The 130,554-nt window shown below is 40.9% G+C and overlaps 4 protein-coding genes across 5 annotated transcripts; all 4 read left to right on the forward strand.

Annotated features, from left to right (window-relative positions):
* Positions 1 to 661: 661 nt before the first annotated feature.
* Positions 662 to 21,619, forward strand: LOC139915600 (early estrogen-induced gene 1 protein-like). Of its 2 annotated transcripts, XM_071904265.2 has the most exons (12): positions 662 to 795; positions 1,234 to 1,576; positions 15,505 to 15,625; positions 15,895 to 15,924; positions 18,082 to 18,198; positions 18,292 to 18,338; positions 18,475 to 18,635; positions 18,810 to 18,914; positions 19,541 to 19,754; positions 20,586 to 20,707; positions 20,810 to 20,879; positions 21,390 to 21,619. In XM_071904265.2, the coding sequence occupies exons 2-12, from the start codon at positions 1,431 to 1,433 to the stop codon at positions 21,433 to 21,435; spliced, it is 1,179 nt and encodes a 392-aa protein (XP_071760366.1). In that variant the 5' UTR covers positions 662 to 795; positions 1,234 to 1,430; the 3' UTR covers positions 21,436 to 21,619. The 2 variants fall into 2 exon arrangements, with proteins under 2 accessions (XP_071760366.1, XP_078143005.1); XM_078286879.1 differs by lacking the exons at positions 662 to 795; positions 1,234 to 1,576 and having other exon boundaries at positions 15,541 to 15,625; positions 18,086 to 18,198.
* Positions 21,620 to 27,144: 5,525 nt separating this feature from the next.
* On the forward strand, positions 27,145 to 31,106 carry dpm2 (dolichyl-phosphate mannosyltransferase subunit 2, regulatory). The gene is made up of 4 exons (XM_071904284.2): positions 27,145 to 27,196; positions 28,737 to 28,826; positions 29,320 to 29,422; positions 30,147 to 31,106. Exons 1-4 carry the CDS (start codon positions 27,194 to 27,196, stop codon positions 30,200 to 30,202), a joined length of 252 nt encoding a protein of 83 aa, XP_071760385.1. The 5' UTR covers positions 27,145 to 27,193; the 3' UTR covers positions 30,203 to 31,106.
* Positions 31,107 to 39,090: 7,984 nt separating this feature from the next.
* On the forward strand, positions 39,091 to 63,065 carry pip5kl1 (phosphatidylinositol-4-phosphate 5-kinase-like 1). The gene is made up of 9 exons (XM_071904279.2): positions 39,091 to 39,297; positions 41,841 to 41,891; positions 42,016 to 42,170; positions 43,563 to 43,687; positions 44,457 to 44,491; positions 44,593 to 44,648; positions 45,879 to 45,991; positions 51,102 to 51,264; positions 62,581 to 63,065. Exons 1-9 carry the CDS (start codon positions 39,091 to 39,093, stop codon positions 63,017 to 63,019), a joined length of 1,344 nt encoding a protein of 447 aa, XP_071760380.2. The 3' UTR covers positions 63,020 to 63,065.
* An 18,087-nt stretch (positions 63,066 to 81,152) lies between these two features.
* On the forward strand, positions 81,153 to 85,163 carry LOC139915596 (tumor necrosis factor ligand superfamily member 15). The gene is made up of 4 exons (XM_078286924.1): positions 81,153 to 81,529; positions 82,981 to 83,032; positions 83,305 to 83,346; positions 84,294 to 85,163. Exons 1-4 carry the CDS (start codon positions 81,320 to 81,322, stop codon positions 84,707 to 84,709), a joined length of 720 nt encoding a protein of 239 aa, XP_078143050.1. The 5' UTR covers positions 81,153 to 81,319; the 3' UTR covers positions 84,710 to 85,163.
* Positions 85,164 to 130,554: the final 45,391 nt, after the last annotated feature.

The raw sequence follows: 130,554 nt of genomic DNA on the forward strand, positions 1-130,554 counted from the left end.
AAATTTTGCCCAGGGCCTCCAGCAGTGTAGAGCCGGCCCACCATGAATTGAAGGTTGTTTATCCCAAATATTTTGAAGCTGGTTGGGGTTTGCAGGTCATGTGACTAAGAATATTCATTATTTTCACAAATTGGTAAAACTGATTGAAAAAAAAAAAAAAAAAGTTCTCCATGGTGCTTCCCATCGATAGTAGCACATGGCCTGATGTTTCAAATGGGCAAAACAAAATATCAACATTTTCTGTGTTTGCTTTTTCTGTGTTCTAATAATTTATGTGAAATGTATATGGTGTTGTTAATTGCCCATTACCTTTTCACATCTGTCGAACAACTGCATGACCATTATAACTTAATTATCTGGAAGTCACAAAATGCTAACAAGCTAGCAAAATGCCTGCAAACTTTCGTTCAAGAGATAAGCCATGTTAGCATTCTGACACTTCAAGAAAAAAACATTTTAATCATCTTGCTGTTGTTTGACAGCCATGAAAAGGTAACGACACATTATTTACACCATATACCTTTCACATAAATTATTAGAACACAGACAAAGCAAACACAGAAGTTGTTGCACGTCTCTGCACACTTCATGAGTTTATGGACGGTCCCTAAGCAGCCTGGCGTGCAGAGAGACGTTCAGGGAGCCGCTGTGACTGCAGCACTGTGATGTCTGGGAGGGAAAAAAGTTGCTAAATATGCATTGAACTGTTCAGATATCCAGACTCAAGTTATCTCGGCAGTACTGCACCGCCGTCTCAGTATCACCGACTATGAGGAGCACTAGACCAGCGATAAGGTAAGGTTTAGTATAAGTTTATACAGTATGCCGGGCGGTTATTCAGTCGCTGTGTTTTTAAGAGTAACCCATGAATGGTTTCGGTGTTTGCGTGGCAGCTGCCTGCACTGGGAAAAACTCAATGTAATGTTGGAGAAAAGATTTGAGGAGGCTACGACACAGTTTTGTATCTAACAACATGAGTTGAAGACGTTGTTCAGCACCCGACATTAGTGGCGCGAGCCGTTTTCCTAGCTCGACAGTGTGGGGTACGTTAGAGAAAATATTGACCATCATATCTCCTGCATTTCTCATTTCGACAGCTGTCATTCTAAAACAGCAGGATACAAATCTTCCCATAGGCCTACAGTACTGAGGAGTCATGCATATGAAACCGAGGCTACTGTTATCGTGCTCTTATTTAAGCTAATGTAATGACAGGCTTCTTTTTTATTCCAGGTCTAAACCATGCTTCATAGATGATTAGCCCAGAGGCAAAGAAGGACTTTCAGCCTCCACTTTAAAGCCAAATATATTTTCTCTATTTTTTTTAGTTTTTTGTTTTCTTTTTCATCGTGGTTGGTCGAGGTTTGTTCCTTCTGCGCACACCACCAGCTAAGAAATTCACCTGTGAAGACGTTACAACCACTCAACCAATGGCTTTTTTAATGAAAAAGAAGAAGTTCAAGTTTCAGACCCATTTCACGTTGGAGGAGCTTACAGCTGTGCCTTTTGTCAATGGGGTGCTTTTCTGCAAGGTCCGACTGATGGACGGCGGGGACTTCGCCATTGTGTCATCCAGGTATTTAAAACAACTTTTGACTTTCACTTCCTAGCTGTAACAAGACAGGCATGAACCTAAAAGACCTTTATTACAGGGTATTGACACTCATGGTTACTTTACTTCCAGTTATTGGCCAAGGCTCAGCAGACTCGTTTACTTTGCCTCCCTCCACATAGCCTTCAGTTATTTGCCCCCATTTGGATATTGTTGATGCTTTGCTCTTCCATGGAATAGATTATGTAGACGCACTCTGCTACAAAGGAGTGGCTGCTTCACCTTTTGTTTGTTGTTGGTGTTCCACTTCAGGTCAGGGTGACAGTGGGTTAAGTTGTGGCTGTGAAACTGGTATGAAGTTGGTTGCCCGGCAATTCAGCTACATTCATTGTCAGGCTTATTTAACCTTTATTTATCCAGGGAAAGTTGACACAGCTCCATGCTCTTTTCCAGTCCCACCCTGCTTCACATTCATACAGTTCCACACATCCACACTGGGAGCTTCCCAGTTCAACCACAGTCTTCTACTGCTGGACACTGAGCAGCTCCACTGGAGCAGCTGGGGGTCAGTGCCTTGCTCAAGGACACTGAGACAGTAGTTGTTGAGGGAGTGAGGAGCGTTAGTCATTCATTTTTTCCCAACCAGTGTGGGAAAATGTGTTTGGGACTCAAACTTTTGGTCACAAGCCAGCTTCTCTCACCTGTAGACCGCTGCAGCCCCACTGTGACTGTTTCCGTTAAATCAAGGAGTGTTTTTCCAAAGTATCGCTGCAGATCTTTTACCTGGGAACGTCTGTGAAGGCGGCAACTTGTATGGACTTGTCACTGAAAAGCTATAGCTGTTATAAAACTCTCTTAGGTTTTCTTTTACAGCAGAGTGGCATTGCTTACTTCATCATTAGAACAAATTTCACCTAATCACCCCAAAATCACCCACTCCATCCGCCAGCCATTATCAGTCCCTCCAAATAAACTATTAGTCAGACATGGTGGCTTGACTTGAGTGAGATCAACTCTAATTACCAATAAAAAGAGACAGTCATGTGTGTGTGGGCACATCTGTGGCTCATGATATGCGAAAGCTCTGAGGCAACACAATGGCAGGTCTACAGTATTACAGAAAAGTGCTTCACAACCAAGGAAAATAAAAATCAATGATTGAAATAGATCAATAAAACAGATATAACAATGAAATAAAACTGTAAAAAATAGGTGTAGCGATGAGACAAATAGTATACATAACAGACAAGGCCACAGGGATAAAATGAATAAAATATATAGAAAGGTCATAAAATAAAAGTAAGTTTTAGGAAGTGATTTAACAGATGATACTGACTCCGTGACACAAGTCGTCTGAAAGTGCCTCACCTTTAGTCTTTAACCTGGACACAGGAACAGTCAGAAGGTTCCAGCCTGAGGATCTCATAAGATCAACAGTTCAGACAGATAACTCGGGGCCAGGCCCTGCAAAGCCTTTAAATTTATCAATAAAGCCTTAAAATCAATTGTAAAAAAGACAGTGAAAAGACGCTAAAATGGGAGAGATATGGTCCCGTCTCTTAGTGTTTTTTTGAGCTGTTTAAAGCTTCATGAGGCAACTTTGCACTTTGGTGGCCCAAACTGTCAGCGAGAGATAACTGTTTGAATTTTAAAAAGTTTGAAGGACTCCTCTGACCTACATTTCATCTTCTCAGTGTGTGGTGGAGGTGGAGGTGGTGAAGAGTAGGCATGGGCCGGTTTCCGGTTTCAAGGTATACCGCGGTTTGAAAAAGTCACGGTTCCAAAACCACTAATATTTCCCGTCATACTGTTCCGACGGTATGAGCTGTTTTTTTTACCCCCAAGTTAAAATGACTATTCTCAAAGAGAGAAAGTGCAGGGAATCCCCCAGGTCGCGTGCAGACTGCAGAGGAACACGCCCCTCCCCTCGGTTGGTACCGAGCAGTCAGCGCTCAGCAGTCAGTCAGCTGTGTTTACAACCCGTGTGTAACGTATAATGGCCGAAGGAGGTGAACCCCCCGAACTTTTCCCCCCGTCGAAAAAGACTAAGTCGGCTGTATGGGAATATTTCGGTTATCGAAAAAACACAGACGGCCACGGCTTAGAGGAGGAAGGTCACCCAACATGCAAAACATGCTGGCGAAGAGTGGCTGCTAGAGGAGGCAATACATCCAACATGATTGCACATCTACGGGAGCACCACCCATCGCTCTTTGCCAAATTCAAGGTAACGTTGTCTTGAAATTAACTTGATGCATGCATCGGACAGAAACCATTTTCCACCGGCAGGTTCGAGGAGTCTTTCATGGTCATGGGACTAGGGAGTTACCGTGCCTAGCTAGCTAGCTGACATTAGTGAAATAAATACTCTAGGCTAGCTACCGAGGCAGATAACACGGCTAATTAGCTAGCCAACATCAGCAAACCATTGAATTTTGTCGGAATTAATTCAAAGCAAAATGCCACAGAGCCAGCAGGTCGTTTAACAAAACATATTGCGCTGAAGACATGTACATAATGACCATGAAAGACTCCTCGAACCTGCCGGTGCAAAATGAGGCACAAACTGTGGCTATGCGGAGACTGAGAGAGAGCGCGAGTGTGTGTGTGTGTTATACGGAGAGAGAGAGCGTGTGTGTGTGTGTGAGAGAGAGAGAGAGCGAGAGAGTGTGTGTGTTTACGTGTGTATGTGCGTGCGCATCAACATTGAAACAATCAAAGTGTATTTTTTTTCCAGAAAATAATTCAGTTATTTATATTCTATATGTTATACTATGTTAACTTAACATACAACGTTTGCTAATGTTCCAAATGTTCTATATGTTATTTAAAAATAAATTACATATTGTTCAATGGCAAAAAATGTGTGATTTGTTTTTTTTTACCCAGAGATTTTACAATAACATTTTAGAGGTGCGCGATACCGTGAAACCGTGGTATTTTTGCCTAAGGTTATCATACCGTCAAAATCTCATACCGGCCCATGCCTAGTGAAGAGCCACTGTTGGTGAGTCCAGGCGCTCACTCACTGCTGTTTAGGAGACACTTTTGGATCTCACTCCCAAAGTGAAACCGCTGCCAGTGAACATACTGACACCAGAATTTAATCTGGACAAATAGAGCGAATGTGCGGTGAGTAGTTAGTGGGGATGGGATGCTCTTTTCCGCTGCAGCACCACTTCCTGATCTAGACTGATAAACAGCCCACAATTGCTTTTACCCACTCCCCCTTGAATCAAAAAACTCAACCTGCACTCAGAGCTGTTGGGGTTTGAGACTGGGCTGTGATTCTCTCCATCTGCTGACAGAACCAGGGTCCAGAAATCGACCGAGATCAGCCACACTTGAAAAATGTCCTCTCCGACACTTCATTCAATAGAACACAGGCGCTGCTGTTTAGACGAACATCATCAGACACAATGAACAAACAACTGCAGAGGCTCAATAACGAGAGAATGGTTTGAATTGAAGGGAAGCCCAGCTCCTCGCCACGAGAACAAATGATTGATTCTGTCAACAGTATCCTCGCCAATGTAACTCAGGTCTTTGTCAATAGCCTACAGGGTTGATATTCTAACAAACAATATATATTTATTTATTCAAAGTGTCAGTATGTCTGCAGGCTTGCAAAGGCAGTCATTGGTTCATTGGTTAGTCCTGCATTTAGTGCAATATCCAAATCGCCCATTTAAAGTACAATGGCCTTCCTTATCATCACTATTTTCATATTTGCCCAGTTGATGAATATCTGGCATTTGTTTGTGCATATTTTTCTATGTGCGTGGCAAGATATTGAGCATAGGGGCCTCCAAGCTGCCCTTTTTACCTGTGACCACACACCGTTCACAGGAACATGCTGGTGGAGAGACGGCTTTTGTTGTATTGCCATAGAACATGACAAAACAATAGTAATATACCAGGGAATTTCCTTACATTCCCAAACATTAAACATCTGGTTAAAGCCTATTTCTAAGACATACATATGTGCTTCACAACTCTGGAATATATTACATGGCAGAACCTGGAAATTGGTATCATGGCAACACAATCACACAGTCCCCCCTCTAGTATTCACTATGGCAATAAAGGTAAGCAGTAGGGCTTGTCTAAATAATTTAATATCTTTATGTTGAAGATGAGAGTAAGATTTCAAAGGAGTTGTCTGTTCATTGATGCTTACTGGTGGCAGCTCCGTCTGGACTGGAATTCATTTTAGCAAACAGCAAAATGTGTTAAGAAACTAATTACAACCTATCAGTTTTGTTCAATTAGCCATATAAGAGGAGGACCAGAGGAGTCAAAACTATGATCAGAATAGCCATTCTTATGCATTCTCCTATTTTTTCATTTTGCTGACTTCTGTTAAATGAGATATTATTGAAACTGAAATCTCCTGGGACCTTGTCAAGGACCCCACTTTGGCAACATTGCTTCTAATTCAGCTTGTAAGTTAGACAGTGGAGCTGATTCAACAGTACAAGATGACAGGTAGCAGTGCTGTGAGATACATCCTCAAACTGAGGGTGAGCAGCTGAAAAGAGAGGATCTCTGCTGCTGCGGCGCACACGTGGCTGGTCTTCCTTAGAGGTTGTGAGATGAGTAAAGCTTCCTCCATTCAAGATACTCCACTGCTGTATTAAATGAGATAAACTGGGTAATTTGCACTCACACTGACCTCAGCCTACTTTGTCGCTGCAGCGTAGTTTGGTTTGGACTGGCTATGTAACTCTCCTCTACCTGTCCTAGCTAACTGAGGTGGGTGGCTTTGCATAGTGAATACGGCTCACAGCTTGGTTTTTGAATACAGGGTAATAAAAAAAAAAAAAAAAACATACCGAGAAGCTGTTTTAGTTGCAGTACAAGTTCCTCTAGAAAAGGGAAGTGTAACCAGGTTGAGGTCTTATGTCTACAACTTACCAATGACCTGCTAATATGGAGTCTAGTCAGGGCCTCCTGTCTACCACAGCTAGAAACAAACCTTTTCTCTTGTATTCAGTGGCCCTTCAGTGGTGTTTGCATCCTTTGACAGATCATACAGCATTATTCAAACGTCCCTCACAGATATTTTAAAAGTCTGTCTGTGTTTATGTAAAGCTAACAACAAAACTAAATCTGTAAACCTAGCCATTGCAAACTCTAAGCATTGCCTTTAGTCAAAACTTACTATCTTGTCAACATTAATTACAAAAAATTAACTTTTACAGCAACTGGACAAAGTAACTAGATACAGCAAGTTAGCAATCTCTTAGCAAGTGTAGTTATCTTGATTTAGTGTTTCAGACATGTCATATAATAATTTTACACTGTAAAACAATAAATGAAAATGAGGAAGATATAAAGGATGAATGACATACCTCTATCTTTAGATTGCTTTTCCAGTTCCTCTTTTCCTTTTCAAAACTGGAAATTGTAATGTAATCTATTTTGAGTTGCTGATAAAACAAGTGATACTTCACCTGTAGCAACATTTTCATGTGTTTGTGCAAATCTGGTTGTGTCACCTGACTTTGATGTCATGTGTAGCATGTGTATGTGTGGTGAGGAGTACTATTGGTTTAATGTTGAGTTGTTGTCAGTTCTGTTTAAAAAAACAAACAATAATTCCATGCCATCCCTAGCTGCCCTAGACAGCATCCATATTGCTTGTTCCATTGACTGCATCTCCCTGTATTGTCTAGACTGTTTTTCTGGCTTGTTGGAGTAACATTACAGGTCATATGTGTATCATTTAAACATCAATAAATCATTACCACATTCATTTTGAGACATTAGTATAGCTACTGTAAAACAAGCATGCAATTCGTGATAGGTTTGAGAAGGCGTGGCGGTCACCTCACATTTTTCGTTTCAGTCTGTGGCTTCAATCAGGAAAAACTCCTGGCACAATAAAAAGGTTACTTTAGGCTATATTCATTCATAGGCACAGAGCTGACAAGACAGAAACTAGGCTACAGAGCAATCAAGCCCAGAGAAAAAAAACAGGCAGGCTAAAATACAGCCTGAAAACAGTGTGAAAAATCACTATAATATTCCTATAGTATTACTATAGGAACTTAGTGTGTCTATGGTAATCTATGGTATAGCTAAACGCTGCATCAAAAACTAAAAAAATGTAAAAAGTGATGCAGCATGCAGGCTCATCGAGTCTTTGTAGCTGTGTTCCGTCCGTAATGGCACATGCACAGTAAAGTTTGTTTTATTTTTGGGACAGACTGACCGACAGAGTGACATATACGCGGGTCTCAGCTAAAAATGAGACCATTGCTAAGAAGATCAACAGCTTCTACTGGCCTCTATAATGCATTTTACATTGTTTGCCACTGAGTCAGATTTGGCAGGAAATCTGGAAAGCTGCATTGCTTTATGGCACAAAAGAGGAAGAGGGTGCTGTTTATGGGAAAGGTGGTCTTAATTTTCAGAAACGGCTGCACTAACAATATCAGTGGCCAAAACATCTTCACTGTGGTCTCATGTCTTTGTGGTAATCATATCAAGGTATTACAATTGATTTGACAATGATATACTCAGTCAATATTAGCTGCATGCTGCATTTCAGACAGAAGACAAGATATAGAGATTTGCCTTTAACAGACAGACACTGCTGTTTTCATGCTGTTTCTAAAAGTTAGAGGAGTCTATTTGTGAGTCATAGTCTGCCTCTAAATTTAAATTTGTGTGCGTGAGTAGCTTAGTTGAGAGCATAATGCTCCTTGTCAGAGTCCCATGGTTACATTGCATCAGGATCCAATGTACCAGGCAGTGCCACTGCCAGGGCAGCCAGCCCAGTTCTCTGCAGTGTTTATGTTTGTTTGTGTGTGTGTGTGTGTGTGTGTGTGTTTAGAGTGTCAAGTGGTGAAGACACCTTGATATTCTGGGTTTAAATTGAGGGATGCTGTCAGGGAGGAGGGGTTGAGGGAGGACAGGAAGGGAAAAAATTATTCAACAGACACACAGGCATTTATTTCACACTGTCACACTGTGTTTTTGCTCTTTCCACCCTCTTTATTTCAGTCTCCTTTTAGAGGCTAACAACTGGATAGAGAGCAGTCAGCTTTGTATCAGTTCTTCCATCTATCTATCCATCCATCCATTTTCTAGCCGCTTATCCAGGTCCGGGTCGCAGTGACCACAGGGAAACCAGACCATCCCAAATATCTTTTGCCCAGCAGCTTCTTCCAGTTCCTCCTGGGAGATCCCCAGGCGCTCCCAGGCATGCTGGGAGATGTAGTCCCGCTCATGAACTTGGTGAGGTGAGGGTCGGGACGAAGATCGACCGGTAAATCAAGAGCTTTGCTTTGTTACTCAGCTCTCTCTTCATCACCAAGGTCCGATACAATGATACATTACTGCAGCCGATGCAGCTCACCGGCAGTCAACCTCACAATCCTTCTTACCCTTACTTGTGAATAAAACCCCAAGATACCTGAACTCCTCCACTTGGGGCAGCTGCTCCCCTTACCTGGATGAGGCAGGCTGTCTTTTTCCAGGAGAGAACCACGGCCTCAGACTTGGAGGAGCTGATCCTCACCCCAGTTATGTCACAGTTAGCTGCAAACTGCTGCAGTGCACATCTGAGATCACTGTCCGATGAAGCCAGAAAGATGACATCATCTGCAGACAGTAGAAATGCCACTGGGCACTCTCCAGACCTCGGCTGCACCTTGGTTATTCTGTCCATGAATATCACAAACAGGAGAGGGGACAAGGCACACCCTTGTCAGAGTCGGGATGCCCACCTTGAACATGCTTGACTTAATGCCAAGAATGCGAACACAGCTCTTTGACTGTACAGGAATTGAATGGCTTGCAGCAGCGACCCGGCACCCCATACTCCCGCAGCACCACCCACAGGATACCTCAGGGGACACGGACGTAAGCCTTTCCCAAATCCACAAAACACACGCAGACAGGATAGGAAAGTTCCCATGACCCCTCGATCATCTGCAAGAAGGTGAAAAGCTGCTCCACTGTTCCATGACCGGGACGAAATCTGCATTCATTGCTTCTCCTTGTATCAATTCTTAATACACTTATTTAATACATTTGTAATCCATTGTAGATTCAGTTGACTGGCTCAGTTCCAGATTATTGCTTCAGATTTCTCAGACTTCCACCGAAGTTTTTAGATTTCTTTCAGAGTGAAGAGGGAGTCAACCAGTAAAGGATTTTCTTCTTCTCTGATTTAGGTTCTTCGGTAGCCTTCTACATCATGCATAGACAAGTACACTACACATATACGCCTCTGCACACGTAGGCTGCACACAGTCTTGTTCAGCAGCACCCTGCCTCACATTCACCTACAATTATACACATTCACACCTGGGAGCTGCCCAGTACAACACAGTCTCATAATGGTGAGGGAGGGGTGAACGTTGTCCCAGCTAGTCCAAGGATTCATAACTGCGTTCTCCAAGTCAAAAGCCCACTTCTTTAGCCTTAAAGCTACCACCACCCTAGGCATACACTTGCTAACTAAAGCAAATACCTTGTTATATTGTCATATTACCCTTTTCATCACACCAGTTACCAGGGTCAAAAACACACAAACAAACACACACATAGCAACCAAAACCCATACATCACTGTCAAATGACAATTTCTTCTAATTTCACACAGTATTGAAAAAGCCCAGTAATCAGAAGGTTCTACTTTTTTTGCATTCATCAAAAGGAAAATGAATTGGGAACAGGGATTAACATAGCCAATAGGGACACGAGGAAGGGGATTTTTAACTGTGTGCGTGTGTGTGTGTGTGTGTGTCAGCATGTGTCTACATGTGTGAGTGTGTTTTTCAGGCTGATTTGCATCCAACTATGTCTCATTCCTCAGATTCTTCCATGAGAAACAAGACAGAGAGAGAAAAAGAAAGCAGGACGGCATAGTTTCAAAAGTGGGAGTTTTTAACCCAAACCCATTTGTAACTGCACTTCAGCTGTCAGGGAATACACGCCACACAATAACAATCCACATGACACAAATTTTAATACCATAAATAGAATTTTTTTACTACAGTACCTAAGCAAAACACATAAAATAAACAAAAAGACAAACAAAAAAAAATCCAGTAATAAGCACTGCAAGGGTAATTACTGGTATAAATGAATAGGAGGAGTGGATAATGCACTGAATGATAAAATTAATGGTTAAATGAATAAAGGGATGAATGAATAAATCAGTGTAGGTTTAATGCCTGTCCATCCTGTCTGGACCATTTCTTGGTCAAACCTGCGAGATTAGACACCATGTGATCTACCAACTATAATTTGGTTTCCACATTATCATTAAATTGTATCAGAGGTGTGACCAAGTCATCTTTACTCGAGTCCCAAGTCAGTGTTCAGTCTTGAGGCACAAGTCTCAAGTCAAGTCTCAAGTCTAAATGTAGAGTCCAAGTCAAGTCCATGTCATTAATGTCAAGTCTCAAGTCTAAATGTAGAACAGCAAGTCAAGTCAGAACAAATCAAGAGTCCAGTATCAATTTAATATCTTTAAAGAAAACTAAATATCTAGGACCTTTCAATGCAATATGGTTTTAATAGGATAAAAACTTGCTGGGGTTCAGTGTCTTGCTCAAGGACACTGAGACAGTAGTTGTTGAGGGAGAGTTGAGTGTTACTCATTCACTTTCCCCACCCACATTTTCCCAGCTGGTCTGGATTCACTAAACTCCACTGCTCCCACTCTCTTAAATTTCACAACATAGAAACTAGTTCTCAGAGAACATAACGCAGTTATCATCACCATTCATTATTAGGGTTTCAACCTCTGCTTTAAAGCAGGCTTTGTGTTGGAACTGTAATAACTGATGGGCGTTGCCTTAATATGCATCTGTTTTAAGGGATAAAAACTTGGTAAGAGCATCATGAGTTTGATTTCTATAATCAGATTCAACTTCAATAAATTCAATCATTCCATACAAATTCAGAAAACAGAATTTAAATTCAGTTGTCTGCTGGAACAAATCTCATCACTTTCAATCTAAGTCATTTACACAAACACAAGATCTCAAGTCAAGACTTTAGAAACCTTTTCAAGTCATCAAAGTACAAGTCAAAGTCAAGTCCCAAGTCACCAGAATCCAAGTCAAGTCCAGTCTCAAGTCTTCTCTTCATGCATCAAGTCAAGTCTCAAGCAATTAATATTATGACTCGAGTCCCCACCTCTGAATTGTATCTCTGGGTCTAACAGGCTAATGCATCCATGTTTGTTCAGCATAGTAATTCCCACAAAATCTCTAAGATGACCAATTAAAATGGCTTGATCACTAGTGTCACAGGCAGTACAAAGGTCAAACAGAACTGGAACAGAGCTTTCATCAGCATCTGCTGCTACAAAAAACTTTCCCAACTCTGGGTAAAGTTAAATCTATCTGCATATATGGATGTATGCATATGTGTGTATTTGTTTCTTTGTTTGGAGGGAAATGGTCTGGTCAGGCGTGATGTTGAGTGTTTTCTCAGTCTTGCTCCTCCTGTTTTTCTCATTGTCCAGTCCAGCATGTTGTACACGGCAGGTTTACTTTGGCTACTTGGCTGTTCAAATGGTTTTCTCTTGTTAATTCCTTGCTATATTATTATCATAAGGGTTTCAGACCACAGTCAACAATGGGTACTAAAATGAAAGAGTATGTTTAGGGCGTACGTCTGACTGTGACCTTTACCAGAGCAGTCCCTTGGGGGTCATGACCTACCAGCTAAGTAAAGGATTGCTCCATCGCAATAGATTGCGTGGCTAGTATCAACTTGCCTTACAATGCTGTGTTTGTGAAGGCGGGCAAGTTGAGCTGTAAGAGGAGAAGTGGCAGAACCTGTCTGGCCATTTTCTCCCTCTCCGGCAGCCAACGACTTTGAGGCTTGTTGTTTTAAGAGCTGTAAACGACAGGTCAAACCTCCGATAACGGGAGTGGGAAAAGAACCTCTGTCCTCTGTGATCCAAAGTTAAAGTTGCTGCTAAAGTGTTGAGAGAGAGAGAGAGAGAGAGAAATTCTTTACATATGAACAGAAGATTTGTGATATGAATTGTTGACCAGGGATTCTGCACAGGACCTAAATCTCTTCTTCTTTTCCCTCATGTTTTGAAAAAGATGTAGCTCATTTTGCAGTTTCATTTTCTAAAAATCGAAATAAATAAGGCTCATCATAATGAAATTTGTGGTTTTTAAGTGAGGTCTGCCATGCCGGTTGGAACTAGGGAACATTTATGAGATGTTGTTAGCATTGCATGTCCTACAATTTTGACATTAGCCCACACTCTACAGAACAACCATGTAGGACAATCTGCTATCAGCAAAGGCACCAAGCTGAGTTTGCACTTGTGTGTTACGTAATTGTAGCGTTGATCGTATCGGAGTGCTGGAGAGTTCTCATTAACTGGAGGCTCTGAGATGAGCCGGGCATGGATGGTTAACATCTGGATTTACCAGCCAAGTCGGTACAAGCCCAGGACATTGATGTACTGCTGAGGTGTGTGTGTGTGTGTGTGTGTGTGTGTGTGTGTGTGTCACCCCCCCATGTAAACTTGTCTTAGCATTTGCTGATAACACGGCTGTGTTTCCAGCTGGAGAAGCTTGCAAGGCTTTGTCCCCTTGACAAGAGCCTGTTGGTAGACCGGGTGAGGAACGCCACCTTGTTGATTTGTGTCCTTATTGAAACACCGGTCATTGGATCAATCCCATAAGGCCTCATTTCATCTCGCATCCTTCTCAAATTCCACTGGAGTAGAAGAGTGAGAGAGTGGAATCTTTGCAAATGAGATTAAGAGATTAGATGCTATACAGCTCAGATGATTCTGCTCTGTTTTTTAACCTTTATTTATCCAAGGAAAGCTCCATGCTCTTTTCCAGTCCCACCCTGCTTCACATTCATACAGTTCCACACATCCACACTGTGAGCTTCCCAGTTCAACCACAGTCTTCTACTGCTGGACACTGAGCAGCTCCACTGGAGCAGCTGGGGTTCAGTGTCTTGCTCAAGGACACTGAGACAGTAGTTGTTGAGGGAGAGTTGAGTGTTACTCATTCACTTTCCCCACCCACATTTTCCCAGCTGGTCTGGATTCACTAACCTCCACTGCTCCCACTCTCTTAAATTTCACAACATAGAAACTAGTTCTCAGAGAACATAACGCAGTTATCATCACCATTCATTATTAGGGTTTCAACCTCTGCTTTAAAGCAGGCTTTGTGTTGGAACTGTAATAACTGATGGGCGTTGCCTTAATATGCATCTGTTTTACTTATCCAGAGGCTATTGGCATAGACCAAATGCCAAGGGAGCAGTGATGTCTGAGCTCGATGGACCGGAGAAAGATTTATTGGGTTCCACCTTTATTTGGGATTTATTGGCAGCTTGGACACAGTTTAGATCAGTATTTATTTATTTATTTATTTACCATTGAAAGACATATTTTTTAGGCAGATGGTAGTGCTGTTTGAACTGAGAAATAACTAGATACCTAATTTAATACTTTATATTAAGTAATTATAATAACTCTGCAGTATGGATAAGTCCCATAGATTAGATATACGGTATAGCATTTTGGAATGAAACCTTCATTTGAGCCAATTATATGATTCTGAGTAGACTGAGAAGTGGAACAGGACAGATGATTAAGAGAAGAACAGTAATGATGAAGTAAGACAGAAAACAATAAGGAGAAAAAAATGAACAGTGTGTGTACTGTACTAAAGGAAGCACACAAGTAACCAAAAGCGACATTGCTTTTTTCATCAACACCCTGCTTTACATTCATATTAGTCGCACACATCCACTGCCCAGGACAACCACAGTCTTCTACTGGCTGCTGAACAACTCATTAGAGCTGTTGGGGGTTAAATGCTTGCACAAGGGTTACTGTGACAGAGGTTGTTGAAATAATCACATTCCCTGTTTGGCTTCCCTGTTTGCATCAGAAACTGCGCACATCTCCACCTCAGTTTATAAAAAAGCCATCCACCTCCCGCCACCTCTCCTCCCCAGTTATATCAAATGTATTCCAGTGGGAGTGTTTCAGCACAATTTGATCTGTGATCAAGGGCTGATTTCATGCTGTTGCATCAGAGCCATGTCACTCTACCCATATCACCTCCTTCTAACTGTTATTCCTGTCATAAAATGAAGAATCTCAAACTAGTGAATCATTTTTTTCTGTTTCTCGCCAGAGTACAGCAACGAAAAATTAATTTGGCTCTGTTTCACATTCCTCCACCTCCACCATTTATCTCATCCTCTTAGTTTACTGCTGTCAAGTTGCATTTGATTTCAATTTTGAGGGATGTGATCGGAAGAAGTGTGTGTGTGTGTGTGTGAGAGAGAAAGGGATCACCTCTCACTATCATACACAAACATATGTGCAGATAAATACTCAATCTGTTTCCAATCTTTACAAATGGAAAACCCCTAAATAGACCGCTCCAGTCTGACGTCTCACATGCCTAGATGAGATCATCTGGACATCAGCTGGACGGCCTTCTGGCTTTGTGTTTTTTAAAGACAGCCAAGATGGTGGATGCTGGTTTAATGCTGGTAGTTAGTACAGCTGTTGATGACAGAATACTGTCATTTTACAACTTAATCCTATAAAGTAGGATTGGTGGTATAAATCCTCAAGAACCCTCATGTTCTTGTTGTTATTCTTATGGAAAAGTGATCATGTTTGCAGTCAGTAAACCTGACTCATCCTCCTCCAAAGGGTTGGAATCTGCACCCAGCATGCAGTACCTGCACACTTGAAGGAATAGTGCACCCAAAAATGAAGAATTTGTCACTATCTACTCACCGTTATGTCAGTTGAAAAACTGCTGACACATTTTTAGCCCGGGAGTTTCATGCATCAGACCAGCCCAACTGGCAGTCCTAGCTCTTTTGATGATCTTATTTTAATTATTACGGGTTATAATGGAACATTTCTCTGACAGACAATGTTCTCCAATGAATGTGTTCCTTTGTCTGCAGGGAGGAGGTGCAGCAGAACTGTGTCCGCTGGAGGAAGAAGTTTTCTTTCGTGTGTAAAATGAGTGCCAGTCCAATTACTGGAGTGCTGGATTCCTGCATCTGTAGGGTCTCTGTACGCAAGGTAAACTACAAATCCCAGCATGCAGCTCTCTTTTGCCTCTTCTGCTTTAATTTATTGTTTTCATAATGTGGGCATTGTGAAGTGTGTCCTTTGAGACTGTAACACTGATTAAGGGCTATACAAATAAAATTGACTTGACTTCTCTGGGTAATGAGTATTGATTCAAAGGCAATGATATCATTTCCTCATACCTCATATATGCATATAAATGAACTGTATGAATGAGACAGTTTTTGTCCCTCATTGATTTTTGCTTTCTATCTTTGCAGGAGCTGAAAGGGGGGAAGGCCTTTTCAAAGGTACTGCTTATTTTCTGATGATGAGATTAGGAACTGCTAAAATGTATTATGTGAATATCTCAGTTCATCATAGGTTAGTGAACCTGCCGCAAATGAACTTTTGGACACCGCTCATAAAGCTGACAGTGCCCTGTTTTCTGTATAAAACACTGACTTTTACAGTCTCAGTGATGGTAAAAGCTGTGGTAAAAACCTGTCATGTCAACATTGTAGGGGTGCGTGACTCTGTTGCACTCAGTTATGTTACGGTGAGCATGTGACAGGACACAGTGACAGATATGACTGTGGGAAGCAGATTACAGTGTGTTTACCACAGTACCTGCCTGTAGCCATAGCTGAACTTAAAGCAGCAATCCTGTCCTTTTTCACATCAAGGACCCCTAATTTAGTCCACATTAGAGCCACAGACCCCCATTTGATGAGATTTTGTCTCTCAGCCCCAAATCTGAGAATATTTTTATTGTTAGATATGATTTTGTCCAGAATTCCATGACTATCTGTATTGTAGGTAGAGAGATAACAGAGAAACTATGATCAGAACAGTCATTCTTCTACATTCTCTAATTGTTAATTTCTAAATGAAATAATGATGAAGTTTAATAATTCATTAATTTATTGGGGACCCCCTGGAACCCCCTCAAGAACTCCTGGTGGTCCCCGGACCCCACGTTGAGAACCACTGGTGTAATGTATCAGCTAGTTGGCCCGCACAGGGCGGCGGCTAGGACAAAGTTGTTGGTATTTTGTCACGTTACAGTGTGGCTGTACATTTTATTTTTGCAGGTTAATTACAGGCGTTCATGCTGAGTAATGTGCCTGCCATGCATTTGTCACACTCTCTACCCTGTCTCCTGTCTCTCTTCACTGCATCCTGTTATGAAAACATCAAGCAAACACATTTGTATAGCACTATCACAGTCAGGAAAGTAAAAAGTATATAAGTTAAAACAATGAATAAAGCATTCAGAACTAACAAATATAAAATAATTATAGCAGAGAAAATATTTGTGAATGAATCTGAGAAAATGAATCCTTTTGGGACTGAGATGTGTGTAAGGAGGTGCAGGACTCAGGATGAGACGAATTCAAAAGCTTTTCACACACAAAAAGACAACTCTCTTAGCAAAACATTTTCTTAAAATGGCATTTTCATGGATTCATGGATTTCACTGATCTATTTTTGAGTCAATCGTATGTGACAAAAATGTGAAGTAGAAGATGCTGTGTGTGAGCTTTTGTCTCTGCCTGCCTCTCCCTTTTATAATATGCCACCTCTGCAACAGTTGTATGCCTGTGTGTGTGTTTGTGTGTGTGTGTGTGTGTGTGCGTGTGTGTGTGTGTGTGTGTAAATGTTACGTATATGTGCTGGAAGCTAGGTGGATGTTGATCATTTGGTTGAAACTGGAAAGGAAGCAGTGCTGAAGAATATGTGTCGACTGGGCAGAAAATGGAGAGACAGAAGGAGGAGGTTATAGGAGGTTACTGACCTCTGAATACAGTCACTGTCTCCTGTGCCCCACATACATCACTGGACTGAATGGGTGTCAGTAACAGATATGACATGACCAGGTGGAGGTTAACAGATCTGATAGGAATGGCTGCCATAGCTGCAAAGAGGACATTTTGTAAGAACGGTGCCTGTTGATTCAGGTCTTTGAATGGAAAGGAATAAAAATACATAGGAGAGGAAGATGGAGCTGGTTTACTTGTACTTGTGCTCTTAATTTGTATAGTCTTGTTCCACTGTGTGAACACTGAAATAAGTGAGAAAAATGGATCTCCTGAACATGAGAGGAAATCTACATTTTCAGACTGAAGAAAATGACCGATTGGAAATTGTTGTTTTCTTTGACTTCTAACCTACCAACACATTTTTTTGCTCTTGTTTTGCTCTTGTCCCTGATGGAGTATCAGTGGCACAACCCTCATGTGGGTAGGGTTATATAACAAGTGTGTGTGCGTGTGTGTGTGTGTGTGTGTGTGTGTATGTGTGTGTGCATCAGGGGTATGGGTGGGTGTGTGTCAGTATAAAAGCAGGTAGCTGACTCCATCTAACTGTATGTTCTACCGTACCTTGAACTAAAAACTGTTGATATTTCTCTGTCCTTCTTCCTCTGTTTTCTCTCTCTATGTCTCTATCTTTCTGTCTCTCTCCAGCTAGGCTTTGCTGATCTCAACATCGCAGAGTTCGCCGGCTCCGGCTCCACAGTGCGCTGCTGCATCCTGGAGGGCTACGACACCAAAAACACTCGCCAGGACAACTCTATCCTCAAGGCAGGGCAACAGCCACACACACAGGCACACAAACACACACTAAGCAGACCAGCACTGAGGTGTGTAGTAACATGTCTGTGTCTTTTTTTATAGGTAATAATTGGGATGACGCTTTTGTCTGGGGATCCCTGTTTTAAAACGTGAGCTGCTCTTTTTTTTCTCACACAATCACAAAAACTGGTCTCCACTTTCAAAACCTTTATTCCAGTCTTTATAATGCTCTAATATACACAAACAACATCTTGTTTATGTGTTGTGCCTGTGTTCACCCATAAGGCCTCCCAGCACAGCCAAATCCATCTCTATCGGGGGCCAGGACCCCTCCCTGCAGCTGGACTGTAAGGGTGAGAGCACCGATGCCAACGGCCAGCCACCGGGGGGCGTCATAGGAGGACCCCGTCCCCTCAAACCCCGACAGTCCTCAATGCGGAGCTCAGGTAACAGCTCAACATTTGGTCCCTGTGTCCTTTCAACCCATCTGCTGCTTAACACAAGCTGTTAAATGTCCATAAAGAAATAGTTTAAAATTTGTCCATTTGTCCAATATGTCCATGATTTTTTGTGTGATATCCTACAGTCATTGCGTGTTTTCCCTGTGTGTTTGGCTGCAGGACTGCCTGAAGAGGGTGACCAGACTGTGTCCAGCCCAGACGAGGTCTTTCAAATTGGTCATTTCCGCAACTCTAGCTATGCCAGCCAGCACAGCAAGATATCAGGTCAGGGACCTTTACTTCCTCATGCTACCATCAGGGTCAGGGACTTTTACTTCCTTGTGCCATGACCAGGGAGATGCACTCTGACATACACAATGAGCTCTTCAGCCTAGGGAAATGAATGAGCTGTTGTTATAAATGAGTGTGGGATGGTCTAGTTGTGTATGAATATGATCAAATATTTGCATCCATCCATCCTAAGCCTTTACATGACATGAAATTACATGACAAATGTCAAATACGTTCTCCTTGTTGTTCTTTACAGATCCAGGCAAAAACTTCTGATTATTCTTATTACAAATGACATACTCCCTTAACAGATGTACCAAATTAAATCAAAAATATGCAAGAACTTTTAGCAACTAGGGACAGCTGTGTATGGAAGAACACATTCCTTCATAAAGATGCAAGGAAAAACAGATAAGCACTGATGCTGTTGGAGAGCCAGATGGGTGTTGTGACATATTAGCTCCTGAAGTGCTCCCTAGCGCACCTCAGTGGAATAAGCTAGTGACTGCAGCTCCTACATCAGATAGTTAACATTTATATGCTCTCCTCTCCTCTCCTCTCCTCTCCTCTCCTCTCCTCTCCTCTCCTCTCCTCTCCTCTCCTCTCCTCTCCTCCTCTAGGCTACAGCACAGGTCACTCTCGCTCCTCCAGCCTGACGGACCTCAGCCATCAGCGGAACACCTCCACCAGCAGCAGCATCTCCTGCGGCGTTTTCCACCCCGCCCAGCCTCCTCCCTCCACTCCCACTGACTCACACAGAGCAGCAACTCCTACCAAACCAGAGAGACCTCCTCTACCCTCTGGAGCAGTCCTGCTGTCCAATAGACCCTCCAGGTACACACACACACACACACACACACACACACACACACACACAAACAGGGGCATAGTGGACATCAGCTGCGAGACACGTCTGGCATCCCTCCCTCATAGCAGGCTAGGAATGAAGAATTTTATCAGTATAACTCATGCATTTACTATTGCTGTGTTTCAGATAGGAATCTTGTGTATTTAAAAAACGTTTTCAAAATATAAAAAAAATATCTAAATATAAAGCATGACGTGATGCCAGAGGTGGGGACTTGAGTCATATGACTTGGACTCGAGTCACAGTTTGAATAGCTTGAGACTTGACTTGATGCATGAAGAGAAGACTTGAGACTTGACTTGACTTGACTTGGGTTCTGGTGACTTGGGACTTGACTTTGACTTGTACTCTGATGACTTGAAAAGGTTTCTAAAGTCTTGACTTGAGATCTTGTGTTTGTGTAAATGACTTGGATTGAAAGTGATGAGATTTGTTCCAGCAGACGACTGAATTTAAATTCTGTTTTCTGAATTTGTATGGAATGATTGAATTGAAGTTGAAACTCATGATGCTCTTACCAAGTTTTTATCCTATTAAAACCATATTGCATTGAAAAGTCCTAGATATTTAGTTTTCTTTAAGATATTAAATTGATACTGGACTCTTGATTTGTTCTGACTTGACTTGCTGTTCTACATTTAGACTTGAGACTTGACATTAATGACTTGGACTTGACTTGGTAATCTACATTTAGACTTGGGACTTGACTTGAGACTTGTGCCTCAAGACTTGAGACTGACTTGGGACTTGAGCAAAGTTGACTTGGTCACACCTCTGCGTGATGCCTTGCCCATCAGGAGGAAGAAGGACACTGTGGAGAGCCAGCCCAGCTGTGTGGACGACACCCGCATCGATGCCGACGACATTGTGGAGAAGATCGTCCAGAGCCAGAACTTTTCTGATGTCAGCTGCAACGAAGGCAGGACAGAGTTTGGCTCTTTGGGTTCAGTTTTAGCAGAACATTTGAATGTAGTACTCATAGTGTGTAACTTCTCTTCTGGATGTCTTGTTTCCCTTTTAGACAGCAACTTGAGACTGTTTGTCAGCAGGGATGGGACCACTGCTCTCAGTGGGACACAGCTAGGCAACAGGTACACTGTGTGTGTGTAAGAGTGTGTGTGTTTGGGGGAGGGAGGGGGTTGTTACCACTATTGTAAGTTCATATGGGCATGCCAAGATGAAAAACGTATACCTACATACATACATACATACATATTTATATTTATATATTTACAGTGGCACACATTTACTCCCTCTCATATTTACTCTTAGGTTTCACTCTCACCACTATTATCTGTAGACAGTTCTATGGTAAAACAACTCAAATCTTCCCATATGGGTTCCTGGGACTAAACTTGGGGGTCTGTGGTCTAATGTGGGTCTATTTTTGTGTCTTTAACATGTAAAATGTGTGAGAAACCCTGATCTACTCAACATGTGTCGAAATTGTCGGCTGCATATGTTTATATAGCCTCAATGGTTTATATTGTTTTGTATGTTTCTATTTTTTCTTTGTTGTATCTTATTACTTTTGCTGCTACGACGACCCAATTTCCTCCATCTTAATTATCCTAATTCATCTGTTTCTGTGTTTCTCCTAGTGTGTCAGCGGGCGTCTTTGAACCGGTGGTCATCGAGACTCACTGAGAGATACACTGAAGACCGTCAACTGGTTTTATGTTTCTATGGCATCTGATTGTCTGTGACTGTGTATGTACAAATCTGTGCGTACTCGTCTTCAGTGCACTCCGCTTGATATGAGACTACTATGATATATAAATATTGAACCCTACTAGTATATTTAATCAGGTGGTGGGCGGTGTGTAACAAACGAATAATCCTTTAATCAAGAGGAACTTCTTTACATTGAAACTTTGATCAGCGATAAGTGTGCAAACTACTTGAAAGACACCTAGAAAACCACTGCATTGTGGGAATTGTAGTGCAACACTGAAACGAGTGCCATCAAAGGTCCGACGAAAATCAGATGGGAACTGGAAAACAAGCTTCTAGCCTGCTTTTACACCTTTTTATTCACTGTATAGATCTACTATACTGTGTTTTTTTGCACATGTGTACTTTTTGAGGAGGATTGTTGATTAAGCGTGTCAGGTGATCAAGTGTCAAGCCTTAGTCGACTTCACAGCTTAGTGCCAAAGTCAGGACTGACGTAGAAACCACTAAACGGAAAATGGAGATGGCACAGTGGCTTCAAATCGCAAAGACAAATGAAATGTCCTATTTTTTTTATTCCTTTCTAATCATTCCTCTTCAAATCTAAATCCAGTGCTTTGATACATCTGTAAAATGTCATTCTGCTCATACTAGACCGTAGATCTTTTAAACAAAGCTGGTGTTCATGTGGCTGGTCCATATGTAACCCTCCATCCTGTGCACTTACTAGACACTTATTTGCTTCATGGATTTTAATAGGCCGTCTCTCCGTACTTATACTTGATTGTGAATATCTAGGCCTTTTATTCTCTTGTAAACTAATCCAGACTGTGAGATTTTGTGGTGATGAGACCATATAGTGGTTTGTCTCAGCTACATTTGCAGTTTGGGTTGACGGACATCTTTGTCACAACCCAAGTTACACATTCCTCTTCACTTCCAACAGATAAATCAAACCCAGAATAGAGGGATCAACAAAGTAAGGCATTACAAACAATTCACATTGCAACAGGCTGAATAGGTTACTTTATATATATTGTCTTTAGCCCGAGGTACTAGCCACTTACCTTTAGCTGCTATGCAAATCACGTGGTTAGCTAGCTAACAAGCTGCCATTGTTTAAACACAAAATCAGCTAGATGGATCAGTAAGTTCTCAGTCACAAACAATAGAGAAATTGAGACAGGTGAGTTGTAAGTTTAGAAGTGTAATCATCTGTTCATCTGGACCTCCAACATGGCCACTAAAGCCCTCTATTCTGGACAAACCATTGTTTTTGACAACCGGACGCCTGAATAGTAATTGTGAATATGGACCAAATAGTTTTAGGATATTTAAAAAAGTTAGCTGGCTAACTTATGTATCATCGCCACTAAGAGACGTATAGTAATAGACCTGGCCAGCTGAATATTGGCCTGTCATTAGCTGCCGCCCTGCACACAGGTGTCACGCTGCACAGAGCACCATAGTTATGAAAACGACTAACTCCAGCCACAACTCAGCGCACTTTTTAGGGTCAGGCAGTTTTTGTGCTGCAATATAGGACTGTGAGTAATTAAATGGTTAATAAGAGATTCATTATTATTCATATAGCAGTTGATTGGTTGGTGCAAAGTGACCCTGTCGTTTCAAGTCTACAGCTCATGCTGATAATCCTGGTACTGGGTGTGTTGGCATCACATTCTCAGTGTGGCGAGGTCAGTCCCACAGCTGCTCCAGCACAAAGCTCCTGTTGTACCATCACTTACAATAGAGCTTTTTATACAATAGATCCTCACCCACACAGCACCCCATAGATGTCTTTGTGTGTGTATGTTTATGTTAATGTGTGTGTCACATCTGGGTGAGTGAGTGTGCCTCCTAGAGATTTACCAAATGCATGCAGGCCATGCATGTGTGCTTGATGTGAAAGTATGTACATCGGATCCTGAAAAGCTTTCCTTTTACATTTCAAACCCTGGGTAAATACTAGTTGAGTTGATCTTAAAGTTAAACTATCTAAACATTTTTTTAAATACGGAAGAGCCATTTTTGTTCAATATGGGAATTATTAGACTGGTGCACCTTTAAGTTTTGTTTCTCATTGTTTTTTCTCAACTTTATGCTAGCATTGCAATCTTTTCAAAACTGAACCCTATAAGTGGAAAATAATGCCTGCAATGTCTACAGAGATGCTACTTTAAATTTCAAAAAAAGTATTTCTTATGTCCGACTCATTCCTCAGACTGTTGTTTGTTGATAGGCAGTATTATGCACACAGTATGTGTCGTATAGACACAGCTATCCAATAAATAAGCTTCAAATCCGTTGACATGTTGACATACACATATGATTTAATTCCATACTAATCGTATAGCAGCGATTGAGTCCCTCTACTGACATCTAAACTTGAGAACTATTTTTGAACATTTTTCATGGTCTCTTTGAAGAATTGATTCCCACTGTTTCTTAAAAAAACGTCAATATCACAAATAATGGTTATAAGTGCAAATCTATTTACTTTCCTGGTGTTTTCAGACCAGCTGGCTGGTTTACATTTTTGTACAGAAAAATGTGGGAAAACTTATGTTGTATGGTGAGACGGGACACACAGTCTAAACACCAATGATTTCTAGTGGAGAGCATGGATATTAGAGAATACACTAAAGGGAATCGTCGTGTTGGTGAATCTTCTACTGTTCTGAAGAGGGGATTTGTTCTATTAATAATTTTTTTCCTTCGTACTTGACAATTTGTAACGTGACCTTTTTAACTAAATGTATGCATTTAATGTGCTATTATGTCATGAGGTGAAAGGTTTTTTTTTCCTGATAATTTGATCATTAGATTTGGATTATATTGCATCTCAATACTAGCTGTGATACTGATTGTATTTACATAGGAAGGAGGTAAACTGGATGAGTACAATTATAAGAAATTTAAAACCATAAAACATCTGAGAATACATATAAAAAACTGCTTTGTTGGTTTCCCCTGTGATATAAGCATGAACATATTTAAATCAATATTTCAATGAAAAAAACTTGATACTTGACAAAATTTTGGGGTATATTCACTTATTTTCTTTAGAATTATGAATGGAAAATCTCTATATTTTTTTATTTTCCTAACCTATTGTAACTCAAAATACCAATGTATTGTACTTCAGTGTCTCCAAACATAACAAATGTATGCAAACCTTTTACAGCATCAAAATCTGGAGTCAAAATGTTCAGTCCAATAAATAACTATATGTAAATGAACCCAGTGTTGGGGTGAGACTATATTAACATTTTTTATCTATATCTGATGTAGATTTAGAGTCACCAGAGGTGGGGACTCGAGTCACATGACTTGGACTTGAGACTGGACTTGACTTGAGTTCTGGTGACTTGGGACTTGACTTTGACTTGTACTTTGATGACTTGAAAAGGTTTCTAAAGTCTTGACTTGAGATCTTGTGTTTGTGTAAATGACTTAGATTGAAAGTGATGAGATTTGTTCCAGCAGACGACTGAATTTAAATTCTGTTTTCTGAATTTGTGTGGAATGATTGAATTTATTGAAGTTGAATCTGATTCTAGAAATCAAACTCATGATGCTCTTACCAAGTTTTTATCCTATTAAAACCATATTGCATTGAAAAGTCCTAGATATTTAGTTTTCTTTAAGATATTAAATTGATACTGGACTCTTGATTTGTTCTGACTTGACTTGCTGTTCTACATTTAGACTTGAGACTTGACATTAATGACATGGACTTGACTTGGACTCTACATTTAGACTTGGGACTCAAGCAAAGCTGACTTGGTCACACCTCTGAGAGTCACATACACATAGCTGGTGCTACAGCCTGTCAGAACACCTGCTGGACAAACATGAAACTTGTTATAATTTGAATCACTTGGATGGTGTGTTTATTAAATTGGCACAAGAAGAAGAATATAGAAAGAAGAAATAGGCACATAGAAGATTATACAGTCAAATCAATATAATGTAGATGAAGAATATACAGACATGACTGCTGTTGTGATGGTGATAATGATTATATATGTATAACTGAAAGACTATACAACCAGAAACATCTGCAGGAATCTGCTGTCATGTACTTTGGACTGTTTAACTCTCCAAAGAGGACAGATGACAGAGAGAGTTGACAGGAGTCATCAGCTATGAGAAGGTTTGTAGTTCTGTTGGTAGTTCAGAGTTTCTGACAGTAATGGAATAGCATGGTATCCTAATGAACTGATGTCAAAGAAAGGAACTTGTTCAGCTAGGGAAGATAGAAGAAGAAGAAGAAGAAGAAGATAAGAACATGACAGGGAATCAAACGTCGGCTGTAGATGAGGAGGCATGTTCTTCTTCACTGGTGTGCCTTTTCTCTGCTTCTTGTTTCCAGACCTATCAAGCTTATTTCATGATTTTTTTAGTCAAATTATCTCACTGCACTGGCAGATAATCCTGCTGGTTTCAGTACATTTCATACGAATATGGCTTCTTTCAAGAAATCATCATAAAACAATGAAGAAAATCTAGAAACAAGAAACTTACTCAAGACAATTTCACTTTTACCAAGTAAATGTCCTGAAACAAGTTACATTCTCCTGAATTTGTTGATGGTAAAATTATCTACCAGTGCAAAAAATAAATAAATCCTAAAATAAGCTTGATAAGTCTGGAGACAAGATAAAATAACTGAACAAGTTTTGTCAGTTGTTGGAGTGTAGTTTTTGAGTGCGAGATATAACATGTTTTTGGTTTAATAGTATTCATTTGACTATGAAAACAAGTGAAGTGCAACTTGCTTTTTCAGATGTTTTGCTCTTCACTCGTCTGAACATGCAAAAAAAGCCATGGGAAGCAGCCACAGTTCTTTTTTTTTGTTTTTTGCAGTTTTTTTGTAGAGAGACTTCCTTTAGTTCAGCAACCAATCCAGTGATGTTAGAGGCCGGGGTGTTACATTAACTCTTCTCCCCAAGGGGCTTTTTGCAAATGTGTAAGCAACATTTGAGCGATCAACCGTCAAGGGCATTGAGCCGAGTGAATATTTGCATCCCAGCTGAAAAGATGAGAAAGTGTGTGTCAGCAAAACAAGTGACTATTGATATGGATTTTAATATGGCTATACGTAAATAAAACAGCCATAATCCCTGTAGTTTCATCTTGTTTCATTACATATCCTGTAGTTATAATATCAATCAGTAGTTACAAAGCACATATAACTAGCAACAGATTCACATTCTCTGAGCTCATTCAACTTATTGTAAGATAAGAAAACTGCAAATAAATGTGCCTTACCTGGGAGAATATCACCCTCCATAATTGTCTTTTTAAATGTTTTTAATTTCCATGGGTTGCCAAACTAGGACTGTAAAAAATACAACACATACTGGTTGAATTGCATATGCTGCATTGGCCATTTGAATGGATATTGGAATGAATTGTAAAGCATGTAATGGACCCTGACATGACATTTATGCACTTTTGAAATACAAATATGTCTTTCGCTCAGCCCTAATCGTTTCTATTTTCCTTATCTAATTAATATGGATGCATGATATGTGGTTTAGATGTAACAGAAATATGTTATTTGAAATGTGATACAGTATATTGAGCTGGTTATTTTATCATGACTACAATCAGTCTTTAGCAGGTTGGGGGCAGTAATGAGCCTCAGATACTTCTGGTCAGCCTCAATTTTATACTAAGAAGAAGAAGGAGAATCAACGTCAGCAAAGAATATCTGTCAGAAATGGTAAGAAGGATTTAAGATAAGTAAACTTTAGTAAATTACATAAAGAGGACTAATTGAAGCTATAAGTCCTAAAATTGTATATTGGGAGCTGCGGCTAATTTAACTCATTCATGAAATCTATGTAGGCTAATGCATAGTTATTGGAATCTATATGGGAAACGTGCTAACGTTAGTTAGCTAAGATAGCTTGCTAAATTAGTTAAGGTAGCGTGAAATCGACGAGCATATGAGTTTTTCGTCTCCGTTTAAGTTTACGGACAAGGGATTTAATGAACTGAACGGATTAAAACCAGGGCGAGCTCAGGCTTTTGAAGCTGCAACCTTGGTCAGTCTGTCGCCGATGGCGTTCTCTCCATACACCAGTGAACGGTACACCAAACTCCAATACAAAAAGCAGTCAATTTGATGTTGCATTCCTAATCACATAAACATACAAACATTGTTGAACATAACAAAGGACCTTTACGAATCGATGGGTGGCATTTTTCAATCCGGCATACATCAAATATACCAAACAGTAATTTGTTCAGTAACATTTCAACTTTTAGAACCGATCCGCTAGCTTGCTGTTCGCTCAGTCTTCCTAGACCAAAACACACCGCGGTGCGCAGAAGTGAGCCGTGGTAAATTGTAAAAGTTGAGGTTTTATTGAAGTAAAATGCTGCTTGGTGGATCATATGAATGCCGAATTGACCAGTGAGCACTACCAAAGCGTAAATTGGTCTTATGTAATATTGTACGTCGTGTATGTTTGCAGAAAAAGCAAAACCAGATTAAATTTTCAGATTTATGAATGGTGCTTGGCGTGACGCACTGTCACTAAAACTAGCCTCTCTGTAAAGCCTCCTTCTCAGCAGAGCGCTCACTGTTACCATATAGCTGTCATTTTTTGCATTTTCAGTAACTTAAAACCATTTTGAAAAACAATAGCCTACATATTTTCATGTCCAAAAATATCTCACCTCACTTGTCTGCTGGTTCTCCCGAAATACTGCATTGTAAAACAGACTTGTCAACTTGTACACTACGCTGGCAATTGTTCAGTTAAAATATACAGAAGAAAGTTAGAACTTTAGACCCAGTTTATTAAATTAACAAGGCAAGGCGCAGGTCTAGAAAGTCTTGAAATAGGCCTATATGAAAAAAATATTTAGGTAATTTCCAGGTCTTTGGAAATTGCACAAAATAGTTTAGCAAAGTATGGAAAAAAATATTATTTTTATTATTATAATTAAGTATTCAGTCCCCAAATATACATAGAACTACTCATTTTCTGTGGTTTTAGACCCACTGGCATCTCACATACCCTCCCTTACCTGTCCACATGTGTCAGAGGCTCCCTGTGTGTGCAGTGCATGGCCTCCTCCCAGTTGGTTCAGCTTAACTTTCTTATGTTGACACAGCCACCCATGGTATGTCAATGTAAAAATAGGAGGAATAAAAAGTCTGGGACAATCAGAAAGCCCATGGGATAAGTAATGAACAAAGTATTAAAAGTGAGCTTACTGTATTGTTCTAATCAGAGCTTCTTTGTTTTCAGGCCACTGGGATCGACCAAGCAGTTGGCATGAGTCTGGTGGGCTTCAGCCTGCTGCTGTTTACATACTACTCTGTCTGGGTCATCGTCTTGGTAGGTGCCGTTTGTTTCCCTAAAATCCTAGCTGGAGAGACTCCTTTAATGTATGGGATCAGGATTATTCTACAGCCTAAAGACATGACTTGTTTCTGCTGAGTGACGATACAAACCTACACATAGTCCATTATCTACTCTAGATTTAATTCACTAAGCCTGAATCACATGTGTCACATTGGGGCAAGAATTCCAAACCTTGCATATTTATTTCTGGTGTATCCTCACACTATAGTTCATGAAATGACCAAAGCTGACAATACTGTTTCTTAAGGTTTGCACCACTCCTTGTCCTGTTGCACATATTATTGTGTTAAAAATAGTGTAAAAATGAACCCATTGATTCCCATTTTCATAGAGGTACTTCGACGCATTCAGTCTGTTTGGACTACACAATAATGCTAACAGAGGGAGGAATTTCACTCTCTATAATCCATATGTAAGCGAACATTGTCTGTTCATTAAAAACATGTGATATTGTGTCCTCTTCCAGCCCTTCGTGGACAGCGATCATGTGCTGCACAAGTATTTTCTTCCCCGGGAGTACTCGGTCATTCTGCCTGGCATCGCAGCAGTAATACTGCTGCTCTGTATAGGTGAGTAGATATCTGCAGCTATATCTAACTGATATAGCTGATAAGTAGTATAACTGATGAAATGCAACGCACAGCGGAGGGAGTGTTCAGACTGAAATATGGACTCAGCCGACTGCCACAAACCTCTATAGACATGAAATTTTTGGATTGTAAACATAGGCAGAAGACTTGCTTCCTTGAGCCCTAGGGGAGGAGTTGTCATTCTTCTTCATTATATGAAAATAATCCAGTTATAGTATTACAAACCTCACTAAACTGTGCTTTTATCAATACTATACTGGTTCTGTGGCTTTAACTGGGCCCTCACCATTTGTTTCCTAATGGAGCATGGGTATTCAAGTCCCCTCAGTACAATTTCTTTATTGAGACAGTAGCGACACTGTATTTCATGGTTGGCCAGCAAAAATATGTATATATGGTTCTGAAGATGGGGTTATCAATCATTAACCTTTTCATACAGAGCTCAAAAAGTTGTGGAAAACCCCAGGCTACTAAAAAAGTAACCCACCACATATGTATGTTATTTTGCTTAGACCTATCCACACCTCTCTCAACTCCTACAAGGTGTACAATTAGTGAAAACCTGTCTTTAGTCTGTTTTTATTGAATGAATGTTGTCCTCTCTGTTGTTGTTGTTGTTGAGTGAGATGTGAGATATGAGAATTAACCTTAAACTGTCGTAATAGTCATTTCAAACTTAATAACTTACTTATGTGCTCCATAGGGACCTTCACTGCAGTCGTCATCTGGAAGAATCGCAAGCCGAAGAAAGTGGACTAGACGCAGGATGTGAGAGATACGGCTGTGTGGGTCAGAGTGTGTGACATTAATCTCGATGCTACTCGACGACCATCTCTAAAACCGTCCCTGGTGGCTCCATCTTCATTCCAACAGTTCTTCAGGAAAACCAAAAAACATGTCTGTGTCTCCTATCTAGGTTCTTAAGGCTTACAAAATTACACAATCTTTTATTCATTTCACTACTTTAAATCTGTCATTTTAAAGGTGTCCAAAGGTTTTTGACAATTATCAATGAATCACTTTGGGCTGCCAGGTGCACTGACCCATCGCTAGGCTTGAGGTCAGTTGGTGTATGCAGAAATCCTGATTCTTGCTGTAGGCATTAGGCAGTGCTAGATTGCTAGCTGATGGGTTGAGAACATGGTGAGTTTATACCAGTGTAATATGTACCAGACCAAGGGCAGTGGAAACCTCTCCTGCACTCTGTAGGATTGCATGGGGATCCAGCAGATAATCCCTCAGACCAACTATTGGAAATGGAAAGCTTTTGTTCAGGTGATGTGCGGCAGTCTGGTCTGTAACGTGTAATGAGCAGGCATCTTGAAGCAAATGGACTGGTTTCACTTTTGCCTTTACAGGTAATTATCAGTGAAGTGGTAGCAGGGGACCTGCTCTGTGGTAAATACACCTACAGGACTACATGTCACTGGATGGAAAATGTGAGATTTCCAACTTTAATGTCAGCAACACAGTTGTTTGTAAATATTGTGACATAGGGGAATCCATTTTTGTAATGTTTTTATTACTCCAAGTGATGTACCTTCTTCCTGATCTAATCCAGACTCTGGCTGCACTGCAGTCTGTTGCACAAAACTAAGGTTGAAAATGGGAGAAGGGCCAAAGGTCCCGTATCTGTACATGAAATAAAATGTTTGGGTTGTGAGTTCTGCCTTGTGACTTATGAATTATTTCTTTTTAATCCTAATGTACGTAGATCTATATACAATATATGCTCATTTAATTTCCTAAAAATCATTTCATTTGTAATGATAATAATTTGAATGATTACAATTATTATTATTGATAGTAGCAGCAGCAGTAGCCTAGTAGTATTTGTAGTAATAGTAGCAGCAGTATTATTATTAGTAGTAATGGTAGCAGTGTTAGTATAGTAACAGTATTATTATTAGTAGTAAGAGTAACAGTATTATTATCAGTAGTAATAGCAGCAGTAGGCCTATTATTATTAGGGTAATAACGGTAGCAGTATCATGATTGTTAGTAGGCTAGTTAGCAGCCTAGTACTTGATGCCATGAGTCAGCAGCATCTGCTAGAAACATCATCATCATCATCATCATCATCCTACCTCTGACATTACGGGTGATGTGTGACATTTGATGATGTAAAAAGCACCGGGGCCCCTAGTGAGCCCAGTGTGGAGCAGCAGCGTGCGGCCGGCCACCGGCCGGTCAGTAGGAGGTCTGTCTGTGGTGCATGTGGTGCAGGGTGTGCCGGGCTCCGCTCAGTGTCAGCACACTGACTGCAGCACTGACATGTGAGCGGAGCGCCGCCGGCAGCGGACCGATCTCAACTCGCTGCGTCGATGAGCCAAACGGAGGCAAGTACACAACCTCTCTAACACTTTTATCAAAGGATGCGAACCTTGACATGCCAGTGCGTTTTAGGATTAACTATGTGACTTTTGAGTATTGGATGCTGTCATTAAAGCTTGTAATATCCAAGTTGCCATCGGGATATTTCCTATTTGCGCCACCGCTATGATAAGAAACGACCGTGGAAAGTTGAGCATCGCGACGCGTCGTTTTAAAAAGAAGCATCAGTTCAGTGAATTCCCTTGACCTACCAATACTCAACTGGAAGCCACTGTCTCATGTGGGCCTACTGTGTCAGTGTGGAGTGTCTAGCAGGTAATGCCTATGTCAGTGGAGCAACAAAAACAGGTTTGTTGTCCATACTGACTAAGCATATTGATAAGCCTAAACAAATGAATTCATCTGTTAAGCTACAGCTTTGGAGAAAGTTTACTAAACATTTAGGACCATACACACCTAAAAACTAATAACACCTCTACAAAACCAATTATTTAAATATCTCGATTTGCCCTGCTGCAAGATGCTAATAGGTCTAATATTAGCCTATGGAGGAGTGTGTTGTTGTGAAATAGCTACTGCAGCATGCAGGGCAGTGATATAGTGGTAAATAAAAAGGTGGGTAAACTATGAACTCCAGTCAGTGATTATAAGGCAAACAAGCACCAATATAACAAAAACTAAGTGTTTTCAGAAAAGCTTTAATTTATGCACCCTCCCCCCAAAATATATCTTCATCAGTACCCTAACCAACCTCAGTTTGATGCTACTTACTGTGATGCACAGTAGCATACAGACAACCTATAGAGTTGAGCTGAGTTTAGGCGGGTTTACTCTCCATTACATCCCTGATCCAGGACTTGAAAAGAGCACCTCTCTGCTTGTTGTCAAGAGTACAAGCTGCTTGCTCAGCATCACTGGGTTTACATAGGCTATGTGAAGGGGACGGTCGGTGTGGGCGGGACAACTTGCCGGCCATTTAATCAGACCTGATGCCAAATTTTCAGAAGGTAGTCCACGATGCAACATTTTTCTCTGATCTTCTAGATCCTGTTCTGAGCTCCTTCCTCAGTCACAATGTTGACGCCTCCTGGCTAAATTGAACAGTTTTGGGCAGTTTTATTTGAAAAAAGGTGAGAAGATCAGCTTTAAGCTCTCCCCCACTTGACCAGGCCAAATTTACTTATTCTGTGAACTCTGCTGTCTTGAGCTGTTATTAACTTCCTAGAAGAGACAGTATTCAGCCATCTAGGTGCTGTTGCAAATTCATTTGTCAACAAGGTCATTTGACACTTCATTTGACAGTCCTAGTATTTTATCACAAACTTTATCACTAACTACTACTACTACTACTAAAACCAAAAGCTCTGGAAGGGCTAGCACTACTACTGCTCTCATTGGCACGCACCACAGCCAGGTGCTAAATGCTGTTGCAGACACTCTCTGCAGAGGCATCACCCAAACCAAGCCCTTCAGCCCAGCAAGTGGGGAAGAAACTTCAACCCCAGCTGAGAATATCAGTACAGCTCCTGGCAGCTGAAGCTAGCTGGGGAGAAAGCTTAAATTCCCACGCTTAGACTGCTACTGTCAGAACCACTGAAAGCAGGTGGTCATGTTGGTGGGCTGCAAAGAGTTTGTGGGCCAGTCTAAGTGCAGCACTTACAGTTTCCTGGCATCACAAGCATGCACAAGTGGAAAGCCATCAAAAGCACCACAGAGGCTGCAGAGAAGGCCTCAGGATTGGACACAAGCCAAGAGACTGCTCAACCTGCGCTGAGTCACCTGGGTAAGGGTGTCTGATGTTGAAAGGGGTCCACACCAGCTCACTGATAAAACACTCTGCAAGAAATCGAGGTGACAACGGACGTCACCGAGAGTCTGTTTAGTAGAGCTTTGGTTTTGCCACTGGTCATTCCTCAAGACCCTCCGGCAGCTCAGAGTAACATAGAGCAACATGGATTGTTTAATTCTCCATGGAGCGTAGGGAATTTGTTGAATCCTAGGACTGCCTGGGAAAACATGGGAATGGAAAGTGAATGAATCATGCTCTGCCTTTCCTCAACAAGAACTGTCGCTGAGCCCTTAAGCAAGGCGTTTAAAGGATTCCTCTGGTGCTGATGAAAGTTAGCCTTGTTTTCCAGATTGGCATCTCTCCCATGTGAAATCGCTGTTGTTTTTGGGAAACAGCATTGTAACAGAGACCAAACTAGCTTGTTATCAGTGGCTCCAACTAATTTGTGGAACGAACTGTGGAATGATAGAGCTAACTTATTCCACGCGCACTATTTTCAGGTAGATAAACACTCTTTCACAGCTGTACGTTTTGAATTAACCATGCAGGACGTTAGCGACGGGTGAGAAGTGCCGTGTAAGGCGGGACTTCCGATGAAAACAAACCCAACTTCTCAGGTGAATGTGTGAACTACTTTTCGTTCACAAATAAAATGTATATTGTATGCTTTTATACTACTATCTTGACCAATGAATCTCCTCCATGGATTCCTCCTTTTTTTGGAGCGTGTGTTAAGCCTATGTGCCTCACCCTCTCCGTGGGATTGTGGAAATGAATAATTTGAAGTAGAATTATTTAATTAATTGACGAGTAGCATATCACTAGACCACTGTAGATGGTCAGGATATGATTTAGATGCATTTAGCACAAAATGCCTATAGGTAAGACAGTAGTTGACAAGCGTGTCTGTATGTCACTCCCTAAAAAGTGACAAGCTCACTTGACACTGAAGCATGTGCACAGTGTTGAAAGACCCAAAACTCATTCGGAGGAGCTCTGTATCTAACTCACATACACTGGTATTTTTAATTTTTGTTTGAGATATGCTGTGGTAGAGCCAGTATTTTACAGTCTTGATCAAGTCTTGACTCTCAGCAGCCATAGACATACAATTTGTCTGAACTGTAATTTCAGTCAAAATCGAGTTGAGTCATTCGTATTGATCAAGAACCCTATCAAAGCACCACAGATTATGTTCATTTTGTGCTATAGGGCAATAAAAAAATCTTACTTATTGCCCCTTTAACTCTCACCATATTGTCCATTCATTTGCCTTTTTTCCTTCTTTGCTTAAACAGCTTCCTTCCTCCTTTTACTTTTTGTTACTGCAGACTGCCCCTGTGCTTCCCCTGTGCTCTTAAATCACCCAGAAACACACAAGCTCTGCTTCATATTTGGGGGTTCAAGCCTGTATGGCTGAAACCACGTTTTTGTGCTGGTTTAGCATTCTTTAGGCAGCCATGTCCAAATTTAATTTTTGGCATTTTTTTTTTTGCCTTCTAAACAATTGTAGTCAGTGGGAATTAGGAGATATTTGAACATCGGTATCTTGCTTATAGTTTAACCAAACATAGTAAAAGTTTTTTTTTTTTTTTAACAAATATATTTATTGCCATTTTAGTTTCAACAACAGAGATCATGACAAAAAAACCCAAACAGATAGTGAAAGTAATTTTAAAAACATTCACATTTTGTCCAGATGAACAATATTTATTATCAGGAATTATGATGTAAACAATTAATTTGAAAAGCTGCCCTTAATGTTTAAGAAACAAACTAAAAGGTAACCTACTTTCCAAATGGCTTATTCAGTTCATGGCCCTCTTATGGTCCTATAACCAGCTACTATAAACTCTTAAACTCTGTAATACTAAATTTGGACTTCTCCTTCCTCTTCTTCCTTATCCTCTCATCTTCTTCCTTCCACCTTCCTTCTCTTTACTCCCTTTTTTTCTCATAACCTGGCCACCACATTGTTGCTAACAACTACAATTTCCTTCTTCTTCTTCTGCCAATTCTCTAATCACTGTGAGATGTCACATGATAGAGACATGACAGAATGATGGGCAGAATGATAGATGATGGTGTGTAAATGCTTCCCAATAAGTATGATCCCAATTGGCCTGATAGGGGCACCATAATTAAAGGTCTAATTTTTAAACCTTTGATGGGCTATAATTCCTGCACTGATTGACATGAACCTTGCTACACATATTCTCTTGAGTATGCTTGACAAATATGCCAATTGATGCTCATTTGCATTTTTTGAAAAATAGTGAAAAATATCAATACCAAATTTGGTACACATCCAAAGGGGGCCTTGATACACCAATGTTATATTAACAGGCTCAATTGCATTAACAATATTGTCGCCAGTGACCAATGAACATGACAAAGGGTGTGGCCTAACACAAAATTGGCCATAATTCATCAACCATTTTGTCCATGACCCGTTTGTTCATGAAGGATCTATGCAGCAGGATTTCTAAATCAACCCGTAGGGGGCGCCACAAATGCCAAAAATTTATATTTCAGAATTGGATGGACCAAAGGATACAATATTTGGTACCTACATAAACTTTAGGGCCAAGTTAAAGGAATAGTTCACCCAAAAATACAAACGTCACTGGTGTTTTGTCTGACATAATGACATTTTCATTTTTGGGTGAATTATTCCTTCAAAGCCATAATATGAAGTTTGGGTGTGATTGGTCCAAGTGGGTGTGGTCTATGGTATGATAAATGTGGAACTCTTTTTAAAGTCAATCTCGAATATGCATGCCAAATTTCATGCAAATCCGTCACAGCTGAGCCGAATAACCGCACTTTGAATGTTGAGGCAGACGCAGCAAAGTTGTACACCTTTCACAGCAATGTTGATACAAAATACAGCACAAAAACTACTACTGTCTCATCTAATCTCACTGCATGAGAGGCTGAAATTGCAGCCACTTACACCTTCACCATGTTGGCTGTCTTCCCTTTATCCAGAACAGACTGTGGGGCTCATTCATAAAACTTACCGGCAGGTTTAGCGTGACGTTAGAGGCAGATACTGTCACGGTAGGGTGTTTTCTCATTCATAAGCGTGAAATACCGGGACGGTATTAGCGTTACCGCTTTCCCCGTACTTCCACCCCTTTTGATCATTTACATATTGTGAAAGCGATTCATAAAAGCACACCACGCCGCAAAAAATACCACCTGCTCAAGTCAGACGCTATATTGTAGAAAAAAGTATGAGTGGCATAGAACAGGATACTGGACTGCTGGCACACCATGTAGAAAACAGCCTCCGCCTTGCTGCATAGTTCTCCCTTGTGGAAGGAACCCAGGCATTCCTCAGGGTCTCCTGCACAGCCCTGCCTACTTCCTGCAAGCCGGGATCACCAGAGGCCAAACCCATAGTCTCAGAACCTGGGGGTTGGAGTGCCATATTTTCCCCCACATTAGCCCCCTCAGCCCAAGAACTCCCCAACACCAGATCCTGAAGCCCCAGAAACCACGGTCTCCCTGGCCATCTTGAGGCCACTAGAAAGACCCTGCACCTTCCGAGCTTGACCTGTCTCAAGACCAGTGAGATTAGGGGAAAAAGCGAGACCAAGAGACAAAAAGATCCACTCTGGCCCTGCTGAATTGATGCCAAATCTGTGCCATCACCACTGGATGGAGGCGCCATTCCCCGCCCAAGACTTTGTCACCTTTATTGTCACCTTTAAATTCACCATGCTGTCAGTCTTTGGGTGTAGTTGGAAGGCCTTGTGCTACCACTGAAAGGGCCTGGCCCTCAGCAATCCCAAGGGAGCCACCACTGCTGCAGCCACCATTGTGCCCAAAAGGCGCTGGAACTCTGGCAACTCCCGTATGCACCTTGCTTGAGGTGCTCGAGGAGGGACACCAACTTCTTGGCCCTTCGTTCTCTAAGGGATGCCTTCATTGTCACCGATGAGCTTCAACCCAACAAACATAACCTGCTGTGTCGGCTGCAAGTTGCTTTTCTCCCAGTTCACTCTGGACCCCAAGGTCTGCACATGAGATAGCACCAACTGTGTGTCTACTAACACCCAGTTGCGTGATGGTGCATACACCAACCAGACCAGGCAAGTGAATATCTTCAGCACACGTGTCTGCAAGGGTGCCAGTGCAGCAACCACACAACTTGTGAACACCATGGGAGACAGAGACAAGGTGAAGGAAGCACCTGGAACTGATATACTTGGCCTTGGGTTGCAAACTGCAGGAAATGTCTGTGGTGAGGGCAAGAGCTGTAGCTGGATGGGCTCTTGAGCTACCATCTCTGTTCGTCGACAGGAATAGCAAGTCTGGATGCTTGCTAGGACTCTCCTGGCTCTGCCCCCTGGAGTGTTGACAAGACCAGTTACGCTTCTTGACTCTGTGTCTCTCGCTACCATGAGATGAGGAGGACTGGCCAGCTCTTGTGCAAGCAGAGCGTTCCATGCGATGCGGCCTCTGAATCCTCTCTTCCCTTGACAAATCCAGTGCTGTATCACAGGGGTCTTTAATATCCTGCATGAGGTGGCCCTGATCAAGCTATCAACCTGTCCACTGAACTCAGGGAGTGAGGCTTGACGCTCACCTCAATTGCTGTCAACCTGTCAGGTGAATCACAGTCATTAGCATTTTTTTTGGCTCTTTTCGCAGTCACCGGATATCTGATTGTGTCTTAATCAATTATCAGATGATAGAACAAAATCAACGAACAATAAATCATGCATACCTACCTAGTAAGGCTTAATAAGGTACATCTATTGCCAACCCGGTCAGACTGGAAAAGCTTGTTAGGCTAACTCAACTGGGCACGAGCCTAGAACAGCAATTACGCAGTCAAAGCTCTTGCAAACCAGTGAGAAGTCAGCTTGAACTCCCCAACAAAAGCAATTAATAAATTAACCTTAAAGAGTGCTTTATAGATTTCTAAATCAAAGATGTAATTTGGTCATGTGCCATCCTATACCCACAGCAAAAAGTAGCAACATCTAACAAAACAGTGAGAAGGCCTTGAGCCTGTATGTTCAGCGTTTTTCACATCAATTGGGAGATGACAGAACTACCCAATTTACTATGGTAAATCAAATGCCCCCCCGGTAGATGTATACGTAGACAAATATTTCATGTACATTTACTGTAACATATATCTATATATATATATATATATATATATACATTATTCTACTAAGAAAAACCTCAGTTGGGATTTTAAAGACCTAAAAGGTATTTAAATGAAATCAAAGGGATATGGTGGTTGGAGGCATAGCCATTACCGACTCCACAGCACATGAAGCTAAAGCTATGCTTTGCATTGTTCTCCATAGTTACTCTGTCAAAGACGCAACTGACAGTCTGTCTTTTGTGTTTTGCACAGCAACCCATTTCCAGGCAACTGACCTCTTCTTACTGTTTGATTTCTTTTTGCCAGAAATTGGATAACCTTGTCCTCTTCCTCTTCCTCAGAGTGTTGGGTGATTGAACAGTACTCATATGTTTTGGATTTGTGTGTTTCTTTATGTCCCAGATGGAGATGCCAGGGCCTCCAGGAGGTCTTGGGGTGACTGGCACAGTGAAGAGGAGGAGGTGGGGGCGCTTACGGCAGCAATGGAAGCTCCTGGGCTTGTTTGAGATCGATCAGCAGCATGAGTTTTACAGCCTGACCTGCATGATGAAGGAGGGCTTGGCAGCAGCCATCCAAAACACCATTGACAACCCACCTACAGTGAGTACCAGTCAGGAGAGGTAGCATTTAAATCCTCTATCTGCCACCACAATAACACCATATTCACCCCAATATCTTGCATTGTTGAGCATTAAGTTTTGAAACTAAATCTCACATGCAGTTTTATAGAGTTGCCTGCTTCTTCCTTGTGAGTAAAGATCTCACAGTTGCTGTTGTAATGTTTATCTTTAAAAAAAATCTTGCAAGGTCTTAGGCAGGGCAACTCTTGTGCTTTCCTCATAAAGAAACATTTACTTTCCTTTATATGGGTGTATTAGCCTGTACATTAAGCTTTGGAAAAGTTTGGAAGGGACAGAATAGTACTTTGTAAATACTTATATATTATGTGCATACAATGATGAAACAATACAATGTAAATGCATTGCATTGTTTAGTCCCTGTATAGTATATTGTAAATGCAATATACTATAAAAAGGCTTATAAAAGAAGAGTTCCAACTTCTAGTATTGCTGAATGATGTTCCAATGTTTCCTGCAGTTTTTTTTCACAGAAACTGTTGTGTTTCATTGCGTGAAAGATAAGTAAGTTAAGATATGGTCATATAAGTCGGTACTTCATATCATATGCAAGAAGAAAATAAACCAGATGCTGAGTTTCCATACTATTGGGGCAGCAGGGTGGTGCAGTGAGTAGGGAGATTGCCCTTCAACTGGAGGTCCTGGGTTCCTACTGAAATGAATCCTTATCAGCTCCAGGCTGCTGTTCTGTAGCTGAGTCTGACCTACCAGTGAAAGGGGGCAAGAGAAAAGACAGTTTCCCTACAGGGATCAATAATGTATCACATTATTAGAATTTGTGGAGTTATGTTCATGTCTCTGTGAAAATTGATAGTAGTAGTTGTAGTGGTAGTAGTAGTAGTGGTAGAAGTAGTAGTGGTAGTAGTAGCAATAGTACTAGTAGCAGTAGTGGTAGTAGTAAGTAAGTAAAACTTTATTTATATAGCACTTTTTTAAACACAAATTACAAAGTGCTTCAAAGAAACAGTAAAAACACATACACATAAAGTACAGCGCAGCCTAAGTATTATAAAAGGCCAGCCTATACAAATGTGTTTTTAGGCACTGCTTAAAACAATCAACAGACTCAGCTGATGTGATAGTTAAGGGGAGACGGTTCCAGAGTGTGGGAGCTAAAACAGCAAAGACACTGATACCTTCAGCACTGATACTTGCATCTCTGGCTCTGTAGTTTGGTCTATGGAGCGCTCTGTATCTTCAGTTCAGGAGAGTTTGTTGTCCATTTTCACAGATCCATGCCGGCAGTAGACATAATGTGCTTGGCTGTTGTTGTAACTGCATAGGATTCTTCGACATCAATAGAGCTGGCATACGCATACAGAGTTCCTCTTATTGTCTCTATCTGGGTACTCCGATTCATACTGTTCTGTTTGCTGATGGTAGCTGCGAGCAGGAAGGGGCTTGGGGAAGCTCCAAACACCACTCTGGTCATTCTCAGCACACGCAGCTCCTCATCATCATCTGCATAGGTATAAAGGTGCTGTTAGTGACATAATCAGAACAGGTCTAGTCTATGTTGCTTAGTTGCTTGGTATGGAGACAATAGGACCGCAACAAACCTCTCCACTGTCTCCACTTAATTAGATATTCTTAATTTTCAGGGCGGTGGAACTACTACTGCAGCCCAGTTCCTTGAATGTTGTCTGGTGGAAAGTAGCAACAGAGATGTTAAAGGAAAATATATGGATCTCAAATTGCTCTGTCCTTTGGCAGCTCAAGCTTTTACCTCTGTCTCCCATAGGCAGTGGGACAAGAGTGTAACCTGCTCCCTATTCTGTAATGCCATTCTGATTTATAGTTCCATTGAAAATGAATTGTAAAGGATGAAGGAAGCAATGTTAAGCAAAGTATTCAGGATGATTTCTTTGGGATAAGGACACATTTTCTGGTTTGCACAGATATATAATACATACATACATACATACATACATACATACACACATACTGTATATATACTGCATATAGAATAATAATTGCACAGATATAAAAACAAGTAAATTTGTAGAATATGACATAATCAAGTAGTGCATGTAGCCCAGTTAATTTCTGATGTCTCTGTCACCCTCCGCAAAGCTGAAAAGGGGAAATGTGCTCTAAACAAGAACCTTAAAAAAGTGAGTGGTATGCAGTGTCAACCGCGCTGCTGCTGCCATGCTGAATGAAAAGTCACAAGGCAGTTAAACACACAACCATGTGCTGCTGGTCCGCCCTAATCCCAGTTAAACATAGTTAGCTGACTCAGCAGTTTGATGCATGACTGTCCTGTCTGTTGTCTCATACTTGTAGAGTCCCAAAAACACACACACACACACACACATACGCACACACAGAGTAACATATATACACTGCCCAAGTGGTAAAACAACATTTTTCTTAATTTGCAGTTTTCCATGCCTCAGAATTGACCCACACTCTGTAACTCCTAAACTCAGTATAGCAATTCCTTGAAAGAATTATTTCCTTTTCTTATTCTTAATGGCATCTGTTTTCTTTCTCCAATCCTAGAATGAACTATCAGATGATGATTTCAGACTGGAGGTCACTCAAATCCATAAGGTATTTTGATGTGTCTGCATCCTCAAGGAGCAAATAACATGAATGAATTCAATTCTTGTGCTAAGTGTTTATGCCTGCTTATTTGCATGTGTGTGTGTGTGTGTGTGTGTGTGTGTGTGTGTAGGATTTTACAATGGAGACGTTTGCAGGCCCGGTGTTTGCCAGCCTGCGAGTCTCACTAGGTATGACAGAGCCAGAGTATCAGAAGTCGCTCTGCTCTGAAAATTGCTACCTCCAATTCATCAGCAACTCCAAGAGCAAGGCAGATTTCTTTCTAACGTGAGTCACCCTGCTGTCACCCCTGGTCACACACACACACACACACACAGACACACACACACACACGTAACAGAGATGAAGAACTACACCAAGTTTTTAATAGATTGTCCCATCGGTCAACTTCCCTGTTAAGTGATGAGACACCAAAATCACCCATGTGTCCCCGGTCGTTGGCTCTGCTGCTCCATGCTAACACTTTAGCATTCACTGTGCTGAGTGATAGTAGGCGACTAGCATTATCTCAAAAGTCAGAAAATGAGAACTTGTAGCAGCTCTAAAGCTAAATGATGAATAATTTTAAATCATATGCAGCTAAATTTGGCAGTTTTGTGTAAGAGATTAGTAAAATTGACACAAAATATGCTACAAATTAACATCCTGTTTTGAACTGCCAGGGACTACTTTCCGAGGTGGGTGATGGGACTGTGTACAGCTATTAATCACTGCGCAGCGGATGAATATGTGGTTGCTCACATGAAATAGTTCCAAAAATAATCTGTGGTTACATCAGCTATATTGAGTTACTAATATTTCATTTTTAAAATGGATTAATCTACAGGCCGTCTAATAAAAACTAACAACTTTTTTGTACTGAACGGTCAGTCTTTTTACTTAGATAAAGTCGGTATACAGCAGAGCCAATGATCTACAATTTCCCAAAAACTTGGTGTGTTCCTTTAAACTTAGTTAGCTTTTGAAATTCATCAATCAGTTGGTAACAAGCCAACACTGGCTACATTAACAACAGACAAAATGCTCCCACAATATGACCTTTAGTAAACTCCAACTAACTTCTGCTCAGACAAAATAAGAAAATATAATAGAAATAAGAATAGAACAAATGTGGGGTGTCAAACATAACGCTACTGACAATTACTATAACATTTTAAGTAGAAATATAATAATATGCAAAAAAATGAATTACAGCATTATCAGGCTGTGAGAAATAATACACCATACTAAAATGAACATAAACATATTGAAATATATCTATAAAAAATGAAATGTATGCAGTATGAAATCAGTGAAAAATAGATTCTATGTGAAAACTTGCATAGCGCATCAGGTTTTCAAACCAACTTCACAGGTGATCATGGGTTGGGAAAGACAGTGGAACAAATATACTTTTAGTATCACAACTGTGAGTTAAATATCAATTTAGTAAAATCTAAGCACTTTGATTGTAAAAGGTGCTGATGTTTGTCCTGTTCTGTATTTATGTTATATGTTACCAGTGAAATTTGTATCAAATAACTTAAAGTGATTCAAAACATATTTCAAACATCAAAGAATTCTTGAAGGGTCCAAATCACTGGGGATATCAGGTAGAACTGGATGGAGAGATAGTATTGATATTATAGATCTACTCACTCTGTGCTTTTGAATTTCTAGGAATGATAAGCGCTTCTTTTTAAAGACCCAGAACAAAAGAGAGATCCGATTCCTTCTGGCCAACCTGAAAATCTACATGGAGCATCTAAGGAAATATCCCCATTCACTCCTGGTCAAGTTCCTAGGTATAAACACGCACACACACACACACACACACACACATTGACAAATTGTATTTGACTAGGATACCATGTACCTAAACAAAACAAAGAGTGAACAAGGACTAAAATTAGATTTTGATTACTATTATTCTTGTGTGAACATGAGCATATGTTAGTAATGCATGCCTTTTTTATATATATATTTTTATGATTTTATTTAAGTATTTGCTGGACCTGAGGAAGGCCGGCCTAGAGGTGAAGGAGGGGGTTATTGACACAGGGTGTGTGATGTGGAGGTCTCAGGGCTGCTAGGGAACTTCCTGATACAGCCACTAGGGGGTGTCACAGTTAATTGATCCCTGATCATTGATCCTGGATCACAGTGGTCCAGGTCAGCCAGTGATCCCTGATCTTATTCCTCAATTTTTGCAATTACCACACTCAAAGCCCCTGAATTTGAAAGGGAGTGTTCAGCTCATGAATGAACGCCCAGTAGTTTGTAATGATGTAGTAATCTGACTTGCAATGCTCTTTCATTACTGACATTTGGTTGAGTGATTTCAAATTATTTATAATGTTACATAGATACTAAAATATTCCCCACCTGCAGTACCACATGAACAATGAGGAAAACTGCTTTCCCAGAATTTGAGCGGCAGAATCTGATTGCCTTTTGAATAATAACATATTTCCTACTTTGACTTCAGTTTGACTTTAAAGGAGCTGTTGTGATTTTAGTGTGTTAAAAACACTGTGCACTAGACTGAGTGAGCTATCAATGTTTTTTTTCAAGGTGTCCACAGGATCAAAATCCCCCACAAGCGGAAGGTACTGATCAAATTTTATAATTTTTTCTATGCAGCACTTTGATTATTGGAGTTTGCATCATTTCATAAAACACATTTCCTTTCTTCCCTTGTCCTTTGCAGAAATACTTTATTGTTATGCAAAGCGTTTTTTATCCAGATGATCGAATCAATGCCAGGTAAGCCTTTTGTATATAACAGGGTGAAATAATGTTAAAGCCATGCACTGAAAAGCATGGTTTACAGACATACCACACATATGAATAATCTGATGATCAGCAAATGATTTAATTTACAACACAACATGCTACACCTGGTGTGATGGACCGAGCAAGCAGGCACGAGGACACAAAATAGAGTGAAAAAGATTAAGGGTTTTATTTACCCCCAAAAAAGGCAAAAGGGTAACAAAACCAGTTGTGAATTACAAAAAAAATATTGAAAACCCAAAATATAATGCAGGCAACTAAACAGAAAAATGTAACTGAACAGAAACAAAAGCCTATTCACAAATGGCAAACTGAGGGTATATATAGACCTGGCCAGGTACATTACACAAAAAGGGGGATGATTAATTACATTTACAAACAAAAGATGACTACATTCAAATCAATTTAACATAAGTAATTAACTAACTTAATATAAAGACATTTGTATTTAAATGAAGTAACAATCAGTTTTTTACTACAAAATAAATACATGTACACAACTAAAACAAAGGTAACACCCCCCCTGTTCGGGAGCACTTGGTTTAACCCCTCTTCCGGTACAATAGCGCGTTCCAAATGTTCAGTGCATCTTGACAGTTTGGATGCCGGCGGACATGCAAGTAGGTGGAAGAGAGTTGTAAGTTGCATATGCAAAGCAATTAACAGCAAAATGATAACATGTTTAACTAAAATGCGTGCACTCAACATGTAATATCAATAATGCTTATAAAGTGAGTTGAGTATGTTGCTGAAACAAAACCTGTGTGTCATGTCGTTTTGTGGTTTGTGTATGTGTACTGTGAATGTAAACGTGCCATAAACTAACCAAACGTGAACAAAGGAAAAGAGGTGAGGTAAGGGAGTGAGATGGGATTGTACTGACACTTTTATGTGCGGCGATTTGGTTCAGCCGTCACACCTGGGGAAGTTTAAATTAAGTTTAATTGGATGCAAATCCCTTGGAAAAAACATGCATGTGTTTTTTCTGTAACAGATTTACGTCCATGCGCTCTAAAAGGCATTGTAGGTCTACTGTTCCAACATTTAATGGATATACAGTATAGATGAGCCTCAGTGCAGCTGGACTGGTTTTAAGGACTCAATTAGCATGGCTTTAAAAACACAGTATCCTTGTAGGTGTCAAGTATAGCCCCTTGGTATGATTTGATCCTAAAAGTGAGGTGTGTGTTGTGTTCCCAGGTATGACATTAAGGGCTGTGAGGTGAGCCGCTGGACAGAGCCTGCCCCAGAGGGGAGCCAAGTTATTGTGGTTCTCAAAGACCTCAACTTCGAAGGCCAGTACATCACTCTGGGTAAGGAAACAGTGTGTGATATTTATGTTTTGTATGGTCATACGTATGTGCTCTCCAGTAACATCCATTTCCATTTCCTATGAACCAGATGCTACTGTGCAATATTTTATTAAAGGTCCCATATCATGTAAAACAGGATTCCCCTTGCCTCTGTGATTATAAAGAAGTTGGCTGTGCTATCTAAACATGGTGAAAGTATCAAAACGCACGGTCGCCAACTAAATCCACTCAATCCGTATTAGAAAAGCGAGCCTCTAAACGAGCCGTTTGGACTTCCGTAACTTTGTGGCGTCACAAAGGTTCGCTCATTATCATTTTTGTAAGAAATAATAGACTAACAAAGTGTTTTTTTCAAAGCGGTTGAGCGGTTGTCATTGTTTATTACCGGAGAGTTTTCCCTACCTGTAGCTGCTGGGCTGCGGTGTCTCACGTTTCACTCTTGAAACGGTTAGCCAATCAGAACAGAGGGTCATTAATATTAATGAGCCTTAAAGACACAGCGACAGAAACAGCCTGTTCTTGGTAAGGCTCAGAGAGATGCTGGAAAATAAACGTGTAAAAATGGATTGAGAGTGTTTTTGGTACATGACACCACACACACAGCTTTGAATGGACCTCAAGACAGAAAATAAAACGCTGGAAAGTGTAGAATATGGGACCTTTAACATTATTGACGGTAACACAAATGTGTGAACCACTTATATTTACATGGTTGTGATTCAAATTATGTTTTATGTCTGTGACAGTGGAATGGCAGAATAGCATAATGTAACACTATGGTGGGTAGAATGGTACAAAACCAAACCCCTTAATTTTATCCCTGAAATGTCCTTAATTTCTACATTAACATTAATTGTCCATTAAAAATAACATAGCCTTAATAAAGTAAGGTTAGTACCATGGGTTTATAAGGGATTTATTCATGGGTTGATTCACAGAGACACTAGTAATTAAAGAGTAACTAAACCAAACCGAAATCTTTGAAGCCTGACACTGAACTGGCCGTCTGCCATTGGCTGGTGCCAGGTGATGTCACCCTCTATAGAGTACAACAGGTGGTGACATCACCTGGCACCAAAGACCAGCCAATGGCAGATGGCCACTTCAGTACCCTACTTTTCACCATTAGGTGTCAGTCTTCACCAAAGATTTAGATTTGGGGTTTAGTTATTCTTTAAAGGATTCTTCATGCCTTTTGTGCATGGTTTACAGGATTATTAAGTGGAAATTCCTGTCTCCCTGAATTTTTCATTAAATTCGAAAGCAACGATCAAATAAGCTAAGTGTACAACACATTAGGAACACCCACCTGTTACTGAAAGCTTGTATTCATTGGAGTATGGATTCTACTAAGCGCCAAAAGCAATCTATGTCATGCATTCGATGAGCTCCTTTTGTCCGCACCAGACTCTAAGCATCTTATCTCCCAATGTGTTGATCTGAAACATATTAAGGAGGCCGGGGTAAAGGAATTGAACTCTGAATTGTCCAATGAGATCTGGAAGGAGGCATTATCCCGTATCCAAGTGATCCACAGATTTTATTAAGTCAATTTTATCCTTCAGTGTCTCAATTATGTAATAGATGTAAATCAGTAGGGTCACTGTCACATCTATTCTGTTTTTGTCCTGTGTTGTACTCATTTTGGTCAAGTATATTTTAATGGTTTTCCACAGAACCTGATTTTTAAAGACTGTAAATCACTTAGCCCACCTTGTTTTGAAAATGGCTGATTGAGATTGTTTTGGTTATACAAAACAACAAACAAACTGACTTCCTGGACTGTGTTACAGCAAAATTCCATGTAGTTATTTGTCACTTGACCTCCATCAAAACCAGAATATAAACTAATCACCAAGACCGTATGCAGCTGGACGAGTTTGTAGTGTTGGATATTTAATGAGGCCACGAAAACAGACTGAAAACTGACATTTAAACCTGCAATAAGCGATTTCAGACCCTGTAACCAATCCTGACACTAACGTGTGCTATGTGGAGATTTCCGTGAGACGTAATGATATAAACAACAGCCACACACGCAGACCAGCTGTGTTGCTGTTTTCACCTCTTTCCTAAAGCTTGTTTGGCCCGAGTCGTAGCTCCTTTTTTAAAAAACTAGCTTGTCTCCTCCCTCGCTGTTTGAAAGCATTGCTCTCATCCTCCCATTCCTGAAAGAAATTCTGGTAATTGCGGAATCGAGTGAAGTTGTTAAACTAGTAAACTTGCTACCTGCCTCTTCACTTGTCATTGTGGGACATGTAACCTTCAGCGGGAGAAAGATCTGGCAAAGAGAGACCGGTGACATTTCTCTGTAGGTACTAGGGATGCAAATTGTAATAATTTTCCTTAATCGATCATCTGTCACGTTAATGACCAATTAATCGATTTATCATTATGTAAAAAACAGCTTTTGACATAGAAAATAGAAAATACAAAATGTGTTTTTTTTACACCTGTCTTTAGGCCTACTCAACAAGTTAATCAACCAAGCATAATTCAAACGGGTCGGGATTAAAAAATCCAGACTCCCGACAACGGACCTCTGTGTTTCCCACAGGCTGAAACTTTTCTTTGTTTAGGGTTAATTACTTGTCTTTACATTGTGTCCAATGGAACCCAACTGGTGGAATATGCAGTGAAGTCTGCACTGCACTCATGTTAACTTTCTGAGTGTTCAGCAGTGTTAGAATTGTCCGATTAAAAAGTATCATGTTACTCTTTACAAATACCGTTAACACATGTGAGTCTGGAGAAAATTTGGAATTTTAATGTTTTTTTACTAACATTTTCAAAACGGGAGACAGATTGTCAGATTGAGTACAGTGCTACTGCATCGCCAAATGACAGACATGACGTGAAAAATGACAAATAGCACATAGCCTACATTGTCGATTAATCAGTTAATATATGCTTGATCGACCAAATTCTTAACGGTGATTAATCAATCGTCGATTAATCATTAACATCCCTAGTAGGTGCGTTTATTTTAGCCATTAGCCTTTATGCACGGTTTGTCCTTAAGGGCTTCCGTCGCCCAGTAGCTTTGCTGTGTGTGTTTACAAAATGTGTTGTGGTTTCTGTCACCCTCTAGTGGTCAGAAAAAATCGCTTAGTGTAGCTTTAACACGTTTGTGAACAGATTCAACAACAGATCTCGCTTTTAAGACAATAAAGCATCCTGGGTCCTTCATGATTTTGCATTTCTATTCTTGGTTTACACTAAAATTAGTATTTAAAAATAAAAGTAGATCCGGTCTTCCAAACAAGAAGTATCTCTCCTAAATGCTATCCCTCCGCTATGTTCTCTTCTATCAATAAAAATGCTATTTGGTGAAATTATGTTCTAAAGCATTGGACCCACAGTCAGTGGGTCCAATGTTTTAGGTCCAGCAGCAGGATCTGTTGTTGAATCTGTTCACTAACGTGTTAAATGTCAGTTTTCAGTAGGGCTGAACAATTAATCAAAATTTTATCGAAATCGCAATATGGCCTACTGCAATTTTCAAATCGCAGGAGGCGCAATATTTGTTAAAGGCGAAATGTTTTGTCAAAATACCATTTTAAATTAAATATTGTCGTGCTGCAGAGATGTCCTGGCCTACACATCATATTCTACAGACTCAAGAAAACATCTTTGTTTGGTACAGATCCCCGCAAAAATCACACCATAATCATTTTAATAAGTTTTTCAATGAAAATGAGAATAATGATGTAAAAATTATCATTCCCTCTAATATCGCAAATTATATTGCAATTGCAATATCAGTCAAAACAATCGCAATTACATATTTTTTCAAAATCGTTCAGCCCTAGTTTTCAGGCTATTTTCGTGGCTCATTCAAATGAATGGGAAGTAAAAATCTGAACGCTACAAACTCGTCCAGCTGCATCTGATCTTGGTGATTAGTTTATATTCTGGTTTTCATGGTGGTCAAGAGCCAAATAACCCCCATGTTAAAACTAAGTGGAATATTGCTTTAAGTTGTAGTCAGTGGAAGTCAGTGTAGTTGTCTATATTTGTGCACTGTGAAAATTATTAAAATAAAACACTGTGAACTTTTGAACATTTATGCAACCTGTAATTTGAGATGCAGTGTATCATGAATTAAAAAAAAAAACTACAGGGATGCTGGTCTGTGTTGACTACAACACTTCCTTCAGCTGTCACGTTCAATCAAGTTGTGGATCTCTACTCCGAATGCCTGATTCCACTGGTGTTGAATTGGACTGAGATTTGGTGACTGGGCAGGATAGTGCCGTGTCACTTCACTTCTTGGACAATCCTTTGTACTACTGAGAAAAAGTCCATTCAGAGATGGATACAGATTCTACCAGAGAGCACGTTTGCCTTTGATGTTCAGATATCATCAACACATTAAAACACATTCAAATATTGCATTCAAATATTGCACCACTTCCATCGAACACGCAGGAAAGCACACCCCAGGCAATCACCACCACTGCCAGACCACAGTTTGGCATGTGATTGTGCATGATGAACGCATGTGGTTTTTTCCATGTCCTAGTCATCCCATTGGCATCAGTTCATCAGACCTGGAAATGTTTTTCCAAACCTCTAGCATCCAATGTTATCATTCCATAGCCCACTGCCACCACTTTTTTATTTATTACAGCGTATTCTGCTATGTGTCTCTTGGCTCTCATGTTGCACTGAACTGCCAGTTGACCGAATGTAGCTGTTTTCAACATCAGGTCCGCCGTTGGCTGGGTTTCCTTTGGGTGGTGAACAATTCTTTGTCGACACGGGAACCTGTTGAGCATCAAAAACCCTTTGCGGCCTTGCAGTTTTTGACAAACTCAAACTCATGAGTCATATCATAAACTGGAAATTCAAAGGAAATGAAATCTATTGGCTTGACCATTCACCCTCTGAATGGCTCACTTACAGTCCACACTAAATGTAGGCTTCAAAATCCTTTTTAAAGCTGTCTCCTCACCTTGATCTACCCTAACTGAAGTAGATTTTACAGGTGAAAATAAATTGGGTTTATTTGTAAGGCTAGATGGATGTGTAGCAGATTTCGTGCCACTTGGACTTATGGTGTAGAGTGTAGAGTGACATTATGTGTGGTGTGTGTGTATGTGAACAGACCAGCAGCGTCCCTGGCTCCTGCGACAGGTGGAGCTCGACACACACTTCCTCCAGAGGCTCAATGTGTTGGACTACAGTTTCCTCCTGGCCCATCAACCCTTACACCGCGATGAGCGCCACCAGTGTCTCTCCTTCGCCACTCTCATCATGAGAACCAAAAAGTCAGTACATTTATGGTCCTTCTTATATGTCCTTACACATTATATATTCACTGCCTGTCAAAAGTTTGGACACACCTGATTGAATGTACTATGTTTTTCATTCTCTTAAAGCCATTTTGATCTAAAGGCTTATGCTTAAATGCTTGAAATTAGTTTCTTAGACAAATATATTTAGTGAAGTTGATGCCTATGTATGAATTTCTTTCCAAAGCCTTTGCCTTTCCATCAAGTCAAAGGGCGGACTATCTTATATTTTAGATTCTTTTAACACTTTTTTGTTCACTGCACAATTCCATTTGTGTTATTTCATAGTTTTGATGTCTTTGCTATTATTGTCAAATATGGAAAATAGTAAAAATAAAGAAAAAATATAGCCGCAAGCGGCAATTTTGAGGTCCAAGCACAATTTGATAAGACAGACAGATAGACAAAACATTACAGAAGGTAGAAAGACACACAAAAACTGACAAGTTGTGAAGATCAGACATGCAGTCTATTAGTTATGGCTTAACACCGGCTTTTGTCTTGGCCTGTGACTCCTGTCAAGTTAGTCTTTTCATTGCAACCACATTGTTGGAGTTATTAACAATACCCAAACTTTCTATTGTTGTTCTTGATGACTAACGACTTTGGAAAGAACAAGTCTGGATTTGATCCCACAACCTTCCACATAAAAGGCTGATGCTTTACCGACTGAGCCAAACACCTGTTACAGGGTTACTGAGGAGAAGCTAACTAAAGGGAGAAGTATTGTGCAGCCTATGATTGACAGTGCTAATCACTTTATAGAACATTGTAGTGCTCTCCATTAACGAATAAAACAATACTAAGTCACATGGGCCAGAAAACTGCTGCTGCACTGCTCTCTGTGGGTTGAAAGGTCTGGCCAAGACCCAATCAGTGATGCCATTCAGGTATTTTGCCATTGACAGATGATGCCAAACTCCTGCGTTGAGTTTTCTGCACTGTGTGATTTAGTGTTGATTTACTTTTTATGAAACTTCAAAATGGTCACTTTGGTATGCCACAGTGGAGAAACAAAACACAGAGACAAGTGATAGGTCATAGGTGCTAGTCCAACCAATATTGAAAGCCTCAGAAAGGATATTATAACTGTATTAGTGCCCCACATTAATCAATTTACACATGGCTTTACAGACATCATCTTGACAGTCCAGACATTATTTGTATTTAGTTTGATGAAGATTGATCAAACTATCATGAACACTTCCATCTACCGTACGCTCAGTTTTCAAGTTATCATTATCATTTTTGGGCTGTTTACTAATTAAGGTATGACGATTTCAAAAATCATGTTGTTTTTTTCCTGTAACGTACGGTTTAGGAGGACAACACTGTGGGATCACAGTCAGTTTTTGCTATAAACAGAGGGGGGCGACTTCAGAATCGGGGGTAGGTACCAGTGTACGAAAGATTCATCTCACTTCAGCCGACATGTCCTGAAAATGTCATGATTTATCATGATTATCATGATTTTTAATACATTTTTGAAGCTACATTACAGCTACAACTTTAAAGATCACCCAGAGAAAATCCGCCCAGCAGTGCTGCATGAAGCCATCTAGTTTGTCCCAGTCCAGCCCCTGTGGTCGGGCAGGACCGGTGGTGGGAACATTTCTTGGCACACAGGAAGTGATATGTTTTACATATTAGGTAAACAAGCACTTAGTCCTGCACACAGACACACAGACACACACACACACATACTTTATCTCTCTCTTTCTCTCAACACACGCAAGCACTTGGTCCTAGCTCAACAATGAGACACAACCAGTCTTTCGCAATACATCTTGTATGTAGGACATACAATTGTCAAGCCTAGGTTTGCCCTGATATCCTGGTATTTCTAATAAATTGTTCCCAAATCCTGTCCTAAATCCACAGTGGTTGTGAGACATAACCCTCACTGTTTGATTAGCAAACAACAACAATTAGGCCTACTCAAAGACACACATTGAAAGTTAGCTCTGAGATGGAAAACATTAGCTAGCTAGCAAAAAATGTTGAACTCAAAATGTCTTAAGAGAAAAATCAGGTAACCCTTTAAATTACAGGCCGTTAATTACGCAGTAATGACTGGAAATAACTAAGTAATATCCAAGTAAAATAGATGTAATAACTAGTAATAGCATTACAATGACTGGTAATTACTGAGTAATATACAAGTAAAAAAGATGCTTTTTACCAGTAATTGTATTGTAATGACTAGTGGTTATTATTAGGTAATAGTGCTATACAAGACTGACTTACTGCTCTTACTGCCTAGTAATTACTGGTAATGGTAATATGTTGTCAGGTAATTACTGAGTAATATACAGGCCAAAACAGGGCTTTTACCAGTAGTTGTATTATAATGACTCGTTATTATTTAGTAGTAAATTGTATGTGTACATGGTAACATCTTATAAATTTCATCCTAATTTCCTCCCCATGGCCTGTAAAATGTAGTGGCCACTGCTTCCATGATATAGGCGAGTAGTTTTCCAACAATATAATAATATCTTTGACATTTCGGCAGAATTACCTTACCATGGCCTGTAAAATGGCCGCTGCTTCCATGATACAGGCGAGTAGTTTCATGATGATACATGATACAGGCGAGTAGTTTCATGATGATACATGATACAGGCGAGTAGTTTCAGAATAAGAAATAGTAACGTCTTTGTAGTTTCCCCATAATTTCCTCCGCATGGCCTGTAAAGTGTAGTGGGCACTGTTTCCTGGAAATATTTGGGTAGTTTCCAAATAATGAATACATGGTAACTACTAGGATATTTCATCATAATTACTTTACCATGGCCTGTAAAGTGTAGTGGGCGCTGTTTCCGCAATATAGCCGAGTAGTCTCTGAATAATAGTAACATCTTTGTGATGGCATTGGCATTTTTAAATTATGCATCAATTAGTTTGAGTCTTTGACCCCCACTTCTCCTATTACACCACAGTAGGTATTTCAGCAGGTACTACAATAAAAACAACTTTATTTATATTGTACTTTTTTAAACAAACATTTCAAAATGATTGAACAACGTTAGATTAAAAGAAGGAATAGATACATTAACAAACAGAAAAGGTAAATAGTGGTAGGTACTATAGTGTGTACTGTAGTAATTACTGTAGTAGCTCCTCTCATTGAGAATAATGACTGTATCTACTATAGGCACTGTGGTATTCCAAAACTGCAATGCCCTACAGTAACATACCATAACAGAGCAAATAGCACCTTATACAACAAATGTGACACATTTAAACGTTTAACAGTTAAAGGTTAAACGGTTAAAATCATACTACAATAGCATAAATTAACTGGACTTAAAAAAAAGAATTTTTTGATTGTAATTGAATTCAATTTCATTGGATTGAAAAAACTTACTAGGTAAGATCACTTGGAAAAGACTGAATAAACAGATCAAATAGAAAAGATCAAAACTGAACTAACTAAACAGAAAACATAACATCAACAGAAAAAATCATAACTGAGCAGATATAATTTGCTTAATAATTTGCCAGCCATGTAAACACAATAGAGACAATTAGAGAATGGAAGGGTTACAAACTCTTGCATTAAAACCCTTTTTAATCTGACAAATGAAAAGTGAAGCAGGGTTAAAATCTAGCTGTCTTTTCCTACTGTGGAACACTGCACTGGTTTTGGTATCAATTCCAAATCAATGTTGTTTAATTAGCTAAGATCAACAATCAATCTCACAAAATTATTTACACTCACTTTCAGGGTTGCCAACTGTTAACATACAATATATAACTACGCTAGTGCTTTTTTAGTGCCAGAGAGTGCTTTATGTTGAAAGTATACTGTAAGTGCAGTGGAGGAACTTTTATTTTGAAACTGCACCGGAAATAGTCTGTCGTTATCATTGCAACTTTACACTCATTAGCTAGCTAGCTCGTTAGCCAGCACTTCCAGATAACTCATAAAATCAGTACAGTAGTACTGATTACAATACAGAACACTCTTAGTTCTGGTGACGCCCCCCTGCGTTTTGGCAGTTTACCGCCAACCCCAGACACTGCAACATTTTATATTGTTTATCAATATTATATTTTGTATAATATGTATTGATATATTTATCAATATTATATTTTGCAATTTTCCCGTGAAATGATAAAGACTGAGAACAAGAGTTAGTAGAAGTAATTTGATGTACAGAGAGGAGCAGGGGTTGCGTTAACCGAATATTTTCCGTCACTGACGGAATTTTTTTAACAATGACGGAAAAATCTGAAGGCCGTCCGTCATTTTGACAGATTACACTGAGGGCGATCTACCCTACGTTAAGTAATTCACACGCAACACTGTCAATAACCACATGTAGACCACCTGTAGTAGACCCCCCTGTCCAGTTGGTGGCGAGTGTGCATATTAATTAGCTATTGTTTACTCATCTTGTCTTTGATCTCGCTCTCCTTGGAGCGCGTCTGTGACCACTACGGGTCACAGAGGGGTGCAGCAGCCGCGCCCCTGGTGTAGAAGGAGCGCATGCTGCGGGATTTCCTCCCGGTGAAGCGAGTGCTTGCAGGATCGGGAAATCCCACGTTCAGAGAGTCTTGCCGACTTCTGATCACTTCCCTGGGAGAAATGTTCCCCGACTTCAAAACTCTGGCTGAAGTGGCGCTGGTAATTCCAGTCTCCAGTGTGGCAGCAGAGCGCGGGTTCAGCCTTCAGAACAAAATTAAAACGGCCATGAGAAAGAAAACCTAATGACAATCGCCTCTGCAGCAATCTCCCTTGATGCGTTTGATTACGCTCAAGCGAGCACCCAGTTTAAGTCCATGCGGACCAGGAGGAAGGTTTGAGTTCAGGCTAGGCTACAGCAGGTCAATTGAGTTCAATTTAATTTCCTGTAAATGGTTTGTTCATATTTTAATTGTAATTGTCTAATTCTGTAAAATTGCATCGTTCATATTTGCCTGTTTAGGCACAATGGCCGCGGTGTTTAAGTGCCCTCCGCTGTCACTGCAGAAAAAAAAAATCATTCATCTGCTTTGTGTGTGTTGACATGAAAAGTGACCGCACGGTCAGTGCCTCTGTTTGTTCATCTTTTCTCTCTTACTAGTGCAGTGCCCGTTCGCGCTGCTGCTGCACAGAGCGCTGTTCGCTTGTTTATTCAAAGTTTATTAATATTGAACGTGTCGCGTGTCCAAATTGCACCAAATCTGACACTGCACGTCCTAGGGTCCCCAGCAATACACCCGCCAAGTGTGAAGTAGATCGGACGAACGGTTCTCGAGATATGCGAAGAACCCACAGACAGACAGACAGAGATTCCTTGCTTTATAGTATGATAAATGCATAATCTAAGTTTGTTCTTCTCTATATTAAATGTTATTGTGATCGATTGTTTTTGAAAATTAAATACTATTAAATAGGCTATGTCTCATTATCATTAAAAAAATGAAAATTAAAATGACGGGTAATAATAGATTATGACGGAATTTTTACGACCCTGTTCGTCAAAATGACGGACAACGAGAAAGTCTAATGCAACCACTGGAGAGGAGCAGTGCTCACATGAAGCTCAGGAGACGAAGGGGAAGGATGCCAAACTAGAGCGACTCTATAGCCTAGGACTCTATGTTTGATGTAGGTCTATACTCTAAATAAACGCCTACAGGTATGTTGATTCCACTTCTGTCCCTAAAGCACCGCTTATGCAGCTGTTCAAGAACAATGTTGGACCTTTTACACCGGCTGCCGTTGAGATTTTCAATTTCAATTTCTTGATTGCAGAATATTGCGCTTTTGTATTTCCATGGAATATCCAAACATGAATATCAACAATGCTGCTGAGCTCAACCCCGCCGTAGGCGTCCCATGGCTGCGGTATTGCGGTCATACGGTAACCGTCACTATGGTAACTTCTGCTTTGGAAAAGACCACTCGACAACTTATTGTCCTCAGATCAACTTTATCTAGGACTGGCAAAATACATATTCTCATACTCAGAGGCTTACACTGCTCCTGTCGTGGAGCGGAGGACAACACAAACCCGGGGAGGCGGAAACATAAACCCATGACCCCAGAAACCCCTGAGAACAGCATCTTTTTACAAACAGCTACCCCTAGTGGAAGCATGGCTATTTTACCATTATCCTAGTTAGTATTAACCCATTTATATAATGCTCACATTACAACACTTCTCCCCCTTTAAATTCCAACATTCCCAAATGTAAATGAACAATAACAGTGGTGACTTCAGCCTGCGCACACCTAAAACTTGTGCTAGAGTCCCAGCAACAGTTTATCAATACAAACACTTGGCAGATACAACAGTCAGTCTAACAACTGTCCCATCAAACATTCATCCTGTCTGGCGGTTTGCGAGTGCGCTGTGATCTGCGCAATACCTCCAGTGACCCAGTAGGCACCACTGGTGAGGGTGTTTTGGGTGGATCTGGTGTTGGGGGCATGAGCGGGGTCTGCGTGTCAGTGTGAGAAGGTCCATCCTTTTCCGGAAACACAGACACCTCTCCCTGTGAGTCTCTCTCTGGCACAGCCACTGGTGGACATGCTCCCACAGTAGCCTGCCCCACCATCGGACACTCCGCGGAACTGTCTGTCTCTGAGCCTGTATCATGACACATGGTCCTGATGTCTGCGGAAAACACGTCCATCAGTCAGCTTAACAACATAGGAGACTGGGCCACTCGGCCTAAGAATAACCCCAGGTAGCCATTGCTGGTTGTTGTTACTGCTGAAGTTTCTCACATAGACATTGTCATCAGGTTTTAACTGTCTCTCTCGTGCATGGCGATCATCTCCCTCCTGCTTTTCCTGCTTCCTCTCCACTTTTGCCTTCATGTCCGGGCGCAGCAGGTCCAATCTTGACTTGGGCCTACGCCCCATCAGTCGTAGTCTGCGGCGTGAGGCGGTATTTAAACAGGAAACGTGAAAGCCGAATGCTAAGCGTGTCCCCTGTCATCTGCTTCAGGCCTTTCTTCACTGTCTTAACAGCCCACTCAGCCAAACCATTTGAGGCTGGGTGAAAAGGAGCCGTCCGAATGTGATGAATGCCATTCTGTTGCATGAACTCACTGAACAGCTCACTGGTGAACGTCGGGCCATTATCAGTGACCAGAGAGTCAGGCAACCCGTGGACTGCAAACACTTGCCTGAGTTTGTCTATGGTTGTGTGGGCTGTGATGTTGCTCATGATATGGGCTTCTATCCATTTGGAGTGCGCATCCACCATTACCAGAAACATCTGCCCCATAAAGGGGCCAGCAAAGTCCAAATGTAGCCTAGACCAGGGGCGGTCCGGCCACTCCCATGGGTGCAAAAGGGCTGGAGGTGGCATGTTCTGATTGGTCTGACACTGCGTGCATGATTTTACCTTGTTCTCCAGATCATGATCCATTTTCAGCCACCAGACGTATGATCTTGCAAGGCTTTTCATCCGAGACACACCTGGATGAGTCTCATGTATTTCCTCCACAAGCTGTGAACGGCCAGGAGGAGGTACGTTGACCCTCGTACCCCAGAAGATGCAGCCATTCTGCAGACTCAGTTCTGTCTTGCATTTAGCATAAGGCCTCAGTTCCTCTTTTTCCACAACTCTGGGCCAACCTTGCAAAAGGAACGTCTTGACTTGGGACAGGACTGGGTCCCTCTCTGTCCACTGCTTGATCTGGGTCGCCTTTACAGGTGTCTCTGACAGCCTCTCCAATGAAAACACAGTCTCTGGAGGCACATATGTAGCAGCAGGTGTTGCTTGAGGATTTCCCTCACTAGGTTGAAGCCTGATATTCCGAAGACTGTGACAGTGGGGAAGTCGCATTAGTCACATTGAGTTGGGTCGGACATAGGCTGCTCTTTTTATTTTGATGAAAACCATGAATTATTCTGAAACCTGATGTCCCGTCTTTTATTTCAGTCTGCCAACTCACATAAACAGATTATTGAGAATGAATGCAAATATATATATACAGAGTTTAGTATGGTGTCTAGGCTCTGATCCTGTCACTCCCTGTGAGCATACACCTATCTAGCCTAGGAGAGCAGGGAGTGACAATAGGGAACTTCCCCCCCCCAGGGGAGACCTAGAATCAGAGCGTACAGGTGGATGCTGGGGTGGAGGTGGGGATGATGAAATTATGTATGGTTACTAGCAGCAGCAATACTGAGCAGCAGTAACCAGCAGTCTGAGCAGCGTAGCAGCAGCATGGCAATATGAAAGTGTGTTAGCAGGTGCGGGAAGCTTAAATACATGAGTTTCCGAGCAACATCACATAATTCTCTGCAGCTGGCTGCTATTGGAGTAGGAATCCAGCTAACTCAGTTAGCTAGCTTCATAGTATACCCCCTGGTTGACACTTACCCGGCTGTACAATTTGTTGTCAGGATGTCGCCTTTTTCAGCACGTACACCCATGCATCACAGAGTTTGCCTTCACACTTTGATGCTGGCTGGGTAAGACCTCTGCTCTGAACACACAAAACTCACCAGACATGTAATGTCTAATTTGTTGCACATCCCCACATACTACGTAATTTACAGCATCGAGAGATTTGTATGCTCGAAGACTGTTTTTTGTATATGCTAGGCTTTTCAATCAGATCCATATATGTCTGGCCACTGGATGGGTGGCCACTGGATGGGTGGCCACACATGTCTACAAGCCATTCATCAACTGAGATTGAATAAGGGTCCAGCAGTCATTCACCAGTACTTAAAACAAGTTTTTCTAAATAATCTGCGCAATTAGAGTCTGACAAACTAGCCAGGTACGCCATTGTTGTCCGTTTGTTTGCTGTTATCAGTGCGAAAATGACAGCCAAGTTGCTATAGCTATGATATTCACAGCGGCTTTTCTGCCCCTGAGCTGCGCACGCATCCTCGACTGTTTGTAAAAGGGAAACTCATCTTTAGACCGCCTTATTGAGAGGGGGGAGCTTGATAAGAATTGTTGTAGAAGAGTAGTGTGTGTATGCCTGAACTAGCTTTGCAGGCTTCGCTTCATTTGTTTTTTTCACTTCGCTTCAGACGTCAATGTGGGGCATCCATCCAAGAATGAGGGATGAGTCTAACCAAGGACTTATAAATGAAAAGCTGGCATGTCCAGACTAGGTTACTTGTTTCTATTTCTTCTATTTCCAAAACTGAAAAATGACATCCATTGGAAGAATGAGAGATAGGTCTAAACAAGGATTTGCTGGGACTAGATTAGTTACTATATGTTCAGCCAAAAAAGAAATGGAATCAACAAATAAGTAAATAAAGTTCTGCAAGGTTATGTGGAAATGAAGCATTGTTTATTCTTTTGTCTTAACAAAGGCAAATGGTTGGGACTTGGAGTAAATGATAGCCTATCACAGGCAGTGCATGTGTGTCTTTGGAGTGCTCTGCATCATCCCTGCGGTCTCGCAAAAACTGATAGGTCTATTCTTTTGTTATTAAATAGCACTAAAATAGACACATTTTACCTTTATGTTTTACCTTTTTATCGATTCTACATAATTCTACATATCATTTTTATTCTAATTCTAATTTGGTGTTGGGTACTATGGAATGGGGCCTGGCAGATGAACCATAATGTGCAAATCAGAGGGATGCACACATTTTTTACTATTTCAGAGGGTTTTTTATTACAAACACAGGAAACATCACACAGAAATGTGTGATGCACAAACAGAAAATAAATGACAGAAATATCAAGCATATACAAATGAACAATGAGATCCTGAGCATTTGCTTGAGCAGTCCAGGTAGTAAGGTGTAGTGTAAAGGTCTCAACCTCTACATGTCTGTTACGCACTTACCTGGCTTTAAGACATTCCCTGGCCTTTCTCCGACTGTTTCTATAGATTGGTCACTACAAGGTGACGGGGAAGGATTCCCACTGAACAGTACCACTCATACGCTTGACCGGTACCGTGTAATCGAGCGTGCTTGGCCAAGGCCAAGACGATTGTCCATATTGAAGAGTACTGTCCGTATGCGAGTTAGTGAGCTTCATTTAGACCATACAACATTGTTTAGACAAAATGAAAAACATGTTGGAAACTTGCTGTGTTGTGGATTGTACCTCCAACAAGTGTAAAAATCCTGATCTCCGGTTGTCAGAAACATTAGCACTTTACTGCTAGCTCCCCATCTAGCTATGAGTTGGTGGCTGATTGGACAGTGGAGTCTCATTCAAGTTGGCAGCATGGGTCAACAGGACTGCCATCAAAACCAAAATAATGAAGCATTTACTTATTATTTAGTATTTGTTCACTAAATTCAGTAAACAAATACTACTTTAACATGGGGGTTATTTGGCATATTCAACCACAGATCCCGCTACTGTGATGTTCAATTGGCTGTAGATCCAATGTTTTAGAACATCATTTTGCCAAATAGCGTTTTTATTGATAGAAGAGAACATAGTGGAGGGATACCATTTAGGAGAGATAGTTCCTGTTTGGGAGACTGGATCTACTTTTATTTATTTTTTTTAGGCATTTTTATGCTTTATTGACAGAGATAGTGTGAGAGAAAGACAGGAAGGTATGGGAGAGAGAGAGAGAGGGGAGGATATGAAGCAAATGACCGCGGGCCGGATTCGAACCCGGGTCGCTGCGGGAAGGACTGAGACTATGGTATCCACTCTACTCGGTGAGCCACTGGGGCGCCCCTACTTTTATTTTTAAATACTAATTTTAGTGTAAACGAAGAATAAAAATGCAAAATAAGGACAGACTCAGGACTGCTTTGTCGTCTTAAAAGCAGGATCTGTTGTTGAATCTGTTCACCAACGTGTTAAATGTCAGTTTTTAGTCTATTTTCTGGCCTCATTCAAATGAATGGGAAGTAAAAATGCTAACACTACAAACTCGTCCAGCTGCATCTGATCTTGGTGATTAGTTTATATTCTGGTTTTCATGGTGGTCAAGAGCCAAATAACCCCCATGCTAAAACTAAGTGGAATATTGCTTTAATGATCAAACTTCTCTGATGGAAACATGTAAAAACCCATTGACACCAACCAGTAGATTATCTATTATCATTGGCCCTTACTTTATTTTATTTGTTCTACTTTAATGAGTGCATTGTCCACTCCCCTTTGTAGTCATCTGTACTGAGACAGAAAACTGAGACAGAGAGAAAACTGATATGACAGAGTTTATCCAGTCAGTAATGAAGTACAAATTTACAATTATGTGTATCTTTTTAAGCGATCTTTATATCTCTGGATCTCAAGACCTTATTAGCATTACGTTTTACAATGCAGGTGTATCCTGATTTGTGTTTATTCAATCACATTCTTTTCCCCGTCTTTGTCTTTCTCGTTGTAGATCTGTAAACCCAGGCTCCAGCCCTATCCATGCAGGCCTAGCCACTGTCCCTGGGGCAGTCCCTGAGGACGACTCCACCTTACTGTTGTCAGAACCCGACGGCTGCTGTTTGAGGCAACCGCAGCCGGGAAATGCACCAAGCCCTGTCCAACCCTGCCTAGAGCATGCTGGGACAGACAGCGACTCAGCTGAGCTTCAGGACTTTAGGGCTCAAAACCGACGCCTGCTGCCCAACTTCAAGAACCCTCTGCACGTCATTGACGGGCCTGAGCATCGCTACTTCATTGGCATCATTGACATCTTCACTGTTTACAGTTTCAAGAAGAGGCTGGAGCATTTGTGGAAGAGGCTGAGACATCCACGCCAGACCTTCTCCACCGTCAGTCCCCCAGCTTATTGCCTTAGGCTCTGTCAGTGGGTACAGGACCATACCAAGTAGGCCCCTGAATGGAGGGAGAGGTAGAGCAGTGAGGATTGTCACCAGGTACAACTCTGAGCATGTATAAACAACCAAATGGGCAACCAAAGTCTACACACACACACACACACACACACACACACACACACACACACACACAAAAGCAAGATGGGAGGTGAAACGTCTTAGACATCAAGCCATGCTTATTCAAATCTGTTCTATGGTGCCAGTCCTTTCATCTCTCCACATGCTCTTACCATGACCCTCAAGTCATCATTTTACAGCAAAAATATTGACAGCACTGGATGCCTTCAACTTTTAAGTTTGTGATTGTCAAGGATGAAGCAAAAGATGGCCGTTTGAAGCATGCCACTAGTACAGATGATACAGCATCAAGGTATAGAAATAGTGCCAACCTGCAGCCTATCCAGTATCTCTTCATTTATCAAGACTTGTGCAGTGGAAAGGCAAGTTGAGAGCAAGTGGCCCATGAGTTTGCCATTAGTTTCATGTAAATATTTTCCAGTGGGAGGTTGTTGTTTCACCACTGATTGATTGTTGCTTTAAGATATCTAATTAGAATATCATGCTAGGAATTCATTTGACTGTCTGTGTTTCTTAAAATGTTGTCTGGCAAAACATGTTTCATGCCCACAACTCCCCAGCTCTATTTTGACTCCCTTCAGAAGTCTTTCCAGATTTTAACTTTGAAGTGTTCATATGCGTTCCAATGTGACTACACTTTTAGAGAAGTATGCTTTCTGTTCAACTTGAAAAAGTGACTCTTACTCTTCCAGGGAAAATCACAGAGAAAGCCATCAATAAGATGAATCAGCATTGCTTTTGTATTCTTTGCCATTTTGACATGGTCAGAAAAAAAACTGCCACCAATCCACCTTTGGCAATGTAATGCAATGACAAGGAACACAAGTGTAATCCCAATCCTCCTCCAAGGTACTGTGGAATTATTTATATTCTCATGCTTGAATGTCTGATTGCACAGATTGTGATAATATTCTGAGACCACAAATGAACTATGATCAGGCTACCCAGTAACACGGCTTTACAAAATTTTTCCCTTGCCATTTCACCTTCAGGCAATACATGCTTTTGCCTTTTGTCTGCAAACACGGGTAGGCATGTGCAAAAACCTTTTCCTAATGTATAAAGGATTTCTAGGAGCTAAGTTGTCTGAGGTTTTTCATTATTTGGCATCAGCTTACTTTGGTCTTTTACTACTCATACAGGGGATGCATCCACTGACCAACAGAAAACAGCAGTAAAATGTTGACTACCAAGGTCTGCTTACTGTGAGATAGTTCTCCAACTATAGAGGTGCTTCTTTAGTCTGTGTCCATCCTCCTTCATTTGTTACATTTTAAGAGTACACACTTAAGACAGAGGAAAAAGAGGAACTATGTAGTCACAATTTCGGTGAATTTCAATCCCGTTACATGTGAAATACTGAGCATTTCATACCATCAAAATGCTCTAGTCATACGGCCACGGGCAGTTGGACAGTTAAGATTCAGACTTGTATACTAAAGCCCCTCTCTCCTCCTCAACTTATTTTTCATAATGAAGGCCTAATTGCAATCATAGGGTTGCAACCCTAACCCTAACCTATCTGTGTAGACTCATTCTTGTGAACTTAATAACTCAATAACAATACATGATAGAAACTTCATACTTACATCACAGGTTTCCCCTATGGAGGAGAAGATCTGATTAGATTTTGGAGCACTCTGCTGCATAAATTTGCATATTAATGATAGAAAAATGATTTTCTTGAAACTACTTTAACTCCTTAAAGGATAAGTTTGGCGATTTCAGACCTATATATAATTTGCCTTACATATGTAATACTTGGACCCACAGACCATATTGACTCCTGAGTCAGCTGTCGGTTGAAAAGGCGAGCTATTTGTAGGATCCACAGGGAAGTTGAGAGTAAACAGAAAAGTTGCAAAGTACATAAATTAAAGTTAGCTCTGATTTCATGACACAATTCCGCCATTACCACACTTTCACTAATCAGGAAATCACAGAACTATTTTTCTCTGCTGCAGCACAGACTGCTGTGGGGTGAAAGTGCGTTACTGGTGGTGTGATCTAGCTTTGCAGTCGTTCAGGTCAGGTTGTAAACAATTGCACATGGAGCCAGGTAGAGTTTGGTAGAAGACTATCCACTGAGTGGAAATGGTGCAGTGCTGCTGCTTTCCAGGCCATGGATATAAATATGTTGGTTGGTCGCCGTATCGTTTTCACAGACTGGCTTTTTTTTAGATATTTTGACAAACCCCATTTGGACTGACTGTTAGCAGCAAGAGGCAATGGAGCTCGCTGTTTCAACTGACAGCTGACTCTGGAGACAATATTCGCTGTGGGTCCAAGTACTACAGGTATGTGAGACAAATTATATATAGGTCCAAAATCACCAAACTTATCCTTTAATGTTTTCAGATGTGGAGTTCATATTAATACCACCCATGCATTATGTGAAGACAAATATGTTGACATACTAATATTTGCTAATTAATCCATTAATACGCTTAATTAAAGCTGCTGTAGGCAACTTTGGAGAAATGAGCAAGAATTTGAAAGTATACAACTACTCTCTAGCCTTCTCCAAAAGAACTGAAGTCATTGGGGACCGATTCTTTAGAGTTCCAAAAGGGGCAAAAATGACCATAAAACGACTCCATACAGCTTGTGCAGAATAATCCAAGTCTTCTAAAGCCAAACTATTGCACAGTGAGTGGAAAAGAAGCTCTCACTCAAACCATTTTTTAAATATTGGCGCTAGGGAGAGAGGCTACAACAGTTAGGTGACAGTTCAGGTGTAAAAATTGTGACAACCAACCCCATACTGTGTGACAACCAAGCCCATTGCGGGGATGGTTGTCACAAGGCACGTGCACACATAGGAGCCAACCGGTGCCCGGGCACCTGCCTGATCGCCCTCTTAGGAGAAAGTGCCCTTTAAGCCTACATAACCAACGTATGCCTGTGTCTGTGGGTCTTGTCATCATTTCTCATGCTGCACTGCAGCATCAACTTAATTGTAGGGACTAGTTTGCGAAGTGCGAGTAAGCGCAGTGTATGGGGAAAAGCGTACACACAGAAAATTGACTTTTTTCCATACTTTTTTGTTATTACATTGTCATGAATAAATTGCAGGGAGCGAGACAAGGCCCACACACACCATCCAGGGAAGTCAAGTATTACTGTCAAAGTGCCAGATGAGGATGGAAAATTGCCCTGTGTGCCTGAGGAACTAGGTCCTATGGGTGGAGCCCTTGCACTCTGAATGGTGGCCCTAGCCACATAAGGGCTACCAGAATCAATATTTGCCCCCTCTGCTGTACTCTGGCCAGTATAGGTGAGATCGACGGCAGAGGAGGGAAAATGTAGAGAGCCGTCGGCCACTCGTGTGCTAACACATCTGTTCCCAGCGTGGGAGTTTTCACTTCCCACATGGAGGATTGCCTCTGGATAACAAGTCCGCCCTCAGATTATTAACTGCTGGGACATGTGTGGCTCTCAACAACAGGAGATGCGTACTACTCCAAATAATCAGTCTGTGAGCTAGTATGTGTAAGGCGTATTGTCAGTTGTAATACATGATGGCCTATTATGAATGGGAGGTCCCCACAACCCATTCACTGCTCTACCCTTGTTGGTGGCTCCCCAGCAACTCAGCTTCTGAACTACAACAACCTTCCTGCAGAAGACCGAGCCCATAGGTGTCCCCTGAGTCAAAAACGCGGGATTTTTCAAGTGGTGTGGAGCAGCAGTGCATTCTGCTGTCACTCTTACATGATGATGGCCATGGTGTGCCTGGTCCAGTGATGCCACCCACCTCTGGAAACCCCTCATGTACAGTCTCCCCAGTGGGATAACTGAGTGATGATGCCATAAGGCCTAGTAGGCTGAGGCCCAGCCTGAATGGGACTAATTTCTTAATTTCCTTGTCCAAAAAAAGGATAGCATTTCTGGAATTTCAACCCGCCTCTCTGTTGAAAGGTTAGCTCTGGATGACACAGAATTCAGATACATTCCTATGTAGGGAATCATCTGAGTAGGTGTTAACAAAGCCTAGAGCTGTGCTCTGCTGCTACCTGTTTCATAGTCATGAGTAATATCTAATATACATTGCGGGCCGAATGCCCTGCTTCCTCAGGGGCGTGATGGCCACCCCCGTACATTTTACACACACAGGGGGCTAAGAGAGAGACCGAACGGCAGTACTGTGTACGCCATGATAAGCAAACCTCAGAAATTTCCTGTGAACCAATCGCCTGGACACACAAGACGTAATAGAGTCGTATTTGTCAATATTTTGATCTTGTACAATGTCAGGTGTTTTTGGTCATTCCTTCATTTCGAACCAGTAACTCAAAATGAGTTGAACTTTGGAGTTTTTTCCCTAGAATGAACTATCAGTCCTCATAACTTGTGGACAGTTAATGTAAGGGGAGGGAGTTAATGTAATACATGTATGCCGTCACAACACATGCCATATCCAATTAAATTGTATTTATTTTATTATTTTATCATTCCATTTTGGGATTCCAAACTGGGACCTAGTGTTTTATTTTCAACAGTTTTTCATTTTACTGGTTCTACTTGTCTATTTTATATGCTGAGAGACAATTTTCTAATGGTTTGTGTGTTTATTTGTTAAGAAAAGAATTTGCAAAGTACAAAAGTACACTATTTAAGATTACTTGTAATATTGCTTGAGAGAAAAAAACTACCAACCAAGCTGAAAACTGCAGCTGCAAGACGAGCTGCATCTCAAGCGTTCGATACTACTGCCATGTTGAGTTGAGTTTGAGTGTTGAGTAGTTCAGTATGCAGGTACATTAACGACTCTTTCAACAAAACAGTATGTAATCCTAACCCAAGTATGGCATGGCCCGAGGGGAAAACCACGAGTCAGCACCATTCAAAACTACACAACCACTCAATACAAGAACATAGACGAGTGTGTCATACTAACACAAACACTATTGTCTATTTATTCAGTGAAAAACTGTCTAGCAACGTTGTCTTACCTACAAAGAAACAGTACTTCTTTTGCCGTACATTACCGCAGGCACAGCAGACGAGCAGCATCTCCAACTTTGTCATACCGAGTTGAGTTCGAGTATTCAATATACGGGTTACGGTGTTCTAATAATTTATGTGAAATGTACATGGTGTAAATAATTTGACCTTACCTTTTCACGGTTGTCAAACAACAGCATGATTATGCAGATGTTTTTTCTTTAAGTCTTAAAAACGTGATTCCTCTCTTGAACTAAAGTTTGCACAGAAGTTTGTTAGCTTGTTAGCATTTTGCGACTTCCAGAAAATAAACATGTTAATGATGATGCAGGTCTTTGATAACTGTGAAAAGGTAACAACAATTTATTTACACCATATACATTTCACATAAATTATCAGAACACAGAAAAAGCAACCACTGAAAATGTTGATTTTTGTTTAATAGAGTGAGGCATATCACTTGTACTGCACTTTGTGGGAGTGGCCCATTTGAAATGTCACGCCAGTCTTATCTATAGCAAGCTGTAGCCCGTGTTTCACCAAGCTCCTCCCCAATTGCTCATGACTTTTAGTTTTTGAAAAATGCTCTGAGGGCACCTTGTGTTGTGATTGGTTCAAAAAGACAACCAATCAAAAAGAAGAGGAGGCAGGCCATTCTCAGTTGGCGCCAGAAAGGGATGAGAAAGCAGTGAAACATTTAGCAAAGCCACGGTAACAAGGAAAGCAAGCTAAGTTATTGGAATCTTTTCATTTTTCAAAATTGCAGAAATGTGTTGTTTTAGCGTATGCTACATTTTATGATGATTTCTTTCCGTCTGCTTTTTTTAATAGCTTTTATCTGTAGCCTATGTTATCTTTTTGATCTTAGCTAACTAGCGTTAATTTCAATGTCGAAAGTGTGACTTCTTTTGTAATTACTTTTGAATGCATTGGTGAAGACTATCAAATGGAATTCAATAGTGAGTGAATTAGCTAAAAAATGGCTACAAGATGTTAACTTTAGCTCCAGATTTAGCTAAAATAATAGCTGGATACCATCTTAAAATCATTTCTCCTACTTCCACATCTAGTCCAAGGCAAATGTTATGTCCATCAACACCCACACTCTCACAGACATTTTAGATGGCTCCAAAAGAGCAAAGAGCTCATACTTTAAGGTACTATGTGTCAAAATCCTTCTTGAACTACAAGTGTCCAACAATACACCGAATATTTATTTATTGCTTTGCTAAAATAGGGAAGCTATTCATTTATAAGCCTGTACAGTCTGCTCCTTTCAAAGACCATTTTCCAGTATGTTCCTTTATTTCTTCAGAGAGAGATATTCTCAACGGGGCAAAGGACATCATGGGTCCCTCTCTCCAAGGAGGAAATCACTGAACTTTATTGTATTCCAGATCTGAGTTCTTTTATTATTTTTTTAGGACTGCCATGTGAAAGAGAGAGAGATCACATATTTCGACTCTCTTGGAGAATCAACTCCGCGGTGAAAAGACACTGCAAGAAACTGGGGTTAAGACATTAGAAGGAGTAATAAAAATATATAGCACATAGTATTTTTCTATTTTTATTTGTGCAAACTCCAAATCAACAAGAGGAAAAAGGTGTTTACATGACCTCCCTTATTGGGGCTTGTTCAATCATACAGTTCATTTGCAACTGTGAGAGGCATTCCTGGGGAATGGAGGGTGAGGACCATCGAGCATGGATTGCAGGAAGATGGCCGTTCCTGTGGTGTGCACACCTTGGCGGTAAGAGAGCAGGTAACACTTATGTCCATATTTGATTTGGACATAATCAAATCAAATAATGTTTTATATAATTTGTTGGCTTGCTGCTAATGACAAACACAACATTTTTTGTCCTTTTTTCTACCTTTCATTTTACTTGATCTCCCTTTCTTTGAATTTCTTTATACTGGGGCATAAAGCCTGTTAAAGTATTGTTTTTTATTGAACAGAGCCAATGTAGTGCAGACAGGGGGAAACATAGGTTAAAGGGTTATGAAGGAATTAGGTCCTATGCCAGTGGATGTAACTAGTGGTACTGACGCACTGCACATACAGTTCATTTTGTGAAATTGTCAATGGAATGATCACACATGGTAGGTTATCATCTCTCTGAAGTTTGACTATAAAGGTTTATGCCCTTTCAAGTTTGCCAGTGTGTTCATGCAGCTGGGTGGATGCCCTGATGACTTCCAGTGCCCCCCCATACAGCAAGAGAGACAGAGACTTGGATCCTTTCTATTCACCTCCTTAGGTAAAAATGTTATCTCGGAGTTTGTTAGGTATGATCAGCGTGAATTTTGAGGAAATTCCAAGTACATTTGTATCAGTGTAATATGTAATTCAGTACCTCAAATTAAAGCTTACAGTCTGCACTTTAGCCTCATAGTCGATGTCTCATTTCAAATCCAATGTGCTGGAGTACAGACAAAAAAAAGTGTGACCACCCAAATTTCCGGACTGTAGTGTAAATTCCCAGTCCACTGCAAGAGGAAAATGTCCATACGTGATACGTCCATAAACATTCAACAATAGGAACCTGTTGTCAGTATCAGTATCTCATCATGAGTGCTGATAACAATAACTACCATGCACCAGTTTACACATGATTCACCTCGTCACACCTTTTTGCCCTTATCATTGATAGAATTTCCTTGATTTCTGAATTTCTGAATGACTACTTGGCAAAATCAAATGACTAATTCAATGGCTAATTTTCTTCAACATACTCAAACAGTGTGTACATGCAAACAGAACTTAACATAGTTATTTAGTATTTTGTTATGTAATTGTACAGATGTAAGGAAAACCTGTGGAGTGTGGAGGCGAGATGGCAGGACAGGCTACAGTGAGAACTTCTTACCCACTAGATTTGATCATCATGATCACTATTGACAACAGCATGATGATTGCATGTAAGCCATGTTCTTTAAACAGATTAATGTATTGCTTTCTTCCTTTCTTTCTTCTGTTTCCTTTCCAGATGACATGCAGCCGTGGCAAACTAATTCATCAAATAAAACCCACTGCTTCTACTGCATTTACCGTTTTCTATTGCATGACATTTGAATATGATTAATTAATTTCTGCTGTTGACACTCATTTAAATAAAAAAGATAACTCACGAATTAGATGATAGTTATTCACACTTATGACCATTCTTTTTACACTGATTACCACATTATCTTACTTTCTTCACTCCTTGTAATTTGCCTTCTATATCTTTTTCTCGTTTATTACTCCTTTTGCTGTTCTACAGACTTCTTAAAACCTCAATTTGGGAGCTATTAAAGCAGTTTTCTTCCAGTTTTAGATGTAGATGTCTCCATATCCTCCATCTCTGCCGACCCAGTGGCATTGATGCCAGATGGAAATATCTTAGAGGAGCCAGGTAGGATGCACCAACCTGTACCCAAAATCAACGTGTCAATAGCTGACAAGAATTACTAGATCGCCTCCCCAGAAAACTGTGTGCATAATCACTGCTATGTTAATATTCTTAGTATGGGTACAACTGAAATGCAAGTGGTCCTCTTTAATTTCCTTTTCATTTCTATTTTCTTCTCTAGCGGAATGCATGGCTGTTGCAAGCTCGATGGCAGAGGTGCAGACAGAAGAGGAGATCTTGGAGCTAGTAACTTTGCTCCAGTCTGCCGCTGATATCAACATGGATGTTGGTGAGCTAGCTTTGGACTGATTTGGTGTTTCATCAGGCACATATTAGATTTTCTGCAGCTTCCAGTCTTATCGAAATCATTACTGTGTGATGGACACAACACACCTAAAGACACTATTGCAACACACACAGTCACTGCACACAGTGAAACGCATCTTTACACAAATCTATTGTTTTACTGCTTTAGATTCCGACTAAAGGGGCTGGGAAGGATGGAATGTGAGGCTACTGTACAGGGCATTATGGAGCAAGTTCAAGATGATCCTGTAATCCTCAGAGATGCCAGGGTAACAAAACACTTGACTCTGAAGGAACCAAAGTTTACGAACATTTGTATCTTTAGACAGTTTACACTATGAAGAATGACGTTGTCCTCAGTGGTGACCATGTCATCCCGTATCCCCAGGTTCCATATATTGGAAGCAGAATGCCCACAAGGTCTTTACTATAGCAAAACGAGTTCCAAGGCAGCAAGAGGAAAAGAACAAGGTACAATACCAATATTTGAGAGTAGATTTCTCACCTATAGTAGTCAATACTAAATCTAATAATGACAATTGCATTTTATCTGTCAAGTGGAAAGGCTGATGAGACCTCAGGCCTGCAGGACGTCTATGACAGGATAGAGGTGGTGGTGCTGGCCTCTCAGGACCTTCAGCAAGTAATCTCAGCTATCAAAGAACTGTCTGAGATGTCCATCAGTTCAAGAACTACCAACACCTTGACTGAAGTCCAGGTGGAGAAAGTAAAAGCAGCTTTCACCTGCTTGGTGTGCAAGGATAAGTACTGTATAGACTATTTGATTGCAATATTCTTTAATCAGTAAATCAGTCAAATATATGGGGTATGCAAAATAATGTAAACACCTGGGTAAACCATATGGGTTGGATTTTCCTCTCATTCCCTAAGAAGCCATAGTTGGTGTTAACCAGGACATGATTGTCTGTGCTGATCAAGGCGTCTAGTGGGTTACATAAACATTATTGTATGGAAAGCATTTTCTATGTAGATTTTCTATGTTGATTAACGTTCATGAGGTGGAATGATGTTTCATCCCTGTAGCACCCAATAATGTAATAATTTCCTGAAAATGTAATAACGCCTGAAAATGTAATAAAATTTGCACTTAACTTGATCGAAAATGTAATAAAACCCAATAATGTAATAACTTGACCAATAATGTAATAAAATGTCCTGACTGATATTGTAATAACATTTTTATGTTTATTTTTATATTTCATGTTTGGAAATGTAAACTCTAGGCTTTATGTAGAATTTGAAATTTACAACAGATGGCAAGTGGTATGTTGTTATCAGGCAAAGATACATTAAACTAAAATCCCTATCAATGGGAAATGAACCCGCCCATACCCATGCTGATTGATCGTTGTGCAAGGATCGTCCATTAGACCAGAGTGGATCTTAGATTAGACACCATCAGAAGATTTGTAAAAAGTAGAAACTTTTTGACTTTTACTCAATTGCACCCCCACAGATTATGATGGGGGGATCCAATCACGGATTTTCTCGTTTTAAAGGGGGGGCCTGACCAAAAAAGTTTGAGAACCACTGCTTTAACTTAAGTATAATTTCTGGGTACTTTTTACACCCCTGGTGATTTATTTCCTGATAAGGCAAAGTTAGCATCACTTTGCGTTGAGAATAGTACTGTCAAATTTCTGTGAGCGCAGCCTAATTGTTTTGGCAAGCGCGGGAAAATAACGCAACTGCTGAGCGCCTGTCAATATTATTATTGTAAGAAGTTAGCATCAACAAGCATTAACATCAACTTCTAACTAGCATGTAACACATGGTCAATAAAAAAAATCTAGCCTGAAGCCTACCACTTTATCCTCATATCCTATCAAACTCTTTCTGATATCCTACAGCAGTGGTTGTCCGGTTGAAGGTAGGTACTGCAGGGGGTCCTGCAGGGGGTCCGCCAATTTTCATCAAAATAATTTATGTGAAAAATTTAAAAATGTATTTTAGACAAAAATAATAATATTGAGTAAACTCCAAGCATTAATAGGCAATAATAAGCTACTTTTGACAAAAACAATTTACAAAATGAATGATTCCCATGCAACCACGGTGCGTGATGCAGAGCCTAACACGTGACCAACCGCCATTGAAAAAAAATAGCTGGCTTGCTAGCAAGCTAAGTGTTGGCTAAAACGCAGTTCGGTGCTAAAATAATTAATAACTAGCCTACTACTAGGTTAATATGTGAAGTAGAATGGATCACTTTGTAACAGTAACTAGGCCTCGAGCTCGGGATCCTACCGTTACTCCTTCCACCTCGTCCGAGACCACAGGTGAACCTGCCCCAGCAGCACCTGCCCCAGTCCTGAAAATATTCAGAAACCTACCTAAAGTTTGGATTTACCTTCAAAGAAACCAAAGGGATTGAATTGCTGGTGTGTGTTGTTTGTTCGGCGATGCTCTCAAACGAAAGCATGAAGCCATCAAAGCTGCAGCGACACTTGGAGAAGAATCACAGCCACTTGCAAGATAAAACACTGGAACACTTTCAGGCTCATCTGAACTCTCTCCAATGCCAACAGATGATGAGAAAATCAGCGAAAGTTGGAGAGCTTGCTTTGAAAGCCTCATATCAAGTTGCTCTTCGCATTGCTCAATGTAAAAAAACATATACAATTGCAGAAGATTTGATATTGCCCGGCCAGTGATATGTGCAAGACAATGTTTGGGAATGATGAATATGTAAATAAACTGAAGACTATCCCGTTATCAGACACAATGATTGTTCGGCGAATTGGTGAAATGGCATCTGATGTGAGGGTGCAATTAATCAAGAAACTAAAATTGGCGTTTGTGTTTGCATTACAGTTGGATGAATCTGTGGACATGTCCAAAGACGCACAGCTCTTGGCATTTGTGCGTTTTGTTGACCAAAATGAACTGTGTGAGGAATTTTTGTTTTGTAAGAAGCTTCCTGAACGCACAAGTTCTGAAATTTTCAAAGTGATTGATTACTTTTTCAGAGAAAATGACATAATCTGGGCAAAATGTGTTGCGATTTGTACTGACAGTGCGCGAGCTATGACTGGTCAAAAAAGTGGACTGATTGCGCTTGTCCAAAAAGTCGCCCCACAAGTTCTGTGGACTCATTGCATGTTACACAGAGAATCTCTTGCTGCCAAAGAAATGAGTGCTGAATTTGCTGACGTTATGGACACTGTTGTGAAGGCTGTCAATTTTATTAAGAAGAGTGCCTTGCAAACGCGTCTCTTTGCTTCTCTCTGCGATGCTACGGGAGAGGAACACAATGCGCTCCTTTACCATTCTGAGGTCAGATGGCTTTCTCGTGGATCAGTATTGGCACGCGTGTTCGAGTTACGCACAGCTATCCACCAGTTTTTAGTTGGTCAAAACCGCGCGGAGCTGGCTGCAGATTTCAATGACAATGTCTGGGTCACTGAACTGGCATATCTGGCGGACGTTTTCTCAGAGTTGAACAGACCGAACAGTTCTATGCAGGGCCGCAATACACATGCCATTCAGCTGTATGACAAGATGGAAGGCTTTCTGAAGAAAACAAAAAGATGGAGAGAGCGAATCAGGGGAGGTAACATTTCCATGTTTCCGTCAATGGAGGAGTTGGCTGATTCTGCGGTGCTCTCGCCTGACGTGAAACGCGCAATTGTTGGACACTCGGAGGCACTCGAAAGTCAATTTGAAAAATACTTTTCTGAGGCTGAGTCCTGGAGGAGGGACAAGACATGGATACAGTTTCCATTCAAACACAATGCATCGGACCGCTCAAACTTGACAGCCTCTGAGGAAGATCAGCTGATCGACCTATCCACAGACAGTACGCACAAGAATGTGTATAAGGCCTCTCATCCAGTTCTGGATCTATTGCCAGAAAGCCTTCCACCAGCTGACAGCAAAGGCAATGGTGAGCCTTTTGCCTTTTGCAACAATTTATCTTTGTGAAAGTGGATTCTCCTCCCTCACCTACCTGAAGAGTAAATACCGTTCAAGACTGCAGCCTGAGGATGATCTGATGCTCTGCCTGACAACCTCCATCTCCCCAGAATAGACAAGCTGTGTGCCACTCACCAGGGTCAGTCATCTCACTGAGGTAGGCCTATGTGTCATCCTGAAGCTAAAGTTAAGCTAAATGTTTCATTGTAAAAAAAAAAAAAAAAAAGTATAAGCCTCATCAATAATAATAATAATAATAATAATAATAATAATAATAATAATAATAATAATAATAATCAATAATAATGATGTATAAACGTTTTAGCAACCGTAAGCATAATAACTGAATATATAAATAGGTTAATAAGAGATTATAAATATGTTATTATAGGCCAGGCTTAAAATACAACACAATTTAATTTTTTTTAAATCTAGGGGGTCCCTGCTCTGTTTCTCTATCGACCAAGGGGTCCTTGGGCTGAAAAAGGTTGAAGACCCCTGTTGTAGAAGACTAAACACTGGACTGCAAAAATCATCTTGTTGCACAACTTTAACTCAAATTTAAATCTAGAAAACAGAGAAAGAGTCTAATCTGTGACAAGTCATGGACCTGCTCCACTGACAATGAATGTGAGGTTTTTCCATCATAGCTCTACGGTTGACTAGAAAAATTAAACTGTGAAAACTGAAATGTGAAATAAAAGTGATAAAAATAACAGAATGGCTTAATTTGACAAAATAAAGTAATATACCCCAAGTTTAAGAATCTCCCGTGCCCTAAAAAACAGTTCAATGAAAAAAGAGTCAATGTAACATTTTAGGTGCAAGATTTGTTGACTGCTGTCACACATGAAGAAATAAAGAAGCAACAATACTGGATGGAAGAAAATCACTTCAGATACCTATTCTGTCCTAATTTGATAGTGATTGTTCTACAGTTAATGTAATGAAATTAAATGTATCACCTTCCAATAAAGCACACAAATAATTGAATAAAAACAAAAAAATCACCCAAGCAACATCAGTAATGGACTGTGATCTCCTCAGGGCCATCAAAATAACTACAACTGCTTGAATCTGCTGCTACGAGTCTCAAATGCTGTTTTTTCGCTCACAAATGACAAGTTCCGCGCACTCTCACTTTTGCACCACATATCTCAGTGAAATGTGGATTTGATGATTTGTGCACCTGTAGAGCCAGGGGCGGGCACTGTTCAGAGATCACAGAACCCTTTTGGCCAATCAAAGGAGCTCGTTTGGGCGCCTGTCCCTTGGCGCCACTTGGCGCCCGAACGAGAAAAACAACAACAACAAAAAAAAACTCCAGCCTCCAATCTCCAGCTTCTTCCCGACTCAGCAGCAGAGGAGTTGGCATCTGACAGCCTCCAGTCTCCAGCTTCTTCCCGACTAAGCAGAGGAGCTGACACCTGATGTATAAGGTATGTTTTCTGATATCACCCACCATTATACTTTTGTTTATAGTTTAAATATGCGCGCTGGTCTGGTCAGCTACGTTGATAATCACGCGTAAAAACGTGTAGAACTAACAACAACGTTTCACTCTTGGATGGCAGGCATAAAAGGAAAGGGCACATAAGAGTAAACATGTAAGTAGGCCTGATGGTACTGTTTAAGTGATAGATAAACACTAAGATATTTTAATGTGTTTTCTATTCATATTGGATTCATGTTATCAGATGAGTGAAGCAAGGAGTTGCGGTTGATGTGTATAATGAATTAGTGATATTGATAGTTGAAGTACATTAGAAATGAATGATGTATATCTAGCAAAGAAAGGTAGCATATCTATATTTTCTCTTCATGTGAGCATGATTGCTTGTAGTCACTCAGATAAATCAATGTAAATTTCAGATCCAGGATGAAGGGTGGAGCAGCAGCACAGGGGCAGACAGCAGCTCTCTTACAGCTGAGGCTCAGGTAACATTATGATCACAGAGAGGGGAAACATGAACATGTGCATCAGGACAAGGTGGACAAACTGGATCTCAGGGCCATATAAGTATGTGTCTGTCAGTGACAGGTGCAGACATGGATTTGGGCCATACACAGACATTGGTGCAGGCGGGGTCATCCTCAATGGAGGGAGTGTTGGTGCCAGTGTTACAGATTGGAGGCTTTTTAGTGTCATAGTGATTGAGGGCTTGTATGGTGTTGTAGTGGCTGCTTAATTGAAATAAATTATTCAAATGTGTATATAAGTTTGGACTGGTAGTTAACCAACATTTATTGTGTTCAAGAGTACTAAATAGACATAGAAAGTTGTGTAGAATTGCAGCAAATGTGTTTAAAGAATAATACAATTTTTGAGGGACAACCTTAAAACACCCTACTGATTTGTCCCTACCACTTTCCAAAGTAAACCTACGCCCTTGCTTACTACGGTCAATAAGAAATGAATTAATGCTGCTTAACTTAATTAATCCATTTCACATTGCCTATTGTAAAGTGAGAGGTCTTTGTGCCTCACAAAGGGTTACTTCAGCAAATCACACAAGAAAGTCTTTACAAATCAAGGTTGAGTCGCACACATATTATAGCCATAAACATTTAATGAAAACATTTAACATTTCATGACAATGTCAAATGAACATATGAAATTATGCCAAACAATCAAAATATTCAATGAGAGATGCAGTTGAGTCTAAAAGACCAGAAAGTAATTTAAGGCCAAGATTACGAGTATGTGATCAACAAATACTAACACACTATAAACACTTATATCTTTATATACTGTATATATACTGTACATACAGTATGTGCTAAAAATATGACCCATACATTGAACATCACCTGAGTAAGCAGATGGAAAATGGAATCCATCACCTGAAAATGACCTGGGAATCATGAAAATGAAAGATAGACCCAGACGTGGCCTAATTCATTTCAATAGGATCCAAAATCAGGCTGAGTCCACGTCCGGTCTTTGGGTTTAAGGGGTGTCAGTTAAACCCCATAATCTTTACTATACTGTATATGTAATAGGCTGGAAATGAAATCTAATCTGTAGCTTTAAAATAATGTACATACTGTATTGATATTACGTTTTGAAAGTCTAATCTGAATGATATCCTTAAGGGCTTCCGTCGCCCAGTTGTTTCGCTGTGTGTGTTTACAAAATGTGTTGCAGTTTCTGTCACCCTCTAGTGGTCAGAAAATCTCTTAGTGTAGCTTTCAAGAGAGGAAGCTTGAAATTTGTATAGGTTATGGTCCTTCTTAATCAATGTGGAAAAAGTGGGCTTTTCCCCTGGCTCATCAGCCTTTAAAGCTTTCACATCTGCAGAAATGGAGAATAGCTCATAATTAGTACAACATTTGTGAAAGTGCAATCAGGTCCCTGTCACTGGTGGTCATCAAATGCAACCGATTGGTTGGTGTTAGTTGTCAGTTATCAAAATATTTGACCAATCACAGTAGCAAAGCAGATTGATAAAATCTGGAAACACCTCAGAGCGAACAACAATCATGGCGGCGTTCACTTCCAAGCTTTTAAACACGCTGATTGTTCCTGTTTTAAAGGATAAGGCCGGTGTTTTTTAATGCATTGCTTACCGTCAACAAATCCTATGAAAATAACAAAATCAGCAATGATTTTGTTTTGCCAACAAGTCTCGTCCATGTAGCCGATGCCCAATGAAGCCATGTCCCAGCAGCCATAGAACTCCATTGTATTAAAAAAAAGATTAAAAACACGTCAGAGAGCCATGCCGTTGCTCTGGGCAGCATATTTCATCATCGCGATGCACCGGGCCAGCCGACTTTTTCCTCAAACAACTTAATAAGCCGGCTGTAAACACGTTTGCGATCTCGAAAATAGTCCCCGGCGTAATGAAGAATTTGTTCCCATTTGAATTTGATTTGGTAATAACTACAACAGCCTGACTTTTCGTGGTAACAGTTAGCAATTTTTAAAATTGAAACTATGTCTTTGTGAGCTGTATTTCAAGGTTTTTAGCTTACAATTGGAGCCAATGACTTCTGGGTTGACGGCTAAAAACGGTACGTGGGAAGTCAGAAAGTAACGGGAGTAGAGCAAACGCATTGTTGATTTTGTTATTTTCATAGGATTTGTTGACGGTAAGCAATGCATTAAAAAACACCGGCCTTATCCTTTAAGTCATCGATGCCATTGAGTTTTTTAAGGACTGACGAAATCGCTAAATCTAGTTCGCTATCATCCAATTCCTTTGCCGGCGCTACCATTTTGGTAGTTGTTGTCGGGCTCTGTAACGCTCGTCATAAGTGGGTTTGTCCCGCCTACATCGACCATCCAATCGGGTATGTCGGACAGTATCTGTCTGAAATAACTGCAGGTGGATAGACTTGAATCCAGATCCCTATGAATCGTCATGCAAATTCAAAAAGTGCTAAAGACTGTGATTCACAGGGGCTGGTACCAGGCAACAACAACCTAGCAAGAGAATTCAGTTTTCTTGACTTCAGCTAGATGCATTAACAAAAGAACATCAACAGGGTTTGATAAAGCGGCACGGTGGCCAGGGGTTAGCACTGTTGGCTAACAGGCTTTGCATCTCGGCTTAGGTCCTCTCTGTGTGGAACATGTCCTGCCTGTGTTTGCGTGGGCATGCTCCGGTTTCCTCCCACAGTCCAAAGACATGCAGGCCAGGTGAACTGAAGACTCTAGATAGCCCATAGGTGTGAATGTGAGCTTGAGTGTGTTTGATGTAGTATGGTATGTTATGGATGCATGTTGTAGTAAAGTAGCCCATATGTAGTAGCCTATGTATATGAAGCCCTTTGAGACATGCTTGTGATAAAGGGATAAATAAGCTTGACTTGATACAGAATTGCATGTTCTGTAGCTTTATGGCCTGCTTGTAAAAATGAGTTAGCCTGGCTGTTCAATTTACAATTCATTTCTATCTTTAAATTTGATTATGAATGATGTTAAATGACAATGTAATGCAAAGATGTATCTCTTGTAATCTCCGTAATAAAGCAAAAAAAAAAAAAAAAGAAGAAATAAATAAAGCAACTTCAGCTATGGCCACTAGGGGGGGCAGTGCACCCCCCTAGTGCACTTAGGCTATGCAGCCTGTAGCCTAAATCTATAATCAGGATTGTAACCCACATTTTGCAGGTAAACTACAATCCTATGATTACAAATCATCATTTAGACAGACAAATATGTGTCACGTATTGTCATATTCTTATTTATAGGACGTCTGGAAATTTTTTGGAAATTTTATTAGTCAGATAATAGTCAAAACAAGTTGTTCAGCCAAGCCTGAACTGACGTCATTGAAGGCATGGTCGATCATGCTTCTACGAGAAAAAGAGAGGGATGATAATAAAATGTTGAATTGAGGATTAAATCCAAGCAGCTACTGTTGCTCCTCCTCCTCGTCCTCGTCGTCGTCCTCGTCCTCGTCCTCCTCCTCCTCCTCCTCCTCTTCTTCTCCTCCCCTCCCATCTGCATGACCAGACAGCACCGGGTTGAGATGAGGAGGTGGTGTAGGCGGCGGGTTATCCGGTTCCCACGCTCCTGCACAGGCATATAAAACTCACCATGGATGTAACACCGGTACACGACTTTGACGGGACTCTGGAAGCCAGTTTACGACCAGCTGCAGAGAGGTTAGACCTGCCACCATGGGACGGAAACCACAGGACGAAGTTGCTCTGCGGGACGTAGAGATCGGCGCGCGCCCGGACGAGTCGCTGCTGGTCCTGCTCGAGCACTGTCGGGACATGAAGCGGCAGGAGACGCGCCTCAGACTCGCCACTTTGTTCCTGCTGTTCAGCTGTAGCGCGGTGTTCATATTCTGCATTCACCAAAGCCCTGCATTTAGAGGACAAGCGGTAAGTTTCGAAAGGCTTACACAGACTAAATAAAGCCATCTAAACTCAATGTACTCGGCTTTTCAGGTGTACAGTAGCATCTCTATGACAAATATTCATAGGATGCATTTGAAGTTATATCAAACTGAATTTACATAAAGAGAGGCTTTTAAGGGTAAACATTTTTTAAAAAAAAATTAATGCTTCTCTGAAATAGATTTTTGTTTACATTAGTGGTTGTTTCACTTAAGCTGTCATATTGGTCAGGAGCTTTTCTAGCCCAGTTTTAGACCAAGCAGTAAATACATTATTACACAGCCTATTTAAACAATGCATAAATAGCTGTAAATCCCTATCACAAATATACACCAGAGAAGTAGCCTTCAAGATAATATTTTTGTATTCTACCCCAGAAGATGCAGTTAGGCTGCCCACATTATTTATTAATTACTCTGTTTTACTGCTCAGCAGCTCCTCTGGTCCAGACTGTCCTGCTCCTCCTCAGGAGGAGTCCTTTTCCTTCTTTGAAAATATTTTTCAATATTAATCTGGATTGAGGGAGCAAACATTCAGAGTCAGAATTAAAAAGTTAATATTAACGTTATCAGTCCAGTCAGTGGATACTATTCAGCCGGCCATCTTCTTGGCATGGAAAAAAAATATCCCTCACGCCCGCGTGTAACGGGAGGCGAACAGACGGGTCCGGTGAGGGCGAGCGAGCGAGCGAGAGAGAAAGAGAGAGCGCGCGCGCGGAGCAAGTAGGGGCTGAGCGAATCAATGCGCTACACGCAGCTCTACAATTAAATTGTGGGAAAAAAAACATCGTGGCAGTCAGTGCTGATATTGTGGCGGGCCGCCAATATGTGGGAACACATGGGAACATTTTTATTGTAATTCTTATTTGGTGTTGGGGAGGATGGAGTGGGGCCAGAGAAAAATTGCGGGCCGGAATTGATGATCCCTGGAAATGGTGGAGGAGGGGGATGTTGTAGATTCATTCACACTCAAACATCATAGTCCATTATCAGTGTTTGTGAGCCTGTATAATCCTTCACATGCACTGAAAACCTGGAACTACTACCAAATCTGTGAAAAATCCTGCTGGAGTCTTTTAATGTGTGATGCTGCATGATTCTCAGTCTTAACATAATCTTAAAATGTGAGCAGCCCAAGGACTAAAAACTCATGACTTGAGGCAAATTGTTGTTAAATGTGAGAGTACGTCAGACTAAATGTCTTCTATTGTATGGCAGGCAATTAGGCTTCCAAATGCATTTGTCTTGATCTTTGCTCTCCATTGTAATGATAAAAAACAACAGGATCAAATATGGATGCACTTAGGGACACTTGGTACCCACACCTCGCCGTAGACATTTAACACCCACGATTTCACTTGGATGACAAAAATCTGTCAAATGGAAATTGTACTAGCATTGAACCTTGCAATAAAAATGTCTTCTCCTCATTCACAGGTTGCAGCTGAGCTTGGTACGGCCTATTCCAAGCAAGACAACTTCATGAAAGGTAGGCTGTTTCATGGATCTAATTTCTCATCAGAAGGGCTTATCTATGTATGGGAGTCATTAGAGTTTCAACTTTAGTGGGGCTTAGTTTTGTAACCCTCACAAGGTTTTTGAAATTGAACTATTTTCCAGAAATCTTTTAACTTGTACTCCAAAAACTTTCATTAGTTACCTTATCCTTGACTAATCTGAATAAAACTCAGGTTGTTGTCCTTATCTTGCAGCCAATTAAATTTCCTTATGTGCTGAACTTCTCTTTTTCCCTATCTACAGATTGTCCTCAAACAAACCTCACAAGACCAAGCATTCATCTAAGTAAGATTTGTTGACATTTGTTCACTGCATTTGAATGAATCCCTTTTTTTGCTGTGGTTGAATGTGCTTTTCTGCTGTTGGTGACTGCTATATGTTATTTTATCTAGATATATCATATTCATCTGTTGTATAGGCTATTTAGGGTCTTACTAATTATCAGTGGATCTTGTACATAAAGCATGCTGTCCCCTGGTTTGATGTCACTCAGTGTTGTCAGACAACCTCATGGTACGCATTGGAGGTCACAGAGGCTGCTATGTATTATGCACATGATCCACTGAAGATGGATACATGAAGGAAGAAAAGGAAGGCAAATTAAACACCAAATGTAGCCTGTATTCCATATGGAGTCTTGAAACAAAAAGCGAACAATCCTTACAGACATACTTTTACAAAATTACAAAATAAAGCACATCCCACATGTGAAGCCAGCTACCTTGTGAACTGATCACAGTATGAGACACATTTGGCCACCTTACCCAGAAGGCTAAGAAGGCAGGCTGGAAGAAACTCCTTGGAGGCCGATTGTTTGTACAACTTGGGAGGGACTTACACAACAGCAGCTGGTGAATCTAAATATAGTTATGTAGATAGCTATTACTTGGCATAATACGATGTTGCATCACCCTCAGCTGGAGTTGTTGTAAAGCACAACACTGAGGACTGATGTGTCATGAGCTGTGTACAACTTGGGAAATAGTCTGGCTTCCACTGTTAAAGACACATGGAACAGATTACAATTCATCAGAGCATCTTAGCTTTGAAATGTGTGCCTAAAATTTGACAAGGTGTTGACATGTTTAAGGAAAAGCAGGCTCAGTGTGGTTGGAAAATTATGATCAAACAAAACGGACAGCAGAAAAATATGTGCAATTATTTTTTTTAAATGTGAAATTACATCATTTGTGTACACAAAGTTGATTTATTTTCCTCTTTCTTTCTTCTAGCGTCAGTAGAGAGTGACGATGACAAGTCTAATGGAGCTCACATCAAATGGAATGCCACCCTTGGTGAAAAATACTACAATAGTACTGAACGTGCCATTGTTATTCCCCAGCCGGGCATATATTATGTCTATCTGAGGATTGCTTTATGCTGGAATGGTGATTACACTGAAAACCCGGAATACACAGAGGACAAGCGCATCTCTATAAAGCTGCACATATGGAAAGACAGCTACCAAAAGGATGTACCCATCATGGAGGCCTTGGACGGTATAGCAACCACTGGATATGTGAACAGGAATGTATACCTTGGACAGGTTTTTGAGTTGAAGACAGGAGATCTCCTTAGGGTGTGGATTGGAGATGGTTATGAACTGATCGACATCCGCAAAACATCCTTTGGTGCTTTACTCCTGTAGAAGTAAATTGCTTTTGTGGAAAGAATTTGCCTTCTGTGTGTATATATGTATTTTCATGCAGATTTTTTTTCCATGGAAGTACATGAACAATGCATGTTAAAAATGCTCTGTAAAAAATCCATTTAGGATTAGTCATTATCATTCATCTTCAATGTTCAGGTGTGGTATATGTTAAAATGCTTTCTGTTAAAGCTGAGTTTTATTAATAGTGTGTACTTGGGATTCCAGTTTTGGAAGATGCAAAAAATCTTATTTTTGTTTGTGCATTGACTCTTGAAAATCCATTTCTTAATGTATTTCATAATGCTGTATTATATCCCAGAATAAATGTTACAGGATCTAGGGACAACTGATAAATGAAATGTGAAAATATTGGTCCAACCCAATATTAGGAAAGTCTTCCATATATTGTGTACTCAGGATATATATATATATTCTATGAAGCATCAATAACTAATAAATTATGTTTTGAATAATTGTGCAATACTGATTTCTGGTTAACATTATGTGAAGAAAAAGAACAAACAACAACAAAAAGAGCATATCAGAAAAGAGCAAGTCATGACCAGAAGAAGTGAAACCGAATTATTCAGCCTCATTGGAAACCAGGAAAATGTTACTGCTCCACTATAGTGGGATGATTTACACTTTGACCTGCGGAAGAATCATACCTTTTTTTTTTTTCTTTACCATACCTCTGTCTTAAACTATTGATGAAATGGTTGAGATACTGCATGTATCCTCAGTAACATGAAAAATGAATCCCCCTATGAGAGATGATACGCATGAGAAAATGTTGACAGAGTTAAAGTAGTAAAAACAAAGCCTTTGGATTCATTTGCATTTGTGTGGTGGCTACTATACACTCCTGAGAGGGTTCCAAAGGTGGTGTTATTGATTATAAAAAGATAAATATACCCGCAAGCAGCAATTGCGGGGTCCAACCACACTTTGAAAAGACAACTTTATTGTGCCCTCCATTAATGAATAAATCAATACTAAATGAGTTAGACAATTGCACTGCTCTCTATGGGTTGAAACTTCTGGCCACACCGCAATCAGTGATGTCAAATCAGGTATTTAGCCATTGACAGATGATGTCAAACACCTGCTTAGAGTTTTATGCACCATGTGATTTAGTGAACTTCAAAATGATCACACTTTGTCAGAGACTTGAACTCACAACCTTGTGCTCCAAAGACCTGAGCTTAACCACTCCACCAACATTTTCCAGAGTGAGGAAGTAAAGCAAGGGATAAGTAATGGGTCATAGGTGATAGTCCCACCTATGTTGAAAGCCTCAGAAAGAATATTATAACTGTATTAGTGCCCTCCATTAATCAATTTAAACATGGCTTTACATACATCATCTTGAGAGTACAGACATCATTTGTCTTTAATAAAGATTGAGAAGTTAGAAACTGCCTCCCCCCACGCACTTAAGATTGTTCTCTGTGACTTCAATTCCTGTACACTAGACTCTGTGCTGCCTACATATGAACAATATGTGTCATATAACACAAGGGGAGATAGGATGCTGGATTTGTGTTATGGCAATATTAAGAGGGCTTATAAATTCTTGCAGAAACTACCTGTAAGCACCTCTGATCATTTCGCTATACAGTTACTGGCAACATAGAGACGGTCCAGGTGTGGTCCAGTGAGGCAGTTCAGAGCCTACAGGGCTGCCTCTCCAGCAGAGATTGGGAGGTTTTCACCCATGACCGCTCCCTTGAGCAGTCTGTTACAGCAGTACATCATACATCCGCCACCGCGACGACATGCTGATACCTACAAAGGCTGTTAAATGCTAACCCAATAACAAGCCATGGATCACAGCTGGACTGAAAAGAACAATCCAGGCAAAAAACAAAGCCTTCTTCAGAGGATAGCAATGATAAGGATCAGAGAATGTGATGGCGGATGCGCTGTCCCGTGCGTTTTCTGTTTAAAACCTGGTCTGTAAATGTTTTCCTGTAATGGTTTGTGTTCCTCTGGTCTGGTTTCTCCTATCCTCTCTCTTAAAATTTGCTTCCTAGGTACCAAGGTTGCTGAGGGGGGAACTGGAGGGCTGGGCAGGAGGGTGCAAGTTAGACAGGTGATGTACACATATCTTCTGGTACAGTTATGTAAATAGGGTATTTTGTTGGATTTCTATGTGGTTATTACTTTGTAGTTACTGGTTGGTGGCTCAATTATTATGGGGTTCCTAGGGGATCCCCATCTGTCTCTCTCTACCACTTGGCCCGCCGGTGCTCGTTCAACCAACCCCCCCTGTGGTTCCTTCTGTTATTTTACTTTTATTCCATTCAACACCCCCACACTATATTCTCACTCATCCACACATTACATGCAATGCCCATATATACACATATTCATACCTCATCCTTATGTGTTGGGTTTGGTTAATTTGGATTAAACGTCTTTTGCGTTTTGATTCTGTGTGTGGTCTCCCACTTTGTTGCTAACCTTGAGCCAGGTTGTAACAAATCTCTCTGATCCTTCACAAGGTCACTACGAGACACAGGCAAAGGAAAAGCAGGCAAAGGAAAAACAACCTGTTCCATCTTATGTTTAACTGAGGAGGAAGGAGGATCAGTGTTCGCATGGCTCATGGCACGTGTCACAGCACATGCTGGAAAGATCTCAGAGTGATTTTGCTCGCTCTTACCAGCTTCATCTACCCACGGTTTCGAAGCCACCACCAAAGACGGTGGCCCGTCAGGCCAAACACTCTCACCCCTCCAACTGGCAGACAGGGGCGTATTCCCAGGGACACTTCACCTTGCACCAGATCTGAAACAAGTGTCAATTTATGCAGAGGGACAGACAAAACATTTAATCCCATTCCCCGAACCAGAACACAAGTTCCTGTGTCAGACTCATAAGAGAAAGGCAACACAGAGTCAACAATAAAGGAATCCAAAGCCCCTGTATCTCTCAAGATTTTAACAGGTACCTTCACATCACTCCCCACTAGTGACACGTGACCTTCAGTGACATAAGGCAAGTAAGCAGAATCAATTTCAACCATCGTTGAAGGGTCAGCCTGCTCTTGCACCTCAGCATGAACAGCAGTAACAGGATCTGACTCAGAGGTAGCCAAGGAATAAGCCTTAGTGTAAGTCTGAACAGCTGCTATCACACTGGCCCTCTCTGCTAACAGAACGGGTGCAGCCAGGGCAGCAGGTCTCACTGAACGGTTTACAAATTGGGGCCTAGATTTTGTTTTCAATACTGGACATTCATTTTTGCAGTGGCCCTTTCCTGAACAGTAATTACACACCCAACTGGTGTCCAATTTACCACGGGAACCCTGGTCAAGTTTGAAAGACTGGTTTTCTGTCCCCCCCCCACTAAGTTTTACCAGAGACAGAACCACCGACATTGTCTCTGCGACCAAAATCCCCACGGGCACGATTCTCCCCAAAAAACTCTTGTGGGTCAAGACAAACTCATCTGCCAACATAGCTGCCTCTGATAGAGTATACACCTTACGTTCATTTATGTAGGTGGCCACACGTTCAGGTAGTGTCTTTGAACTGTTCAAGCAAAATCAGTTCACGCAAGTGATCAAAAGTTTCAGCTTGAGATGCAGCACACCAACGATTAAAGTAGGTTGTTAACTCCCAGGCAAACTCTGTATGCGTCTCTTTATCCTTTCTTGAAGTTCTAAATTGCTGCTGGTAGGCTTCACGTACCAATTCATAGGCTTTTAGAACTGCAGCTTTAACTGCCTGACACTTGCCACTATCGGCTACACTCAGGGCAGAAAAAGCTTCTTGTGCTTTGCCAGTCAGAACGCACTGCAACAACAGGGTGCGATCAGAGTCTGCCCACTTGCGAGCCTCTGCTAAACGTCTCCCAGAGGCACGTGCCTCTGGGAGCGTGCACGTGCCACGTGCGCGTGCGCATTCACGTGTTGAGGCCTCCTCGACCTTTGACCAGACACCTTTCATCAACTTCCAAAAACTGTATCTGAAAATTCCAAGTGATACCCAGATCACATTCTTGGAAAAAAAATTCTAAGAAAGTGATATCCAGATCACATCCTCGGAAAAATTCCAAGAAATTCATATCCAGATCGCAATCTTGGAAAATTCCAAGAAAGTGATACCCACAAACATAGAGATGTAACACTAGAGGGGACATGTCATAGAGAATTCCCATTCTGGAATGGGACCATATGGCAGCCATCTTACCTGGGTCAACTTCTCAGCTGACTGTCAATGGAATCAATGGTGATAGTGCCTTATGCTGCCATTATAATGCCAATTTTTTTTATTGAGACATCACTATTGCTTTTTATTTAGCTCACTGTATGCAAGACAACTGTGACTGTCTAAAATGGTACCAAACATGAGCATTTTTGTAGTCTGTAGATAAAAATAGCTAAACTATGTTAAGTAATTATGTTTTAAATCATAACGATTATCTTCTAGAAGTATTTTAATAGAATAAAATGCTTATTTTTAATGTAAAATCCCCAAATGATCTGTTGTTGTAACAATAGACAGATGTTGGCAGCAATTAAATATCACCAACACTGAAACACACCTAACAATACACCCAGATAAAATATACAATAAAAGGCAAATGTAATGCCATTAAGTGGTTAGTGTGACAGCTTTAAGCCAATTTAAGCAGGTAATAATGGACATAGGCCCTCACTTTTTTTTTTACTTTATTGGCATGACATCTTAGCCTGCAATTAAGATTACAATCCATAAAGAAATAATTTATATAGATGCCATCATGTAAACAAGTAGGCTACTACCGTAAAAACAAACATCTTGTATCAACACTTGAATCAACTTAAAATCCACAGTAGCCTATACAGATATGCAAATTAATGTCCTCTCTGCCACATCCACACTAATACGTTTTTGTTTTAAAACGCCCGCCACTATGTGTCACTTCCATCATTAAGGTGCGTCTTGGCAGAAATAGCCTGCAATTAATTTTTAAAAAATTTCGCATTTTCAGCAGCGGTGCCGCTACTGAGTACTATACAAATACTATAGAAAACACTATAGAATGTATTTTTAGCATGGCGGGTCGCGACTTTACGTTGGCGACCTGCCACAGTAGAATATAAACACTGGTTGGACATAATGCTGAATGATGTGTGCTGATTGTTCTCAGAAACAACGTGTGGAAGGTGATACCAGCTTCTCTAGTCTCTTTGGTCCTTTCAGTGCAGCAGTTTGGTCCAGATCAGGACAACAGTGGTTGCTTCCCATAGACAGCTGTTGTAGTTGCTGGTAAACTGTACCCAGGTAAAATGGCAGACGGTTATCCCACAGTCTATGATGTAATGTCCCTTCTAGTGTTATATTTCTATGCCCAGAAATGACCACATCAGCGTGACAAGCGGGCCGAGACCTTTCCACAACACTTGACCCCATGTCTCTAGACCTTTCCGTTCCAGAGATACAAGCTTTGCCGTGTTTGTCATAGTCGTCCAAAAACACGATATTGGGCCACGCCCAGATTCAAAAACATGATTCCAGCGACCTCTGACACTTTTGCCGTCGTGTTTGCCATAGTAGTCCAAAAACATGATTATTGGGCTACGCCCACATCCAAAAACATGATCCCTGTGACCTCTGATTGGCTGACGATTTGATCAGGTGAGATTCAAAATTTAGGGTCCAAATTTATAGGGTCAAAAAATTGGATGTAAGACTTTGTCGCCCCCCAGGAAAAAGCTGATATTGCAATGGATTTGTGTCCTAGTGGTGTGTTGAAGGCTGTCTCCCACTCGTCCCCCTCGCGGATTCTCACCAGGTGGTGGGCGTTCCGGAGGTCCAATTTGGAGAAGATGGTAGCACCATGGAGAGGCTCAAAGGCAGAACTGATAAATGGTAGTGGATACTTGTTCTTTTTTAAAAAACATTTTTTTATATATTTTATTTTACGGTTTAACAATAGACATACTACAAGAAAAAAATAAAAGGAAAAAAATAAAATAAAAATAAAAATAAAGATATGTGTATAAATAAATTTAAAAAAATAAGAAAAGGGTGTAACATGGGCATTTACAATTCGCAGATAAACAAAAAAAACAATCCACGCACAGACATACTGGTATGTGCATATACAGAAATGTCATTGTGCCTTTCATGTCTCGTGCCCAAATATATCTAATGAAGGAGTTTTAAGCTGAAACAGAAAACTTCTCACCCCCAGAGGGTGAGCAGAGTGTTCAGAATACTCAAAAGACCAAAAGAAGTCAAATGTCCACACTGAGAATCTTAGTTCAAAACTTTAGTGATTCTTTCAGCAAGCAAAAAGCAGTTACAGAATTCTGGATCAAATGTGCCTCGCCCTGACCAATAACAGCATCAGAGCCAGTCCACAGTCTGACAACCTAACTTCTCCTGATCCAGTATATTTATGCTATTACAGACAAAGAAATGTGCAAGTTGGGTGTTGTCCTCTTCTCATTGGTTCGGGCCGTCTCCTCTTCCTCGTCCGACTCCATCCTTGGGTGGACCTAAACTTTAGGGATGATAAGACACACACACACAATCCTGCACAACCTTGGTTATACGTTGAGTGATTTCTCCTGTGCCTGTATCATATCTTCACAGATCTTGGGTGTGTGTCTGACAGTTGGTTTCCTGTGTTCTATATCATATCTTAATAAGGAGTTGCTTTCGAGAAGCTGCGCGCCTGTCTTGCATTTGACTGACCTTGAGCTTCTTACACAAAGTTACCATCACACACGCACCCACATTCCTAATTACTAACAGCTTACAAGTATAAAACACAATCCTATTACTTTAAAAAGGCTATAATGTTCAAAACAGTTTCATAGCACCCGTGAAGATATTTTATTTACAACAACTCCCCCTTTTGAACTCTTCTGAGTTCAACACCATGAAAAATTTCTTCACTTCCAGGTAATACCAGTGAATGGGCAGAAACTCTCCCAATGCCTGACGTTAAAACCTTCTCCTGTGAGGTCGTGGGATGGTTACAGCTCCCCCTCCCGTTCAGCTCCAAAGTCCTCCGTGCCCTCCAGTTCTAGCAGGGAGCGGTGTTCCTCCATCATTATGCACATCTGTCCGTAAGGCGGAGGGGGTGCTGAGGGGCCGTCCTTCCTAGAAACAGCTGACACTATGGCTTTCTCAGCCAGAGCTCACGGAATACAACAACATCCACAAAATCCCAATACAACCATGATTATGACAAATGTTGTAACAACAGAGATGATCATATCTTTATACTTGCCCAAGTGGCGGCTGATCCAGTCATCCAGGGGGTTGTCTATACCTGTGTGGGATCTGCTGAGAAAGAGAAGTCTGATACCAGAGCATTTACTTTCACATAATATGGTCTATATCCCATACCAGAGATTTCTTTCAGAGAGTGAGTTGGACCTGGTATTTCTCTGCCATGATGTAACTCAAAAGGAGTCAATCCTGTCTCCCTATGTACTGCAGATCTCACTCCCAGTAGTGCCAGAGGTAATGCCTCTGTCCAGGGCATTTTGTAGGTTGACACAACTTTCAGCAACTTATTTTTCAAAGTTCTGTTCATCCTTTCTACCTTCCCTTGTGACTGAGGATGATACACAGTCCCATATTTATGTTTTAAACCTAATGCTTGTTCCACTTTTGCCAGGTCTTTGTTTTTAAAGTGGGTGCCGTTATCTGATCTGATTAGTGTGGGATAACCGTGGGTGGGAATCCAATGATTTATCAAACACTTTATCACTGATGCAGCGTCCTCTTTCGCTGTGGGATAGGCCTCGACCCACCGCGAGAAGGAGTCTACAATTACCAATAGGCACCTCTTCCCACCTGCACGGTTGATCATGTCTGTGTAATCAATAGTGATTTCTTGACCTGGAGCAGTTGGTTCAGGGTATTTGCCTGCCTCTACTTTGAGGGCAGGTCTTACATTGCACGTCTGACACACAGAACATTCCTTCACATGATTTTTAATCACTGAAGTCTTGTTGTCAATCCACCAGTGTCGTAAGTCGTGAGTCATTTGACCAATACTTCTGTGGTCAGGTCCGTGAGTCTGAGTCATCATGCTGTGGAGCCATTGAGGGGGCATTATCACTTTGCTATTTACATGCCATATACCCTGGTCATTTAACTGTCCCCCTTTTGACTTCCACAGACTCTGTACTTCATCTGTGACACTTTCTTGTGCTGCTCTGACTGTCTCCATATTTACATAGTCAGACATTTGGGGGTGAGAAACCATCATTATCATATCTACATTGTATCCTGCGGCTTGTTTTGCTGCCTGATCAGCAGCATCATTTCCCTTAGCTTCTCTGTCCTCTAGGTTACTGTGACCTTTAACCTTCATTATGGCTACTTTCCCTGGAAGTTGCAATGCATCTGCTAACTCCCTCATTAGTGCTTCATGTGCCATAGTTTTTCCTCCACTGGTTTTGAAACCTGCCTGCATCCATCCCTGCAGGTCTCTGTGTACTGCATTATGTACATAAGCTGAGTCTGTGTATATATTTACAACTTTCCCTTCGCTCAGCTGTAGGGCTGTCACCACTGCTCTTAGTTCTGCTTTTTGAGCTGACACACTTCCTATCATCTTTTCCTGTTTCCAGTTTCCTGACTATTTTAGGTTTGTCATCTGAGGAGAGCTCAACCACAGCATATCCTGCTTGTAACCCTGAAGATGGATGTCTGAAACAGCACCCATCCGTGAAGAGTTCTACATCTGGTTGTGTTAATGGTGTTTCACTTAAGTCAAGTCGTACTTTGCTCACATCTTGTGAGACTTCTATACAGCAGTGTGGTGCTCCCTCTAAAATTTGATCTGCCATGTTGATGCCTTCATGTATAAATGTAACATGTGGTTGTGTCAATTGTTTCAAAATCCTTCCTTGTCTGAGTGGTGTCAGTGTGAAGGCTGATGATGTGACAAATGTTACTGTCGCATGTGAGGTCAAAATTGTCAAAGGGTAGTGCATGACTATGTGTGCTGTTTTTTCAATTAGCTTAGCCACTGCAGCAGCATACCTGGCACATGGTGGTGCTCTTTTTTCTTGTACATCAAACAAAATGCTGCAATATAGTAGTACCTTCCTACTCCCCCTTTGTTTCTGTTAGAGAACACCATAAGCAGATGATTTTCTCTCAGAAACATCGAGAAAGAAAGGTTGTGTGTAGTCTGCAGAAGCCAGTGACGTAGCCTGTGATAACTTTTGCTTAAGGCAGGTGAAATCAGACTCCGCCTGGGGAGTCCACTGAAGCGTAGCACCCGTGTTACGGCTGCCTTGCTCTTTGATCATAGCTCTGAGAGATTCAGTGTTGCCAGCATAGTCAGAAACAAAGTGTCTGGAGTATCCCGTGAGCCCCAGAAAAGAAAGCATGTCTTTGACAGTAAGAGGTTTGGGATGATTAAGAATGGAGTCTTTGTGAAGTGCAGACATGTCAGCTCCTGAGCCAGAAACTTCTCTGCCCAGGAAGGTGACAGAGGCTCTGCAACACTGCAGTTTAGTCTTAGAGACTTTATAACCACAGGTGTGTAGTCGCGACAAAACAGCATGTGTAAGCTGTAAGCATGTTTGTGGAGACGGACAAGCTAGTAAAATGTCGTCCACGTACTGGATCACCAGACAGCCGTCTGGTACCTCCAGGTCCGCCAGTTGCATGTGTAGAATGTCATTGAAAATAGATGGAGATAGAAGGAAACCTTGTGGCAGACGTGTGTAGGTGAGCCTACGACCACCATAAGTGAAGGCAAACAGATCTTGTAGAGTAGGGTCAAGAGGTAGACAGAAAAAAGCATTAGCTAGGTCAATAGCAGAAAAGAATCGATGAGATGTATTTAGCATCGCCATAGCAGCATGGGGGTTGGGTACAGGGGTGACAGGGGAGGTGGTGACGGAGTTTATGGCCCGCAAATCATGAGCCATCCTGTAAGTGCCAGAGGGTTTTTTAACCGGGAGTATGGGAGTGTTAAATGGTGAATTGGTGGGTCTTAAAACCCCGGCCTGTAACAGCCCGTCAATGGTGGGCTTAATGCCCTGTTGTGCTTCCACTCTGTGTTTATACTGTGGTTGTCAGATAGGTTTCAGATCCTTTTTTACCTCGAAAGTGACAGGGTTGATGTTGTGACAATAACCCACATCAAAAGGTGTCTGTAACATGTCTGAAGTGCCATCACCATCCGTGCGTTCCCTCCCATGGTGTCTGGTGAGAGTGTCATGTTGACACACCCCAGCAACATCTGTCTGATATTGAATCCTGTATATTTTGGAGGAGGGAGAGATGAAGAGTCTGGGTATTTGTGTGGCTTGCCAATCAGTAAGTGTGAGTGCTTGTTTTACCATAGGCCCTAATTCCTTGGCCTGGTGTCCTGCATGTAGAGCAAGTGATACGTGGGGGGCAGCGGAACCTGACATTTTATACCAATCTTTCAACTCCTCAGGGAGGAGTATAGCCGCTGCCACACCTCCTGGGCCCACGTATATCCCATCCACATGCAGACTCTGTGTATGACTCTCGAGGGTGTCTTCAAATTCCCCTTTATACACCCAGTCTTCATTTCTGTCATAGTACAATGTGCAGTGTGGGGGGTCGGGAGGGGGAAGATAGGGATTAAGAGCTCGGAGCCAGGGAGACCATGTTCTGAATTCTTCCAATAAAGGATCGTTATCTTGGTTCAACATCACCCAATAAATGTCAGCAGATAGGTCAACAGCCGTGTTTTTGGCAGAGGCATCCAGTAACATTTGTTTTTTCGCACCCGGGAAGGAATTACACGCAATGACAGTTCCATCAGGAAAATGTAAGGTCGTGCCTTCAGGTGTACATTTCACAGCCACTCCGAGGCGAGTCAGTAAGTCCCTTCCCAAGAGGTTCATAGGACACTCAGGTGCGTACAGAAAAGGGTGCATGAGTCTTTGTCTCCCAATAGTCACTGGAGCATCTTCAGTGAAAGACAGCATTTGTTCCCAGCCAGAAAATCCCAAAACAGAAGCAAAGTTGGATGAAAGTGGAATCTCCCCACGTCGTAGATCATTTAACGTGGAGTATCTAGCCCCTGTGTCCACCATGACTGTTCTGGGCCTCCCATTCACCACCAGGGAAATGCAGGGAGCTGCCAGCCCTGACATTTCCTCTTCTGTCAGGCACCCCTATGGAAACTGGCCCCAGTTCCCAGGCTGCGGGCCCCAATTACCCGGAGTCAGGTGTTGGTTAGGTGCCTGGGGTGGTTGTAGTGGTCCTGTAGGTCCCCCTGTGGGGCCTCCACCTTGTCCCTGCTGCTGAGCTAGAGCGTTATATGGGCAGTTCTGGACCCAATGGTCCGGGGATTTACAAATAAGGCATCCCCTGCTCCCAGGCTTCCCACCCCTTCCTCCCCCTTGGTTATTGTTTCCTCCCCTCCCTTTCCCTCCTCCCTGATTTCCCTTATTCTGACCTCCCCCTTGGTTATACCCGCCCTGATATGGTCCCTGATACATCTGGCCTGGTGTGGTTACTATGGGGATGGGGACTGGCATGGGGTAGTAAGGATAGGGATTGGGTGTGGGTGGGGGATGGGTAGAAGCAGGTGGGGGTAGGGTAGAAGCAGTAGCAGCGTCAGAGTGAGTTATTACTGGCATCTGTGCTTTTTTACCACTATTCTTTTTCTCTGTGGCCTGGTCTCTTGCCTGTTGTAGCTGCAGCTTTAAGAGCTGGCTGGTGAGCACCTCCACTTCCTCTTTTGCCTTTTTCTGTTTTTGGGTGTGTGCATCCATGTGATGTGTAAGATGCCTTGCCCACACCCCATCCTCTGCTCCTGGCATGTCGGGGTTGTCATTCATTTTAGCTTTTACCTCTTCATCTAGATTTTCTAATACTGCTCGTCTGAAAAGGAACCTGTTTCCCTTACCTGGGTGCTTTCCCGTGTTATTTATCCACTCCCCTGTGCACCTTGAAATATATGCTGAGGCTGATTCTCCAGGTTGGGGATTGAAAATGAGATTATGTCTCTTGTGCTCTGAAATGGGGAATCTTTCTCTGAGTGCATCCCCTAATTGTGAGGAGAACAACGAGTAATTTGGATAATCCTGAGCTCTGGTTGTCCTTGCAGCTGCCTCTATCCCCTCAGCTTCCCATGATGTACAAGCTCTACTCAGCAATGCCCTAAAATCTCCCATCACTAGGGTCTGTCCCTTGGTGAGCTCTGCTACTTTGTTTAACCATGGAGCTGCTCCGTCCCTTAGGGGCGGTAATTGATCTACATAGGCTGTCAAATCACCTATGGTGAATGGCTTGTACTTACATGGCTGATTTGGTCCCTGTTCAAAGAGCGTGAAGTTCATACCTGGGTCCATTTCGTGCTCCTTTTGTTCCTTTACCCTTACTGAGCGTGTTACATTTTTCCCTTCCACTGTGACACTATGTATGCGTTCCATGTACTTTACTCTTTCTCCTTCCTCTGCTCCTCCCTCATATCCTGCCTCGCTTTCTGAGCTTTCCTCACTCTCACTTGCTGACCTTCTCTCTCTATCTTCCCATGCTTCATCTTCCTCACGTCTTGCCCTCCCCCCTCTTGCTCCTCCACAACTTGACATGTCTGATCTTAACTGTTCGCTATCTCTCCTCCGGCGTGGTGTGGATGTGTTTTCCTGTCTTATTTGTTCTTCTAGCTCTGCCAAGGTTTTCTGTAGGGTCCTTCTAGCTACCTCACTAGATTTATCCACCTCCCCCATCCTCAGATCGAAGTCCTGTGTGGACATAGGCACGGCAGGGTACAGTGTCCCTCCTGGTAGCCCGTGCTCGGGTTCAGGTTTTACCTCTTCTGCGTTAACTGTCCCAGACACTGTAAACACTGGTGCCTGAGTGTGAGGTGACTGAGGGTGTGGTGGGGGTGGAGGATTATAGGGTGGAGGCAAGTCACTTCCCTTGGGGTGAGGGTGTTTTATCACTCGTTGATAACCGTCCCACCCTCCTGTGCTGCTCCCTCCTGGGGGTGCAGAGGCTTGTGCTGTCCCTGAACACCCCACTGGGTGAGCTGATATTATTCTGTTTACCCATTTCATGTCATGTTGCAAATCCCTGACACGTTTTTTGAACTTTTTCTTTTGCAGTAGTCCCGCTTGCTGTAAGTCATGTTCTGCCTCTTGAAGTGACTTTGACAGTTCCACACACTTTCTCACTAAGGTTGCTTTTACGTTGGCTTTACTGTCATCCCCTGGAAACCATCCCTCTTTTCTTTTGCTGTCATACCATGCGTTTAATTCTTTATGCGCTTTTACCCCTGTGTTAGTTCCTGGTTCAGTGAGGAGAACTACAATGTTGTGTGTTATCACCTCCCACTTCCAATAGGGGCCCAATCCCAAACCAGCCCCTAACCCCTCGCCCTATCCACTCCCCCTCCGTTTGCACATTCACATGGAGGGTTCGCCATATTAAGGGCCATCCCAAACCAATTAGTGGGAGTGTAAGTGGACTGTTAAATCCTCCGATAGTGAGTCTGCATCGATGCAGACGTGAATGTTGGCTAGCAGGAAGCACACCTGCAACAGGAGACTGGAGGAAACACCAGACAAATGTTAAGTTACGCCTTTCTACTTTGTCAAGTATTTCTGATCATTCACACACACCTTTGTTTTCCTCACGCTGACTTTACAGCCTCAAACAAAATCACCGGATGTGTGGTGAAGTTAAAAAACTAAAAAAGGAGAATATCACTTTGTCCCCAAGGTTGCTTGACTTGTAGCAAACCCATAAATGCCTTTATGCATGCAAACAAACATAGTCTAGTTTACTTCACATTTCATGCTTATGGTTTTGGATGTTATGTGTTTACAGTGACAATTGCAACCTGTTATCATTGCCTCGCGTAAAATTTGCAACGGCAAAACAGCCGCGCGAGCACGGTTGCCATGGTGATGACTGCTTCCAATTCTTCTGGTAGAGTGGTGAGGGCGTCCCATAGTTTGTTAATTCATTTCTACCCTCCCCCTTCATCCAAAGGCACCTCCACAGTTGTGAGTGTAACTTGATTTGGAGTGACACTTGGTAGTGAAGTGGTAGTGGGTAGGGGCTGGTTTGAGATTGGGCCTAAGTGGTGAGAGAGAGAGAGCAACCAGACCAACACACCCACACACTCACACAGAGCAGGGTCTAGCCTGGTGCTATGACAAGATGAGCAGCTTATTGACATGTTGTTTGAACCATCAACCTGGATTCCTGATTTGGACGTTACTCTCCCGAGATACCGCTATCCAATGCCACGTCAGCTGTGGAAAATCCCTGGCACAAGTTTGGAGCTAGACCCAAAACTGCCTCTCAAACTGGGAAACAGATTCCAGGCACTGGCAGAGCAATTCTTGAGCATTTTGATATTAAACACGGCTATCTGGACTTCCGGTGACGTCATGATAGGAGGAGCAGCTTGATTCTCCTGCTGCGGGAAGAAACCCTTAAAAAACTAGCCAAATCACTATTTAATTCTAAATAATCCATACAAATGATGTAATTCAAATGAAGTGTGCAACCTTCATTGAATTACCTGCACACTTCATTTGAATTACCAGAAGATTTGGATTTGTGCGTGGAGAGAGCGCATCGCTCGTTGACTATGAAACCAAAGGATTCCGCTCCTCCAAGATCCATTATTGTCAGGTTTTCTGACTACAGAGTTAAAGAAACGATACTTCAACAAGCCTGGAAAAAACGAGGGGTGACATACCAAGGACAGAAAGTCTTCTTTGATCAGGACTACACATCAGACGTACAGAAGAAACGCAAGCAGGTACGGGAGATAATAAAACAACTTAAAGAGAAAAACGTGAAAGCCCAATCACCGTTCCCTGCCCAGCTGAAAATCCATCTAGAGTCCGGCATGAAGACCTTCACGACCCTCGCGGATGCGGCCCTCACTCTTAAGGAGATGGGAATTCATGTTCAGGTGGATGATCGGGAGAATCTCCAGAAGGAACTGCTGCGCAATCCTTGGGTCACGGCATCGACATCAAGTGCAGCAGGCCTATCAATGATGACGAACGCGGACTTGCAGGTTTTTGTTTGAGGTGAAAAATGAATAGCAAACAACTCTGGGATGTAAGTAGACTGACAAGAAACCATTAAATAGCGCTGGTTATAAACCAGGTTTATATGTTTGCTTGCTTTTTTTGTTTTTATTATAACAAGGAGTTAAATTTGGCTGGTTCATACAAATGAAAAAAAAAAAAACAATAGGGGTTTTCCCTTCAGAGGAAGAAGGGCCAAGATAATTTAATTTAATTCAATTTTGTCTTACGGGCAACTCTAATCACAGCAACTTTGCTGTCAGATAGTTGCGGTAGCACTGCGTGTGTCTCCCCGGAGAGATTATAGTCACAACTCTCTGTCTTTACAGAAACTGGTTGGTAGGATGTTCGTCCAACCAGTTGGGTGTTTGGAAGTCAGTTGTCGTTTCTTCTTATGTATAAGTTCTTTTTTTACATCACGTTTGATGCCTGTTTCTATGATTCTCACAGACGTGCAGTCATATATTGTGTCTCAGATACTGTGCAGGTGCATTGTGTTGAAATTGAGGTTTGGGTTGAGAACAAGATTGAAGGACAATATTAACACTTTTGCCATACATACATGAACAATTTGATCATAGCTACATATAATGTCCGTGGTTTGAATCATCCTATTAAAAGAAAAAAAAAATATAGTCAGCTAAAGAAACTGCAATGTTCAATTGCTTTATTACAGGAAACTCACCTATCAGAAGGAGAACATAAAAAATTAAGAAGGGAATGGGTAAACCAAGTATATAGTGCTTCATTTGGTAAAAAAAAAAAAAGGGGGAGTAGCAGTCTTAATTAATAGGACACTGGCCTTTTCTTCAGAAAAAGTCATTCAGGATGAGGAGGTGGAGGTGTCTATTTTGAACTTGTATGCCCCAAATGAATATGATCAGAATTTCTTCAAGGAAATTGCAAATATCATTGCTGATAATGCCAAGGGCATGATAGTAGTCGGGGGAAACTTCAATGCTGTACAAGATGGAAGATTAGATAGAGCACCGGCAGAGGGAGGACCCCAAACTAAAAAAATCAAAACACTTAATGATATGATTTCAGAACTAGGACTTATTGACCCATGGAGATATAAAAACTCTAAAGGGAAGGACTTTAGTTTTTTCCCCAATGTTCATTATAGTTGTTCCAGGATTGACTTCTTCTGTCTCTCCCAACAGTATATGTATAAAGTAATAGATTGCCATATTGAACCAATAACGCTGAGTGACCATGCCCCTGTCATGTTAAATATAGATTTAGGTAAAGAAAATTTCTTCAGATACTGGAGACTAAATCTCTCATTACTGACCAATACAGCGGTAGTGCAAGATTTAAAACAGAACCTCAAAGAATACTTTGAGACAAATGATAATGGAGAGGTAACACCATCAATCCTGTGGGGGGGAGCTAAAGCAGTCATAAGGGGGAAAATGATCCAGATTGCATCAAGACTAAAGAAATTAAGATTGGAAGAGCAAATGAAGCTAGAAAATAAAATAAAGCAATTAGAAATAGAACATAAAACTACAGGAACACATAACATCCTGCTAGAATTAAAAGAAACTAGGAAGGCCTTGGATAAGCTCCTCACATATAAAGTGGAAGGAGCCTTAAGATTTTCTACATTTACCCTCATTGTCAGAAGATGAAGCATTGCAAATGATATCAGATGTTACAGAAACTGAAATACGGGAAGCCATAAAAAAACTAAAAAACAACAAATCTCCAGGGATGGACGGACTCCCTGGAGAGTTTTATAAATGCTTCATAGATGATTTAGTACCAATATTAACTAAAGTTTTTAATTATGCCCTCTCTAAAGGCGACCCACCAAATACAAATATATCGTTTACGATCAAATGACTATTACCAGCTAACCGTCCCCAAAGTTCGCACTGATCTTGGCAAACAGGCTTTTATGTATTCTGTATGTATATTATGCACCTACAGCCTGGAACCTACTTCAGAGCAACCTAAAACGGCCAGAACTTATTCCACTTGGAGACTTAGAAGCAGATTCCTTTCGTACTTGCACATGTTTTTTTATGAACGTTGTAATTGTTTTTATTTATTTTATTGCATGTTTGTGTCTTAATGTTTGTCTGTTTTAATGTTGTCGCAACTTTTATCTCTTTTTATGGTGCTATCTTGGCCAGGCTTCCCTTGAAAAAGAGGTCTTTGTATCTCAACGGGACCGACCTGGTTAAATAAAGGTTAAATAAAATAAACATGGTCAGAGGCCATTATATCAGTGATCCACAAAGAAGGCAAAGACCCGACATTCTGTGAGGGATATAGACCCATTAGTTTGCTTTGTAACGACCAAAAGCTACTGACCAATATTCTGGCAAAAAGGATGCAAAAAATTATATCAAAATTGATTAATCCGGATCAGACAGGGTTTATCCCCAGCAGACAAGGAGCTAATAATATAAGGAGAACATTGAATATTATAACATGTGCCAAGAAAAATATGCAAAACTCTATGCTAATCAGTTTTGATGTGCAGAAAGCATTCAATACCGTAAGTTGGCAATTTTTGTATAAAATGTTGGCTGCTAGGTTTGTGGATTGGGTAAGGGTTATATATCCAAATCCAAAGTCACGTGTTAGAGTGAACGAATGCTGTTCGGATTTTTTTTACCTTGAGAGGGGGGTCCGACAGGGAGATTATCTCAGTCCCTTGCTCTTTGCTATAAATATTGAACCTCTAGCAGCATTAATAAGACAAACTTGTAGTATTAAGGGTATAAAAGATGAAGGTCAAACAGAACACAAGATTTCACTCTATGCAGACGATGTATTGACGTATATCAGTGACCTAGTTTCCTCTGTCCCTGCATTGATGAGAAATTTAAAAGAATATGGAGAATTTTCAGGTCATCAAATTAACCAATCAAAGTCTGAGGCAATGATGTTGGTGGGGCACTGGCCTGCACAACTAGCAGGAAGATTCAAATTCCACTGGTCTAACCAAGGGTTCAGATACCTAGGAATCTTCATAACCTCTGACACATCACAGTTGTTCAAGGCCAACTATGGGAAACGGATGGGTGAAATAAAAACTGACCTTACAAGGTGGGAAATCCTCCCCTTATCCCTAATAGGGCGAGTGGAAACAATACGAATGAACATACTGCCAAGGCTGCTCTTTATGTTCCAATCTCTACCCTTAGAGGTCCCCACTTCTACATTTAAAACAATTAACAAATGGATATCTAAATTTATGTGGCAAAACAAAAGACCCAGAATTAAATTTAAAAGACTTCTATGCTCAAAAGAAAATGGGGGCCTAGATTTAACTAACCTGAAAAAATATTATTGGGCAGCTCAGCTTAGATCAATGGTTGCATGGATATCTCAAGATAAAGATACCATATGGGTCGGGATGGAACAGAGTGATTGCCCAAAAGTGCCCTTATACACAACCACATTTATGAATAAAGATACTTGGAGAAAACATAAAATTAGCAATCAATGGGTAAAAACCACTTTAAAAATATGGTCAACTGTGAGAAAGAAGTTAAGACTCCCCATGTCAATATCTAGAGCAATGAAGATTGCACATAACATTGACTTTCTCCCATCCAAATTAGACGCTGGGTTCAAAAAATGGGAAGAAAAGGGTTTAATCATGCTGGGTCAGTTATTTGAAGGAGGAGACCTGATGTCCTTTGAACAGCTTCAGCATAAACACAACCTTCCAGCCCATGAATTTTTTAGATACCTACAGCTGAGACATTATTTACAGAAACACAAAGAATGGGACAAACTATGTACTACACCATCCAATATAGAACATTTCTTTATGTCAACAATTAAAGGGACTATTAAAAAGAGGATTATATCTCACATATATAAGATATTACAAGAAGTAATGGATAACAGTTTGGATGTCAAGGGAAAATGGGAATTGGAGATGAACACTATAATTTCAGATAAAAATTGGGAATTATCATGCAGAGAGGGACATAAAATAACAAATAGCCCCATCTGGAAGGAATTCGAATGGAAAGTTAAGATGAGATTTTTCAGGACTCCTCTTGTCACATCAAAATTCTGTGGCACCTCGGGTCAGTGCTGGAGGGGCTGTGGCCTGGTAGGAGACCACACACACATATTTTGGGACTGTCCAAAATTGGCAGAATACTGGCAAAACATACAAAATGAAATAAAAAAATGTTTGGATATAGAACTGCCCTTAGAACCATCTTACTATTTACTAGGAATATTACCAGAAGATGTAGAAGACAACAATCAGACATTAATACTGAGAGTCCTTCTGCTAATTGCTAAGAAGATGATCACAGTCTCCTGGCTTAGGCCGCAGCCCCCCACGGTAACACAATGGAGGGAGAAAGTTAAGGATGTTTACCACATGGAAAACATAACCGCAAGGTTACAATTAAAAACAGATGTATTCTTGACTAAATGGTCCCCAATTATTTCATATTTTTTCAATTGATGGGATCTAAGAGATAGTGAAACAATTCCTGTGGATTTCTTTTCTCCTCATTTAAAGGTGAACACTACATGTGTTTTGTTTTTTTTGTTTTTTTTAATGTATATTTATCTGTTTTCTGTGTGTTCGTGGACGAATGTCACTATTCATCCCTGTTTTTTTGAGAATGGGAACTATACTGTATATGGACATTGAGAGGATACCGAAATCCATGGACTGCCCCCTAAGACATTTATGCCTGTGCTGTGTCTCTGAACATGTGACTGTACTGTATGATTGCACTTGATAAAAGGAAATAAAAATAAAATTAAAAAAAAAAAAAAACAACAAAAAAAAAAAAAAAAACATGGCTATCTAAGCCCCATGTAAAGATGAAGAAATTGAATAATGCAAATAACTATTATATAAAACATCACTGTTACATATAAAACAAGAGATACTGTATACATTAGAGTCCGAGTGGAAGATTTCTCTTTAAAATTATCTTTCTATCTCTGTCATAATAAATTAATGTGGCAATAAAACCCAGTCCTACGTTATAAAGCAATTGTTTCACATGCATGCGTAACACCCAACATCATCTCCAGTCCATTGTTAAACCACACCTAGACCGCAATAGATTCAGTCGCAATAGATTCATGCTGTTGCATGCCATCTCTACACCCTGCTGGCCCACCTGGACACACCTGGCAATCATGCCAGGATACCCTTCATCGATTTCAGCTCAGCTTTCAACACCATCCAGTGTCACCAGGTAATCATAAAGCTCTGTAACCTCAATGCCCCTCTGTATCTCATTCACTGGGTGCACAGTTTTCTCAGAAGCAGACCACAGAGTGTGAGGTGGGCAGGACCCTATCTCCCACCATCATCACCAACAGTGGCGCCCCCCCAGGCCTGCGTGCTAAGCCCCTTCCTGTACAGTACACAATCTACACAAATGACTGTCAGAGCCCAACACCCACCACGGTATACTTCAAGTCTTCAGACAACCCCGCCATTCTTGCACTTGCCGCCATGTTGACATTTTGTGGAGCCAGAGCGGACGTTAGAGGAATTGTCGCCTGCCGACACTTCCTTATTGGCTTCAATATTCACCTGTGGTTTTGGCTGCTTGGATGGATGTTTACAACCTTGTCTGTCTACTTAACTCTTGCACAACCCCTGGCCCTTGGCACAACCCAGGGGTTGTGCAACTCAATATTCCATCTATTTTTCTTTTCCTTTTTTTCTTTTTTTTCTTTTGACTTTGATAGTGTGACAGTACTTTACCTTTGTCTAAGTACAACTTAGACAAAACATCCAAATATACACTTTTTGAAAGACTTTGTAGCACAACAAAATGTGCAAGATGTCCAGGGAATAAGCATGTTTTTGATCAGTTGTGTGGGATAGACTACTGCAAAGTACCCAGGAATGGTTGCTCTTCCAGATTATCTAGTCTTGCTATTTCAGTTACACTAGCTAAACATAACATTTTGTTGTAGCTTTCATGTTTTTATTCCTTGGTTTTGGTTGAAGTAATGCAGACAGTCACTAGCTTACATTTTTATAAGGGTCTCAGTAGAACAGTAAAGAAAGATAGTCTGTGCACAATGTGATCAATACTGAGACCCTGGAGGCTATATTATAGATGGGAATCAATACAATGTCTCAGGCACGTAGGCAGGTTTTATGGTGGTCACATCTAGTTTCAGGTTTGGCCACAGTGTAATGATTAGATTATTAAATTAGACAAGCTGAGACCTGCCTATTACTCATGCATGTGAAACAATTGATATATAACGTAGGTTTTAGGTTTTATTGCCACATTAATCACAATGATGCAAGTCTTACAGTTTATCTTTCATACATCCCTCCCATCTCTTATGCAGTACAAAACACTCAATTTCAACTATAGTGCACCTAGCCCAAGTTCGCCAGGATTCGTTGCCAGTCAGTAGTCCTGACGCCAACCAGAGAGAGTACTTTTTTGGTATAGCCTAGGAAAGAACTGGCATGCGGCTCTAACTGATTTAAAAAAATGGTTTCAGTGTTTAACTAACAAAGATCACACCACAATGAGTTAAATTTAGACAATTTATTGAGCAAACGAGGGGTCGAGAATGGAGGGATGAAATGAGGGTCGAGGGTGGAGGGATGAATCAGGGGTCGAGGCGAGGGGATGAATCGAGGGGTCGAATGAGTTGGGGTCGAAGGTCAGCTCAAGATACCCAGGGAATCGAGACTCAGGGTGGGAGCACTGTCTCGCTGATGGGAAGTCTTCTGGCTCCATCATCCCCCTGTAGTTCCTGTAGTGAGAGAGAAGAGTGCGGAAGGCAGAGAGAAAAAAGGGGTTTGGGGGGGAGGGATCTGAGAACTGAGACCTACCAGAGAGGAAGGGTAATGGTTAGGCACATTTAAATAGGGTGGAACAGGAAATTGAATGTGTGTTTGAGGAGTGGTCTTTGTTCCCAAACCTTAGTTATAATAATAATAATAACTAATAAATAAATTTCGCTGTGGTTGTAAAATCATTCCTCAGTGATCGATTCTTGCAGAAGCCTTAATGCAGTGGCAGGTTGTAGGTGGGTTATTACTTGCTGTAGCCTAAATGTGTTCCGCCTCTAAGCTTTCAGAAGATATTATAGGACAGTAAAAAGGCTTGCTTATCTAAATTACCTTGACTAATATAAATGAATAATTAAATGTTTTCAAGTTGCATTGAAATTCCTAATTTGAGGTGTCACTCAAAGTATATTTAAAATTTGTGTGCAAATGCACAGTTATGTATTCCCCTCAAAAAATTACACATGAAGTTTTTATTTTTTATTTTTTATACTAGTATCTACACGTCTGCATGTGTGTATAAAGGGACATTATATCAAACGTTCTGCCGCCAATGTACTCACCAACTAAAAATGAGTATTCGATAATCAAAAGTACTTATATACTGTCACTTGTTAACAAGTGGCAAGTGGCAGGCCAATGCTAATTGATATGGATTCAATAGTGGATAAAGGTGGATGAAGGAAATAACTATTTTTACATGAATGTCTACTGCAGATAGGTGCAATCAGATTGCTTTAAACATGGCCCTATATGGGTGCATACTACTGTAACTTGCTGCTACTGATTTGTCATTTTCCTTTATCAGTCCTTGGATTTCCCAGTGAATGACACAACTAGCAGTGGGAGATCCGGGGAATTCTCAGGGGCGTAAGGAAACTCCTCTGACTTTGTGTAATCATCAACATGACAAGACTTGAATAAGGATTGGGAAAGAAACTGAGAGTAAGCTTGATAGCTTTTGTGATCTGAATGAAACCAAACCTGGTGGGTGTATGTTTTGTGCCGTTTACCATGTTCCCAAACAGGAAGAGCCTAAAATAGACATGTGTACAACTGACTTGGCAATTCCCACCAGTGAGAGGAAAAGCCTCTAGGAGATGACACAATCCTCTTTTGAAAAAGAGGATTGCTGTGGTTGGTGATGTCCAAACAAACCCCCGTAAACTGTATTTTTAGTACTTGTGGGTGCTTGTTTGATGAAGTGCAACACTTTTATACAACAACTGTTATGAGCCTAAGGCAACCCTGTTTTATACTGGATCAATACTTTGCACGCCACCATAAGTGTGCACACGTGAGAATTCCAACACCTCGCTGCTGCTTGTCAGTCAGTTGTTAAATGGGGTATACTATGGGTGTACCAAGTGGATCAGAGTTTGGTTCTGGTTTGTTGTTTTGTTCCTCCAGCCCTAGTTTGATGCTTTTTAATAGTGGTGTGAAAACACTCATATAATGTTAAATACTATTTGTTAAAGTTTACCTGCTTAATGTAGCTTTATTTGTTCATAGTCTTTTTGACAATTGTCACCCCTATGCTAAAAGTTAATGGTGAGTCCCTCTTACCATATACCTTTACAGTATATACCGATACATGCCTTTTGCTGTCAAAAATAATGTTATAATAAGTATGTTCTGCCATACATGCTCCTGGCCATGTGACATGCACCCAGAACTGCTTGCCATCCTCCTAATTGAGGATGGCCCATACCATCTTAAACTTTACACCATCCTAACTAAAGATAAAGCTGCACAAACAATTAATGTTAAAATTACATAAATATAAATATATTTACCTTAATAATTCTTCATAATCATTGCCACAGCAGATAAAGAATCCATATTCTTTACATTAATATTACCATGTGTGAGGATATTCTCTACATTAGGATAAGATTAACTTTATTGATCCTCAAGAAGAGTATACTGGGTTATTGGCCATAAATTAAACATATCTCTACAAAGCTTTAGAATATATATAGCTTTTCTCTATAAACCTTTCTCTTTATCCTCTAACTCTGTGCCTGTACACTATCAAGAATTTACTGCTCCTTGAGCAACTTACTGTATAAAAAGCTTGTTCAGACATGTTTTTACCAACTCACAGAAGGCCTTCCTTTCTCACCTGACAATCCCTGCCATACAGGTCCAGTTTGGCAATAACCTAGCCGCTGAGTAATGCACGAAGACTAAATGAATGCGAAGGTATCATCTGGTATGATGGAGGCGATGTGGCAGCTACGAGTCACTAAACCAGACCAGTTTGCTCATTGTAAGTCCTTCTGGATAAGAAAGTCAGATAAATGCCTACAAAATGCAAATGCACCTTTTATAATACCCCCATTTTACACACATTTTCACTGTTTTGAAAAGTGCTATATAAATAGTGCTACATAACTACATTGTGACATCTGTGAGACAGAAATACAATCTTTTCTAACAAACAACTACTAAAACTGACCAGAGAACAAGCTGGGACTTTAGACGCACCACTAACACCAGAAGAACTTTATCAAGCTCTCAAACAAATGTTTACAAACAAATCTCCCGGACCTGATGGATTCCCTGCTGAATTCCTTAAACACTAATGGCAAACAGTCTCCCCACTGTTTTTCAGAATAACACTGGAGATGAAAAGCAAATCCAAAATTCCTTCATGCATGAATACAGCTGCCATATCCCTTTTACCAGAACCAGACTACATTTCATTCCAGAGGGCTAATCCCTACGCCCTGTGAAGTCACTTCCCTTCGTAGTGAAAACTCTGAAGGGCCGCAGGGAGTAGGGTTCTTTTTTTTTCATTTTTCGGGGCCGTCGCATATGTGTCAAGGCAGACAAGGATATTGTCAAGGAGCAACTGCATGAGTCAGCAATACCAGAGTCGGAACTAGTGTAAACAATCATACTATAAAGCAAGGAATCTCTGTGAGTGTGTGTGTCCTTCGCATATCTGGAGAACCGTTCGTCCGATCTACTTCACACTTGGCGGGTGTAGGCTATTGCTGGGGACCCAAGGACGTGCAGTGTCGGATTTGGTGCAATTTGGACACGCGACACGTTCATATTACTAAACTTTGAATAAACAAGCGGCCAGCGCTCTGTGCAGCAGCGGGGCTCAAGCGGTACGGGCACACGCGGTTCTCGAGGAAGCTGCACTACGGGCACGAGCGGTTCTCGAGAAAGCTGCAAGCAGCAATCGGCCCGTTCCGGACAGGCACGTTTTGAACGGGCACTGCACTAGTACCCTTTAATACAGAATGATTTAAAAATGATGAGTAAAAAATGCTCTATTTAAAAAAAACAAAGAAGTTTCAGTCCAGTGTAGTCCCACTCTTTAATGATCACCGGCGTCCTGAGTGGCAGGTGCAGGCGTGGACTGGAACAGCCGGACCCGAGACAGTTGACGCCCAACAGCTTCAGATTAAAAACAAACAAGAGTATAGTCAGGACAGGCACGCCCTTCGCCTGTCGTTGTCATCATTCACAGTAGCTCCATTCTCTTCGGTAGGTATTTATCGGAGATGGTTTCTCGTAAATTATGACTTGGTATCTCATAGTTGTGACTTAGTATCTCATGTCGTCTTTCACAGACCACAGCTTCACGCCGTCTCCGATGGGCAGGTAGTCCCTAAATGAGAGAACAAGGAGGGAAAGCAAACCACCAACACCTGCGTGCCAATCAACCGCATAGCCCCCCTTTGTTCTCTCTATTCATGCTTCTACTAGGTAAAATGATTCAGAAGTACAACATATCATTGTTCATTCATTATTATGCTTCACAGCTCTATCTCCTGCTCAAACCTGATAGCCAGGCTGGCGTACTTATTACTTATACTGATCGAATGCCTAAAGGACATTAAATCCTGGATGGCACAACTTTCTCCAATTGAATGAACATAAGACTGAGGTTTTATTGTTTGGCCCCCCAGCCTCTACTAATATCATTACCCAGAGCCTGGATCAGCTATCCACCTAAATGCCAAAAACTTAGGGGTGATACAAACAGATCAGCTCAGTTGTGAAATCTAGTTTCTTCCAACTTAGGGGTTATCTCCAAAATCAGGCCCTTTCTGTCCTCCTCAGACCTGGAAAGAGTAATTCTTGCATTAATATCCTCCCAACTGGACTATCCATTTTGGTATTAATCAGACTTCTATATCCCATTTACAACTACAACTACAGAACCCTGTGGCTAGACTGTTGGCCAGATGTGTAAAAAAAAAAAAAAAGAGATCATATCACACCAATCCTTGATCATGCACATTGTGGGTTATTTTGAGTTTCATGTATTGGGGTTGGAAAAATCTGAGTGGGGTGGTGTAGAGAGACCAGGTGTTATGGAATGGGGTCATATTGTCCTTTAGGGTTGATGTGAGCTTTTTTCTAGGTTTGAGTGGTCTGTTAACAGATTGAACCAGTGGTTGATTGATAATTTTGTTCTGTCTTTCCAGTTGAGTAATATGGTTCGGTCGCCTAACAGAGAGATGGAAGGGGAGAGGGGGATGCTGAGGTTATGGATCTCCGATAGCTTTCTCATGACTTCCGACCAAAACAGCCTAACTGGGGTGCAGAGCCGGAATGCATGGAAGTGGTTGTCTATTGCAGTTGGACAGTGTGTACAGGGGTTGCTGTCTGTAAAGCCCATTTGGTACATTTTGTGAGTGCTGATTCTAATTCAATACTTTATTGCCATGTCAACACAGTTGATAGGAATTTGCCTCAGTGCAGCTCTTAAGAACAGACCAAAAAAACACACACATAAGTAAATAAAATATATAAAATAAGAACAGCAAAAACAGTTATCACATTTATACATTCAAACATACATAATATGATAAAGTCCTAAAGTGCTTTGTGCTGCTACATTCGTTTTAAAGTGCTTGTTGCTTTGTGCTGCTACCTACCTACTTTTAAAGTGCACGTTGGCTAATGCTTGCTCTACTACTACAAGTGCTTGTGCCTCAGAGTTCAAGTAACGAACAGCCTCAGGATATGCACTGTTCCTGAGGCGAGATGTCCTACACCTAAAACTCTGTAATCTCCTTCCGGAGGGGAGGGGTTTGAAGAGGGAGCTAGCAGGGTGAGAGGGGTTGGCGATCACCTTCTGCGTCTTGCGTCTGATACGTGTGGCATATATGGAGGACACAGAGGGAAGGTCACAGCCAATGATCTTAGACGCTGTGCATACAACTCTTTCTAACTGTCCCCTCTCAAGGGCGGTTGTGTTGCCATACCACACTGTGACTGAGAAGGCGAGGACACACTCCACAGTAGCTCTGTAGTTGCTCTGTGTAGAACCTTGCATTGAATTAGCTGAATTTTTTAGTTGGATGGCATGGAGAATGTGTCGTTGCATATGGTTTGCCAATTAATGTCTGATTGATGTATATTCAAGTCTGATGTCCATTTGTCTATTGGTATTGATTCGTGGTGTGAAAAGAGTTTGTATATCTGTGATAGCAATTTTTTGGGTTGAAATGAATGTAGTTTTAGTAGTAAGGGAGGAGTGAGGTTGTGGAAGTTATGGATATCAATTTTCTTTTTCATGGTCTCTTTCAACTGTATGAACTGGTAGTGACAGTGGTGGGGTAAGTTATATGTTTGTTTAAGAAGGTCAAAGGTCACGAGAGAGCCGCCACTGAAAAGGTGCCCCAGGCTGGTTACTCCTCTCCGTTTCCATGCAGGGAAGTTGATGGGTTCCTTATTGATTTTAAACATAGGATTATGCCAGATAGGGGTGAGAATAGAAGGAGATAGTGGAGGTAGTGAGAGTGGTATTCATGGTGTTAAATTTGAAGCAGCTGTGGGTTTTGACTGATTTATCTATGAATGCAATATGCTGAATGGGGAGATCCTTACAAATGGTCTGTTCAGTATCGAGCCAGGTAGAATTGGAGTTGTTTGTCCAGTGTCGGATATACTGAAGCTGGTGGGAGAGGAAGTAATGGTAAGAATTTGGTGCATCGAGCCCGCCGTACTGTTTGGGTTTTTGGAGTGTAGTTATTTTGATCCCAGACCTTTTGCCTTTCCAGTAAAATGCTGAATTTAGAGAGGAGAACCAGCCCTGGGGTGGGTTAACAGGGGTCATGGCAAATAGATAGTTTACTTTCGGGAGAATGTTCATTTAACAGTATAAAAAGGAGTGGAAGGGCTTATGGGAGGATGAAATAGAGGAGCGGTCAAGATCTGGGTTCAATACAGTGTTAAAGTCGCCTCCTAGAATAATATGGGAATTGGGAAAGTTGGATAATTCTGAAAAGAGGGAGTGGAAGAAAGTAGGAGAGTCAGTGTTGGGGCCGTAGATACTAGCTATTGTTATACTGTCTTTCTCAATGTTGCCGTTGATAATAATGAAATGTCCTTCGGGATCAGCTATAGTTGATTTATGGGAATATGGTGTGTTTTTGCTAATCAGAATGGAAGCACCATGTTTTTTGGAATTATAGTTTGAGTGGTAGGTCTGACTAATCCATCTGGCCTTGAGTTTCAGAGACTCTGCCTCTGAGAGATGAGTTTCTTGTAATAAACAGATGTTCAAGAGGTTCAATACTTTGGTTCTTTTTGCAGGAGAGCTGATTGCTTTTATGTTCCAAGATGTTATGTTCAGTGCCAATGTCATGATGCAACTGGTGTTGATAATGGGAAAAAGTTCTTGTTCTGAGGCAGCATGGATGGGACTGGGGAAGGTACAGATAGGGAGGGATAAGTGGTGAAATCAAGACATACATATAAAGTGATGGTGTTTTGCTGTTGGGGGAGGGGGGTAGAGTAATGGTTGAGGGTGGTGAAAGATAATGGGTAGTGGTAAGGTATATGTTGGTAGGGGGGGAATGTTGTCAGCAAGTTCATGTTAGTGCGGGGTAGGGGGCGGGAGACATGGAGTACAGTAAACATTTGGTTACAGTTAACAAATTATTTAGATATGTTTATCAAATGGGGTGCATAGGTCACTTGATAAGACAGCTAACACAAGAATGCAAAAGAAGCGAAAGAAACTTAAATAAATAAATGAGCACAAAAAAAAATAAAATAAGAGTAAGGGAAAAGGAAAGTTTTGGAAAAGTCAAGGGTTGGCAGAGAAAATTCTAGGAGAAGGCGATAGGGAATTGGGGAAGTACCCTTGCTGTTTGGTGGAGTTATTCACATCTGACTTGTTTGAACCTCCCCGGCTTTATTATTGTTAATATTATTATTTTCATTATAATAGTATCCTCGTTATTGTCGTTATAACTAATATTAATATTGTTATCATAATTGCATGCCAAAATTTGGGGAAAAGCCAGCGATTATTATCACACCAATCCTGGCTTTGCTACGCTGGCTCCCAGTCTTCTGTTTGTCTTCAAAGCTCTGCATGGACATTTCAGATCTTCTGACGCCCCACACTGTTAGGCCCCTTAGGTCCACCGACAAAGGTCTGCATCCCTCAGTCTCAGCTAATGAAATCTGGGGATCGGGCCTTTTCCATAGCAGCACCTAAACTGTGGAATAGTCTCCCTGAAAACATTAGATCTGCTGATTCAGTCGGTTCGTTTAAGAATTGTCTTAAAACCCACTTTTACACGCTAGCTTTTTGTTTTGATTGATCAGATGTCCGTGGATGTATGCATGCTCATGGCTGTGTGCGTGTGCATGTCTACTTATTTCATTTTTCTGCTCTTATGTGTTTTTATTCTTCTTGCATTTTTATTCTTGTCTTGTTTTATTCCTTGTTTTTTTATGTCTTGTCTTTGATAACCAATTTCTGTAAAGCACCTTGGTTCAAACCTTTTTGTTTTTTAAAGCGCTGTATAAATAAACTTGAACTTGAACAATCTGAATGTAGATGGATTTATTATTTGAAGACTTTGCATCCATTAGGACTTAATGAAGAGATGGTATTTAATGTTTTTTTGTAATGTACAGTATATTTATTTATAAACTTTTCTCTTTTCTCTGTAGGCCCAGTACTGCTGTTGCCATAGGACTTCTGTGTCATGAATTTTTCTCACCATGGAGCACTTTTTGTATTAAATCTTTCATCGGTAAGGCTCCCTTGTGGACATTCCCTCATTTAATCAGTGTGCAAGTTCCTATAACTCATACGAATTTAAAATCAACCATAAACGAACAACCGCACGGATTTCTCACAGTTTCTGAGTGCGGTTGATTGTACTAGTGTGAATATAACTGATAATTGTAATGTTTCCCCATTTTTACATTAACTATTGTAAATTAGCAACCATCTACCATTTATTTTGCATTTTATAGTATAAAATTGATATGGATTTGATATTTCATTTCAACATATTGAAATGAATTGTTTTCTTTATATATGGTCCTGTAGATTCACTGATTCAGTGTATCAATGACTTAATGACTGGATCTTCAGCTAAATAAGGACAAAACTGAGGAGAAGAGGCAGAAAATTAGGGCTCACCTTGACACCCTGTCTCTCAAGAGTAATTACCAAGCTAGGAATCTTGGTGTCATTGTGGATTCCGATCTCAATTTTAACAACAATATCAATGGTTCAACCCTTGTGGGCACTGTGCTCAGTGCCACCATACTAAAAAAACCTTTCACTTTCATTCACCCTATTTCCAAAAAACAAATATGCCATAAAAGATGTAATCACATGCATCTACAAATGTAATTTATATGATTACCTGCCCCTGTGGTATGACCTATATAGGCAAAACCTCCTGTGAACACAAAAACAGTATTCATAGAAATGACCGTATCCAGTAGCAGTCCATTTTAATGATTTCAAACATGACTTGAAGACATTTCACTTTTGTGGCATTGAAAAAGTCAGACTTCCAGAGAGGGGAGGTAACTCAAAGAGGCTTTTAAAAAAAACGTAAAGCGTTTTGGATTTTTACACTTAAAACAATCCAACCAAGGAGTATGAATGATGAATTTCTCCTCAATGTAATGTAGACCTTCAATTTCTGTATGTTATCTCTGTAACCAATATTTATTATATATTTATTTATTGAATATTTATGACTCGAAAGATGATGCTGTGATTGGTTATTTGGATAAACATTTTGGCTTTCTTCCTAAATACTCAATATAATATTGTAGACTCTTATATTGATGTATGGTATCTGTAACCAATATTAATGATTCGAAAGATGATGCTGTGATTGGTTATTTGGATAAATATTTACACTTTTCTTTATGTATTGTAGTTTTTGGTTTTGGTATTGATGTGTACTGCTTCTAACCAACAGTGATGATCCAAGGGACTATGCTGTGATTGGTTAATTGAGCTAATGAACTCATTGTATCCACCTGTGTAGTGGTTCTTTTGTTCTGTGTGTTTGTTGCACTGCTCACTTTGCTCTGATGATGGCCCAAGGCCGAAAGCTCAGCAATAAAGCGCTGTGTATTGCAAGGCAGTGTGCATGGAATCTTTCTGTTCTGTTTAATAACCATATCAATACCATTACAAGATCAGCTTTTTATCATCTTAAAAATATAGCCAAAGTAAGGGGTCTTATGTCAAAACCTGATTTACAAAAGCTGATACACACTTTCATTACCAGCAGGTTAGACTACTGCAATGGTCTTTTCTCCGGTCTCCCAAAAAAAGACTCCGGGGCGGTTACAGCTCATTTAGAATGAGTTCTGACTAAGACTCAGAAAACAGAGCACATTACACCAGTTCTCAGATCACTGCACTGGCTTCCAGTGTGTCATAGAAGCACTAAAAGGCTTAGACATTTGTGACCTTAGGACATGAGTCAGGCAGACCTCTGAGGTCCTCTGGGACCAGTCTGTTAGTTGTTCCCAGGGTGAAAATGTAATTTGGTGAAGCTGCTTGTAGCAATTATGCTCCCAATTACTGGAATAAACTTCCAGCTATATATTTTTTTATTTTTATTTATTTAACCTTTATTTAACCAGGTAAAAAGTATCACTGAGATTTAAAAACCTCTTTTACACGAGAGACCTGGCCAAGAGGGCAGCATAATAAAAAAAAAACAGACAAAACATCCAAGATATCCATAATAAAAACAGAAAAACAACCGAGGTACATACAAGATAGATACATATATACGGTACTTTTATTAATCCCGGAGGAAATTTAGGTAGCCAGTAGCTTAAGGCTTAAATATGGCACACAATTAAATACACACAATAAAAATTTAACAATACACACAATAAAAATTGACCTGTATAAAGTAACTGCACTGTACATAAACATAAGATACTAAAAACTTTAAACTACTTTAAACTACAAGATCCTGTACATATGGAGATTGTTCATGCAGTAAATAATTCCACAGTGCAAAAAATGATTGTGCAATGACAGTAAATAAAGTGACTTAAAGTGCATAGTAAGCAGGGCTAAAAAAACCCAGTGAAATAAAGCAAAAGCATAGAGCAGAGACATAGAGCAGAGCATCAGGCCCAGTACTCAACTTCCCCCCTGCCCCCGTTGGGAAGAGTTGAAGAGTCTAATGGCTCTGGGGACAAAAGATCTCCTGAGTCTGTCCGTTAAGCTGCTCTGTGACAGCAACCTGCCACTGAACATACTCCTCTGCTTCATTATAGTGGTGTGTAGTGGGTGACTGTCATTGTCCATGATAGACAGCAGTTTGCACAGGGTCCTTCTCTCTGCCACCGGAGAAGGACCCAAGGACAACATAAAAAGCATTCCATGTGGAGGGGGCAGAAAACTTAAAAGCTTTTTTTTCCCAGCTCTGTCCTAACTCGGGGGACAGACAACTGGAAAACATCTTGTGTGAGCGCAGGCCATAATGACTTTGGCCTCTGGAGAGACATTTACACAAGTAGGATGGAAGCAAGCCAAGAAGGGAGTTGTAAATAGAACACAACCAGTGGTTGCACCTACGCACTTAGGGGTTAATTCATAAAACTCTGCGGTAACAGAATAGTGACACGCAAAATCTGCACCACGGTAATTTTCCCTGATTCATAAATTTACCACACCCATGAATACTGTGACGGAGCCACATTACCGCTGTGTTATCCTCAGCTGTATGGAAGCGTATCGCATGCATAATTCAAATGGAAATGTAATATGTAAAATGGCCATGTAATCCTACATTTGAATTTAAATTTGTCACTTGTATGTGCAGTTTTTGGCTCAAAATGAAAATTTGAATTCAATAATGTCATTTGCATTTGACAATTCAGTGGTGGCCAGTGGTGATGAAGACCGATCAAAACGTTGGAAGATAAATATATGGGAGCATTGGCAGCAGCAGCGTTCTCTTTCTTACATTACACTCATTACACTCCAGCACCTGCTAAAAAGTTTATGGGACATGCGTAGGGAAACTGGCATTTACAACCGCAATCACTGCTGTAATTGCAATGTTGGCCATGATAAACCGAATGTTTATGATGTTTATTATGTTTATGATATCACTTACTGAAAATCTAAATTGGCTGGTGGTGATCGTGACCTGATGAAGACCTATAAACCTTTGTAATATATGGGAGTGCAATGTGCAGCGTTCTCTTTCTTAAATGTATTTATTGCTTTAGATTTACTACACTACAGAACCTGCTAAAAGGTTTATGGGACATGGTCATCTCTTTTTTTATCATGGTCATGAACTGAATCAAATCAGATGGAAACTGACGTTTACAACCGCAATCAGAGCGGTGATTAATAATTACAGCATATGACTCACCCTAACCCTCTCCAGATTACTAAGACAACCTGCCCATGTGTCAGTTTGTGTCACTGATCATTGTGAATAAACCACAAACTCTACACTATGCTCCTCTGAAAAGCACTTTCATTCAAAAGCACTCTATGCTGATGCATTGTATTCTTTAATTCTCCACCCACAATTTCCAGTGAGATGATACATGATATATTAGTAGCATGAATATTTTCACTAATGAAACATTAATTTTGGAATACTTGGAACACTATCCATTTGAATCTATAAGCTTAAAGCTATATTTTTTTTACAATTAACATGCTCAAAATATTAGCATTGTCAAATGTATCTTTTTGAACTTGATCATACAGTACTTTTTTTATTGCCATTATACAAGAACAAATTAATATTGAGTTAACTGAACAAGTGAGTAAGTTTAAAGTTGAGAAAAATGTTTTGCATACATCTGTGTGTCTTACTTGTAGCACAATATGAAACACGTTTTTTAAACTACATGTGCAATGTCAACATATGCAGGTACATGTACATGACTACATGTTGTAAGTAGTCATGGTCCAGCAAAAAAATGCTGCCCACCTTGTTTTCATCATTCCAAAGGCCCTCTCTGATGGAGAGAGCCTTTGAGTGTTGGAAACCATAACGCTCTTGGACCCTGTTCTGCAGTGGCTCTCTGAAGGGTGTTAGAATGCAGATTGACTGCTCAATGCAACGGTAACCACCAACCAAAATAACTGCGACCACGGAAGATGCCTGTCTTTGTCACTGCAAACACCCGGGACACAATGCTGTAAGATGCGCCATGAGCCAGCCGGTACACAAGATGAGAACCTCCAGGTGATGCCAAGCAGTGTCATCACTTTATGCATGGCCTCACGAGCCTAAAATCCCTCTTCAGATCCTCCACACCATCCAGGTAAAGCCCCAGCAATGGCTCAGAGGTGTTCACCATGGCATAACAAATAAATGGTGTCTGAAAGTACAGAATAAAATCCAAGTATGTATGATGCCACTCGCATACTTTGAAACACTGTGAGATATGAACAGCGCTCATTTGTGCCTCTCACCTGCATGCCTTGCCTACCAACTGAAGCAAATAGATTAATGTTCCTGTATAATACAGGCCAATGTAAATTAAATAGGAAACCTAACATTACAGTTTATTCAGCATGTAGCTGTATAGAAAATGCGCTACTTGGCAAACTTTGCAAATCCCTGAAATTGGTTAAGCAACTTAACCAATGGTCACATATTGAAATAATTGGCTTTCAGTGAACTGAAATTTGTCTGTTCTGGACAAATGGGAATGACTGATGAATGATGAATCAGCATGACCCCCTTCATTTCATGAATCAAACATGAATCATCCATTAAAAATAACATGGCTTTAATAAAGTAAGGTTAGTATCATGGGTTTTTAAGGGATTTATTCATTTATTTATTTTTATTTATAACCAGGAAGTCCCATTGAGATTCAAAATCTCTTTTCCAAGGGAGACCTGGCCAAGAAATGGCAGCAGGGGTTACACAATAAAACATACAAAAACAGTACAGAAAGATAGAAATACTAAAACATGTACAATAAAAAAGGTCACAATTTAGATCAGAAACAGGAGTACACATCTTGCATAAGACTGTGGATAATTTGTTTGAACTGATTTAGGGGAATAAAGTGGTCGAGCTGGAGCTTTGACTGGAGATTGCTCCAGGCAAAATAATCAAATGCCTTTCCACCAAAAACAGTTCTTGCTCTGGGAACTTTAAGAAGAATGCAAGACTGTGATCTTAGACTCTTAGACTGTAGGCATTGCTGGGAAATTGGAGTATGGTCAAGTAAGAGGGCAGTTTACCGATAATGGCTTTATTTATTTATTTTTTCACAATATTTTTATTTAAATTTTCAACACCATGAAATACAGCCTTTTACATTCATATAATATAGAATACAACATAAAATTGCTGCATTAACACAAAACAAAACAAAACAAAAAAACAAGAATGCTCCTCCTGTTTTAACAAATCGTAATCTAAACAAAATGGAGTATATTAATTGTGATAATGGCTTTATAAATAAAAATGTACCAGTTTATCAGTCGTCTGGTGACTAGTGAGTTCCAGTGTAGTTTCTGATACAGGACAGTGATGAGCTAATGGCCCGAGGTTAGTGATGAACGTAAAGCTGAGTGGTAGAGGGAATCAAGAGTCTTAAGTGCGGAGAGTGGGGCATGCCTATAAGTAATATCACAGTAATGTAAAACTGGTATGAAGGTAGAGGAAACTAGTCTTTGCCTGGTGTTTAGAGAAAAGCAGGATTTGTTTCGAAAAAAGAAACCAAGCTTGACTTTGAGTTTTTTTTGTCAATTTCCTGATGTGCTCTTTGAAATTAAGATCCTTATCCAGCCAGACTCCCAGGTACTTGTGGCTTGTAACATGTTCAATTTGCATGTTATTTGCAGCCATAATGGGGTGAGTTGTGGGAGTAAGAGATTTAGTGCGGGAAAAAGTCATAAGTTTGGTCTCGTCAGAATTCAGCACAAGTCGGAGTTAAATAAAATTTTCCAGCAGACTGGAGTTTAGATAGAGCGCTGTCTAAAGAGGGGGCAACAGAATAAAGAACAGCGTCATCTGCATAAAAATTAGCTTTTGTGTCCGCAATGCAGGGGTTAAAGTGGGCCGGAACGATCCGGAACGGCGTTCCGGCACCTTTGATTAATAAGTAAATAAATCTGATTGGCAATTTCATACATAATAATGTCAGGCAAGTTCACAGGGCTGCCAACTCTCACGCATTGACCGTGAGACTCACGCAATTGACATTTTTCACACGCTCTCACGCCACAAGTCCATTTTCTCACGCAGTGAAAAACAAATTCATAACTGATAACGTCGCGGCGGGAAAAGAGACACTGACAGACAGAGCAGCACCGTGCAGCAGAGAGTTATTCAGACCATCTGAATAGAGAGAAATATACACAAATCTATTATATTGTAATTTATTCCATGCATGGTGCTCAGAGTAATCTCTTCTGCGTCTCTCCCTCTCCTCTCGCGCCGTGCGCACCAGGCAGGAGTGAGAGTGAGTTGCTATGGTTACGGGACGCTCTGTGTCTGTCGCTCTGAAACTTTCTCAAGATTCCCAATAATAGGTTTTTAGGTTAGTATGCCTATGCAAAATCATGAATGTAAGCACCTCAATGCTGAAATCTAGTAATATAACATCATTTTACATTTTTGGTTAACATTATACAGGGTTGCTGTATCCTGACTTAATTCAAGAGGTTAGGTGGTGTAGAAATGCAGGAAATTTGTTTTAAATTACTATTTTTTTCTGAACCCCCCCCCCCCCCCCCCAAAGACAGGGTTCCCCCACCTGCCAAATCCCACTTTAACCCCTGCCGCAATGCCACCATCAAGATTGTTGATGTGATATAAATACTGAAGAGGATGGGAGCCAGGATCGTGCCCTGGGGAACACCATTTTTAACATTTAAAAAAAGTGGATTTCAGACCATTGATGGAGACACACTGCTTCCTGTTAGAAAGATATTGTTTAAACCAGCCAACCACACTGGAACTCAGCCCAATATCGTACAGTCTATTGAAGAGAGTTTGATGGTCAACAGTGTCAAAAGCCTTGGACAGGTCAACAAAGAGACAAGCACAGTGCTGTTTACTGTCCAAGGCGTTTGTCACATCATTAACAACGTTCATGATAGCTGAGGTGGTGCTGTGGCCCGCTCTAAAACCTGATTGGTGCTTATTGAGAATATTATTTTCAGACAAAAACTGTTTCAACTAGAGTTCATCAGGCTCTCAAGGGTTTTTGCCAGGGCAGGTAATTTAGAAATGGGTCTGTAGTTATTCAAATTTGAAGGATCGCCACCTTTGTGCAGTGGTAGAACGTCAGCCATTTTCCAGATATAAGGCATTGTGTTTGAAAAATGTAAAATGTGAGTTAGGGGCATTGCAATTATATCAGCCACAGTTTTTAACAGACGAGGTTCAAGCATGTCAGCACCAGAGGATTTGCCACCATCAATGGCGCGGAGGGCCTTGAGCACCTCAGCACAGGTAAAAGGTCTAAAATTAAATGCACCATTGTTTTCTTTTGCCACAGGGCGAACAAAAGACTGGGAGAAAGCAGTTCGCTCAAAAAGAGAACAGGATTCAATTCAAGTGCTGATTAAAATGATTCACCATATCAGATTTATTTGTGACAGACTGTGATGATCCAAGTGAAATCTCAAATGGAAGATTATTATTATTACTAGACAGGGATAAAGATTTAACAATCTTCAGAATTTTTTGGGATCATTAAATTTTAAGTGTTTGGTGGTGGTTATAAGATAGAAACCGAATTTGGATTTCAGAATAAGATGCATGCTTTTATATTTCTAGCTGTGCGAAAGTTTAGCCAATCAGTAGGGGAATTAGTTTCGAAGACGTAGCGTATCGGCAAGGTCTTGGGAGAACCATGGACTGTCTCTCCCTTTAATCCTGAATCTTTTCAAGGAGGCATGTTTGTCTATCTAATTTGTAAATCTAATTTAGGCAATAGACTTCTAATGTTCAAATGGAGAATACCAATACCATTTCTCATGGCAAAGTCAGCAGGATTGGCTAAACAACACACATCAGGCCCAGGATTGGGCTGGACATTGCCAGAGAGAAACAAGAGCAGCAGGATAATACAGCGACATTGACTTAGAGTTGGCAGAGATTGATTTGCTTGAAAGTCAGTGCACACAAATAACTTAAGTAAGGTAAATTTCTGCAGGTGAATACAGTCCAGTGATCTGACCAAATATTTCCAAAGAGATTGAAACATAGGCCTGCAGTCGTGGGAGTGGGAGAAGTCGTTGGTGGAACAGAAGGCAGGTTTCCAATCGAGCTGTTTAGTAGATCTGTGGCACTTATTATTTGAATTGTAGTTTGTATTAGAGTTCATTAACATGAGTAAGAGAAGCAGAAACACGGACATGTTGTCACAGGTCAATTTGCTTAGGAGCTGAAAAGTCACAGTTCCAGTTGGCTTGGTAGCTGGTAAGTCCAGATCCAGGAAGCGGTTCAAAGTCCAATACAGGTAACCTACTCTTGGCCAGCTATTTAACACAGAGTAGTGAACACAGGATGAAATAGCTGTGGATGTCAGGAAATAGTGCTAACTCACTATATATACAGCTTTCTAACATTCCAATTTATGGACCCACGATGTTGCTTTTTTCTTATCAGTTTGATCATAAAAGAGATGAGTTTGGAGAACGAGCTTAAAGCTCATCAAGCCATTAAGAAGTGGGAGAACCTAAAGAAAACGTATAGAGTAAACCTGTTTATCTTTTATACTCTGGTTAATGAGCCACTGGATCACATATATATGTGGGTTGATGGTTCTACTTTACACTTTGGGTGAATCTTGGTGAATGACCTTGCTCCAGTCCTATGAATAATCAGTCAGATTTGATCAAAACATGTAATATGTTAATTAAACCTTGTGTTTATTACATCCTTTACATAGGATCTGATGCTACCACGGACGGGATGAGGGACGGAGAGTGGCGAGATGACAGCTGGAAACTGGCCATACCTTGAGGAGATGCACAAGGCTCTGGGGCAGAGGGACTCTGTCAGACCTCTAAACCTCATAGCCACAGCAGTGGACTCTGATGTAGAAGAGGTAGCAGGGGAGCTGGATGAGGTGCCCAGTACCCCTGCTCCAGGGCCAACCTCAGCCCCAAAGAAACTCCCTGCAGCTTCTAAAAGCCCAAAAACCAGACAAAGGAAAAATGAGGTAGTGGAATACACAGAGAGGCAGGAGAAGCAGCAGAAGGAGATGGATGCCTCTCATCCATTGTTGGAGTTGAAATAAACAGGGCTGTTCCTCAAAACTCTTTGTGTCATGCACCGAACCTCCATATCCAAAAATGTCAAAAAAATTCCTAATGGAGTCACAGATGGCTTGCAGTTGTATGCAGTGAAACTGTTTATAGTTGAAGTATTCTAACTGATGATGTTTAGGTGGTTTTATTCTAATGTGACAGCCGTCTACGGCCCCCACAGCCTTATTGAAGGCCTCATGTTGTGCAAGCTGTCCAAATCCTCTGCCATATTCCTCCAAGGCGTTGGGACTGAGGAAGAAGATGACCATTGCTTTATTTTGTCTGATTTTCGTATCAATACTGTGGACAATTCTAAAAATGGTGGATTTTGGCACATCAAATGCCCGTGCCGTCAGCCGGTAAGACGCCGCATGGGCCAGCCAAAGGACAAGAATAAGGACTTCAAGGTGATGTCCCCACCCATGATCCCTCTCCTGATGCAGGATGTTTAGTAGCCCATTGAAGGCCTGTCTTGACATCCTGAAGTCTGTCCTCATGTCTCGCTCCGCATCCATGTACATCCTGAGAACTAGCATATGGGTGTTAAGCCTGGCGTAGCGAGTCAGGTGGTAGGCCTACATGTACAAAGACAGATTAGCCTACATTACCAAGGATTTAAGATGGCACATAAAAACACATTAAATCATAAGAATGCAAGCATGCTTACAAACTCCAGAGTAACTGGAGTTGTGGTCAGAGCTAGTGTGTGTCATTAGCTGGCAGCTGGCTACTGTTGTTAGCGTAGCTTCGTTGTAGTAGAAAAGCTGATAGCTAAGCTAACCGGCACCTACCTGTCCAGCAGAAAACAGGCCAACTCCGCGTCGCTCTTCATCCCCATCCTCTCCTTCAATACTCTCCAATGGGTGAAAACCAACAGATTCACTCTCATCTCAAAGCCATGTGTAAATTGATTAATGTGGGGCACTAATACAGTTATAATATTTTTTCTGAGGCTTTCAATATGGGTTGGACTTGCACCTATGACCTATCACCTTTGTTTTGTTTCCCCACTGCAACACACACCAAAGTGGAAGTTGGTAGAGTAGTTAAGCTCAGCTCTTTGGTCCACAAGGTTGTGAGTTCAAGTCCCAGAAGAACTGTGACCATTTTTAAGTTTCATGAAAAGTAAATCAACACTAAATCACACAGTGCAGAAAACTCAACGCAGGAGTTTGGCATCATCTGTCAATGGCAAAATACCTGAATGGCATCACTGATTGGGTCTTGGCCAGACCTTTCAACCCACAGAGAGCAGTGCAGCAGCAGTTTTCTGGCCCATGTGACTTAGTATTGTTTTATTCGTTAATGGAGAGCACTACAATGTTCTATAAAGTGATTAGCACTGTCAATCATAGGCTGCACAATACTTCTCCCTTTAGTTAGCTTCTCCTCAGTAACCCTGTAACAGGTGTTTGGCTCAGTCGGTAAAGCATCAGCCTTCTATGCGGAAGGTTGTGGGATCAAATCCAGTTGATCCAGTTGTTAGTCATCAAGAACAATAATAGAAAGTTTGGGTATTGTTAATAACTCCAACAATGTGGTTGCAATGAAAAGACTAACTTGACAGGAGTCACAGGCCAAGACAAAAGCCGGTGTTAAGCCATAACTAATAGACTGCATGTCTGATCTTCACAACTTGTCAGTTTTTGTGTGTCTTTCTACCTTCTGTAATGTTTTGTCTATCTGTCTGTCTTATCAAATTGTGCTTGGACCTCAAAATCGCTGCTTGCGACTATATTTTTCCCTCTATTTCTGTTTCCAGGCAACTGGTAGGTGAAGTTGGGAGGGACGATACAACTGATGGGACACACCTGGGTCCAGTGTGTCATAGGCTATAAAACATGCACCACTCCCTTTTTCTAACTAATAATTTTTTTCACTCAACTATTCTGTAATATTTCAGTCAACTCATAATGTCTGGCAGCCGGGAAACTTGTGTTTTTCAGTTGAAGTGTGCCTTAATATTTTTGGGTGTACTATGCTTTTCACCCAGTGAATTTGTCATGGTCCCAGCCTAGCCCTTGTGTTTTCCTTGCGTTTCCCTTTCCCTGTGTTCCCAGTGCTCCCAGCTCAGCTTACACACCTGCCTGCAATCAGCTCGTCTCCAGTCTGTTCACCTGCTTCCCATCATCTCATCAGCCCACAGTATATCATCCCCGGCTTGCCATCCACTCACCGCCAGATTGTTCCGCCTTGTTCGTGGTAGCTACCCTCCCGGCGCCTCAGTATCTTGTATACCTGAGGTTAATCCTGTGTTTCCTCGTGCCTGCTTCCTAACAGTGTTTTCCCTGTGTCCAGGATTCCTTGTGCCCTCTCCTCTGTGTGTTACCTCGCATGCCCACGCCTTTCCAGCCAGCCTGTCTGCCAGTCAGCTCGGCCTGGATCACCCACACCACTCCGCCTCGCTGTCTCCAGTCTCTACCCACCTCTTCGTCCCATTCCCCAAACTAACCACCAGCCTTCTAATAAACCCTTTTTTCCATCTCCATCCACCTTTGTCCGTGTCTGCATTTGGGTCCTAGAAACAAACCGTAACAAAATTAATCACTCCACTTCTTCTCTGTGAATATTATGGAGGTAATGGCTGATTCACATATTTGTTTATGGTGACTGCTGACCGATGGCCTTTAAGCAGCCCACCACACTTTTGCCGGAACCAGCCTAGAAGAGTGAAAGTAGCTATGGAATTATTTAACCAATAACCGTGTTGTAATGTTTCAGTGCATTGAATTGAACACAGAAACAAGAAGACTCAGTATTATCTGTGTTGTGTTAGTGGATAGTCATTGTTTTTCATGTATCAAGAACCAGACTATTTCTAATGATGCAGTATCACACATGCAGTTTTTATTGCACATCAAACCAGAAATAGTATGAGGTGGCCATAAGTCAGGACTACTAGATAGTGATTTCATCATTTTACATAAAACCAAAACATATTTGAATCAGATCCAAATGTCCGCCATATAACAATATTGATAATTTTCTCAGGGAACAGACATAATGTATACTTATCAATAGGAACAAAGCTTCTGGGACATACAGTGAAGAGCAAATGCGCATCCCCGCTGAAATTATTAGACTGCTGGTAACAAATATACAAAAGGCTCTGCCTTTCTGTATAGTTGTGATCACAATAAAAGGTCAGGAGATGAAAAAAAAAAAAAGATGATTTACCTGTGTCTGGACATGTAACATCACTACACTCAATTCAAAACATGTACAAAGTCAAGGGACAGCTATGGGGATCACAGCTCACAAAAACAATACCCACTTAAATGAAAAATCCTGACCAGACACACATGGTTATAGTAAATGGGCCATATCTGCCAAATAATTCCACATAAACGTGCATACTCACACACACTCACCCCCACACATAATCCAGTCATGTGTGACTCAATAGTAGATTAGTTCCTGTGGTAAATAGGAAAGTCTGCATACTTCTTAGTTCTTACTGACCAGGTTAAAGCGATAGTTCACCCAAAAATGAAAATTCGGTCGTTATCTACTCACCCCCATGCCAGTGCTGACGTATTGAATTTGATGATTAAATACAAAGTAATTGGTTTAAAACAGTATTTCTACCCATTTTCAAATCTTGCGCTTTTATTTTGAAGGCTGAACGGCCAAACCTGAAGTCTTGTTTCTGGTAATTAGAGCTAGTCTTACCTATCGAGGCCGGGATGCGCGCACACATATGACATATTTTGAAATCAACAGCTAGAGCGGCGATTTCAGCTAAATAATGGTGTAAATGTCTTTTCAAGTCACTTTGGGATCTGCTGGCTTCAAGAGACTTGGATTATGCTGTAAAAGCTGCATGGAGCCATTTTGTGGTTATTTTCTGAAGTCTGAAGCATGGTCTGAAGACAGGTCTCCGGCAACTGCAGTTGTTTTGGAGAAAGCTGCATTGACTGAATTTTCATTTTTGGGTGAATTATTCCTTTAAACAAGAATATGTTCCTTGTCAGTCAGCCTGTAAGAATAAGAACATATTTTAATTAAATAAGGGTTAGAATAAGTTATGAAAAATAAACCACGCCAAAAGATGGAGGAGTGCTAAGGACACTGTTATCATAGCTTCACTATCCCCTATTCATTTAATTGTAATTTTATGAGGTTGTAATATTTTGTAATACATTTATGATGCGAAATGCATTTAAATGTGCAACAGCATTGGGCAAAACATACACTACTTATCACCTATCTTATTAGCATGTTGGAAATCATTGGTGTGATTTATAACCTTCCAGTGGCACACTTGAATGTTAATAATTAATTTCCTTTGCTTAAATGTGAAAATATGTTCTGGACTGGCTTTAAAAGACAGTTTTCTTAAGACTTTACATCAGTATGTCAACATTATACACAGATGCACTTGCACATTGCCAGCATCTATGAGTCACTGTCACACTACCAGTGCCGAACAATGCAACAAAATAATCAAACCAAGTCATCTGCGGTTGAACGTAACACCAAACAGCTATGTAGAGCCAAACACAACCTTCCTTTAAATGTCACAGGATGCTGAGTAACTTCCATGACTAAGATCCTGAATGACACAATCCTGCATTATGAATGAACCGTCCACTCAGGAGCGCATGTCATCAGCTTTGCAACTGATTTATGGCTTATGAGTCTTTGTGGGAGGGTAATGTGCAGACCAGTGTGTTTCTATCTGACCTATACTAGGAGCCCAACTGTGTCCACTGAGACAATGCAGAGACAAATCCGTGATTCATGCTCCACCCGTGTCTCCTAAGATACCCCAAATGGCGGAAGGCTATATCCTTAAGTTTTCTTTTGCCACATTTATTCTGAGGCAGTTACACAAAAACTATAATATGGCAGTGCTTCTGTCCTCCGTCTGCGTTGCATAGCTAGGTTTTGCGCAGAAGTGAAAGTGATAGGGTTTATTTTTTCAATTATTACTGCCGCTTTGTAATAATCCTGATAAATCCATCTGACTTTTGACTTTAAATTCAATTTTCTTACAAAGTCTCATACTGATAGCGGATGAGCGTTCATTAGTCGCCGCTTCGCTTCATGTGACCTCTTGTTAAATTTCAGAGGGAGCTGTACCTGCTCCTTGTTCATGAAGTAAATTTCTCTTTCATTTTCTCCATAGACATTTCAAAATCCCCATATTATGATTTTAACTGAACCAACCAGCTTATAACAGAATCAGAAAAAAATCTAAATCTAAAAATAAAAAAAATGGCATGGATACACATGCACGTTTTTTTTTTTTATAGGGAACGATTTACTCATCCCCCATAGAACTGCAAGTCATTAATTCCCTTTTCCTGTACTGATTTTTATAATGATTTGGTTGAATGAATGTTTTTTTTTCTTCTCATCCCTAAAAAAGAAAGACATGATGTCTGACAGGAAACCCATGGTGCCAACATTTCTATGGTAACAGCAACGTGTCCGATTGGTGGGAGCGCACTAAAGCTTGTGAGTAGTGCAGTATTTCACAAGGAACTCTTACTAACAAAATTGAAATCAGATGGACAAATGGCTTCTGCCGGAACATACTGTATATACTCACGTCACAGTCTGGAGCCTGTGCCCGTTTGGTATTTGGCTGACTTGCCAAACTGTCTCTGCGGTTTTCCTCTGCGGTTAACATGTGTTGTCTCCTGCCAAGCTAATTTAGCTTAAAGCAATATTCCACGTAGTGTTAACATGGGGGTTATTAACCGCCAAGAAGTGGCGGTTAATAACTGTACACTACTCACCAAGATCAGATGCAGTTGGACGAGTTTGTAGTGTTTTTACTTCCCATTCATTTGAATGAGAAAACAGACTGAAAACTGACATTTAACACGTTGGTGAACAGATTCAACAACAGATCCTGCTTTTAAGACAATAAAGCCGGACACACAAGGACATCAGTTTCCTCTTGGGAGAAGCTTTGGTGGAGGATCCACTCCAGACTCTACATCACTAAAATGTTGGGGTAACTGGAACAAAGCACACTTCAATTGAAGGGAAGGAAAAGAGGTGATTTGACTGGTCATGATGTCAGCAGTCATCTACTAATAATGTATTCTTTCTAATCCAACCCTGTTTCCAACTGTGCTGCAGGTGCACCATGCTTCAGTTGCCACACCCTGTGCGCCAACACAATGCACCATTGACTGCACTTTGCGACATGCGCTACTGATTCACGAAAATAGAGCCTGTTATGTTTAATAATCAAATTCCCTATGGGAAAAATGAACGGGAAATTTACTTCTGGACCCCGACACATCATCTATAACGTTTTCATAGTTAGTAAGAGTGTTTAACATAAATCTTTACAAATCCAGAATTCCTCTTTTATATTTAATTTTTTTCTTGCGTCTCTTTACAGTAGATGATAGAAGTAGTTATGTTATTATATTGTTGCTAGGTCGTATTGTTATGAAGACAGATTATTGAGAAACAGAGCAGGTTTTAAAGACACAGTACTGCAGCTGTGGCCAGTGAGCATGGAGCTGAAAGTGGACTGGAGAGGAAGGGGGCAGACCAGCACAAGA

This window comes from Centroberyx gerrardi, chromosome 2 (genome assembly GCF_048128805.1).
Source record: "Centroberyx gerrardi isolate f3 chromosome 2, fCenGer3.hap1.cur.20231027, whole genome shotgun sequence".
Taxonomy (NCBI): Eukaryota; Metazoa; Chordata; class Actinopteri; order Beryciformes; family Berycidae; genus Centroberyx; species Centroberyx gerrardi.

What these genes read in the sequence shown, in the direction of transcription:
- dpm2 (XM_071904284.2), top strand. An exon ending in CTGTCTGGGTCATCGTCTTG is followed by an intron (nt 28,827 to 29,319) that starts GTAGGTGCCGTT and finishes GTCCTCTTCCAG; the next exon opens with CCCTTCGTGGACAGCGATCA. An exon ending in AATACTGCTGCTCTGTATAG is followed by an intron (nt 29,423 to 30,146) that starts GTGAGTAGATAT and finishes TGTGCTCCATAG; the next exon opens with GGACCTTCACTGCAGTCGTC.
- LOC139915600 (XM_071904265.2), top strand. Translation starts at nt 1,431, where the DNA reads ATGGCTTTTTTAATGAAAAAGAAGAAGTTCAAGTTTCAGACCCATTTC. An exon ending in TTCGCCATTGTGTCATCCAG is followed by an intron (nt 1,577 to 15,504) that starts GTATTTAAAACA and finishes CTTTGTCTGCAG; the next exon opens with GGAGGAGGTGCAGCAGAACT. An exon ending in AGGACAACTCTATCCTCAAG is followed by an intron (nt 18,199 to 18,291) that starts GCAGGGCAACAG and finishes CTTTTTTTATAG; the next exon opens with GTAATAATTGGGATGACGCT.
- pip5kl1 (XM_071904279.2), top strand. Translation starts at nt 39,091, where the DNA reads ATGTCCCAGATGGAGATGCCAGGGCCTCCAGGAGGTCTTGGGGTGACT. An exon ending in CCATTGACAACCCACCTACA is followed by an intron (nt 39,298 to 41,840) that starts GTGAGTACCAGT and finishes CTCCAATCCTAG; the next exon opens with AATGAACTATCAGATGATGA. An exon ending in AAGGCAGATTTCTTTCTAAC is followed by an intron (nt 42,171 to 43,562) that starts GTGAGTCACCCT and finishes TTGAATTTCTAG; the next exon opens with GAATGATAAGCGCTTCTTTT.
- LOC139915596 (XM_078286924.1), top strand. Translation starts at nt 81,320, where the DNA reads ATGGGACGGAAACCACAGGACGAAGTTGCTCTGCGGGACGTAGAGATC. An exon ending in CTGCATTTAGAGGACAAGCG is followed by an intron (nt 81,530 to 82,980) that starts GTAAGTTTCGAA and finishes CCTCATTCACAG; the next exon opens with GTTGCAGCTGAGCTTGGTAC. An exon ending in GCAAGACAACTTCATGAAAG is followed by an intron (nt 83,033 to 83,304) that starts GTAGGCTGTTTC and finishes CCCTATCTACAG; the next exon opens with ATTGTCCTCAAACAAACCTC.